Source organism: Epinephelus fuscoguttatus, linkage group LG3 (genome assembly GCF_011397635.1).
Source record: "Epinephelus fuscoguttatus linkage group LG3, E.fuscoguttatus.final_Chr_v1".
NCBI lineage: Eukaryota > Metazoa > Chordata > Actinopteri > Perciformes > Serranidae > Epinephelus > Epinephelus fuscoguttatus.
This window is the reverse complement of record NC_064754.1, coordinates 18,266,803-18,410,981: the sequence shown is the minus strand read 5'-3', so window position 1 is coordinate 18,410,981 and position 144,179 is coordinate 18,266,803. Positions and strand designations below refer to the sequence as shown.

Below are 144,179 nucleotides of genomic sequence, written 5' to 3'. Positions count from 1 at the left end.
AATTAGTGGGTCCATTTGTTTTGGAGAGAAACAGACCTCTGTGGATGATTCAGCTCCTATTATAGACCTTCTGAACATCTGGATCAGAGAAAAAAATGGTGAGCACTCATTAGCAAGTGCTACGCAAACAGCCCGACTCCAATATAATGAACAGTGTTGGAGAAACACTGATTTGTAATTTGAAACTGCTTTATTTAGTGTTTTTACCAGTTAAATCACCGGATTCATTTGTTTTGTAGAAGAGGAGACCTCTCTGGATAATTCAGCTCACAGTAATAACCTGCTGAACATCTGGATCTGAAATAAGGTGGGCACACATTATGTTATCAGAGAACAAAGGTAGGCACAGATTAGCAGGCACTGGGTGACTGGCGCGTCTGCCACGTGCCAATCAACATAGGAGAAACACTTATTTGTAGGGATGCACGATATTGCATTTTTTGCCAATATATAACAACTATTTGACTGACAACCAATACCAATATCGATATATCCACCTTTTTCCCCAGCTAATATTAGTGATCATCAAGTCTCTTCTGTAGTGGTACATCATATTATGCATGCATACTTTTGTCAGGATGACCCACCAGCAGATGGAGACATGAAATATAATGCGTTTTAATGTATGTAATATTCATTCATTGTGCAAAATAAGAAAAAGCATGTTGGCCAATTCATTTTAAAGCCGATATTGTCCAATACCAATGGCGTGCATCCCTACTTATTTGTGATGTTATCTGCTTTATTCAGTGTTTTTACCAGTTTAAATCACCGGATCTGTTTGTTTTGGATTGGAAACCTCTGCAGATAATTCGGCCCCTGGTAAAAACCTCCTGAACAATGAACACTGAGGGAATTCTAATCGTGACAAATTTCAGCTGATTGCAATCTGCAATCCTCACCACCAGACGCCACTAAATCTCCCTAAATCTCACACACTGGACCTTTAGAATAGATGTAACAGTCTCACACAAACACAGGAGAGAACTAAAAGGCAATTATTTCAATTACAGAGATATTGAAACATTTAAATGTCCATAGTGGGGCCCTTTAAAGCGTTAATATGCTGAGTCATTTTAACATTATTGAGCATGCAGGATAGTGTTTCAGGGGTTTATCAATCAGTATTAAAATCACCAAGATGACTGCAGAGTCAAAATCAATCCAAGATGATGGACGGCCTGCAATGTCACAGATGAAGACAGCAATTATTTGCAGCAACATTTGATGAGATATGTCGTCTTTTTTATAAGAGAGCAAGAGTGGCTCCTCTTCCTCCTTCCTTATTCTCAGTTCTATATGTGTGCTTAGAGTCTAACTTCATTCATGACGACTCAGCTGCTTTGCTACTGTTTTGCTTTAACCAAGTGTCAGATCAAGTATTTACCAGGCCGAGGTGAACTTTTTGTGACCTTGTTGACCTCATCAGTCACACCTGCCTGAGCAAACGAGGGCTGTTCTTTCTCTCTATCGTCTTCATTATTAGCAGGGCTCATGGTGCAGATATTGCTCGGAGTAAGTGGTGAAAGGTTAGAGAGGAGGCAGACTACATGGTGGAGCCCCGGGGGAGTTAGGAGAGGATGAGCAAAGAGCAGTGGTCAGTTATCAAGACAAAGCGTTGGGCTGAGTGAGCTACACAGAGTTGTAGGAGGAATTGGGCTGGCAGTTCGTTTAATGCCAGCTCTTTCATTTTCTCTGTGAATCCCAAAAGTGCTGAGGAAGTAGAACAGGGGAGAGAATATAAATCTATGAGGTGGTTATCAATACGCTGAGGTTGTGTTATGTCCTCCTGCTGTATAGTGTGTATTAGAGGGTCTATAATGTCTGGGAGTGTTATCAACTCTGTCTTCTGAAAGTTATGTTGTATACTCCTAAATTGTTTTTCTGTATTACATTTTGGATTAAATGTATATTGCATCATGGATTATGTTCAGTGGACATTTTATGCTCTTGTACTATACAGAAATCATAAGGAGGTGTTTGAGGTAAATGTTGGCCTGAAAATACACCTTTTCAATGTAGCATATTCTGTCTGGATTTGCACCAGTGTTGACCCTAACCTTAACCACGTTCTTTGGGTTGCATAACCATTTAAATACTAAACATGCTTTGGTTGTACATTTTGCAGTAACTTTCATTATGAAAATTTAACGACTTTGCAAATACATTCATTGAGTGTGTTTTTTATGATGTTGATATAATCTGTAGTCCAGCAGGCATTACGTTTCTCTCAAAGCATATATACTCTCGAAGGCTGCATTTGAAGACAGATTGCGCCACATCGCAGCAACCAAGGCTGTCCCATTTTGAAGGCTCCTTCAAATGAGGCCAAGAAATGCAGCCTTCTTTCCCAGAATGTTTAGGATACAACAGATGAATCCTTCGTGGCCCAGCCTATCCAAAGATGCATTGTGCGCCGGTGACGATTATATATTAAGTTAACTAACAGTTGTTAACTAGCTAACGGCTAACTGTTGTTAACATCACTATCAGGTAAAAGCACACAGCGTAAACAATCTTAATTTAATAAGTTGACCTGAAAACAGTCCATCAGCCTGAAATATATCAAAAGTGGTGTCTCCGGTCGTAGCTAACTCCTTCTTTAATCAAGTGCAGCTGGTTGCAAGGTAACAGGACCGCCAACAGGTCGGGGTGAGAACAACTGTTGATGCAACCAGGAAATCCTCTACAGACCGGACATCCCACTTTGGAGACCTGCTTATCACAATGCACTGAGATTTGTTACAACTTGTAAAGCCCTCACTCCTCACTGTACACTTTACTCCAGGACTGGTTGGCCATCTCTGACCTTTCATGGGCTCAGTCACTGGTATTTGTTCATTTATAAAGCCATATTGGGTAAACTCCCCTCATACATTTGTACTTTGATTGAACAGAGATCTGTAGCTATAATCTGAGATCTCAAGACTCAGTTTAGTTGTCTGTTCCTGGTGCTGGAACTGAGCTGGGAAAGGAAGCTTTTATGTGCTCTGCTCCTCTCACCTGGAATAACCTTCAAAAAGATTTGAAACTGTGTGAACTGGTCTCTCTGCCTGCTTTTAAAGCTCTCATATGTACAAGGATGAATGAATCGGTTGGTCCTTGTCATTGTGCATCTGGTGTTCTTATATTTGTACATATTACTGTGTATCCTTCATGTTTTTTTATTGTGTGGCTGTTTGGCTGTAACTCTTTGTGTGCTGCTGTCTTGACCAGATCTCCCTTGTAAAAGAGATTGTTGATCTCAACAGGACTTACCTGGTTAAAAATGGGTTAAATAAATAAAAAATAAGATAACTTGTAAACATAATTTAGATAGAGTTTGTGTTTCTCTTGCTTTTGACAGCGTTTTTGATTCCAGTTCAATCTGATGGAGGTCAACTATCCTCAAAAGATGTTTATCCCCCGAATAAATACAAGAATTGAAAGAATCATTAGTTGCTGTAATTCTTCCTGCCCTCTATACTGGCCATGATGTAACACAAGCAGAAGAGTGACTACCTGGCTATAGCCCTATGTTGTTGCTGAGACAGGAAACTGAATACAAACTTTGGAACTGGACTTTAGTAGCTTTGCAAGATCCTGCAAAGAGTGTTTTGTTCAGCTGAACATACAATAGGTGGTGCTCTACCCTGCCTAAAGAATATTTACACCAGGCATTGCAAGAATATGACCTTACACATAGATGGATTCTCACAATATCACAAGATCACGTGAGAATCACAGGATCATGAGATCACACAAAAATCCATCTTGATAGGCTTTAGGTAATGCCTTTGTGACCAATCAGTGATAAGCTACTGGCAGCTACGGGCGTGGTTTAGGTGTGTGTGACAACATGGAGAGGCAAATGTTTGCTGAAAACAACAAAAGCATCTCCTAAAGAGTACGGCAGAGAAAAATGAGGAGCAGTAAGATGATAGGCTGAAAGAGAAGGTCTGTTGCTGTGCAGTTGGTTGATTGTGAATCAGCTGGTGACTCAACTGCCCCAACCAGACAGTCAGTACGTTTACATGCACAGTTTAATTCCACTTTTAATCGGAACGAAAGGCCATTCCGATTAAAAGTGGTCATGTAAACGGTCATTCCGATTGAAAATTAAATCCGATTAAAGGGGGTGGTTTATTCCGTTTGTCATTCCGAATGAAAGAATTTTGTGTGCATTCCTCTTTAAGTTCATTCCGGTCTTTCTGCGCATGCTCGTTTCCTTGCCCTTCTGGCGCGATGACGTATATAGCGCGCATAGCACCGGGCTGCATAGCAACAGGCTGAGATAGAGCAGTCGGACTTGTTGCACTCACCGGTTTCCATTTGCCACAGCACGGTCTTCTGCCTCCCTTCTCCTGCTCAACAGACGAAGCATTAGCAGAACAAGGTTGTTGTCGTACTGCTGCTTTAAGAATATAAGCAAAACAAGCCCGAAAAAGGCACTAAGAACGGCGTCGTCAAACATCTTGTTATCCGGAGCAAGGACTACAGTGTTTTCTTCCGGTAAACATAAACACGTAACATCCGCCCCGCCCCCTATCCAATCAGAAACCTTCCCTGACCCAAACCTTGTGCGGACCCAAATAAAGGCGATTGAACTGATCTCCCGTGTAAACCCTCATTCGGAATGAATATTTCCCATGTAAACTACCTGGAAAGACTTTAATTACGAATGATTTCATTCAGATTTATTTCATTCCGAATGAGACGCCATCATGTAACCGTAGCCAGTGACACCTAGAGAGAGTGAATGAGCATACATGCAAGGAGTGAATGGCAGGGTGAGAAAGAAACTTACAGCCTGAGCATGAAAAGTTTTGTCTTCCTGACTGAAGTTGCGCTGGAGCTTCATTAGGCTGATTGGTCTAGTAGTTTGCAAACAGACAGATACACACACACACACACACACACACACACACACACACACACACACACACACACACACAAACATTGACACACAAGTACAAACATGACCAAATGCATGAAATATGGAAATGAAATATGGATTGATTGATTTATGATTATTTCCTCAGGATTTCTTTATACTACAGCTGGAGGTTGTCAAGAAAGTAGGGAGAAAGGGGAAATGACATTGCCTAGATAGATAGATAGATAGATAGATAGATAGATAGATAGATAGATAGATAGATAGATAGATAGATGCCAACATTTTCTTCTTTGGTTACGCTATATCAAAGTATTTTCACTTGCTTACTGTATGAGTGTAGTTTGTTTTGACTTAGGGGGATCCTCTCACCTAACATAACATCACAGTTACGGCTACTTAAGGTTATGTTATCTGGGACACTGTTTTATCCCAAAGCCTTTCAAGAATAGCGCTGACCTAGTTATGCTATGAAATGCATGAAGTGCACAGGCTTAGTCAGACTCCTCTGGAACTGTACTCCACATTAACTGTATGTTTTTAGATTAATGTGACTTGCTTTGTAACTAAAAAGAAAAAAATGGAAAAAGTCTCATTGAGTTACGAGTTCCTGTCTTCCAGTATCTTCGATATCGTCTGACATTATTTGGTGGAGGGACAACATATTGTCACACCTCGCCTTGTTAGTTAAGTTACTTTTTGTTTCTCACATTTATCTTTGTTGTTTTATTTTGAAACTCACCTGTTGTCTCATTTCAGGTCCTTCACTTCCTGCCCTCGTGTTTTCCCACCTGTGTGATTACCTGCCCCGCCCCTAATGTGTTGCACCTGTGTCTCATTGTCTCCCCTCCCTGTAGAGTATTTAGTCTGCTTGTTTTCTCCCCTCTGTGCCAGTTCGTCTTGTTTCTTTGTGACAGCGTTCCAGCGTTTTTTCCTTGTGAGTCTTCAGTGTTTTTTGACCAATAGCTACCCTTTTTTGACCCTGCTTTTTGCCTGCCGTCTCTGTACCTTTGCCTCCGCTGTTTGACCTCCTGTGTACCGACTTTGGCAAGATTAAAGGACAAGTTTGTGTTTTCCACTGTGCACGAATCTGCTTTTGAGTCCCTGCGTATGTCAGTCTTTACACATACACTGCCTGGTCTCAACGACATACATTTTTTGAGAGGCTCTCCCTGCTCTTACATACCATCCATCCACTCATCCATTTTCTTCACTTATCCGGGGCCAGGTTGCAGAGGAAGCAGGCCAAGCAAAGCACCCCAGATGTCCCTCTTCCCAGTAACACCTTTCAGGTCCTCCGGAGGATCCCAAGGCTTTCCTAGGCCAGATCGGATTTGTAGTCCCTCCAGCGTGTTCTGGCTCTGCCCCAGGTCATCTTACAAGTGGGACGTGCCCTGAACACCTCCAAAGGAAGGCGCCCAGGAGGCATCCTGAGCAGATATTAGAGCCACCTCAAATGACCCCTTTCGATGAGAAGGAACAGCAGCTCTTCTCCAAGCTCTCTCTGGATGCCCGAGCTCCTTACCCTATCACTACCCTCCTCCGAGAATCGCCACCTTAACATGGTGGAGGGGTTTGCTTGTCCCTGTGAACCTGGGAGCTGTGTTGTCTGGGGCTAATAGCCCCTGATAGGGTCGCCCAAGGCAAAGTGGTCCCAGGGAAGGGGCCAGACTGAGAGCAATTCAAGGAGACCTTGATGTAATGGCACATTCATACCTTGAGGACTTGTCTGATATGGGGACACCGGCCCCCCCTCCCCCTGGAGCCAGACCTGGGTGCCGTGTGGCAGGCAGGGCCATGGCCCTGGGTATGCTGATCCCTGGCGTCATGGACCGGCTCTTACATACTTCATGTGTAAATCTTGGAAGCAGCTTTTGTGTTGGCAACAACACTGCAGTAGAATTGACTGGTTAGAAGGCTGCGGTTGTGACAGTTTTGCACGGCTTACAAATTCATTGTTTTCTTTTATTGCAGAGGAAGTTGTTTAAACACAGACACCCTCTTACACCAAGTCAGTTACAAATGCAATGCACTCAGTGAAGTAATCTCTTGGGGAATTTCTACAGACTTTCCCATGCTCTTGGAACATCTTTGAATAGACAGATGTGCTGTTTCTGTTTAAAAGTTTTTTTGCCGTACAGGGCCGCAGCACTTGCTGCCAGGAGCCAGGTAAATGCATTTTAAAAGACATTTTGGCCAAGTGCCATGAAGCAAAAATCTATTGCGAACTTCTTTCGAGATTGTTCCACAAGATCACCATCACAAGTCTTTTTCTCCTTGAGAGGGATGAAACTGCAAAAGCCAAGAGAGGATGCTCGTACTTCTTTTGCAGCATGCCATTCGGAATGGGCCCCATTCAGAGTACAATAAGAGAAATGATGTCCACTCTCTGCTACATTCATCACTTGACCTCAGTACCCCTACAGGAGGCCTGACTGCAAACAGCTATTTGTCTATGACATCTTTTTTCAAGTCTTCGTCACATCAGAATCAAATTACAGATTCACCGGCTGACATGCTTTTAAAAGCAATCACTGTGCCAGTACTCAAGAGTAAAGCCAGGAAATGCTGCTGTGTGATAAGTGTTTGAGGGTCATTTGACATATTTCACACGTTGCTAAGTTGTTGATGCTGCCAGCATGGCTTTAAGTGTTTTGCCTCTGACGGCAGTTGTCATTCAGAAAATTTTGCAGGGACATTACTGCTGACATGGAAACCAAAGCCACATCTATATCTGTCGTCAAACTACCCAGGGCTTCTGATCAGTGAGTGGGTGAGTCAGATGGCTGACGCATTGCAGCATGCGCTCTACTTACATGTTCTACATTGTTTCCATCTGTCCATTTTATGTCACTTTCTTTGACTGTACTAAGTGTATACGCAAATGCTTTTAAAAACAGGAGCTTGGAGTGCTGTGGTGTTTTGTTCTGTTACCTTTTACCAACCACAGTTCAGTTCAGTTCAGTTCAGTTCAGTTCAGTGCAAAATCCCATTCAGATTTTCTGAGTCAACTGAGTCAGTATAACTGCGAAAATGTCAGACACAGACATTTCTATCTCAATACTCCTTTAAACCTCCCTTCTGTTTTGCTAAGGAGATATTGTTTGATGAGCCAACATCTTCAGTATATTCTAATTGTATCTTTTTTTTAAATTGTAGGTTCATAATATCATACTTGCCAACATTGGGTTGTGAAAAATAAGGAGATTTTTTTCATCGGTGTATCGGCCCAAGGAACAAGGTACCTTCGCCAGGTGTGCGTGTAATTGTCATCATTTCTTGCCTTGTATTTTAAACCTGATGAAGGAAACTTGTTCTGAAAATGTTGTTTCTTTGATATTCAATAAATGATTCTGTTTACCATTGAGGACAATGAAAAAATGAGCAGTTTTAATTGTTGAAATGGGTACCAGAAGGCTAAATAATAAGGTGGTTACACTGCAATGCATTTAGTATGCATTATTTATTGCACATCAAATTAAAAAGTGTGTGCCACTGACTGTGCAAATCAACATTGCAAGCCTTGCAAAACGCATGGTGGGTACTACACCGGCTGGCTCTAACCCAGGGGAAGGTCTTGGCCCACGCTGTGTTGAATCTGGAAGCATATTTCTTTTTTTCTTTTTCAATTATTCTTTTCTTCAGAGGAGTGTCAGGTGTCTCTCTTTCTCTAGCCATCTCTGTCTGGGCGCTGAACTGAGCGGAACTCAGAAACCAGCGAGTGACTTCTTCTTCTTCTTCTTTTCTGGCAGTATCAGCGCTACTTGGCGTATCTCTGCCTCCAGCGAGTGACTGAGTCACGTCACCGGCTTGCCTCATATGCGCAGGCAGGCCAGGGTTGCCAGATACTGCGACAAATATCCCCCACATTATTACTTGTTTCCTTCACTGTAAAATCAGGAGATTAGCGGGATAAATTACTGACCTGGAGCATCGCGGGAGATAGGGGGAAAAATCAGGAGTCTGAATCGGGAGAGTTGGCAAGTATGTAACATGAAAAAAGAAGTTTGGTGCATATCTTATCTGTTGGTAAAAATGTATTCATTACTCGTGACTCTTTTCAAATGTATTACTATAACTTTACGTATTACTCCCTGATAACATGTTTCCATTACACCTATAAATTGGTAATTGCGTGACTCCCAGATATTCAGATGTGTACCTCTGTGTTAATGTCAGTGTAGGCCAAGTGTAGCTTCGTGTGGCTGGATAGCTTGCAAATAGTTTTTTACTTGGAAGTTTTCTGTTGCCTGTGGCCAATATTTACCCAAGGACTTGCCTGAAAGACAGAGAGACACTTGTGGAGCAACATTTCATCCACCACATATCCAGCCACAAGCTTCATTAATTCTTTGTCACCTGCAGCTGTCTGCCATTAGAATCCAGTTCAGTCAGGAACACCTTAGTCAAAGAAAACTTTATTTCCATTTGTAGTATTATATTTGGTGGGATGGCTCTGTTCTGGGGTCCCTCTGCCTTTCCTTGGGCCTACGCAGCAAGCCTGAGGCAGACAGAGCAAACCTCCCTGCCCTTCCATGCGCCTACATGGAAAGTCTAATGCAGGGAGAGCAGCAGCAAAGACGCCCTGAGAACAGAACAGAGCAGCATCAGTGACAAACAGAAATGTCATTGATAGGTCAGGAGGAAGCAGCAACAGTAGTCAGGCCAGAGCAGTTTAAACAAGGCGCTCTGAATCAGATTTGCCAATAGTTTGCATTGAAACGAATCATGATCTATCAGCTGACTCCCTTCCATCAATCAGCTGCTCCATCAGTTGATTGAGCTGTTTGAGATCAGCTGATGTAGCTGGGATGTGAGCTGAGCTTGACAACCTGTCCTGCCTGAACTAATGCTATGCTAAATTTTTGGTTGTTTATCTAGTGCAGGGCTACAGCCAACCTCCGCGACCAAGGAGGGCTCACTTTGGTGGGCTGTATTTTCTTGAGCTCCACGTTGTCATGTTGTTGGTCGTAGTAGCCAGTATGTTTCAGATCGGAGGTTTGTTGTTATAATTCTGCAGGGAACAAATTGTCCACATTGTCCACAGCAGCGCTTTACTCTTTCCATTTTAACCTCTCACATTAAAAGCCCAACCTAAATGACTCAGTGTGGCAGGAGTTATTTTTTATGTTGTCGACAATGCCACCCAAGGGACTATCACCCACAGGAAATTATTAGGAAATTATTGTGACTTCAATTATTGTGAATAGTGAATATGAGTCTAAACACTAAACAATACAAATCTAATGAATACATACTGTTTGTACCCATGTAGATAATCTGTATGATGGTCACTGTTAAGCCTGGGTCCTCATTTCCCAGTAAGAAGAGTTATTTTTACACTTCCTAACATGAAATGGCATTTTAATGAGATGGAAAGACAGTCTGAACAGAGCTGTATGTCAAGGTCAACCGTTTTTGCCCCATAATAATCCTCAGTATGGATGTTTTTGAGTAGCTAAATGACTATAATTCAATGGTGATACATGTACTTTTCAAGAAACTGGCGCCAGCTCAAAAAGTGTCACATTTCCAGCTTGCTTTTATATTTCATGTTCCAAGGACCGTAGGGATGATTGATCTGCCATCATCACTATGCAGGACGGTTTCCAAATATGGACCACTGCTCGTCCCTGGGTGCTGCCTTTAAAGTGTTATTGTCACATTCATTCATTAGCTGGTTAGACTTGAAATAATGTGGTCTCGCCTGTGGTGTTAGTAATACAGGTGTTGGCAGTCGGAGGAGAAGTTTGTGCAGCTGAGGAGAAGCTGTCTGTTGGTAGTGACAGGAATATTTAATGAAGAAATTGCAATTATTTTATAACATCAAAGGATATTTAAAAGTGGTGCACATTTCAGCAAGGACTCAATACCAAGTGATAAATGGCCTTCGTAAATATCGTTCCCTGCAGGATGCGGTTTCAGAAATGGAATGTCGTGTAACTCAGAAACAGCTAAAATGTGAAATGAGCTACAGGACAGCTAAAAATATTTTTAGTGCCAGCTGCAGCTTGTATTTCTCTCAGCCTCAAATATGCAAACACACAACACAGGTGTAAGCAGCTGTAGATATGCTATTCATGAGGTTCACACACCACATAAAGTGGGTGACTCCTTCTGGCATAGTGGACAAAAAAAAAAACAGCTGATATGCACATATTGCTGGAATATAGTATTTAATTAAAGTTCAAACGTATAGCTCATTTTGTGGGCAATTTAACAGTGAAATTTAGTTTTACCTCAGTGATTAATTTGGGCCTGTTTTGAGATAATTGAGTCCCTGGTGGATAAATCACCATAGGAGCGTGTTTTCAGAGGGGGTGCTCTGCTTTAATGTACAGCACAGATGATGAGAGAGATGCTGCTGGACAATGCCTGCAAGGTGGTGCGTTCTAGTAGCCAGCACTACAGACTGTTTAATTGCTACTGGGTTGCTAGGGCGACAGTTTTGCCCCCTGTTCAGTTCCTGTCAGCTACTGCATTAACATTCCACCAGGAAATAGACGGGGGTCCATTTAGAATGTTCATGCTGTCAAGTTTAAAATGGTCAATAGACTGATGGCTGAGATGTGACGCAAAACAACACCTGAAGCAGCACATGAGCTGTGACACAAAGCACCCTGCACATGTCCAGATCAATCAAGCATTTACCAGGGCAAAATGTGAGCAATTATTTAAAATTACTGATGATAAAACATTAGATTTCAATGTGTTTTTATTTCTTATACCATCCATCCATCCATCTTTTATCTGTAACCACTTATCCTATTCCAGTGATTTCAAATTGGTCCAACCCGGGGTCCAGGTTTCTCCTTAGTCATTACTTTAAGGTCCACACAGTTTAATGCAATAAGCTTCATACTTGTGTTTTACGCATGGAGCTGGTTTGCTGTCTCTGCCAAGTAGCTGTCCATTAGTCACTTAATCTATAGCAGGAAATGGCACTTCAAGATAAAAAGCTCTGTGCCAGAAATTCAGTGTGCTTAAAAATAAAGTCCTTCAGAATGGACCCACGATACACTTGTGGACCGAGACCCACCAGTTGGGAACTGCTGTCCTATTCAGAGTCAGAGCTGGAGCCTATCCCAGCTGAAACTGGGCAAGAGGCACGGTATGCCCTGGACAGGTCCTCAGAGTATTACAAGGTTCACACAGACAACCACCCATACTAACATGAGAACATGTTTTTGCTGTGAGGCAACAGTGCTAACTACGGAAGAGGATTAGGGCCACTGTGGAAAAAAAAGTGAGTTCTGACTTTTTTCTCAGAATTCTGAGATTAAAGTCAGAATTCTGAGTTTAATCTGATTAATTTAATTCTGAGAAAAAACTCAGAACTCACTTTTTTTCCACAGTGGCCCTAATCCTTTTCTGTAGCTAACCACTGCAGCACCAGCGCATTTTCATCCCAACTCATCAAATATCGCCAAGTGCAAGGTCCTGTGTCTGTTCTGGGATGGTGTGTCAATTTCTGCTCGTCACATGCATTGGGTCTTTTCAAAATACACTCACATTTTCACAATAAATGTACAGCTTCTGCTTGTTAGAGGCATACAGTCTTTTTCTAAACACACTGATAATGTAGGTAAAACACCTGGTTTATATTATTTCCTTGTGCAAAGAAAGCACATGGTCTGCATCTAGCAGGGAAGGCAGCAACAGAGTCAGGTCAGCTTTTGTGTAAAATGAGGGAGGCGGCAGGACAGGACATGGTTGTCATCAATGATCTTGTGTTATGCTGTGTGCAAACTACAAGTGACACTACAACAGGCTAGAGTTTGAGTCGAAGAGCCACAAACTGATGCCCGCAGCTTGACAGACGTTGGTGGTAATGTGATATTTAGCTTAGTTAGCTGACGCTAACACTGAGGCGGCTGTGGCTCAGAGGAAGAGTGGGTCGTCCACCAGTCGAAAGATCAGCGGTTTGATCCCCAGCTCCTCCAGTCTGCATGTCAAAGTATCCTTGAGCAAGATACTGAACCCCAAATTGCTCCTGATGGCTGTTCCATCAGTGTGTGATTGTGTTAAAACTGAGTAGCAGGTGGCACCTTGTATGGTAGCCTCAGCCACGTGTGTGTGTGTGTGTCAACTTTAGATGACATGTAGTTGAGGTGCTTTGTGGCAAGTAACAGAGGACGAAACTACGTTAACAACAACAACCGCGCTGGTCATGCTGCTGTCTAGATGCTCGTAGGGTGAACACAGCATTACACTTCACACCTTTTTTTGCTTCTGTAACACCAGCATTCCATAAATTACACACCGGGGCAGCATTACGCCACTGCTGTTTGTTTCAGTGTCAAAAAAAATCTGTAAAATGTAAAATCTTGTAACAGCTTGAAGTCATTGCCATTCTCTACCTGTCCACCAGACTTTTCCAACTGACCCTGACTCCAGTCTCTGCCTGTTTCTGACCTGCTCTCCAGCCAGGCGCTCCCAGATCTGAATATGCATTTGGACTGCCATCCTGTTGCAACCTGTAAGTCTGTCCCTAAAGTACATTCACCGTCATCCTACCTGCTTGCCTTATGTGTGTGTGTGTGTGTGTGTGTGTGTGTGTGTGTGTCCTTCTCCCTCTGTTGCCTGAATACACCATTCACAACAGCTCTTCTTTTCATTGCTGAAGTGTAAAGCTCCTCTGACTGGAACACATAGCGCACCGTAGCGCAGAATGGCATCAACCACAACCCAGGGTTTATTTTTTATGATGCCGACAGCAATGCCATGGCTACTCGAGTTGAATTTGCAGATAAAATGACCCTGACATGTTGGCTTTTTTAAATTTGGCTCTGTGTGTGTGTGCTTTAGGTGCTATGCACATGTACAAAAGAGACAACCATTTGTCATGACCCGTCAAGCCACCTAAATTCATGTTTATTTCATCCCTGTATTTCCTGTTTTGTTTTTGTAACCATTGTCTCGTCTTGTTTCGGATCTCACGTCCTGTCAAGTTTCCCTCCTTTGTGATTACTTGCCCTACCTCACCTGTGTCTCATTGTCTCCCTTCATTCATTCATCTTCTAACCGCTTCATCCTCTTGAGGGTCGCGGGGGGGCTGGAGCCTATCCCAGCTGACATCGGGCAAGAGGCAGGGTACACCCTGGACAGGTCACCAGACTATCGCAGGGCTGACACATAGAGACAGACAACCATTCACGCTCACATTCACACCTACGGACAATTTAGAGTTATCAATTAACCTAGTCCCCAATCTGCATGTCTTTGGACTGTGGGAGGAAGCCGGAGTGCCCGGAGAGAACCCACGCTGACACGGGGAGAACATGCAAACTCCGCACAGAAGGGCTCCCACGCCCGGGATCAAACCGGCAACCCTCTTGCTGTGAGGCGACAGTGCTAACCACCACACCACCGTGCCACCCCTCATTGTCTCCCTTGTCTTAGTTTATTTAATTCCCTGTCTTCCCCTTGTTTGTTGCCAGATCGTCTTCACCTTTGAGTAAGAGTTCCAGCATTTCCCTGGTGTTCCTCGTGAGTGTGTTTTTGACCATTTTCTGCCTTGTGACCACTCTTTTTGCCTGTTGATTAGGATACTTCTGTCTGTGTGACTGACCTGAGCCTGATTAAAGACCCTTCATCTCAGTCAGTGAGTCCTTCAATTGTTTGTGCTTGACACCATCAGCAAGGCTACAACCTCCTGCCTGCTGCTGTTTTAACAGCATGCTTAGTTTGCTCAGTATAATGAGAGGTTCTTTCAGATCATGTTTGAATTAAGTCAGCACCGTTGTTCATTATGATGCTGCTACCAGTAACAGGTTTGATGACAATGATTGTTGTTGTTGTGCTGCTAATATTAACATTCATGTTGCAGTGACACAATTTATCACTTCCACAAACCACCAGGCTCGAGATATTTCATCTACATATCGTTTGAGATCTGCGTCTACTAATTAAGAAAGCAATAAAATGCGGCCACGAGATTGAAGGATACAGAAAAATAACAAAACAGGTCACTTGTGTTTCTTCCTAGCGTCGTAGCTTGGCCCTCGTATGACACGTGGGGAGAGACGTGAGGAGAGAAGAAACGAGGAAATATGTCTTTGGAGAACTGAGACGTCTTTTCCTTAATGATGGCGGCGGCTGATCACAACTAGATCAGCTGTCAGGAGGCTTTATTAACAGCTATAGAAACTTTTAATGGAGTTTGTTTCTGTTATATATACATATACAGTGATAAAAGACCAGATCCAGTTCTCAGTAGCAGAGCAGCAGTGTTTTCTCTCTGTCTAACAATCACCTGCACATGAACAACAACCTTTGTTCTGTATTTATAATCTGTCCTGTGTCACACAGTGTGATTCAGTGTAACTGAATGGAAATGACGATCACTGATGTAAAAGTGTTTCCTGCTGTCAGACAGACTCTCTGACTCTGATTGTATCCATAACAAAAGTTGATGAGGGAAATAACAGATTGTGAAGAGAACAATCTTTCCAGTAAATGAAGAAAGTCATTTGTGGTGAATCAGAAAACAAAGAAATTATAAAACTTGGCAGTGACGCATTCGAATTTAATCTCTCATCTGGCTTCCCTCTGGTATGAAACTCCAGTCATGTCGTGATGTATCAGATCAGTCCTATCAGCTATCCAATCATAGGGGTGTGTCGGTCGTTAAAAGACTTCCGCAAAGGCTGCACTCATGTATCCTCGCTTCCCTCTCCTCTGAAAGCCTCCTCTCTCCTCTCTCCTTGACTCCTCCAAGCGCATTAAAAGAATTGAGAATCCTACAAGATGGCGAGTCTCAATCGATTTCCAGGTCAAATGATCGAAGATAGAGGACGGAGGAGTCGAGGAGGGATATTGGGATGAGCCCCCTGTGTCCTCACATGAGGACATTACATTTTGGGTTTACTGGACCTTGTACTTCATTCTGCTTGACTCAGACCTGTTGTCCTCGTTTGTGGATACTTTTTTTGTGCCATCTAGTGGTAGCAAGAGCACAGTACACCCATCCATGTAAAAACAAGATGGCAGCTATCTCTGCCAAATCAGTCTGCAGCAAATTGAATGATTGAAACTTATTTATTTATGATTGAATAAATAACATTTGTAGTTTGATTTGCCATTGATATGCAAGTTGACCCATTTTAGCAACGGTAACAAGCTAAGATGCTGTTGATTAGGAAGTACTCGTTTGAGGACACTGGGACTTTAATATCGTCTCTAGAGACGCACCGATCCAGCTTTTTCAGTTTCAATACCGATCCCAATGCTGTGGCTTTGAGTATCAGCCGATACCTGATACTGATCCGATACCATGGTTGACCTAAACAGGTATATACCTTTACATGTAGAACAGAAAAGAGGCATCAGGCATTGATGACTACACAGTTCTTTCCTAAGATAAAATGAAACAAGATGAAACAGATTAATGCAATGATGAACTATTTATTTTTAACAAAAATAAACAATTGTGCAACAGCAGTTGAAATAGTGTGAAATACCTCCACACAGCAGATTCTCTCCTTCGCTCCATGACGTATGACGTAGCTCGCATCGCAATAGACTTAAAGGGAAAGGATCGCCTCAGGTATAGGTTGCATTTTCCAATACCCGATCCATCTATTTTGATGATATTGGGGCTGATATTCAATCCAGCTGTCGGATCAGTGCATCCCTAATTGTCTCATTTGAGGACATTGGGAGTTTATTTTCATTGACAGTGTTTAGTTTTTTATACCTATAAGGTCCTACTAATTCCAAATAGCTGGGAGAAATTAAAAACAGATACCAAGCAAAAATTCTATTTAACTATACATTTTCTCTTTTTTCTTTTATGTCATCTATACACACATGGCTTAGGACCACGACATGTTCAGAAACGGCCCTGGCAGTCTGTCTTCCTCCGTCAGACTTCATCTGCCCACAGAAGGATCAAAGAACACCTTGGGTTTTCATCCTCTCAGTCATTTGTCCCCGAGGATTAAAAGGAAAACGATGGCAAGGGAATTCAATTGAAGTGCCATAAGAAAGGTTAAATAAAAAGCCATCTCCTCAATCAGATTCTCAGCATGTTGCTGGGATCATGTCAAAGTGAGACAAATGCTGTTTTGATATGAAAACAAAACAAAAGTGTGTTCCGAAACATCAAAAAGATTAAATATATATATATATATATATATATATATATATATATATATATATATGATGCAGATTTTATTTTTCTATAAGGTCAAGAATTGGTGAAGAGGGTTCGTACCAAAAGAAAAAAGAAAATTGTTGTTGTAATCACTGCCAAGTTCCATAATCACAAGAAAAAAAGACATTATTGTAAGGCCCTTTGCAAAAACAATGAAAATACATAATTTCTGATATATGACTGATTTAAAAACAACAACAAAGAGGGACTGAGACACCTCAGGGTCTTGTAGCTTTGCTGTCTGGGCTGAACCACAAAGGTTGCGGTGACCCTTTTGAGTCTTCCAGCAGATGATTCAACATTAATTCAGCAGCAACTTTTTGTCCCAGTTATATTCTTACTTAATATTTTCCATTATTCCTCAGCAGCAATAGTCCATCCTTTTATTGCCTGACTTTTATGTGACTGAACCATACTTTATTTTTTCTGCATCCTCGGTTAATTTTAATATGCAAGATAAATCATTTGCTTCCTCAGTGAGCGTTAAGCCAGACTGCATTAATGTTCAATCTTCTTTTCATTCTCTTAGAAAGTTTAAAGTCCACGCTCCGCCTGGGAAAATTTAACTTTTCTATTATTTTGCAGTAAATCCAAGTTGGTGCTCATCCCTTAAGAGAAAGGAGTTGACTTTGGGGTATAATTCTTTACCACAGTCGCCTCGAGACAGTCGAGTTAAGTTTGTTTTTATTTACATTGCCCCAAACCACAAATTTACTGGAATGCGTGTTGTAAATTGGTTTCTTCCATATCCACAATGTCTGTAAAATACTCCCTTCTAATAAGATTGATTTTTTTTTAGCATTTGTGCTGCAATCTCTGCTGTCTGAAAACACCTACACCATCCAGTCCTCTAACCTGCATTGATCTTGGGCTGTGGTGGAAGACGCACTCGAATCTTTTAATTAAGTGGAAGTAGCAATTCATCTGTGAAAATACAGAGAAACTTCAAGTAAAAGTCAAACATTCAAGATTTCACTTCAGTAAAAGCACAAAAGTATCAACAAAGAAACTTAGTTTAAGTATTAATGTAGAAGTACTTGTAAAGCAGAGTCATATTAATAGCTAAATGATATCATTGGAATATAATTACTGATGTTTTAAGCAGCATTTTAATGTTACAGCTAGTGGAAGTCTTCATCTAGAAGTAGAAGTATAAAATGGTTTGCTTTTAGCCAGCATTTGACCTTTGCTGTGAAGCATTTTACATCTATAACCAGTTTGATTTCATTTGTTAATGTGTTCCAGAGTTGACAGCCCTTTATGGAAAAAGCTGATTGTCCAACTTTAGATTTACAATATGGTATTTTACAATTGCCTTCACGCTGCTCCTTGTTATTCTGTTACTGTCTTTGAATAAATCCGGAGAGAGGCTCTGGAGCTGGACTGCTGATACATTTGAAAACAGAATGTAATGAAGCTGTCAAAGCTGAAAAGATTGTATCGCTGTAATATGCGACAGTGATGCCACCGGACAGGCTTTTTGTCCATTATGTTCAGGGCCTGATTGTATAAAGATGTTAGGTGTTATAGGTTCAGGCACAAAAACATTTGGTTGTGGTTTGGGTTGTAACACTTGGGTTGGAAGGCACAATGCAGGATGTGGATGTCTTTGTAAAAATCAATCTGCTTGGAGCGTCGGTGGCTTAGTGCGTAGAGCAGGCACCCTATGTATAAGGCTGTTGCCGCAGCAGCCCGGGTGCGAATCCAGCCTGTGGCCTTTTGCTGCATGTCATCCCCCTCTCTCTTCCCCCCCTTTCATGCTTACCTGCCCTGTCCATTAAAGGCAAAATGCCCCCAAAACAATCTGCTGTACGAACAGCAAAAGGTCCCTAAAAACACCCATATTTCGGGCTAAAAAGCCACTGCAACAACTGGCAAAAAAAACTTTTGGTTTTTGTTGGTCCCGAACAATTGTCTGCAGCTCGGTAGGCATCTCGCCTAGGTGTCACGTGATCCACAATCCCCTCCACCTCCTGATGACAAAGGTAGCTCATACACTATGTCACTGTAGAGACATTGATGTGGTGCATATGAAAAGAGCAAATGTCACATATCCAAGGTTTGCAGACACGATGGCCCAATTCCAATCCGGCCCCTAAAGACTCAAGCCCTGAACCCTCACTGACTTAACTGACGTCAGCTGTAAGTGTTTGAGTGTGAGAGTCTGAAAGGGCTCCGGATGCTACAAATAGGTATGGGACAGCACTTATCCCCCTCTCTACAAAATGTTGTTGACACTGGCAGCTCTGGGCATGATCATTTATCGGTTATTGTCAGCATATATTCCACACACAAAGAATATATATCTATATCTATATCTATCTATCTATCTATCTATCTATCTATTTATCTATCTATCGATATATATTCTTTGTGTGTGGAATATAACCACTGGTATTCCTCTGACTTCATGTGTGTTTATGTACCATCTTAAATCCTTGTTAATGTAATGTTTCATTGTTTATCTGTTTTTTCGCTCTCCTTCCATAACGTTAACGTTTGCATATCTGCCGACCGTGTTACTTCCGGTGTTCCGAGGGCAACCCCTGTATTTGACGTCACAACGCTTTGAACTGTGGGTAATTTCCTTACCGCAAGTCCGCATCGATGCTGACCTACCGTAAGGGGGCATAAAGGGCTCACTCACTGACTCACTGACTTGACGATCTGACAATGGGACAGCCCTCACACACTCACGCACTCCATATGAACTTGCCTCTAAGTCAGTGAGTCTGTAAGGGATCGGATTGGAATTGGGCCAAGAAATGCCAACAATTTCTTTTGGCGACTGGACTGATTTGTTAAAAGCTGCCAAAAACAGAAATATTTTATGAGTGCAAAATTTTGCATCTGAACTAATTACGACTTGCTGTTGGACAATATTGACATATATATTACCCTGCAATCATCAGTGCAAATCTGTATTTGACAAAAATACCAAATAAAATAAGAATGAATTCATTCAGTTAAATATTTTTATAGTTTATTTATGGTTTATAGTTTATATAGACATACATACACACATTTATTGGGAGTTCTTCTCTGAACATGGGTGTATTTCTGAGGTGGCAATCTGAATCAATCACAACAGCCTGTTCTCTGGCTGTTGGAGGGCCTGCTCTCTCTATGGGCTCCCTCGTCCCATGTCTGCCTGCGCTGTCTATATTTATGCCCCTGGTCTGCACCCTTTAAAACCTCAGTTTGGATAAGGAGAAAAAAGGAAGAAACTTTTACTCTCTCTTCGAATCTTTTCCCTGCAAGGTGAGCATTATCTCCAGCTAACCACACAGCTGTTCTCAAATTAAACAGCTACTGTCTCGTGGCCTCGTGGGTGTTATAGCTCCTTCTGACCTGCTGAGACTCCTGGAACAAAGAGCCTCTCTTTTGTTCCAAAAGAGTCAGCGGCAAAACTAGATCAACAGCTGCCAAAGTCCCAGAGCCCTCTGCGTGGGATCTTAATCTCCTGTTGGTCACTCATTCCCTCAACATCCATTTTAAACAGCTTGAAATTATACTCCAAGTCCAATAATTGTATTGGACTGCAATCCATCCACTGCAATCAGATCTGTGCATTTGTCATTCAACATGTCATCTTCTTTTTGTTTTGTTGAGTCTTTTTTGTGTCTTTTGCATTTGGTTCTTTGGCAGATGAGTTGTTGTTCTGCTGCCATGTTGATGTCTGTGTGCCATAAATTTTTGACAAGAAAAATATGACTCACATTCATATAGAAGTACAGTACCAATAAGAAGTGGATTAAAAGCTTGGCAGTTCATCGTGTTAACTGCATCGCTCGTTTATGTGATTCTGAGAGCATAAACATCATTTTCATGTGCACACATTGAGGCTTTACAAGGTAAAGCTTCATGTCCTTTTTTTATTGCACTGCAAGATAAATTGCCTAAAATGTGACACATAACACGCAGGATCCTTTTCTGATTTCTCACATTTGGAGCTGCATGTGGCATGACAGCAACATAAATCACAACAGGTATTCTAAGTGATTACAATCAGTGTGATGAATAGACGTTAGAGTATAGCACATTAATTTTTTTTGTTTTTACATAAGTCTTCAGAGACAGGAGAGAAGTTATGTGAGAGTTAGTTTGTGTGGAGGATTGAACTAAGGGGGGGACATTTCCATTTCTTGTATTTTCTGTGAGGGTGCACACGTCTCTTCAAGAATGAATGTGTCGAGCTTGAGTGATTCAAACGCAAATGTTATTGTTAAAGGACACACAACTCAAAGTGTCAAACCCTTTAACCTGCCACGGCCATCTGGAGCTGCCTCGACTGTTTTGGCCTTCAGTCCTCCAAGAAATAGAGAGCAAGACAGACAAATGGTTCACAGAGGAAATTCAGAACAATATGTGCTGTATTGTGCGGTGGTTAATAACTATATAATCCCCGCTGTTATGAAGTGCCATCAGATGTCTTTACCATTTCTTTCTCAGACACATATTCACACCTAAAGCTACCAGATCTGCAGTCACAGTTTCCCTACCTCCTGCAGATTAAAGGAACAGTTTGCTATTTGGGGAAACATGCTTTGCTTTATTCCTGAGAAATAGATTAGATGGTTTCATGCCTGTGCGTTAAAATCAACATTCTTCCCAGCACTTCTGTGCCTGGCAGCCTCCTGGTGACAAGAGTCTGGTAAGGAGGGCTGTCGCTTACTCAAAATTAGAGCCATCGTTAGAACATGTGAAAAAAAAAAAAAGATCTATAATTATTTGTTCTAATTGAAAATTCTCAGTTTGCATGCTCCACGTGTCATGCCTGGTACTTCAGCGGGAGGGAGCATTTCTAAAATTATCTGTCCATCTGTGTAATGACTACAACACAGCTGCCTTGTGTTTGTCGCTCAAGTAAGGCTGCAGTCAGAGATGGTGGCTGGTGGTGAAATTTACTCAAGTGCTGAGGAGAAAGGAGGTGGGTGAGGAAAAAGGCACGGGCATGGCCCATCAAAGAGTAAATGTGTCTGCACTGCGTGAAGCTGAGCAGCCTCCCATTCAGCCTGTGTGAAACTAACAATGCAGGGTCAGTTAGCAACTGGCAGCAGATTCGTCTAGCTGTGTCCCTCACTGAAATTAATGGAGAGGAAAATATCAATTGACCATAGCATGTTTTAGGAGGGGCTGTAAACTTTAATTTTTAGAGTGTGAGTGAGTGAGTGAGTGAGTGAGTGAGTGAGTGCGTGAGTGAGAGAATTAAACAAACACAGACACAGATCTGTGATAGGCTCCAGCACACCCCTGACCCCCAACAGGATAAGCAGTCACGGAAAATCAACCTAAATTCAGCAATTAAAAACACAACCTCAAACCTCCTGAAACACCCACTATGACAACAAAATAATGTGAAACTAGTGGGAATAAACCCCACTGAAGGTGAGCCCTCCTCCACCCCAGAGGAAGGCTGTGGCCATGAAGGCTAAACAACCCAAACTGGATTGTAATTGTGGACAGCAGGGTGCAAGTGTGGCTGAATATGGGGTGTATGAAGTGTTGCCTATCTCCATGATTGACTGCATTTGATCCTTTTTGATCCTTTTCGCCTCAGTGGTCTGATCCCAGACTGTCCCAACTCCCCGCAAACTGTCTGTTGCTGAAGTCTCTGGAGCCTCTTTTCTTGGTGAACAGTCAGTTCAGCTTCTGCTAGGTCAGCATGAGCTAACACAGCATCAGCAACTAACACCCAACACCACAAACTCACACTGACACCAAACAACTCAATTCTGTCATTAAACCCGTTAATAAGTGTTAATGAAAGTCAGCCATGTGATGCCAACAGTTAGCCTTCTCACTGTGTGCATACCAGGGCACAGAGCTCACACTCCTGCAGAAGCAGCTGCAACCCATACAGTCTAGTGTGGTGAAGTTGAGCCCTGTGTATTTGACGGAGTCGGCAGGTCAGGATGCCGACATGTTCGCCTGACCTAACCAATGGCTGCTCTTTAGGTGAAGACAAAGAGTCCACTTCTTCTTCTTTGATGCATAATGTATTTATCACTGCTGTAGTCTTCAATGAAAAACTTGCAAACACCCATGAAACTGTGTCCATAAACCATTCAAAGGTACAAATTTTCACCATTACATTGAGCAGCATACACCTGACATGACGTGGCCTGGCACTTCGGTCAAAAACTGTGTGCTCCCCGTCTAGCAACACCTGTCCCTCAATGAATGGTTCCTACCTAAAATGACAGTTGACAATACAGTGACCCCAACAAGACAAATTAGTATCCCACATATACACATACATTTTACACTGGGGATGACTCTTATAGCATGAAATCAAAGAAGTGCGTATCCAAAATAACATCTTATGTAGACCACTTCAGTTGTGTTAGATAGTAAGGTGTTATTCATTAGTTCACTCCACCTAACTGCTCACAGGATTTATATAGTCACAGGCCTGCTTCACTGACCTCTAGCCTGCTCTGCCTCTCTCAGTCATTGTGGCACTGGAGCAGACATTATTAGTTAGAAGAAGATAGCTTTTCAGACAGAATGGAAATGGAAATAAAGAAATTAAGGCCTGAGAACAACAGACAGGCTTGTTTATTAAAGCTGGTGACGTGCACGCTTTTTCAAAGCTGGAATCAAAACCCACATTCCTCACGTTCCAAATGACCAGGTCCTGCCTGAAATAAGCCCAGAGTAAACAGTCGCTGTGTGACGTTTGGGTGGCAGTTTTTTTCTGTAACAAGAGAAATGGAAATAATCAATCTTTACTCAGTGCTGTCATATTGCTACAATGATAGAATCCTATTCTGGCAGATTGGAAACTGTTGATTGGATTTTCCAGAGAATCAATGGCAATCACCGTCACTTTTCTGTCCGAGGCTGCGTACTGGGTCCCTTGACGAGACACTGAGCCATCACCCATGTTGCCTCTCGCATAACCTGTGCTCAGTTCAACAGTTGAACTCATCTAAAAGGGAAAGTCTAATGTCTGTATCAGTGAAACAGACTAAAGTACAAACAATAACAGGTCAATAATGTGGATATGTATTTCAGTATGCACATCATAATGTATAGTTAAAGTGAGAATCCTTGCATACATTAACACCATTACTGTATATAAGTCCAGAAATGGTAATTGCAACCTAATTACCAAATATTCACTGAAATCGAAAATGGACTGCACTTATATAGCGCCTGTACAGTGTCTTCCAGCCACTCAAAGTGCTTTTACATGACATGTCACATTCACCCACTCACTTACTGGTGTCTGAGGCTACCATAGATGTTGTCACCTGCTACTTGTAAACCATTCACATGCACTCACACACCGATGGAACAGCCATCAGAAGCAAATTGGCGTTCAGTATCTTGCCAATGCAGACATGCGGACTGGAAGAACCAAGGAGAACTCCTGGGGCCTCATTTATAAAACACTGTGTAGGATCCATACTAAAAGTATTGTCCGCCCAAAAGCTGAAAATGGCGTGCGCCAAAAAATAATCTGACTGCGCAGGTGGATTCACCTCATATCCCGCCCTCTACACACCCACATTTTACTATGAATGGTCAATGCAAAGTACCTCATAAATATTTTTGCATATAAATAAGCCTGCTGATCAATGGCATTTTACACTCAATCATGGCAGAGATGACAAGGAAAAGGAATTCCACAGAGAACGAAATAGAGGTGCTTGTGGGGGAGCTGGAGGCCAGGGAAATTATATTATTTGGTGGTCACAGAAGTGGCATCACTAATAAAAGGAAAACAAGTGAGTGGCAGCACGTTATCACTGCTGTAAATAATGTGAGTGCAACAGAGGTGAAGAAGAAGTGGTGTGATCTGAAGGTGGAGGCCAAGAGGAGAGTGGCATGGCACCATCAAAGCGTGTCAGCTACAGGTGGGGGCCAGGGCACACCTGAGCCCACACCGCTGGACACCAAAATAGCCTCCATCCTTGGGACGGCCAGTGTGTGTGGCATAGTGTCGTAGAGGGAAGGAGACACAGATTTGGCGGAGACCACACAGGAGACCGGTAAAGTACAGTTTTATCTGTTTCTTAAATGTATAAATTAAATTCAACAGAGACTTGTGAAAAGGCACAGTGGACTTGCGGTGGGTGACGAGGAGGTTCCAGGCACGGCATGTCCTGGCACCGTGGCTGCAGGCCTGGCTGTCCCCAGCACCAGTGTGCTCAGCACCAGTGCGTCCCGAGCGCATGGCGTACCAGGAAGTGGCCGGGTCCTGACCGTCACTGTCCTGCAAACGCAGAGGGACACCATCAGTGCAATCAATGAAGTCAGAGACGAACTCCAACAAATACGTACAGTCATGAGTAACGTGTGATGTCATGTCTGAAATTGCCAGCTCCATTAAAGATGAAAAAAAAATGAAACATACTTGCTGTCTTATGTCGGCTAATTCCCGCTGGAAAGAGCCAGTTGCCAGACACCCAAGAGTGGTCAGCACCTGTATATGCACCGGGATGGCGCGGTTCCAGCGGGTTGGTCTGTCTAACACTGGACCCAGTTTAGCACATAGATCCACGAGCACTGCCCGAGGGAATCTAAATCGGCTTATTAGCCAGTCATCATCATGGGCCAGGAAATCTTAGTTGTCCCTAAAAACTCTCTCCATCCTGATCCTACCATTGGCGTAATCTTCCAGCAGTGCCAGCACATCCATTGTGCAGAATTACGCACAGCTGTCACCGCGATATTTATATGCTTACTGAGAAATTACACTGATTGTTACACACCTTGTCACAATTAACAATCAATCAGTGCTATCCACCGCTCTACATCATTTGAAGATGGAAGTATGATATATGAACATGGTGCTGCAAATACAGTAGTAGGCCTAATGGCTCACTAAAGGAACACATCTATAACACTGCAAGCTTGGGTGTTTATGATTACGTGGATCTTGAAGTCTGATATGTGACGACATTAAATGTATGAGATGAATGTGGCTTCAATTCACCACCTCACCATCTGCGCCACCAGTTTTCATCGTCTCCAAAATGTTCGTGCGCAAGGATCAAAGTTGACGTACCGGTGCGCACATTCTCCCGCCACCTTTACAGCTTTGGTTTAGACGCCAAAACTCCTTGGTTAGATTTAGAATGACAGCATGGTTTAAGTTAAAATAAGTTGTTTGTTACATAATTTAAGTACATTAAAAAAGTTAACTTAGTGCCTTTTGATTTCAAACGCAACACAAACAGCAGTCTGCTGGATAAATGTTCCTGTGTTGTGTTTGTCATAATTACTATGGCCATTAGAGGTTGCCACCTAACAATAGCAGTATCGGAGGTAATGGTAGGGCCCTACTTCTAAGGCAACCCTTCCATAGAGGTATGCTCAGCTCCCTGTGTGGGAGTATCAGACAGTCGCTCAGCTCTGCTCTGATTGTTCCAACCTGAGAGTAGATCAACTGTCAGTCATGCAGATCACAATCATCAGTGATGAATGTGTTTATGTCTTTGTTTTGCTTGTTTTGCTTTGACTTGTCCGACGCAGATCTGTTACATCAACACGTTGCACAATTAAAATTGCTGGGAGGTTTTGATACAGTGTGCGGATCTTTTGTCTGATTCTTACAGAGTAGGATCAGACTACCTGCTCCCAGTAACGGATGATAATGGCCATTTAATGGGCTGATAAGATTCTAACCACATGCATGGGATGTGCTCAGTCACAGTAATGAGTGTAGGTCACCCATGTTTTGACAGTGCTCAGTGCACAACACACATCACTGACATGAAGCATAATAGAAGCAACAGGTTATGTACAGTGCAAGTGAAAGACAAGCTGTTATGTATCCTATATAGACCACTGGACTGATTAGCAATAGCAGTGTATCTGTATTGTCAGATATGCCAATAATACCAATATGTTCTACTACATCCGGTCCAAGTTTGCAGTCTACAAGCCAGCATGCTTTTTTGGTTATTCTGACCCACAATCCTCTGTGCAGCGGACGATTCATCACATCAACTGAGCTGTAAACAGATGACATCTGATTGATAGCTGTCAGAAGTCACAATGATGGATGGCAGCGCATTCAAATAACAGATGACCAGTAATAATAGGAATATTAATTAATTAAACAAAATAATCATAAAAATTACAAACAGCAAAAGGACTATAGAAAAAACTACACAAGAGAACTGCAGATGTAATTTCTCTCTCACAAATGTAATATATTCAAATGTACAATCTGTGCAGTTATAACAGTTAAACTACATTCATCACAAAGTAGCAACAGCAGATCTTGACAGGTTCATCTCCATCTCTGACATGACACTGTCATAACTATGACATGACACTGTCATGAACTTGTCATGAACATTATGTACGTGTCATAAACATTTATGACTGCTGTCATTAAGTGTCATTTGTTTTTTGTAATGACAAGTTGACATTGTTTGGGATGTCCTTATAATGACAACTTGACATTAACATAAAGACAACTTCTGGTAATGTCATCATGGTTAATGTCAAGTTGTCATTATAAGGACATCCCAAACAAATTTAATGTCAACTTGTCATGACAAAGACAACTTCTGGTAATGTCACTTTAATTAATGTCAAGTTGTCATTATAAGGACATCCCAAACAAATTCAATGTCAACTTGTCATGACAAAGACAACTTCTGGTAATGTCATCATGGTTAATGTCAAGTTGTCATTATAAGGACATCCCAAACAAATTTAATGTCAACTTGTCATGACAAAGACAACTTCTGGTAATGTCACTTTGATTAATGTCAAGTTGTCATAATCAAGACAACCCAAACAAATTCAATGTCAACTTGTCATGAAAAAGACAACTTCTGGTAATGTCATCCTGGTTAATGTCAATTTGTCATTATAAGGACATCCCAAACAAATTTAATGTCAACTTGTCATGACAAAGACAACTTCTGGTAATGTCACTTTGATTAATGTCAAGTTGTCATTATAAGGACATCCCAAACAAATTCAATGTCAACTTGTCATGACAAAGACAACTTCTGGTAATGTCACTTTGATTAATGTCAAGTTGTCATAATCAAGACAACCCAAACAAATTCAATGTCAACTTGTCATGACAAAGACAACTTCTGGTAATGTCACTTTAATTAATGTTGTCATTATAAGGACATCCCAAACAAATTCAATGTCAACTTGTCATGACAAAGACAACTTCTGGTAATGTCTCTTTGATTAATGTCAAGTTGTCATTATAAGGACATCCCAAACAAATTTAATGTCAACTTGTCATGACAAAGACAGCTTCTGGTAATGTCACTTTAATTAATGTCAAGTTGTCATTATAAGAACATCCCAAACAAATTCAATGTCAACTTGTCATGACAAAGACAACTTCTGGTAATGTCATCATGGTTAATGTCAAGTTGTCATTATAAGGACATCCCAAACAAATTTAATGTCAACTTGTCATGACAAAGACAACTTCTGGTAATGTCACTTTAATTAATGTCAAGTTGTCATTATAAGGACATCCCAAACAAATTCAATGTCAACTTGTCATGACAAAGACAACTTCTGGTAATGTCATCATGGTTAATGTCAAGTTGTCATTATAAGGACATCCCAAACAAATTTAATGTCAACTTGTCATGACAAAGACAACTTCTGGTAATGTCACTTTGATTAATGTCAAGTTGTCATAATCAAGACAACCCAAACAAATTCAATGTCAACTTGTCATGAAAAAGACAACTTCTGGTAATGTCATCCTGGTTAATGTCAATTTGTCATAATAAGGACATCCCAAACAAATTTAATGTCAACTTGTCATGACAAAGACAACTTCTGGTAATGTCACTTTGATTAATGTCAAGTTGTCATTATAAGGACATCCCAAACAAATTCAATGTCAACTTGTCATGACAAAGACAACTTCTGGTAATGTCACTTTGATTAATGTCAAGTTGTCATAATCAAGACAACCCAAACAAATTCAATGTCAACTTGTCATGACAAAGACAACTTCTGGTAATGTCACTTTAATTAATGTCAAGTTGTCATTATAAGGACATCCCAAACAAATTCAATGTCAACTTGTCATGACAAAGACAACTTCTGGTAATGTCTCTTTGATTAATGTCAAGTTGTCATTATAAGGACATCCCAAACAAATTTAATGTCAACTTGTCATGACAAAGACAACTTCTGGTAATGTCACTTTAATTAATGTCAAGTTGTCATTATAAGGACATCCCAAACAAATTCAATGTCAACTTGTCATGACAAAGACAACTTCTGGTAATGTCTCTTTGATTAATGTCAAGTTGTCATTATAAGGACATCCCAAACAAATTTAATGTCAACTTGTCATGACAAAGACAACTTCTGGTAATGTCACTTTAATTAATGTCAAGTTGTCATTATAAGAACATCCCAAACAAATTCAATGTCAACTTGTCATGACAAAGACAACTTCTGGTAATGTCATCATGGTTAATGTCAAGTTGTCATTATAAGGACATCCCAAACAAATTCAATGTCAACTTGTCATGACAAAGACAACTTCTGGTAATGTCACTTTGATTAATGTCAAGTTGTCATTATAAGGACATCCCAAACAAATTCAATGTCAACTTGTCATGACAAAGACAACTTCTGGTAATGTCACTTTAATTAATGTCAAGTTGTCATTATAAGGACATCCCAAACAAATTCAATGTCAACTTGTCATGACAAAGACAACTTCTGGTAATGTCATCATGGTTAATGTCAAGTTGTCATTATAAGGACATCCCAAACAAATTCAATGTCAACTTGTCATGACAAAGACAACTTCTGGAAATGTCATCCTGGTTAATGTCAAGACATCCCAAACAATGTCAACTTGTCATTACAAAAACCGAATGACACTTAATGACAGCAGTCATAAACATTTATGACATGTACATAATGTTCATGACAGGTTCATGACCCTGTCATGTCCTAGTAATGACAGTGTCATGTCACTCTTATGTAGATACATTTAAGTAAAGTGTTACCAAAAAGGTATGTGATTCGGAACACACCCTATATCAGCCTGATTCTTGCCATTTTCCTCTCCCAGCCTGTCCATGTACCTGCATACTAACTCTCACATCATTTCAGATTCTACCACTCCCTCTTGACCTTCAGTAAGCCGTGCTCCTGCCGTTCTCTATCACTTGACAGGCCCACCCACCTGCACATGTTCCTTTAAAACAGTTTGAAATGGGTTTTGAGGTGCGTTTTCTCTCGTTTGGTGGGTGTGTCAGAGCTGCTGCCCAATTAGCAGTGCATGTAAACATATGTTTCCCATTCAAATAGAGCCCTTTTGTATTAAACTGAATTTAGCCCCGCTAAACTAAAAGCCAGTGTCCGTACATAACACAACAGGGTGTTTAAAGCACAACCCAGTGCTTTTATTTTAATAAACACTTTGCTATGTTTTGTTAGGGCTTAACACAGCCCTGTCCTCACTCTACCCTGCAGAATATCCGGCCAATTTCCACTCATTCCCTGCCAGATTGTCAACGTTGTTCCATGTCATTGTTTTTCTACCTCTGTCCTCTGCAATCTATGACCTAGAATTTTTACCTGAACCTGGCAACCTGCATCTGTACCTGCCTATACCGTGTTTTCCTGCTTCATTACCTTCGGCTTCTCAGTCACTTCTGTCTGTACCCATTTTAGTTCACCTGGTCAATGCATCATTGAACTGTCCTTGTCTGCCTCGATTGTCTGCATCTGACTCAGTGCAGTGACAGCACCTGATAATGCAGTTCCCTTCAGTTCTACAGAGTGTGTTTTTTTTTCTCATTGTTCCGGTTTTACTGCCCACGCATTTACTGTTTTGGCAAAGTGTCTTTCCTCGCATTATTGTCATTTCCGGCCATAGCAGGCATCTATTTACAATCAAAAACTGAATAAATAAACAGATAAACCCACACACTGTACACGCTGCCCAGCTCCAAACAGCTCACGCAGAAAGTCAGTGACTTGCTGGTGAACATGGTGAGAGGAGGATTTAGCAGCTGAGGGCTGGTGGAAACCAAAAAGAAGAGTGAATATTGTTGCTCCAGGTCTGCTGGATTGTTAAATAGGTGACTGTTTGCTAAAACATTCGCCGTATCAACTTTATAAGGTGATTATGTCGGGTGTTGTTTTGTCCAGCTTGCTGTGTTTAAGCAGGTTTAAGCTAATCACTCCACAATACTGGACTATGTGGGAGGAGACCGGTGTGTTGAAATTCCAGTCATTGTAAGTCCCACATTACTAAAGCTCATTTATGCGTGAAGCTTAACTGAATAACTGAGGGATTCGACTTCAGACACTCCAGTGACCTTTTCATTACCCTGTCTGACAGCGGCTGAGAGCCCATGCATCAGGGATTTATAAGAATTGTACAACTATATTTAAGGTCAGTGCAGATGCAGAAGAATTAACCAAACATTTATACATCCTCGTCTGGCTCACAGCCCGAGCCTCAGTCCATGTTTTAAAACTTCTTTCTACCTGTTTCATAAAGTATTTCTCTGACTGACAATAGTGAAAGCATGATGTAATATTCTTTCTCTTTGTTTCCCTGCTGGAATACAGATGCTGTTTAATATCTGCAATTTTTAAGAAGATATATGTAAAACATTTCAAATTTGCTGAATGTCATATTGTCAAAAGTCTAATTTATACGAAACAAAACCTCAGTGGGACGTTGTAATCAATGTGTCAGTTTAAATTGCAATTGTGATTCATTAAAGCCTCAGAAAGATGGCATCATCCATGAGGTGAATATTTATTTAGGAATCTAAAAAACATTAGCACAGTAATGCTAAAATAACACGTTTTATGTGATAGTCACGGCACAGTGTGGCAAATATAGGTTGGTACGATTATGATATATGTTTCCAGAGTGTTCTTCCACAGGACACAGGGAGAGGAGGAAGAGGGAGAGGGAGAGGAGGAAGACCAGGGAGAGGAAGGGGGCGAGGGGGTAGAGGCGCTGCAAGGAACGACCTGGCGAGGAGGTAACGTTAATGTCTCGGCTACCCAGAGGGAAGAGGAGGAGGAGAGGGCGGCAGCCTTCGCAGCACCGTGAGAGGAATCAAGAGATTAGGCTGTAGGCTAGGCTAACCATTTAGCTGTAGCTCTGGGATAACGTTAGCCAAGGCTAGGATAACGTTAGCACGTAACGTGAGGCCACTTCGAACTTAGACAAGAGGGAAAAGTAGTTGCAAACATGAAGCCAAAATGATTTTAAAATATCGGATTGAATTACCTGTCTAGCAGAAAGCAGGCAACCGCCGCATCCCTTGTGAAATCCTTCTCCTTCAAGAGTTCTTTCCACCTGGAATAAGCAACACCGATATTCACTCGCATTTTGTCCTGTCCTCACTTATCTGATCTTTTTCTTTTATTTGGTGGTGTGGTTTCCCTCTTACGGGGCAAAACACAAGTGTGGTCCTCCATTTAAAGTGCGACAGAATCTTAAAAGTTCAAAGCAGGTTCATGCAGAGGCGCCCCGGATTGATCTTCACCTTAACCGTCTCCAGTCAAGTTCTAGGTAAACGCGAAAGGCGAAGCGCGTAGATCCCTTTCGGCCACTGTATTCAAATATGGCGACGCAAGAAGGCAGCCTCCAGCAGACCGCGCCCTGCCTGTGTATATATAGAGAAATCATTCTAAGCCTATGAGAAAGCTTCCATTTGTATGTGAATTGCATTACACTTTAGTAAATATATATTTATGAAAGCAATAGTTGATATTTGCTAATAAACAACCACGTAAATTACACATTGTAATTTTAATGGTCCACAGTCTTTTAAAAACCCTGGGTTGTGCTGGAAACTATTTATGTGCTTCATGTCATGGGTGGTAATAGCCTCTTCATGTGTGATAAAATGTTAATGTTTCTATTCTACAGGGGCCTGACCTGAGCAGTAATACTGCTGCAACGCCCGACAGGGGTCAAACTGTGATGAAATGATTAAATCCAGCATAATGCAGCTGTGCGGTGTCCACACACTCTGATCATAAATCTGCAATTAAAGATAAGAGACTGCGCTAAATTGTACTTCCTATTATTATTCTTTAGAACGAATCTACTTTCAGAATTAAAAAAAAAAAAACTTATACAGTCGGAAATCAGAACAAAAGCCTATTTAATTTGTAACATCAGACGGGTGTGCAGCCAAAGACAATTATTAATTCCACTACAAAAGGTGTCTTCTTTTAGTTTTAATAAGATTTTCTGTGGGAATTTTTACTCCTTTCTTACAGACAGTGAAGTCCTTTACGGATGTGACTTGATCAAGATGTGTTCTGAGAGGGAAACTAATAACAAGAACGTTCCAAAGCGTGAGTGACAGCGTGACAGATAAGTCTTTTTCCCCACAACCCATGACAATTTCTTAATCGCTGGGGCTTTGCTCACAAAGTCTGTTGCATCTTCATCTGTTTAGGCAGAATTTGCCTGTAGATAACATGTCTCAAATATTGATGGACATACATAAATCTTTCATACCCAACCATACTAATTAAATATTCATTTCCACTTGTTTGCTGAAACCATTTACAGACGACCATATTTACACTACAATTTCATGTGTGTTAGTTTGGGGATGGGAACAGTAATCCAGCATAACACTGTTTAAATGTCTAGTGTGAAGGATTTAGTAGAGGCAAGGCTGCAAAACTGAAACTTCTCATGTAAGCCAAGCGTGTAGGATGGGGGTCGTTAACCTGTGCTATCAAAAGAGTCCTTTCTGACCAAAAATAATTAAAAAAAAATCTTATAATGAAGGTAACACAGCCTATTAACTCTAAATTAGCTTTTACTAATAGTCTAAATGAACATTAACTGATATGTTTTACTGCAAAGAGGCTACTCTGCGGGGCACAGTATGGAGTATGGATTTGGCATCCATAGCTAACCAGCTAAGGAGACCCAAGACGAGCAACTGCTATCAAGGTTTGGCAAAATTTTGAGATAAAGTGCCAGGCAGTAGATGTATTACACATTTTAGTTGTCAGGTATTGCCATATAATTTTCGTGTCAAAGCCACAGTGAGCCGCTGGAGAGGGGCCAAAGAGCCACATGTGCCTCTAGAGCCACAGGTTGCCTACCCTGGTGGAGGGGAACTACGATGGCCAATGTGAAAATGCAAATATATGTTAATATTAATGATCCTATCAAGAACAAGTGTTTGGTGTGTTCGCTCTGGGCTACTGTAGAACAGCATGGTGGACTCCATGACAGAGGACTAGTTCTGTATGTAGATATAAACGGCTTATTCTAAGGTGGTGAAAACACAACGATTCGTGTTTTCAAGTGATTATAATTTGATGAAAACAGAGTTATGATTGTTGAAGACCATTTCTGCCAATAGAAATCCCAAAATCTCACACACTGAATCTCTAGGTATCTCCAGAAACATGGGTTTGAAAATCTGCCTCTGAGCATACAGTGGTGTAAACAATATATCCACATCATTCAGAGAAAGTTGGCAGAGGCCTGTCTGGACTGTCTCAATATTTGTAAACTGTCACTGTGCCGTGATGGGGATTGGACATTTGAATAGTCTGATGCAAATGAAACTCCCACCAGGCCCAGTGATAATGCATTTTCCCTAATCCAACCCCATTTACAGCTGCACCACAGTTGCTGCCACACTTTTTCTTTGTAATGAGCATTGTGATAAAATTGTATTAAAAAAAAAGTATGAATTTGAGGGACACTTTGAGTCTTTAAATATCAGACTTGGCCCCTGGGTCAAACAGTTGTTAGTTTATTTACATCCACTAAGCCAGCAAAATTGAAAGTAAAAGACAACCCCAGATTCACTCTTGTTTGGCATTTCGCCTCTTTGTATTTGCATTTTTTCTGGCGCTATGTCTCTTGGATGCCTGCTGCTTACGGTCTGGCACCTGGTTGCTACCTTTTATAAAGCCCAGACCTCACCTGAGTGCTGTGAGAGCACACACCCATAAACATCCCAGACACAAAATAATGAGAAAGTAAGAATATCTGGGTAGAGGGCAGAGTCTCTGCAGATAAATACACCACCACACACTTCTAGTAGGTCATAAGTGATGATGGAGAAGGATAACTCCTGTCTTTACATTGTTTTTGGAAACATCCTGATTAACATATCATTTGCACACATACATTTATGCTACTGTATTTTATTATATGATACTCATGAAATTGTTTAGATATCCAACAAGAAGGTGCAGTTTGCTCACACTTGTTCTACTCTTGGCAGCTGGCGCCACCTATAGGAAAGGAAAGTAACAGCAGGAGGTCATTTAACCCTTGAACCACGTTGCAGGTGATAATTGTTACATCTGCTTTTCATAGCTAATATTGTGTGTGATTTTTTGCAAGCGTTCATTCAGATGCCTTATTAACTTGTGCATTTCATGAGGCTCAGTGTTGGGCCCACTTTTATTTTCTTTATACCTTCTTCCACTTGGGTCCATTCTCAGGAAGCACGGCATTTTATTTCATTGTTATGCGGATGACAGCCAGATTTATGTCCCCCTTAAAAAGGCTGACTCTTCTGCACTTAAGCCACTTCTAAATTGTCTGGATGACGTCAAAGCTTGGATGGCTCGAAACTTTTTAAATTTTAATGAGAACAAGATGGAAGTGATTGTCTTTGGTGGCATTTCCGTGACCTCCCCAGTCGACCTGGGTTCCCTGGCGCAGTTTTAATCTGTTAATAATCTGGGGGTAAAAGTGGACGCGGAACTAAAGTTCGACAGCCAGATTAAAGTTGTGGTAAAAACCAGCTTCTTCCAGCTAAGACAACTTGCTAAAATTAAACCCTTTCTGCACAGACAGCACTTTGAAACAGTAATACATGCCTTTGTAACCACTCGGCTTGATTACTGCAATGCTCTTACATGGGGTCAGCGGGTCCTCCATTGCACGTCTGCAACTAGTGCAGAATGCAGCTGCGTCTCTTAACTGGCACTCGAAAGTCTGAGCACATTACACCGATTTTAGCTTCACTTCACTGGCTACCCGTCCATTTTAGAATTCATTTTAAAATTCTTTTATTTGCTTTTAAAGCCCAAAATGGCCTTGCTCCAGTGTACCTCTCTGAGCTTCTGCACCCTTACGCACCTACTCGATCCCTCAGGTCAGCTGACCAGCTGCTCCTGAGGGTTCCCAAAACAAGGCGGAAGCTCAGAGGGGACCGAGCGTTTGCTACTGCCGCCCCTAAGCTTTGGAATGAACTGCCGCTGCACATCAGGCAGTCCTCTTCCGTGGCCACTTTTAAATCTCTTCTTAAAACGCACCTCTTTTCCTTGGCTTTTAACACCACCTAGATTGTTTATTTTATGTGCACAGGTTTTACCCTTTATTTATTATGTTTTCTGTTTTAATGTCTATTTTATTGTTTATTTTATTGTTTATTTTTCTTAATGTACAGCACTTTGGAAACCTTGAGTTTATTTAAACTGTGCTTTATAAATAAAGATGGATTGGATTGGATTGGATTTCACATATCCATTATGCTTATACATATAGTATATGAATATATATCCTGTTGTCCTATGTGTACTGTATACAGAACCTTGTGCTAATCTTTTATTCTCAGGAACAAGTGGATACAGAATAACCTTCGATCCATTGTTTAGAGCCATAAACTGAAGCTCTCTCCTGAGACACAGACTGTAGTATAAACTGTTTATGTACTGTAATGGCTCTACATGTATCGACTCATTAGGTTTAAACAAGTAATGTAAATCTAAAACGTCTTGACAGATTGTTTTGGATTAAAGGTAGATTGAGCCTTGTGGGGGGGAAATGCTTTAATTTTCTCCTCCAACTCAATCAATAAGTCATTAAAGGTTTGCTACAAGTCAGTTCTGATGCAGGTCGTGAACAAATGTATTGATTCTTTAAAGATACTGCAGTGATTTAGTTTTGCATTCATTTAGAAACACAAAGAATGGTCGAAATCAAGAGAACAAAGGCAGAGTTGTCCTGACTTTTAGTCCTTAGTGACGATCTTTCACACTCCAAGTCTTCAGTTTGTGATGTAGGCTTTCTGTTATGAATTTACAGTCTACCCACTCAAATCGAAATAACACCTGATGACATCACCAGCGTAAAAGGGGCACTCAAGTGATTTAGTATTGCGCTTTCATATTAGAAGACTCACAAAAGAGAATAAAAAGAGAATATAAAAAATTGAGGCACCAGAAGCAAAGAAATCTTAATAATGCCCCCAATGTGGGATGAGTCTTTTCCCTGCCTACATATCCTGTAATGCATCTAATAATGTGAACATGAAAGCTCATTTTTGGAAATAGTCTGACAAAAAAACTTTAACTGAAGGTCGACTTTCTTCATAAGATAGAGTTTAAATACAGCAAGAGATTTTTTGTCATAGTAACTTTTTCTTAGACCATCCATCCATCCATCCATCCATCCAGGTCGCAGGGGCAGCAGGCCGAGCAAAGCACCCCAGACCTTCCTCTACTCAGCAAAGCTTTCCAGCTACTCCTGGATATGTAATCCCTCCAGCGTGTTTTGGGTCTGCCCCAAGGCCTCTTACCAGTGGGACGTGCCCGGAACACCTACAGCAGGAGGTGCCCATCCTGATCAGATGCCCGAACCACCTCAACTGACCCCTTTCAACACGAAGGAGAAGCGGCTCTACTCCGAGCTCCCTCTAGATGTCCGAGCTCCTCACCCTATCACTAAGGCTCTATCTAGAGATAGAGATAGATCATGCATGCCTGGTAAATATCCTTGTCTTTTACACTCCACATACTCGGTTTGTGGGTGTATGAGCAAGCACACCATTATTGATATCTTTATCTTTTAACCAACTGAATTATCTTTAAATGTATCTTGGAATGTTTGGAGTTCAAACCAAAAGTGAGGTGGGATTAAAACCAGAGTTGATATTTTAAGCCTGAATTTGATATGGGTTGATCTGAAGTTGCTATGTTATCTATCACAAACCTATTTACAGCACAATCTCAGATTTGAGCCTCATATCATTTTTGATTTTGAGAGTAAAAGACCTAGCAAAGCTGCCCAAATCAGATTTTTTTCTTCATTACCAGTACAAGTCTTCATTCAGATATCCAGGTCATCAAAGACTGTACTCACCCAGGATACCATTCGTTTGATTTACTGCCCTTTGGAAACAGCTACAGATCATTCAGGACCACCAAACACAGTTTTTTATCCACAGCAATAGGGACATTTAACAAATACAAATACACAGGATGAACTTTTTTCTTTATGGGTGTAATTACTGCACTTTATATGCAACATTTATAACCAATCTACTACACTATATATGTAATACCTACAGATGTGTAGTTTTTCTTACCACACTTATTTATTGTCTATAATTTATAAGTGTGAGGATTGGACAGCTTCTGCAGTGATGTAGGCGCTGCACTGGTCCGTCGTGGTGAAGAGGGGGCTGAGTTGGAAGGTGAAGCTTTCGATTTACTGGCCCATCTACGTCCCAACCCTCACGTATGGTCATGAGCTCTGGGTAGTGACCGAAAGAATGAGATCGTGGATACAAGAAGCGGAAATGAGTTTCTTCCGTGGGGTGGCCGGGCTCAGCCTTAGAGACAGGGATAGAGATAGATCTGGTGGGAGCTCGGAGTAGAGCCGCTGCGCCTTCTCGTCGAAAGAGGTCAGTTGAGGTGGTCGAGGTATCTGACCAGGATACCTTCTGGGCGCCTCCCACTGGTGGGAGGCCCCGGGATAGACCCAGAACACGCTGGAGAAATAACATATCTTGTCTGCCCTGGGAACGCCTTGGGGTCCCCAGGAGGAGCTGAAAAGTGTCGCTGGGGAGAGGGATGTCTGGAGTGCTTTGCTTGGCCTGCTGCCCCTGTGACCCAGCCACGGATAAACGGATGAAAATGTGATTGATTGTATGGAGGATGTGGTTTTAACTGTCAGCACCTTAAAGGGGGTAGCGCTCTTAATTTCGTTGTGTTTTTTAAATGATACAATGACAATAAAAGGAATTCTGATTCTGAGATATCAACACATTTTACTCAGATGATATTTGTAAAAACTCATAATACTCGTAAACAGAACATTACCTGCACCAGATACTCGTTTCATCCGAGTATTCAGTTCAACTCAGTCTTTATGATTTCTTAGTTGAAATAAACTTGATGATATATTACAATTTTATTTACTTGTCAAAACCAGCGACCTGAAAAATGAAGCCAATGCAGGGGAAGTGCCGAAAGCTGCAGTTCCTTGAATGGCCACTTGAGGCTGGCTCCAGAAGCGAGTCAGTAACAGATGTCCATTTTAAAATGCCCAACTTTAAAGCAGAAATAAACACATTTACTGCCTGGTTTTGGTCTAAACCTAGAGCACAAACTTCTTGTGTTTATTTGAAAAAAACTAAAGCTAATTTCCCCATTCATGACAACTGTACGGGGGGTGGATTTTCATATAACTCATCTGTTTACATTTTGTTAAGGCTAGAAGTTATGTGTATTTAAGGGCGGGCTACTTTGAGTGGCAGTTTATAACTCAATCCTCCACAGCTCCAGCTTCTTATCCAATTATGGTCACTTCTGGCTCAGAAAATCCAAGATGGCAGCGCCCCAAATGCCAATCTCAAGGCTTCAAAACAGCAGTCCACAAACTAATGGGTGACGTCACGGTAGTTAAATCCATTATTTTATACAGTCTATGGTCCATACATGTGTTTGTCCAAAGGTGTGTGCCATTATCACAATTTACATAGCCTATGTCCCATCCCTCTCGTTTTTACAGGCTGAGTACAACTGACTATGACTTATAACTCACCTTCATGTGTAAAACTAGTGGAGTTCCCCAAAACTATTTAAAGGACAAAAAAAATTGCATTCCCCATACAAAGGCAGACTAGAAACAAACACTATCACATTTCAGTTGTAAGTGAGCAGATCAAGTGTCAGATTACACGCCCGCTTTGAATTGTGTCAACCCATTAAGTGGCCGTTCTCAGTGGCTATCTGCACTATGGACAAGGCTTAGTGTAGGGCCCTAGTCGGCTCAGTGATGCCATTTTCATAACGATGGTAGTGGTCATTTGAGGCCAGTATGTATAATATGTTTTGAAGAAATGCATGAGATTTTCAATAGGCCAGGGAGACCTTGTTAGATCGCTCCACAGAAAGCAGAAAGGCTCTAGGCTCAAAACCAATGTGCATCGCTGGTGTGATGGAAAGTGCTTTGAATGGGGAAACGGGCTGGCTCTCCCCGAGGCTACAAAACAACTAGACAGAGGAAGGAATGAGGCACAGTTGCTTGATAGAAAATATGTTTGTTTTTTTCAAAGAACTGAATTAATTTGAACAAGTAAACATTTTAAAGGATCTTCATTATATGTTTGAATCTATTTAGAAAAGAATGACTTGAAACACAGATGCTCAGATAAACACATGCAGCCAGGTATATTTTGTTTTACGATAAATCTGAGATGAACAGAAACTGTAATATCTCACACCAACAAGCCACCAGTCGCAGCTCTTTTCAGAGTGTAATAGGCACATGCACGTTATTGTCCACTGACTAAAGTGCGTCCCTGGGGTGTGTAACAGACGGGCTCGCACATCACTTATCTGTGGTCATGAAGAAAATGATGATGTCCTCACTCCCTCTTGGCCTCATCAAGAATGGGTGCTAAGCTGGTTAAACATTTGGCAAATGGCAAATTGTTCATGCATATTTTATCATCTGACGGCCCATGCGGTCTTTCAACAGATATTTCAGTCCCAATTTGTGTTTCTCATTAGGTAACTAGAAACTGCATGTCATGGTGTAGTCACATCCACAAGCTCTTGGGGTGTCCGTGGTCATTGTGGCAATAGTCTGGTAAGATGAATACACACATTCATTTTCCATGCATCTGCACCATATTAAGTGATTTCATCCATGTGATGAGAGATTTGCATCAAATCAAAGGTGATGGAAGTCAAAAAACATAACTAACTATTCCTACACAGGGTGACAACACCTCTGAAAATTAAAATGTCATTAAATATTTGCAGCTTTCTAGAGCAGTGGTTCTTAACTGGTGGATCATGGACCAAAAGTGGGTCATGGGTCCATTCTGAATGGACCATATGTGACTCTCAAACATGTCAAGTTTGTAAAAACACACTTTATTTTTAAGTACAGTGAATATCCGGCACAGAGTTTATATTTTGAAGGGCTGTTTCTTGCTGTAGAGTGAGTGAATAATGGACAGCTAAATGCAAGAATGACGCTGAATGTATTAAACTAAGGAGGAATCTGGGCCCCATGGCTGGACCAGTTGGCAGCCACTGTTCTAGAGAGCAACTGATTCATAATACACCCTAACGCCCTTAATGTGATCGTTAAAGCCTCAGTGTGTAAAAATGGTGAGTAACAGTAACATCAGCGGTCAAATTCTAGATTGCAGCGCTCACTCACTCACTCACCCCTCCCGTCGAGTAAGTGACGGTGGCCTCATAGGACAAAAGGCCTTGCGCAGACAGCAGAGATGGCATCATCCATGAGTTTTTCGAGTTTTTCAGGAGTATCTAGCGACGAGGTGAATATTTATTTAGGAATCTAAACCATGTTACGATATGTTATAGCTTACCAGTGAGATATAGGTTATCTGTGATTTATATGTTAGGAGTGTTTTATTTCTAATTGTTTTGGTAACACGAGCAAACATTAGCACAGTAATGCTAAAATAACACATTTTATGTGATAGACACGGCACAGTGCGGCAAATATAGATTGGTACGATTATAATATATGTTTCCAGAGTGTTCTTCCACAGGACACAGGGAGAGGAGGAAGAGGGAGAGGGAGAGGAGGAAGAAGAGGGAGAGGGAGAGAAGGAAGAAGAGGGAGAGGGAGAGGAGGAAGAAGAGGAAGAGGGAGAGGAGGAAGACCATGGAGATGAAGGGGGCGAGGTGGTAGAGGCGGTGCAGGAATGGCCAGGCAAAGAGGTGTGTCTCGGCTACCCAGAGGGAAGAGGAGGAGGAGAGGGCTGATATTCACTCGCGTTTTGTCCCGTCCTCGCTTATCTGATCTTTTTCTTTTATTTGGTGGCGTGGTTTCCCTCTTACGGGGCAAAACATATGTGTGGTCCTCCATTTAAAGTGCGACAGAATCATAAAAGTGCAAAGCAGGTTCACGCAGAAGCGCCCCGGATTGATCTTCACCTTAACCATCTCCAGTTACGGCAAGTTCTAGGTAAACGTGAAAGGCGAAGCGAGTATATCCCTTTCAGCCACTGTATTGAAATATGGCGACACAAGAAGGCAGCCTCCAGCAGACCGCACCCTGCCTGTGTATATATAGAGAAATCATTCTAAGCCTATGAGAAAGCTTCCATTTGTATGTGAATTGCATTACACTTTAGTAAATATATATTTATGAAAGCAATAGTTGATATTTGCTAATAAACAACCTGAAAAAATACACATTGTAACTTTAAGGTTATACTAAGAAATTAAAAACTGCAGAAAGCAATGAGTGTTTTGCAGTTCAGTTTAAAGCCATGAAGTGCACATGAAATGGTTTAACGAGCACAGGGTGGTGTCTTCAAAAACCAACAATGAACAGGTTATATTTGAAGGACAGCAGTGGAAAATACTTGGCACTTAGATTTAAAAAGAGCAGAAGATGCACTGAATCACCAAAAGCAATGAAAACCAGTTCGGATTTATAAATCAAGGTTTACCACATTGAGTTTCTGAATGAAAAACAGACAATAGGGAACAGAAATAGCTTTGTACCCACAGCAACTGTAATGCTGAATAGTAAGGCCACAAGGTGAACAATCTTGTTCATATTAACTTTAGTTGGATCCATGGAGATGTTGAAGCACTTTTCTATGTTTATTTATATTTTGATATGATTGTATTGTTTTTCTATTGTGTGATCGATTTGACTGTCATGATGTCTGTTGCGTGGCTGTGATTTTATACTGGGATTGCTGAGTTCCTGTCTGCACAACAAATTTACCTTCGGGTACTAATAAAGAAACCTTGAACCTTGAAAAACACTGAGTTTCAAGGTTCATTCTTGACTTGTGAAAGAGAAGTTGTCAAAGCAGTCACATCTCAAAGTCCACTGAGTTCCTGTTCTAGAGCTTTTTATCATACTACATGACCTTCTTGAGCTGATGGAGTTTGCCCTGGCGTCACGGATATGTAAGTGTTCGCAACTTTGAAACAAACTCCATCTGCTAAGATCTTGCTTCAGCACAACTAAATGTCAAATGCCAAGGTAAAAAATGAACCTCCATGCTCAAATTTCAGATGTGACCTTGAGTTCATTTTGTTCCTTTTACTCTACAATTGGCTGATGATTGTCTGACTTTCAGGGCTGCTGCTGGCCATTTGGGTGACCAAAGCACAATCACTTTGTTGTGCATTATATGACACCTTCTGACCGAGTTCTGAATGCAGGTATGTTTTAATGAGCTTAAGTTTCAAAAAACTTTGCTCAGCAGAGTCAACTGACAGAATGAATAACTCTAATAAAAACCTATAAGAGAGAGCGCAGTACTGCAGCTGCACGTCACTGAAACCATCAGCAGTGCAGCTCAAACCATGTTGTGTTTAAAAGGGGCCTTAACAAGGAGAGTTAACGAAATACGTATAATTATGATTGATAACAGTGGCATAAGGTAGTTATAATGGGCCTAAGTGCACGTTATCATGCACATATGGTCTCATCACATGATCAGAGACTTCACATTAGATAATGTCAGCATACATATTACCCAGCAATCGTCATTGTATATCTGTATATATTAATTTAATTTATATATATATATAAATATGTATATATATACATATATATATATATACACATATATACATATAGATATAGATATATATATATATATATATATATATAATTGTTGATTGAAAGTTATAGAATAGTTGATTTTATAGAATAAGCATATTATTTTGCTACAGATGCTATTGATTGTTCACAAATAAGGAAAAATCAACATGACAGAGATGTGTTTGCCTTTTTCAAGGGCATACACAGCAAACTGCACTGTATTTAACTGAATGAGAGATCTTATTTCTCAAGGTGGCAATCACTCACAAGGGCCCATTCTTCCATCCAACACATTGTTAGAGGGCCCACTCTCTCTATGGGCCCCCAACCTCATGGGCCCCAGTGCAACCACACTGCCTGCACTGTCTATATTTACGCTCCTGATTGATAATGATCACATTGGGCTGTTTTGGTGCCCCTTCTGGCACAGGTGTCCTACACACAGTGAATGCTTGTTGTGTGCACTTTATCGTTTTTACTTGTATATTTCTGACTTGACTCTGAGTGTTTTTTGCACAGGAATTCCTATGTGCCCACACTGTGTGCAGGTGTACAAACAGCAAATCAAGTTATCTTATGTTATGTAAAAAGGATAAAACTGGATCATGAACAAGTCTGTGTAGATCTCAAAGGTCAACGTCTTTCCAAAGCTATATCTAGTTTATGTAATCATGAAGACACTTCACCACCACCACCACCACAGGAAGAGTCAACTCCTGCATGTTTTCATTGCTGTTTGTACACTTCAGTCTGGTTAAAATGAATGACTAGATGGTAACAGTACCAGCCCATCAAGCAGGCCCCCCAAAATAGGCATTTAATGCATTTGAAGAAGTTGCTTAATGCTCTTCTACAGGGTTAAATACATGCGGTTTCTTGCAGGAAAAATATGCATTAATATGTAACTGAACATGCTCCTGCAACAAGGACACTGAATTCTCTTGCCCTCACATTCATCTTCACATTGCAAAGTTTTGTCATGAGGACTTCCTGGTTAGGAGCCAATAGCATTACAAGCAGAAGGTAACATGAGGTGCTCCTTTCCTTCTGATCTCCGACGTTTAGTGTGTGGGACCTGCACAGAGGGTGAGTTTACAGATATAAAGTTTTTCTGGTCTTGACTTGACTTGACTTTACAGTCTATGAATATTAAAGATACACATTGCGCAGTGGAGGTTACAGTCTGTGCGGATACAAGCTGCTTTTTCCGTGCAGGAGTAATGAGGTGTAGAGTTGGTGAAGCACGTTACAGGAGACGTGTTATACAACGATCTGATTCAAAGAAATAAGTGCCGGCATGCATAGAAAGTGTCATTCATAATATCTCGGATCGGGCAGACTTGTACAGCAGCAGAGAAAATGCGCTCATGCTGTCTGTGGGCAAACAGCAATAGCAGCTCACTGCAACACGTGTGCAACACTTTACATCAAAACATAGTCCAGAATCAATATATTAATGCGATCAAGCCTGCAGTCATTCGCAGTAAAACCACCTCTAATAAGGGTTGTGACGTTTATACAGTCATGAATCCGCATAGAAATCACAGACGCTCCTTATAACAAAACTTGCCTGAGAATTGTCACGTTTTTAAGTTTTCTTCAGTATTAAAATAATCATGTGATAGATGTACGTACATTTAGGACTACATAATAAAGAGGAAATCCTAATAGTTAATTCGGCATATTTTTAATGGTACTAAATTGCCTATATGGGGTTGTTTCCATTATGTCTGAGAGGGTGCATACACTGCTGCAAACCCCTGGACCACAGTGACTTTAAGAGTTACTTCTGCACTGTTTGAAAGGCCATGGTGAAGCACATTATGAATACAGATGAAGACTGGCCTATGTATGGGTTTCAAAATGAAGTTTACAGTAATATCATTTCTTTCTTGAATCCCATTATGTATTAATGCCGTTAATTGCAATCAAGGTCATCAGTAGGTCAATTAGGAATGTTACACTGCAGCTGCCAGTCATACCTGCATCATTCATGCCTTAATTCAGACTGAAAACTTGGCTTTACAGATAAATATTACACAAACTAGCATGCGTACATGCAGTCATTTACTCCATTATGAGAGAGATTGTTTTACCCAGTGGTTTTCAAACTTTTTATGCCCCAAGACACCCCTGAGGGCAAGTCAGAATCTCAAGGCACACCTGTATTTATATCTGTGCACAACAGACCCTATAACATGTTACAGTATATAGTGGTAATATCAAGCAGTAATTTACAACCAACTATTACTTGTGAAATATTTATTATCGAAATGATTCAAGAATTCACTTTAAACTTTTTTAAAAATTACATCAAAGCACCAGTAACACATCCATTTACACATGAAATGATGTGTTACACACTTATAATTCCCTTTGTGTGATTGGCAACAACTAGGTTCCCTGCGAAGGTTTTTTTTTTTTTAATCAAATTAAGGTAGAGTTTGTGTCTTTATTAGGAAATGGGTGTGCACAATGTACTGATTAAAATAAAAAATTTAAATTCATTCATATCTTTTTGTATAGACCCAGTTGAATATTGCAATAATAATGTTAGGCTCACCTGGATTTGCATCACGGCACACCAGTGTGCCACAGCACACCATTTGAGAACCACTTGTTGAACCTGTTACATAGGCACTTGTTGGTATTAATAAATGTACACATGATTACCACATTTTGTTTGAATGTGAAAAAGAAATATTATTGAGAACAGGAAGAAATACCTGCCAAAATACTTTGCTCAAACTTATATTACTGTTGCTGACAGACAAACCAAGGACAACTTGTCCACCAGGTGTTTTGTGAGTAATGTTATGCCCCTCTTAAAATGTCTCAGTGTGTGCTGAAAATCTATTCTGGGTGCTCACCTGTCTTGTTCTATGTTCATACTCCATACTGAGATCTGTGGTCCAGAGTCAATAAAGTTATTCATTCATTTTCTGTAACCGCTTATCCTGTTAAGGGTCGTAGGGGGGGCTGGGGCTTATCCCAGCTGACACTGGATGAGAGGCGGGTACACCCTGGACAGGTTGCCAGACTATCACAGGGCTAAATAAATTTAAATCAAATTTAAAATCAAAATAGTGATGGGTCTTGACACACAGAATAAACTGTGTTGCCTCACATCTTCTGTTCTTACCTGCAGTGGAACACACCGCATATGTCTTCACCTGCCTGAGAGGCTATAATAACTATGATGTCGTCTGTATTTTTATTTAAGGGAACATTGCACAGGAGCTGAACATAACATGTCACACCACTGGGTGTGAGATTAAACTATTTGCAATGCCAGGAATACGAAATGAGAATATGTCTTAAGAAATAAGGCAAGAAAAGTTTAGCTTTTCATTTACATCTCATTGTAAGCCCTCTGTCTTTTGCTTGTTGAGGGAGAAGAGTAAAAGGCAAACTGCACTGAAATGTGCGAAGTCCCGACTGGTGAAACAGCCAGCTGTCTCTCACTAACTTCCTCCAAATGACAGCTGGTGAGGGCTGACTGCAGCAAACTGTGCCAGACAGACTGCGAAAGGGACACGCAACCGCTGGCTCATAGCTACACACAGGCCACTGTTGGTTTTGTGACGGCACTAATGAAAATGAAACAACTTTGGATGTGTTACTTTGAAATTGTGAGGTAGTTTCCCCCCTGTGGCGATGCTGTAGCTTCAACAAGGCCCACGTTTGAGATAGTGCACACCTGTGATGGTAATAAGGTGCACACCTGTGATGGTAATAAGTGCAAATGGTTGTTCAGTGTAAGTTGTTGAAGGTGAGACGTTCAGGGGGAAATGTTGGAAGTTGTATGCAACCACTGTGCCATTTTTTAAGAGGGGTTCTGTACTGTACTGTACTGTACTGTACTGTGGCTAAATATTATTAGAATAATAAAGTGATTAGCCTGTCCCTGGAGATGTAAGATTAATGACACATTTCCTTTTAAGTCCTGTTTCTGCAGGCTCGATGTCATCGTGAGTGATATGGTAATAAAAATGACATGCATATTTATGGCCCGAGGACTTTGTAGCTATCAGTACTATAAGTACACAGTGATAATGGACTGCAGCCCACTAAATTCAGATTAATAAAATCTCTGCTATAGGTTTCATAATGCGCAACGCATGGGTGATATGATACGATTTCTCTCTGAAGCTGTCAGTCCTCGAGTGCAGCAGACCATATAGACAGACATTACACCAGATATTTAACGTCAATTGGACATTTACCATTTGTTACGCAAGCTCTCAGCTGGAATTATCTTTCATTAACACATTTGAAATATCTAATGAACGCTCAGCAGGATATTTGTCTTTATGAAAAAAGAGAGCCTCTATCATCAAAATGAACCTGTGGTGTTGTAATATACCTTGTTTGTTGTGTGTTTGTTTTGATCACAGCAGCAGAGAAAGGTGCACTATGGGCCGCCTTGACGGGAAGGTGATTGTGTTGTCTGCCGCCGCACAGGGGATTGGACGTGCTGCAGCAATAGTAATGAGCTCTAATAAGAACTTCTCACTGATACATTTCCAGCCAAATCACAGAGAAAAATTGCTTGTGGTGTCCAGGCAGTGTGTATTTTGACTTCATTACATATTTCAGCAAGCTTCTTTGTCATGCAAATGGAAGCTTTGAATGCTGCTGACACCCAGCCATGATTTATATTTCTGTAAAAGCCATTTGAAAGGATACAAGTGTAGCTCTGCAACAATAACAGTGATCCAAAACATGTTTTCTTCCACAATACTGTGCTACAGAAACAACACCATGTGCATATATATTTAGTTGCCTGCTTAAGCACTAGTTTTACCCCATTTTTATACCAAATAAGAGGAAAAGCTGAATTCCGCAAAGAAATATAAAAGCTGTAATTATGAAATAAAAATTTAAATCAATGCCTTGTGTCAGAGAAACAACTGTTTTCCTCTTCTATAAAGATTATAGACTTCCTCGTGTGTGTGTACTATCACTCCACATGTGCTGTAAATAACTGCTGTAATAGTGGCTCTTGAACTGACGCAAACACACGTTAAAGGCGGAACAATCCTCTGGTGATATTCTCGCCAAAGAGCCAGCAAAACACTTGAAAATCTCACACACATACGTCCGTGTCAAGAGTGTATCATCATCACATGCCATTCCCTTCAAGTGATGTCTTAAGAGTGTAACACCATGCCGGCAGGGCTTCGTGTTCTGTGTAGTGTGCAGATATTCAAATACAAAGAGGTCTATTTACGTCCTGGATCATTAGGTTCAAATCACTTAGTATTAAAAGTTACATACGGTGTGAGGGGGCCATTGAGCTTTTTCCATTTCGGCTTTAAAAGGCTGACGTGATTTGCTCCGTGTTTAATGATGCAGTCACTCCATCAGCCATCAGCTGACCTGAGGTGGAGTGAGTTTCAAGGTGGAGGGATTAAGGGTAGAAATTCTGTCCTCTTGTCTATAGATATGTGGGATTGAGATGTTGGTGTCAGCGCTGTGACCTGAATTAAAGTCAGAGGAAGTGACAGTGTGTACTCTGTAGAAACACTTACCTGCCTGTCACTGTTCCCGAGCCTTCAGGTTTTTTTATAATCATATGCTTACTCAACAAAATATTCATTATTAATTGTCTGAATCCCTGGATCCTAACAAAATATTTGAACTTCTTCTAAAGGAAATACTGTGCTGCAAGTTTATACCATAATTATTCTTTTAAACTTTATATAACAAGACAAAAACCAATTAAAGGTCCAGTGTGTGAGATTTAGGGGGATTTAGTGGCATCTAGCAGAGAAGACTGCAGATTGCAACAAGCGGAAACTTCTCCAGGTTAGAATTCCCCCAGCTTTCATCGTTCAGGAGGTTTTTACCGGAAGCCGAATTATCCGCAGAGGTCTCTCACTCTTTAAAACAAACAGACCAGGTGATTTAAACCAGTAGAAACACTGAAGAAAGCAATTTCACGTTACAAATCAGTGTTTCTCCGACGCTGTTTGGCATGTCAGAGATAGGCCAGAAGCCCAGCACCTGCTGAAGTATACTCAATACTCAATATACTGCAGACGTCTCTTCCTCTTTAAAACACACGGACTCTGTGATTGAATCATTTGCACCATGTGTGCATCAATGTATGATTCGGTGCTGATGGAGGTGAAGTGCCGATTTCAGATGGGCTGTGCAGATCAATGGGGCGCTTGTGGATTCTCATCTGGAAGCAATTCCAGGGTTGGATCCTTCACCACAGGGAGTTTTTATGGTGGTGATGCGCAGAGTCTTGGTAGGCATGTGGACGGGTCCCTTCACCTTCAGGTTGTTTTCTTTAGCCCCACTGATGAAGTCTGCGCAGACTTTCTCCAGAGATTTGACACTGCGGCTTGTGAGGGTGAATGGTGACCTCAGTCTCAACAGATGTCTCGCCAGTATCCTTGAAAGCCATTTTGATTATTCCTGACCGACTTATTCGGAAGCGAACAGTGATGAGCCGCTCTTGTTGCATGAAGGGCTGCTAACTACAGTGGCTGATGCAAAAACACAAATGCCCCAATCTAGAGACGGTGTTTTGTTTGTCCATTTTGGGCTACTGTACAAACATGGCAGTGCAACATGATGATCTCTGCAGACCCTCTCCCTATGTAGATGTAAACAGCTCATTTTAAGCTAACAAATACAGCAGTTCTCATTTTCAGGTGATTAAGCCAGGAGCCGCGAAACGAGCTAAAATCGTAACGGGGGCAAATGCGTCCCGTATAAGTTTGCGCATTAAAAGTGCTTTTTTTCGCCACTGACCGGTTCAGATCGCCAGTGTTATCTCTGTAAATAGCATAGTAAACGTTTTAGAACGAGTTGTACCTATGAATCATACGCACACATATACATGGGGAAATAGGGCCCAGGTTGAAAAATACCAAAGTTATCTTTTAATAATATTTTCACTGCTTTACGTCACCATCAGACAGCAATTTCTGACAGGGAACTGAATATCGCTCTCTCTTAAGCCTGACGCCACTGAGAAAAAAAGTGATTTAACATTGCTGAACACAGGAGCTGCTGGTCTACTGCTGCCTCGATCGGTTATTTTGTTTGTGTTATTGTGACTTTGGTGTTGAAAGGGTTAGTTTGGATTTACAAAAGTCATAACACAAACTAACTAACTGAGGGAGTGGTAAAGCAGCAGTTCCCTTGTTAAGCGAGCCAAAATTACTGTTTTTGTCAATGGAATCTGGTGGATTTGAAGAGAGCATAAATGTGTAACTGTAGACATTAACGGCTTCCTTGTCGGCTGCCTCATGGGAAGGTTAAGCAGTAAAAATACTCTCAATATAACACAGGTGGGACATTTTTTAGGTGGCTAAAATACGTTTTGCTGCTGCCCCCCATCCAGAGCAGTACGTTACTTCGCTTCAGTACTTCTGCTGCTTCTCCAAACTGGGGGCGTGCTGACTGACATTTACCGTATGTAATACACTGGCTACGGAGAAGTACCCCATAAAACCCTACTTCCAAAAATCAGAACTATCCCTTTAAAATATTCCAGAGCTGCATCCTACACAAAGCAAGTGAAAACCGTCCAACTGGGTTGTATAATGATATGTGCAGACGCTGTGAAACCACTCAGCACTGACTCTTTGTTTTTTTCAACTGTGTAGGCATTTGCAAAGGAGGGAGCTCAAGTCACAGCAACAGACATCAATGGAGAGAAGCTGAAAGAGCTGGATGGTATTCCAGGTAAGATTCATTTCTGCTGGTGTGACGCTGCCATCTGCTGGGTAACTAGTGTGATGCACTAGTGATGTGATGCAGGGAACTACTAAACTGGAACTAAACCATGCTGTTCCCATCATATCGTACTCTATATAATATAATAATAATACTTCATAATGTTAATAAAAGTAGTCTACTATACTGTACTGTACTGTCATTCTGTTTTTGTGGTTAAAACACACTGCATGCCATGAAATTCTCTTATTATTGTTTTATTTTTTACCAGAGTATCTTCAATATATGTACTTTTTAACAAGCTTTTTAGTTTTTTAATGTAGCTGATTTGTTAGCTTTATATTAGCATTTCTGTGACAATTTCAAAATGTCTGCAGGATAACTGACATGGTAAACGACAAACATACAGTCACAATATTTAATTTGCTGTGTTTGTAAGCAGTCAGCCATACATTTGTGAGCAGGCTTATTGTGGAATATTGCCCCAGTTGCACCAGGTTTGAATAAATAGGTGGTGATGGACACTCTTGGCTCTCTGTACACTTTCTATCAGGTTGCTCACAAGCGAAGCTCTTCCCCTCTAACAGCTTTCTGTAGAGCTGTTGAGTGGCCAGCAGGAGAAGGTAGAGGTTGTACAGGGTAGCAGCCAGGTGTGAATGTGTGTAATTGTGCAGATGTGCTGTCAGAACAGAGGGTGATTTTATCTGTAGTAGCTCACTTGCTTTGTTCATTTATTTTAGGGAACTGACTGCCTCATTTTAAAAATAGTATCTCCTGCAATCTCCTTTTAGAACATTATTAAAATAAGTGGGATTTTTTCTGCACAACCACAGCTCTCCTTTTCTCTTAACTGACAGGGATCAAGACCAAGGTCGTGGATGTAACCAAGAAGGACCAAGTGGAAGCCCTGGCCAAGGAACATGACCATGTAGATGTGCTGTTTAATGTTGCTGGGTATGTTTTCCCTCTTTACTCTATACAAGAGCAGAATATTGATAGGTTGTACTCGGAGTATTTAAGGTCCAGCGTTTAGGAAGATGCAAAAACGCAAATGGCCCTATCTGTAGCCAGCGTAGAGCAGCACAGTGGCTTATGTGGAAGAGGATCCTCTTTGTATGTAGATATAACGATCAACGAAAAACTCAATGAAAACATAGTTATAAATATTTTATTCCATTTCTGCCAATAGATTCTCCTAAACCCTACAAACTGGACTTTTAGGTATAATATTCTCTTTATTTTATTGTCAGGAGATGTCATAAAATCAATGAGCTACTGCTGAACTGCTGCACTGGGTGACATGTTCCTTTATTACCTGTTAAAATAGGCAATGTATTTTATTTTAGTCAGTTCCCACATGCACCATGCACTTGTCTGAAATGTTCATTAGCACACCAAATCCACAAACAAGTACAGCCCACAACAAATGCACTATGTACTCCTGTTTTAGTAATATTTGCTATATACTGCAATGCCCATATGTTTTAGAAAATGACGCTTCATATTCATTAACAGTTTTTAAAGATTTACATTTCCAGTGGAACAGACTGAAAGTATCAAGAGACCGACACATTCTTGGTTTTGTCTTTCCATTAGACTGTTATCAGTGACAAATTCACAGATCATCATCAGCCTTTTCTTTGACATGCATTAATGCATAGTTGTTCTACTTGTTTTGCCAGCAAGCTGTCTCCACATTAAGCGTGTTTATCCATCCCCTGCTTAACTTCATTTCCAAAATCCCTATACCTCAAGGTTTAACCTCTACTTGACCTTTTGCCAATCTCCTTAACAAAGGTCTCCAAATTGACACCTTTTAAGGCTCAGTAAAATGTTGAGGGGGTTAATGCAGCATTTGGACCCGCGTCTATTTTCAGTTCAAAGGAACGGTTTTACCTTAAACTCAAAAATGCATATTTTTCCTCTTACCTGCAGTGATATTTATCAGTCAAGAGTGTTTTGGTGTGAGTTACTAAGTTCTTGAAATATTGGCCATAGAGATGTCTGCCTTCTCTTGAATATAATGGAACTAGATGGCACTCAGCCTGTGGTGCTCAAAATGCCAAAAATATACATTTGGAAAACTCCGCAGCAATGTCTCTTGCAGAAATCATGACCCTGTTATTCAAGATAATTCACAGACCTTGTTGTGAGCAGTTTCATGTAGGAACTATTTTATTTGTACCAAACTACAGCCACCAACTGTATCACTGCGCAGAAGGGAGCGTGCATCTACTGTTTTCTCACCTAGAACCATTGAGCTAGCTAACGTCCATATCCATGAGTAGACGCACACATCCTTCTGCGCAGTGATACAGTTGGTGGGTGTAGAAACAAAATAGTTCCTACATGAAACTGCTCACAACAAAGTCTGCGGATTATCTTGAGTAACCAGGTCATGATTTCTGCAAAGAGACATTGATGTTGAGTTTTTCAAACGTATTTTTGTGCGCTTTGGGCACCACAAACTGAGCGCTATCTAGTTCCATTATATTAGAGAGAAAGCAGACATCTCTACGGTCGATATCTCCAATACTCTGCAACTCACACCAAAATAATCTAGATTATGAAAAAGCACTACGGGTAAGCATTTTTGATTTGGGGGTGAACTGTCCCTTTAATAATGCTTGTGTCATATTAACTCTGATGCTCTTCTGTTTTGATCATGCTTGACATATGAGGTCTTTTACTTCTTAGCTAAAGCTGATGATTACATTTGATACCATCCTTTGTAATATCTGAGTTCACATGTCCTCTACTGTACACAGGTTTGTGCACCACGGCTCCATCCTGAACTGTGAAGAGGCCGACTGGGACTTCACAATGAACGTGAACGTCCGGAGCATGTACCTCATGTGCAAGGCTTTCCTCCCTAAGGTGACCTTTGCCCACTTTACCGAATGCTTAACACTGCTCATCCTGTTGTTGAGAGAATGAAATAAGTGCTGCTGTAAATTGAGTGACATATGCTTTTCTTTTGTTCTCATCCTTTGTCTGCTGGGATTAGCTGTATTACTCTGAGCCTGTGGCATGATGGGCGGCGACTGACCAATCACTAATCCAGCTTTAGCCACAAACTAACCAAACTGTCTCGGATCATAGCACATTTCCCAATTATTTGTTACATAAAAATGACCGTTGCATAATTTTATGTTTCATTTTATCTATTCTGTTTATATGCCACCTTCCTCATTTTTTGTCTCCTTAGATGTTGGCAAAGAAGTCAGGAAACATTATTAACATGGCATCTGTTGCATCAAGCATAAAAGGTGAATAAACGTCTGCAGATCCTTTCACTGTATAAGACTGTAGAACAACTATTATGCCCAATTAAAGGGACATTAAGTTGTCGAAGTATGACCATGTTCATTGTAATCCTCTTAGCTCAGATAATTGCTCTGCGTGTGTTTCCTCTACACAGGTACTGTGAACCGATGTGTCTACAGCACCTCCAAGGCTGCAGTGATTGGGCTCACCAAATCTATAGCAGCTGATTTCATCGAGCAAGGCATTCGCTGTAACTGTGTTTGTCCTGGTAAGTTTAGAACAACCTGAAAAATAAAACTTGCTTTGACTCTTCCTCAAGTATTCCTCAGCATTTTAACAGATATAGACTGGATGTCCTTGACAACAAAATGAACTGATGTTATAGAAAAAATCTTCTTTTGTTTGAGGACACTGTGTATTTCAAAGATATACAAGCCTTGGGTTTGTCCCCTATCAAAGCCAGTCTAAATAATTGCAAACACATTTGTACAATGTCGAGACCTGAAGTGAACCTTGTCACACCTACACTCAAAGAAATTATTTGGTCTACTGTCAGGTGTATGTATTTCAATTACATATAAGATTCACACTCAAGTGATTGTAACATAAAACAAAAAAGTACCATTTATGCTATTAAATCAAATAAAACTGAGATGAATAGACTATAAGAATTTATGTAACTATAGCTCATAGGATTTACCTAATTTACTTTAATAAAGCTTTTGTAACTAATTACTATTGATAAATTCTATGTATTTATTCAAATATAAACCCCCACTTTATTGATAACTCCATCTGAAGTAAGTCACATCTACTTATACATTTTTTTTTTAATTTTATTATTATTATTATTATTATTATTATTATTATTATTACATCTTGTAGCTGATCACAACAGGATAGGCCCTGATTAGGCCTTTATCTTCTGCAACTGCCTGTTCTGGTGGTAAGGTTCTGTATGTATGTAGATATCTGTATATGTGTGTATACTTGTGCATTTGTATGCTTTTTTTCTTCTGTGATGCTATATAGCTGTTTATATGTTGTTAAAAAAAAAGCAATACAAATATGTAAAAAAAAAAAAATTTATATATATGTTAATCAGCATATTTAAGATACACAGAATTTATTAACAGTAAATACATAAACTTTGTGAGAATAAATTAGGCAAATTATTTGAGCTATTGTTAACTTAATTTTTATTTTATTTTATTTTATTACATAAATAGTACTATCTGTTTTTTTGGAAAATTGATTTGCCTCAGTTTGATGGAAATTTAATGTAATTTAAATACCTGACAAATGACCAAATTATTTCTTTGAGTGTATTATTTGGTCAGTAAAATTATGTTAAAAGAATTTGTTAATCAACACATTTGAAATACACAGAATTTATTAACAGTAATTACATAAACTTTGTTAGAATAAATTAGACAGGTTATTTGAGCTATAGTTAATTTATTTAATTTTATTTTATTTTATGTTATTACATAAATGGTACTTTCTGATTTTTGGTAAATTAACTTCCCTCAGTGGAAATTTGGAAATTTAATGTAATTTAAATACGTAAACTTGAAAAATTACCAAATTATTTCTTTGAGTGTATTATTTGGTCTGTGAAATATTGTTAAAAAAAAAAAAAGGTTAATCAAAATATTTCAAATACTCTAAATTTATTAACAGTAATTACATAAACTTTGTTAGAATAAATCAGGCAAATTATTTGAGCTATAGTTATTTTATTTTATTTCATTTTATTACATAAATGGTACTTTCTGGTTTTTGGTAAATTAATTTCCCTCCGTTTGATGGAAATCTAATGTACTTGAAATAAGTAAAACTGACAAGTGACCAAATTATTCCTTTGAATGAATTATTTGGTCAGTAAAATTATGTTGAAAAAAATTGTTTGAAATACACAGAAATTATAACTTTATTAGAATAAATAAATTACTATAAATAAATAACTTATTTTATTTTGTTGTAATGTAATTGAAATACATAAACCTGACAAATGAGACAGTTATTTCTTTGAGTGTAATATTTGTCCAGTAAAAAAAAATTTAAATTAAGCAAATGATTTTTATATTTCTTTATTCAACATTTTTGTTATGATAAAGGTTTTAAAAGAAAGTCATGGTTGCTTCTTTACATTTCCTCAGGCACTGTTGACACTCCATCACTGAGGGGTAGGATCCAGGCCCAACCTGACCCAGAACAGGTACGATAGGCTCTGATTTACCCTGTCATTTTCTCCAGTCTTAATCTGACAGTAATGCCTGCATGAGTCACTGAACAAGTACATCTTATCTCAGTTTCCACAAAAAGAAATCCTGGGTATTAGAGATAATGAATGCTACAAGTGTAACTCTTTCCCTCCTAAACTCCACAGGCTTATAAGGATTTCATGGCACGACAGAAAACTGGCAGAATGTGCACAGCCGAAGAGGTGGCGTACCTGTGCGTATACCTGGCCTCAGATGAGGTGAGTGCTTGCAGACGGTAGGCCCATGTCATACAGACACTGGGGCAGAGTTTGCAGGGCTTTAGCTGCTGTTGAAAACACATAGGTCCTGGTACTTTGTGATTGTTCTAGACATTTGAAGGGCTTTCAAATCAAGTCAACATTAAAAACTATTTTGTATTTTTTAGACTTATTATACTTCAAATTAACCACTTTTAGACCTTTAAAATATACTATTTTATAAAGAATTCACCAGAATTGTATTCCTGGCAATGTGGAGAATGCTCCTCATGACAGGAAATAAAATTTACAGACATTGTCTTTGAACATTTTTAAGTTTTCACAGTTTAAAACTAAAGATTTGGTGTCTTGTGAAGTTTTTGTTAGAAGGGAGAGCTATTTGTGACCTCAGTATTTCCTACATCCTGGTTTTGTGTCAGGGTGTATGCATGCTTACCCCAAAGTAACTTTAACATTCTATCGTCACAAATGCAGACAAAGTTGTTGGTTCTTAATTAGTGGTGAAATAATCCCCCAGTGATGTGATGTGTCTTGGCCCCTTTGCAGTCTGCCTATGTGACAGGCACGGAGCACATCATGGATGGAGGATGGTCACTGTGAGGAAGCTGCTGCAAGCTCATCCTGACAGTGGTGGAGACTTCTATAATAAAGTGCACAACATTTGATTTGATCATGTTTTGATTTTGCATATCATGTTTACTGATTCTGTGGGAGACATTACCCATTTTCCAACTTAAATGTATGCTGCAAATGTGTGCAAATAAATTGTATCACAGCTAGTGTGCAGGTGTTATTATCAGTTTATTATGAATGCATCTGTTGTTTAATATTTTATAAAGCAGTCTGATAATGGGTTTAATTAAATGTCTATTAAAATGTCCTCACCAATACCCTTGAGTGGCTTTCGTGGTTGACCTAACTTCCCCCCCAACCGAGCACTCACTCCTGTGCTGTACATACTTTCTTGGCCATCACTAATCCGCCTCATTCCCAATTCCCAGCTGCTCTATCTGCCTCATGACTGCCAGAAACGCCGCACGCTGAAACTTCTCACGCAGTAGCGATGTTTACGACATGAGGTGAGCTGCTTTTTCTTTGTTTAATAACGTTAAACATTTAGGGAGCCCCCACAGAGGAGCCAGGAGCGGTCACTGTAGCTAGCTACAGCATGTGGAGCCGGTGTGGAGAGTTCACTGACAGCTGTTGGAAGCACACAGCCAGCTACCGGCGAGGAGTCCATTATCGGACATGACTTCCCTCCAAAATATTATCGATTAAACCTTAATGTGACCGAGCAGGAAGTCAAACTGTGGTTAAAACGTCGGTAGCCGAGTCAGTTTATCACTAAAGGCGTCTAACGTTAGCGTAAGTTGGTCGGGTTTAACGCTAAAGCAGCTCGTGCCGCGGACTAATTTAAGCTAACGATAACGGCTACGGTTGAAAGCACTGATGCAGCATTCCGACGCTAATTTAAAGCTAACGTGGTTTTGTAAATCGGCTAGCAGCGACATGACAGGCTAATATTTTAAACGGAAATGTTAATATAACGTAATATTGGTATTAGCCTGAGTTAGCTGACGCTACTGTGACACCGTGTTCTTGTCCGATAATGGGTTCACGCACACGGTTTATCATGAGGCGTGGATTTACTTCGTCACTGACGTTAGCTAATTAGCTAATTCAGCTATGGCTCCGTGTGTAACGTTGCGCCGCTTCGGCAGCACCTTGAAGCAAACACCAGGACAACCTGTAACATTTGCTTTGCTTTACTGGCTGGGTGGGTGTGTACCGATGCCAGTTGGATAGGTAACTTATGTTGTTGACAGTAGCTAGTTAACTCTAACCTACTTGCGGTACCATCCGTTAGCTAGCTAGGTGTGCCATATGGTCGAGCTGTAAGCATTGATTAGTGTGGTCTGTTAGCAAGTGGATTAACCAGCGTCTGTTGCCATAAGCAACTGTCAAAACATTGTAGTAGCGTCAGTTCAGTGTGATGTAAAATAGCTGGTTACTTGTGTGCGTTTGTATCTAACATAGTTTGAAGTGAAGCTATAGAGAGAGGAGCACAAAGTTCAGTATCTGTGCTTTGTAATGAGTTGCAGGGCAGTCACCTTGTGTTATTGTGACATGTAATGTGAACACACAGGCAGCATGTGGTTATACATTAGCCTGCAAGATCAGTGGTGTCAAACTCATTTTAGTCTGTGGGTTACATGCAGAACAATTTGATCTCAAGTGGACTGGAGCAGTGAAACCATTGCATAATGACCCTATAAATAACAACACTTCAAATTGTTCCCTTTTTTAGTGTAAAGAAATACATTGTGAAAACACTCATCCATTTACACAACAGATGTCTTAAAGAAAGAAAGTGTGATTTCATCAATATGTCTCAGATTTGCCACATTTAGTCAGTCTATGTGCATTTTCTTTTATACATTTCCACTCTTGTGTAGTAATGCTGGCATCACCACATCAAATTAAAGTGAAGGCAATTGAGTTTCAATTAAGATTGTTTTAAATGTCAAATGTGCAAGATTTAGGGGGATTCTTTTTATAATTACCTGAAAATAAGAACTGTGTTTTTTGTTACCATATAATGAGACATTTATATCTACGTAGGGAGCAGATCATCATCCAGAGCAGACAAACCAAACACTGACTGTAGATCAGTGGTTCCCAACTAGTTGGTCGCGGTCCAAAAGTGGGTCATAGGTCCATTCTGAATGGACCATAAGTGACTTGCAAACGTGTCAAATTTGGAAAAAAAAAACCCACACATTTTATTTTAAAGTACTGTGATTTTTTTGACACAAAGCTTTTATTTTGAAGTCCCATTTCCTGCGGCAGAGTGAGTGCATAGGTAGTCAAGCTAGTTGTTCCTTAACAGAGACAGCAAACTAGCTCAACTACATGGCCAAACGCAGTTATGACACTGAATATCATAAATTGTGTGGACCTTGAACTAATGATAAAGGAGAAATCTGGACGCCTTAGCAGTTGGGAACCACTGCTCTGGATCATGCTCAAGATAGGGCCAGTTGCTGTTTCGCATCAGCCAGTGTAGTTAAAAGCCCCTCCGTGATAAGCAGTGTTGGACAAACATAGACCTTTTAATGAGAAAATGCTTTATTCAGTGTTTTTACTGATTTAAATCACTGGGTCTGCTTGGTGTTTGAGAGGAAGAGACCTCTGCGGATAATTCGGTTCCCGGTAAATACCTCCCAAATGTCTGGATCCTAAGTTAGAGAGAAAAAAGATGAGCACACATTAGCAGGTGCTAAGCTTGTGGCCTGTCTCTGACAAGCCGAACAGCATATGAGAACAAATTTGTTATGTGAAACTGCTTTATTCACCAGTTTTAATGCCCTGGTCTGTCTGTTTTGGAGAGGAGGAAACCTCTGCAGATAATTCAGCTCCTGGTAAAAAATCCTGAACAATGAACACTGAAAGAATCCTAACCACAAGAAATTTCAGCTGGTTGGTGTCTGGAGTTCTTACTGTTAGATGCCATTAAATCCCCCTAAATCTTACACACTTGACCTTTAAGATAGAAGTCTGATTTAGGGCCTGTGTTCACATAGCTTGTTTTGTTCCCAGCAGAAAAGCAGTGGCAGGGTGCTGGAGAGTGCTTTCTCCCTGCGCTGGTGGTGCTTTTTTAGTGAAGCACTGCACGTGGGTTTTGTCTCCATGACAACAACATCTTGACACTAACATTAGCCAGGTAGCTAACACAACGCTAGGGTTAACACAGTCAACTTGAAGCTTACAAAACTAATGGTGATGAAGGCAAAACACACACCAGCAACATTCAGCGTCTCCTCGACAATCTGCCCCTAAAAAAAACGAGCTTTTCTTTCTGCGCTGTTACAGTAGACAGTAGCCTTGCTAAAGAAGCGGCAGTGCCGTCACAGGCACCTTTTTGAAAAGTTCAGAGATTTTCAACTTAAAGCATTTTCAGTAGCTGCACAAAAAAGGCTGAGCACTGAAAAATGACGCTGGTGTGGCCACATGCCTGTGTCCACAACAGAAAAAACACTAGAGGCCTTATGACCATAATAAGTATTCATTGTTTTTTCATTGAACTTGAATCCTGGTCAGCATGGAAAATCCTCTGAAGCTCTGAGGCTTCACTGTTTAACTTGTTCCTGAAACCTGGCACCTCTTCGCTTTCACAAGTCTATCAATATTAGGTGTATAAAGTCATCTAGTGGGCCCGATTGGACCCTTTGGCTGGCTAATTCTGGCCTGCAAGCTGTACGTTTGACACCCCTGAGATCTTCATATAGACAAGAATCATGTGCCTTGAAGCCTGGCTAGTTTTCCTTCTCGCATTAACACATCTTGTCAAATGAAACAACTTTAAAACTGAGATCTTCACTGTAAAGCCTGTATGTTTGGAAAAACATGCTTGTGTGTGAGATTAACCGTATCATTTCATGCCATGCCAATTTCCACACCTGTACCAATACCACTGTTCTCCATTATTTATTAAGCAAACAATCGTTTGTTTTCTCCACTGATAAAACCCTGTTGTATGAATAGGAGTCTGCAGTCAGAGCTGGATATACAGAAACAGAAGTGAAGGAACTGCCCATCAATGGCCAACCCCACCCCTCAGCTTGATGTACTGTGACAGAGAAGTGAGTGGACCAGAAATACTGTAGCCAGTTGCCATGGAGGACACACAGACCAAGCCTATTACGCCGGAGCCCAGTCCAGCGCCTAGTCCAGCACCCAGCCCAGCACCCAGTCCAATACCCAGCCCCATGCTGGACAGAATTGTTTTGCCCTCAGCAAACCATGTGGAGGTATAGTACTTTACTAATAAGAATTTACTTGTTAGTTACTTTGGTTGTTATATTCAGTATTTACTGCCTTGGTAAAACCAAAAAGTGTGTTTGTAAACTTCACTAAATAAGAATTGTTAAGCTACATATGAATGATGTGCTTGCTGTCATGCGCCTCTGCTTCTTTGCCTCACATTTTGCTGTTGTGTTGTGTTAATTCCTCCATGTTTCACTGTTCTCTAACCTTGTAAAATTAATTGTTCACCTGAGATAAATTATTCGTCATTTGTTGCTGTTAGTCTAATGTGAGAATTAATTAAAAAGCAGCCAGAGGCAAGACTGAAAAATGTTGAGCCAACGTCCCCACCTGAGCAATGTGACAAAGAGGGTGTTCTGGGAGTTGGATTAATCAGCAAGTTCATATCTTCACTCTATTGTTTGCCAAGAAATAGTGGCCTGTAATCTGCTGGTATGACGTACCTCTTTGTCAACAATACTGATAGAGCACGATACTTCATAAGGGTTCGACGATTAAAGAGGCTACAGGGACATTCACCAGTTTTATAGTCTTTACACAGGAAAGGCACTCATATGTGTGTCAGTGTGACGTCTCTGATCTGGTGCTCTAGATGCCCCACAAGGCATGAATACTAATATATACAGTGTATGTACTGCATTGAACATTGCTGTCAACAGTGATCTTTAAAAGCATCAAAAACTATTACAGCAACAATATGCTACGACATATCAATAACTGTAACAGAAAAACAGGTTGTACAGCAAAAATACTTCTTATATCATTGATTGCCGTTACAGATGTGGTGCTAAAGCATCAAGTAAAACATTATGTCCAACAGACAAATGTGATGACTGACCCTATTGTGCATATTCTGATCTTCCTTCTCCAGCACCTTAATGTGAACCAGATCCAGGTAGTCGTACGGCGCTGCTCCACTCCAAATGTCACCGAGGAGACCACCTATTTTATTCCTCGAAACCCTGTGGCGGATGCGGGCACCAACACAGACCCACCAGTGGTCTGCTGCCCCTTGCTCCGCAGGTTTTGCCCGTGTCCACCAAGAGGCCTTCTGGCTTCTCTCATTACTAAAGGTAAGGAAGGAGGGGCTCTGTAGTTGGCTTGGTGAGTTCCTACCAGTGACAGCCAATTAGGGCTGCCACTAACGATTATTTTCATCGTCGACTAATCTGTCGATTATTTCTTCGATTAGTCGACTAATCATTTCATCGAAAAATGTGTTAAAATATTGAAAAATGGCGGTCTGTCTTGCCCAAACCCCCAAATTACGTCATCTAATGTCTTGTTTCATACTCACACCAAAGGATTTTATTTCACTGTCATGGGAGAGTGTGTAAAGCTGCCAGTATCTGAATGTAAGAAGCTGCAGTAAGAGTATTTTGGGGTACTTTTATAGTACTTTTCTATGAAAAATGACTCAAACCGATTAGTCGACTACTAAAATAGTCACCAATTATTTTAATAGTCGATTAGTCATCGATTAGTCGACTAATTGTGGCAGCCCTACAGCCAATGTGTCTCCACTTCCGCCAAAAATATCCCAAATACCGCCACTGCCATATTGCGCAGGTGACATCATTTAGAGCCAGTCTGTGCAGCAGTGATCTCCAGTGTATCAGGTTCCCGCTGTTTGACCAGTAGCTAGCAGCGCCATTGATTGTGAGCACTTGACTGGCACACACAGCTGTCATTCATGACGGCAAACCTATTTTTATACCATGAAATAACTGCTGATGAACAAAGTTACCAGTAAAACAAACACTAGAACATTTATCAGAATAATTAGAGTTACCTTAAATGACAAAAAACATCTCTGGAAAGAATTTATTTAACATGTACTTTGAGTTTTTATGTTTGCCCATGTCGCATCTGCTAGCATGAAGGGTGTGGGCTTTATGACCTATACTGCAGCCAGCCACCAGGGGGAGATTGAGATATTTTGGCATCACTTTTGGGGAGCTGTCATGTCATCCATTGACACTATACAGTCTGTTCTTCCTACACAGGAAAACGTATTGCATGTCGATTCCTTCTTTCTCACAAGATTGTGACAAACATCAGATGACATTAATGTCTTGTATGCTTTGAACTATTTAAAAATTAATCACCGATGTAGTACATAAATAAATGCATGCATGATTACCCACACTAATCCTAACATTCATGTTCACATTACAAACAACATCCAGAGACAGGCAGCCAGTCAACAATGAGGTCATAGTAGCCCTATTTATGACATTACTCATTGCTGAAGAAGTTTGAGAGGTTGACAATTACGACACGATTAGAAAATACATGTATTAACCTCGTCATCACAAACACTATAGTGACACATGCCATTACTTTATAATCTGACGTCATCCTGCTTTCTCGTCTCCAGTCCTTTTGGCAGCAGTGCTCTTTGGAGTGGTCTGGTCTATCACAGAGGATGAGTGTCTTCCAGGAGGAAACCTGTTTGGCATCACGACCCTCTTCATCTGCGCACTCATCGGCGGCAAAGTGGTGGCACTCATCCGTCTGCCCAAACTTCCACCGTTCCCACCCCTCCTTGGTAAGGCTAAGACTTTGGTTGTTATGCTTCATGAGTTTGTGTTTTTGCACACACATATATATCAGATATTTAGTTACACAGATGCCTCCACCAGGGTGATATTTAGTAACACAATACATCATTTTCCAGTGTCAGTGTTAAAGAGGGGCTAGTAATTCTTGACAAAGAATTACATTTATACCAGGATTAGAGGAAGTATTTTTAATCATCGATAACAGCTTTTCAAATTAGACTCAAATCTGACTGAGTTTATTAAAAAAAAAAGGTTGGAGGCACTAAAAGTAGACAAGTGTCTTGGTTTGGTTCACATGAATTGACCAAGCAAATATTAATGTTGTAACAGAAATCATTTTATTAATCATCTACAGGTGATGTGCCTGTCCAGCAGTTTTAATGTGATGAGTGTTATAGATGTATTCATGTCGTGACTTAAAACAAGTGCTGCACGATTTGATAAAAATGTTCCCCTACCATTATATTAGGGGGCCACTGGCCTGACATAGTTATTGTTATGGACAGTGTGTAAATGACCATCAACAGACTGCTGTTACGCACAGTCAAACACGGCTCTCCCATAGCAGCGCAGCATGGCATAGTACACACAGCGGAGCAGAGCCTGTGTTGCGTTCAGGCGTTGTCAAGTAAATGACAAGCATGTGAATAGGCCATTGCACAACACAGCAGCATGTCAAGTGGGCCAAGCCCAAGCAAAATTTTGCCCAATTTTTCATTTGTTATTAGCTCAGTCCATAGGGTCTTGGGTTGGGAACCGGAGGGTCGCCTGTTCAAGTCCCCATCCAGACCAAATATGGAGCGTGGACTGGTGGCTGGAGAGGTGCCAGTTCACCTCCTGGGCACTGCCGAGGTGCCCTTGAGCAAGGCACCGAACCCCCCAACCGCTCGGGGCGCCTGACCAAGGCAGTCCCCTCACTCTGACATCTCTCCACTTTGGGCATGTATAGCTCCAGTTTGTGCATGTGTGTGTATTTCGGACCTGTGTGTTAATGACAAAAGAGTGAAAAAATTTAATTTCCCCTCAGGGGGATTAATAAAGTATATAAATTTAATTTAATTTAATTTAAAATGAAAATAATTAAATATAGTTTGTTATGGAGTCTGTGATTTCCCTGTGTCTCTTTGAGGTCTTGTCGTATGGCGTGACACTTACAAATGTATGCGTAACTGTGCTTTGTTGTTGTTGTTTTATGAGGCTCTGGTGGCTTTCAGTTATCTCTCTGTCTTTAACGTTACACGGCTCGGCTTGCTCTCGCATGCATTCTTCCTACTTTTCTCTGTGTTGTCTCAAGTGTTTATATAGATTGTGGCGTGTTGCGACTTTAACTTTGCAAGTTTTACACAGTACGTCTTTCTGTTCAGCGTCGCCGTACCTGAATCCAAAGTTTCACCACATAATAGATGTTGCGTTTTTTGTGCCACCAGCTCAGCCTGTTCTTGGTCGTGCTCATTTTCAGCGTCTATGTTGGTCACTGCTGTACACCGGGTGGTCACCTGACCATACGTGCTGCACACACCAGGATAGCTTGTGGGCGTAATGTCAACAAACTCCACACACTACAGCAGAGGTAATCACGTTCACAGGCACACACGTTAACATTTATTTACATTAAATCGCAAATCGCAGCCTTTTATGCGGTTAGGTAATCGCACAGCCTCACATCGCGATTGCGATTGCGATTAGATTAATCGTGCAGCACTACTTATAACAAAGGAATTGAGTGACTGAGTCATTTCACCTTTAGCACTGATAAAATGAACAAGGTCCCTGATTAACTGTAAAACCATGTTACTCACTTGTTTCATTATTAGTTAAGTCCACATTAGCTGCTGGGTTTTGTTTTGCTTCTATTTGTTGGGTTGTTAGCCTACATGATTTTGGTCCGGTTAGTTTGAAAATGCATGTCAGCGACCTTGCTATTTATGCAAAGATGTTGGACGTAAATAACATGCATTGTCACTTATTATGTAATATAAGAGATGTAAGTCTTAGTCAGGCTCTGGTTATGAAAGCTCTGTTTACCTGAAGTGATGGAATGCCATTTAATGTTTTATTGTATAACATTAATGCTGGCTTGGAAGAAGTCAAAGCGTTGATCAGAAGCTAGTGCAAATGTCTTTTTTTAGCAATTGGTAATGGTTTGTATGTAATATAATGTGTATTCCTGGTGTTTTGAATTTGAAATCAGAATCATACGCCACCAGCTGCACCCCTACTGAGATAAAAATCAAGGAAGCTGGAGCCACTCCTTATTCGCAAATAGCATCGAAAGTAGATTGAAGTCCAACTTTGAAACAAACTTCAAGATCTAGCTTTTATGTTATCTAGCATTTCCTGTATTCCTGCTTACCAGATCAGAGTGTGTCTGATGACAGTGTTAGAAGGTCGTGTTCAGTCTGAAGGGTAAAAGTGAAGTCCTCTGTCCCCACTCGTCAGCAGTTTTAAATATTTGCTCTTTATGTATGTTCTTGTTGACTGTTTTTAACCATTTCAAAAACACATCTATTGCAGTTATAATAAAAGTTTTAAAGTCCCCCTTCACTCAAAAACATATTTTTCTTCTGTTTACATCGCCTAAACGTCTGACCTTGACTATACTGACTTGTAGCTGAGCAAAGTTTGTTACCAGAGAGGTGTTTTTACGTTCCTCTACTGAGGGGACAATATCCATGTACTTCCCTGAAATCTGAGATTCAAACATATGCCGAGTCAACTAGATTGGATATGTCATAAACAAAAGCCAGTCACTGTCTAATATAGGGAAGAAAAATTTTGGCACAACACTGGCAAAGAAACCTGAAACGTCCAGCGTACAGCAGACTTGTCAGAACGGAGAGTAGAGTTAGCCTCAGCACAGTAAAAGTTTTGACAGCTAGCGTGGTAGAGTTTTCAGTTTTTGGATGCAAACTGGACATTTGGAGCATCTTTCCTCTATCTACGGACAACCTTGAAAAACTTGAATTATTAGTGCTAAAAGGCCCTGACCATGTAGAAAGCGCTGGAGAGCTGGAGGCGCCTTTTTGTAATTGTTATAATGAGAATGAAGCTTTTTGATTGTGGTTTTTGTGTTGCGACATGCCTCGTGTTTCTCGCAGCTCTAGGCACCTGCCATTTTTGCTGGAGTGCTCTGACCACCTCGAGTTGAAAAAACTTCAGCTCAAAGCAAAAAAGCGCCCATTGTCCAATCCGATTGTTTGAGAGACAGGCCTTCTGTGGTGGTCACAACAACACGTTTACAGTTGGTAAAGGATGGAGGAGAAACTGGTGGTAGTGGTTGCTAAATACCCAGAGTTATACAGCCCGATAATAGGTAGCAGGTTGTCTAACTGCCCCCGAGTCATCCTAAAATATGCCTGGAAACGGCCATCATCAAGGAGAAGCTCCTGGACCAACAGGTGGTACTCCCGGTGATCCACCCTCTTTTTTAGGGTCTCATGTACCCACACAGATCTCTGTTTCCCTGTGCCCAACAAACTATTTACTGACAGCCTCTCACCCTCAACTAGAGCTACAGCAAGTACCCTCTGATGTCCATTTTAGGAGCTAGATACTAATTACTGTCAAATAAATAGAATAAGATAAAATAAATAAATGGTAGATTGCAGTACAGCACGCCTCGCAGTTTGCAACCTGTGATCGGGGCCTGAGACAGTGATCCCAGTCCCACAGTGATTCTTAGCGTCTCAGGTGTCCAACATGAGCACTGTAAGTTCAAAAAGTAACAGGTGGTCTTTATCCCTTGTTCTCTATCTGTGCGAGGGACAGTCCTGAAGGATCGTCTTTCCTCTCTCACACTCTCTGCTGTGTTGCAGGTATGCTGCTGATGGGTTTCCTGCTGAGAAACATCCCAGTTATAACAAAATGGGTGTACATTGACTACAGGTGGTCTGCGTCGCTGAGGAACATCGCTTTGGCTGTCATTCTGGCCAGAGCTGGTCTGGGGTTGGATCCCACGGTATGCCTCACTATTGAAGCTTAATATCTGCACTCATAAAATGATGATGTACTAATCCCATCTCTGTGTGTAATCCAAAATTTCAAGTGATATGACATTGGGACAAGCAAGCGAGTCTGAGTGTAACCAGCAGAGTCATTTTCTCTGTCAATTTTCAGACGTTTCAGTCAGTTAATCAACAAATCATTCAGTGCCACCACGCATCACTGCATTTGTTAATCCTCTCTTTATGTCTGTTTAGAAGTTAATTAATTGCTGTAACAAACTCTTGGATGATGTATGTGTCTGTGTTGTCAGGCTCTGAAGAAACTGAAAGGCGTGTGTATACGCGTGGCATGTGGGCCCTGCATCATAGAGGCCTGCACCGTAGCTCTGGTGTCTCACTTCCTCATGGGCTTGCCCTGGGTGTGGGGCTTCATCCTTGGGTAAATACAACACTACACTCCCTCCCACTCTATCCTCACCTTCATTTTCTAATTGATATCAAGCTGTGTCTTCCTATTATGCCTCGGACAGACAGACACAGTGTTTTGATGAATCAAAATGTTCATGAACCAGTTGTTTATTAAATATATTTACCACGTCACTTTTAACATTGTGTTTTGCTCCTTCTTTTTAATTATTATTTAATAGCTTGACAGTGAGGACACAGACAGGGAATGTAGGGAGAAAGTGTGCTTTTTAAGATTATAAAACTAATCAAAGAAAAACAGACAGTCTTCAGGCACTCTTTTGCAGTGCGAAGGGACAAGTTATATTAAAAGCCTTAATCTGCATAGTTTAGACCAGGGGCCCTAAATGTTTTTCAGGCCAAGGACCCCTTAGCTAAAAGAGAGATGGAACATGGACCCCTACTACACATTTTGTGTAAAATTGTGTTACATCTTGAGCAGATGGAGGTTGTCAGGCAGAGGGCCATGTCCGCCTCAAGCTGCAGTCTTGAGCTGTATTTCCTTGTCAGGTAGGTGAGGGAGGAAACTCCACTTTCACAAGGATAAGTTGTTTCAAAAGGCAAAATTTATTTGATACATGTTAATGTGTATTTTCAGTCATGTAAATGGTCAAACAATAAATTTACAGCCCTCTTGCAGTAACTCTGAGGACCTCCCAGGGGTCCTGAACCCACTATTGAAGATCCGGGGTTTAGGCGCAGACTGATTTCAGTTTCACAGGGTCTTGTTTTTTAAAAGTTCCTAACAGAAATAAAATAAATATCTTTTAAATGTACAACATGCTTCTATATCTGCTGTGTGAGCAGTTCAGTTTACTCCTCTGAGGCAGGAAGCAGCAGAGAGAGAATGTCAAGACATGGAAGGCTGAACTCTGATGACAAAGTTAGACTAATACTGTGCAACACACTACATACCAGGGCTGGGAGATATGGTATTCACAGGCTGACTGGCGATACATAATATATATCTCAGTATTTTCTACAAAATGGGCGACATGTTTTCAGTTGCAAGTCAAAGCCACATTTGAGATGTCACAAGCAGTTTTATAAAAACAGACCGTGATCAAAATAAGATGCATAGACAGGTTTTTTCCCCCCTATTTATAAATATGCAGCTGCACAACAGTTACAGCTCCAAAGCACTAGTCGGCAGCGGGAGTGCTGTAAAGTTTAGTTGATTCAAAACACACATTAAACATGGCTTAATAGCAGCAATTTCAAACACACAAATCGGCTTCACTATAACTCGTGGCATTCACAGACAAAGCATTTGTCTTTTGCTGGACACATTTTCCCCAAAAATACAACACGCTAATGTTTTTAGCACAAACCTATGGCATTTTACATTGTATGAATTAGCCTAGCAGCTAGCAGACTTTTCCTTTACTCATATAAGCAGCAAGATGTAATAAAGGTAATGTTCCAAATTTGGCTCCATCACAACTTGCAAGGTTCACCGACAAAACAGCTGTCTTATACTTAACACGTTTTCCAAACAAATATATCAATCTGATGTTATTAGCACAAGCCCATGGCATTTTACATTGTATAAATTAGCCTAGTGAATAGTAGCGATTTCCTCTGCTCATATGAAGCCAGGATAAATCACACAAGACTTAAAATACTATTTTGTGGAGGCTTTATCATCCTCACAATTTATTGTTTCTTATCTGTGGAATTAAAGTAAATAAAAGCTTTGTTTCCACTGAGGGCAATGGTTTCAGTTTACAAAAATAGACAGGAGGTCTGCATTTCTGGGGAGATGCACGTCAGGCTACAGGTCTACAAAGTGTTGCTTAAGAGCTTGTGAGTTAGTGAGTGGGGCGAAGCTGTGCAATAAAATGATAATCATTAGAGAATCCAGATTGTTGTGTCAAATTCAGGCCTGGTACCACATCTCAGCTACAATACAGTACAAACTACATATCGTGCTTCGGGAATGCCTCCCTGTCACACATCTCCATGTGTATTGAAAGGCTGGTGATGCTTTCCAAAGTTTTCTAACGACTTTTCTCTTGTTTGCTGTAATGATCCATTTCCTCCACATTGCAGCTTCGTGCTGGGAGCTGTGTCTCCAGCAGTGGTGGTTCCCTCCATGCTGCTGCTGCAGAAGGACGGTTACGGCCTGGAACAAGGCATTCCCACCCTGTTGATGGCTGCAGGCAGCTTTGACGACATCCTTGCCATCACAGGGTTCACCACATGCTTGGGCATGGCCTTCGCCACAGGTAACCTCTGGATGTATGTGTTTGCATGTGTGGAGAAGGGTGAAATAAAGAAATGCTGACTTCCATGTTCTTTTTCTTGAAATGCAACACCACCTTATCTCCAGGGGAGTGGCAGCAGGTTCAGTGTACTGAAGAGTAGGTCAACACAGAGAGTGAAATAAGTAACCTCTGAATGTAGTTTGTCAGGAGCTCAGCAGAGGGTGTGAGTGTGCTATTTAAGCTTGTTAAAAACAGAAGGGTTTTTTGTGCCGATTCACCGTGCATTTTGTGCTTCATGACTCCACTTTACCACAATGTAGAGTCTCTGTAGGGCCATTAACTGTGTTTAAAACACATTTAGGACTGCTTTCTATGACAGTTGGTTCAGTTTACTCACTTACTTACTAATGATTGTGTATCTTCTCTGCTGATCTCTCCAGGCTCCACTTGGTACAACCTTCTGAGAGGTGTACTGGAGGTTGCTGGTGGGATGGTTGCTGGGCTTCTTCTTGGCTTCCTCATCCAGTACTTTCCTAGTGTTGACCAGGTAAGCATGTCCTTGCAACGTTACCATGATATCAGCAAGTTTCACTATTGCATAGTCGTGCTCACACCTCTTGAAACCACAGCCTGTGTGTGAGAACAACTCAAGAAGAGCCAACAAAGGCTTCTGAAAAAAGTCAGTGAAGTGTACTTGATATGTTGAACTCTGAGGACTTTTGATGAGAGCACTTTGGATTCATCTAAGTGGGGAAGTTTACAAGGATATAATGGGAGAGATGTTTCTGTGGGTCATGACATTTCTTGCGTAACAGATATAACTGAGCGATCTCAACTCCATCCATGTTTTCAGTGGCCTGTCAGACTCGTCATGAATCAGTCTAGTTTAAACAAAAGTAAACTAAAAGTAAAATGTCATGACCTGCCAAGAAGTGTGCAAGTGGAGCATTTTGTATTTATAGGTTTCATAATATTAAAATATTCTATATTGAAATCATTGACTGTCTTTTTCACCTAGAAACACATAGTAATGAAGCGATCCTTCCTGGTGCTGGGTCTGTCCGTGTTTGCCGTGTTCGGCAGTGGTGTGGCAGGGTTTCCCGGCTCTGGAGGCCTCTGCACTCTGGTGTTGGCATTCCTGGCCGGCCTCGGCTGGGGGTCAGAAAAGGTAACAACAGATGTTTTTCACTTCTCTATTTGCAGTTCTCTATCTTCAGAGCTGAATATTGATGAGATACACTCAGGAGAGAGAAATACTTTCCCACAGTACATTTTTTAAGCATACTATTTAGTAACACAGCAGTTTGTACAGCAAGTTATTCATCATCTACGCTGCTGCATGTCAAAGATAACTTTCCTAAACCTTATTGTGTGTTCTGTTTGTCTTAAGGCCCGTGTGGAGGAAGTGGTGGGGTGGGCGTGGGACGTGTTCCAGCCTCTCCTCTTCGGACTGATAGGAGCAGAAATTCGAATCTCTGAGTTGGAGGGATACACAGTTGGTGAGAAGATCACACACATACACACACATAATACCACAATGAGGTAGCTGTTATCACTGTGAGACATTCAAATGTGGCTTTGTGGATGTAAATATATTTCCATAGCCAAAAAAAGCCCCAGGAGATTTTTATCTCTTTGTCTGTGTACAGTAAACACAAAAAACCTGAGTACTCCATTATACTGCATTTCAACAGGGTGTCTGCTGGTCCTTAAAAAGCCTTTAAAAGCCTTATTCAATTAAAAAAGGGCACTAAACTCACAAAACGTGTTAAATTTGAATTTTAGAAGTCTTTAATTGACACACACATTTTATCTAATTTTATGTATCCATATTTTAATTTCTTTTTGTCAAAATAAGTCGAGCTGTTCTGCATCAACGTCCACAGTTCTGATGTTACAAATCACTGAACCTAATACTGTCTTTTCACTTTACACTTGCACTCACCTGTTGGCAAAACTTAGATTACTGAACTCTAATAACCATATTCCTATGTAAAACCAACCTCTGCGCAGGCCTACATATATCTACTTGCTTTTACACTTACACACAGTCTTAAATTTGGTTAAAATTATCCTAAAAGGTCTTCAGAGTCATTCAATTTAAGTGTCTGATAGCTGTAGGGACGCTGCCTCCATAGAAGTTCACATATGGGATTTTAATTTTAATTCGATCAAAATGAGCTTTTAATTGCCATTAGGGCTGGGTGATATATCAATATAGGGTCAAGTTGCGTTATATATCGCATACCAGTGTTCATCTCTCCTCTCTCACACACTCCGCACAGCTCCGCCCCACTCATTCACTCACAAGTTCTCCATCAACACTAACAGAGACACAGAGCGACTCCTCTGTTTAATCTGTCTGTTCATCAGTCTACAGTGTGACATCCGTCTGTATGTTGCACATGCTTCACTAAATCAGTCTGTGAGATGAATGAAATGACCGCAGCACATGTGCAGTCCAGCGCTGTGCTGCTAGTTTGTGTGTGAGGTGGGTCATAGCGTGTCACTGTTGTTCTTGGTAGTTGTAGTCTGTTGTGTGACATGGTGACAGCGCCTGGATGCAGGCGACAGATCTGTTAAAAAAATGCAGCGACAACACAGACGTTTCATGTACAAGACGTATATAACCTCGGCCTCTCTGGTGAAGCTTTGTGTGCATGAGTAAGATTAACAGCCTAAATAAATAAAAACGTTTATATAATTTTCCAGCACTTGATTCATTTGAAAGGCCAACAGATGGAAAACGACTTTATAACTCCCCCACAAAGATCTTTAATTGTGTTAAACTCCACTGGATTTAGGCCTACTTGATACTTTTATACTCATGTTATAGTTTTGTGTCCTGTGCTGCGAATCTTTAAACCTTTGTAGCTCCAGTGCTTTGTGCAAAACGCTAATGTACAGCTCTGCTGTTTATTTTATATAGTTTTTCATTTACATGTTGTGCAGCTGCATATTTTCAAACAGGGTAAAAAAAAAAATCGCTGTCTTTGCATTTTATGTTGATCACAGTCTGTTTTTATAAAAGTGCTTGTGACATCTCAGATGTGGCTTTGACTTGCAACTGAAAACATGTCGCCCATTTTGTAGAAAATACTGAGATATATATCACGTATTTCCAGTCAGCCTGTAAATACCGAGATATGAATCTTTGTCCGTATCAACCAGCTCTAACTGCATTCATCAAAAGCAAAAGTTATACTGACTCTTCTTTGTGTTCCCAGTTGACACAAAAACAAGTTGAAACAAGTTATTGTTGTTAAATATAATAAATAGATTATTTAAATTTGACCATATGATCTTAATGTGTTAGTTTCCAAAATATATGGCAGTTACATAACACTGGATACCGTGTAGCTGTGCCGTGTCTTTTTTAAGAAGGTTTTGGTAAGATTCAATAGTCTACAAATTGGCATAGCTTTCAGTGCTGGAAAAAAAATCATGACCATAAAATCTACAACTGTGGCTCTGGAGAATCGTGACACCCATACTGTACAGTATATTCATGCTTTAAGACTCTGTGAAAACTCTACCTGACCTCCTCGGCCCATTAAAAACTGTGTGGCAATTTTAAAGAGATGAGCAGATGTGGAGGGCATTATAAAAACCTCAGCTTCACCTGCTCAGACTGCAGGCCGCTTTTACTTTTAAAAATGTGTTCACAGGGATAACTACGGCTCTAGTGTCTGTTCCAGATGGCAAGTGTTCGCTTCTGGTTTAAAATGTAGCAGGAAATACATCCTCACTGACCCTGTACTTCCTGCTATACTGTCGAGTTTGTGATAGTAAAGTTTTTAGTGTTCTGACATTTGGAATATGATAAATATCTTTCCTGATAAAGTGTGTTTTATTACTGTTAATGTACTGCTTCATGAAATATATTGCTTTAACATCCCTTTTTTTTTACAAAAACTATATAAATCTCTTCTTATTTTCTTGTGTTTTATACAATAAAATTACTCTTACTACGTGTAAGAGGAAATATGATATAGGTGTACATGCACCCAACATAACCCAGTTACAGTAAGTAGGGCATTATATAAACACCACTCAGACAGCCAGTGTGTTATTTTTTGTATTTTTTTCACCATGACTGTGCCCCTGCTTTCCCACAGCTGTGAAGAGGAAGTACTGCTGATATAGTAACTGTCCTTTTAACAGCAGTAAAACAGATATAGTGTAACTCCCTGGGTGCTGATTGCCGGGGAGGATTTCCTCCTCTCTGCTTCTGAGACCCCCTTCTGTGGTCATTCATTTTTTCTCCAGTGGGGATACATGTTATCCCTGCTTCTGGTGAGACTGAATAAATTAAACGCATCTCATATTTCCACCGGTGGATTGTGCAAGTTGCGAAGCATTACCAGCTATTTTAAAAACACACTGATCAGAGTTGCAAGTGGATTGAACTCTCATATGTTCATACGGTGCTGCTGTTTTTCACAGTTTTTGCTGTCATCATTTGCAGGCACTGGGAGGTGTTCTTTTCAACACGTACATATCAACACTCATGTTCTCTGAGGCAGCTTTGTACTCCTACTTTACATTGGACACTGTCTTTACAGCCATCTGAACGCAGCAGGCATCTGTTTGCTTCTGCACGCTCTCTCTGATTAATTATTCTACATATAAACAGGTGTGTTGGAAACTGAGGCATTGAAACAGTTCATACAGCTCCACCTAAAATTGTGAAACACCTAAAATGTCTCACTCCACTTATAATTCCCTCTGGACCGTTCTTTCCTCCCAGTCTTTCTACCCAGTTTCTTCATCGGGGTAATGGCTGAGTGTGCATGTCATCTTTTACAAAACAGCGCTGGCCAATATGTTGCCTGGAGCTTCACATTTTTAACTCTACTACAGGTAGATGTGCATTTTTAAGTTTCGACTGACTAAAACTTTCTGCAGAAACTGTCATACCCCTTTTTCGACAGTCATGGGCTGGCTTAGCTTGGCTTTGCTTGGCTTGGTTTGGGCCGTCAGCCCAGCACAGCAGGGATTTGCATTTCCATTACAACAGAGCTACCTTCTTGAAGGTGTGTCTCTAACTGATGACGGCTTGTCTTGCGTGATGACATTTAAAAGCAGCGGGCTGATCCACATTTTAAGTCCCATGTTACTTTTGCTGCTTGTGTTTTTCCATCACACAGCAGGGCAGGTAAAAGAAGTTTACCTGTTGGAGGTGAGCTATTTGCAGAGGTGCAGTAAGAGCCTGTTGTCTGCAGGTCTTCATCAACATCTCACTGTGGCTGTTTCTGCTTTTACTTTCCTCCCTGTCATATTATTAGATTTGTCTTTATTGAAGAAAAGCCACTAACAAAGTTTCGCTAATTCAGTGATTAACACGTCATTTCCTACAGATTCTTCACAATAAAAGTCTCCTGTTACTTTGTGATGTAAAAACTTTCATTGTGAAGCAGCAAAATTAGGAAATGTTGAGTTTTCGAGCAGCAACTTCACACATTTTCTAATATGGCTGATAGGGAACATGAAACAGCAAAATAAAGCAGATATCTAAAGTAAAAACAGGACTGCAAACCACAGAGACTCAGTTAGAAGCTACAAAAGCACTGAGAGCTTTTAAAAACGTCTTTCCTTCTGGTCTCCTGCAGTCAGCGGTCTCGCAATACATGCTTGTTTGGGGGGGAGAAGAGGGGTCATTGGGGGTTGGCTGCAGTGGACAAGAAGTCTTTTCAGGGTGTCCGCGGGGTTTTAAAAAGTATTAAAAGTTGATAAATCAAATATCGGAAAATTAAGGCCCTTAAAAAGTATTAAAAAGTCTTAATTGGGATTTTATGAAGTATTAAATTTTCTTGGCATTCAAGCTTTGACAGAAAGTATCCATGAATGTATAATTTGTATGTATAATGTATAATTTTCCTCCTCGTGACTATTACAAACAATGATGTGTAGGTAGACACACTCTGACTGCCACTCAGGTTGGATGCTGAGCGAAAAAAAAAAGTCCAAAAAAGTTAATAACTTAAAAATTATGGCGAAAGGGTAGTTTCTTGCAACCCTAGAATTAAGATAAAAATATTCACAAACAAAAAAGCACTTCTGGTTGCTGATAAGTAGTGTTTAACTGTTTAACTAAAAATTAAAACCCTCGGCGCGCACTGCAGCGCAAGCAGACAGATGCGCAACTCAGAGCAGCATGTGTCACTGACACCAGACTCAGAGCGCAGTGGACCGGTGGAAAATGTCACCATCAGCATATTATTTTACATCAATAAAATCTATTTTATCATTATTTTGAGTCACATTGTTGAAAGAATTTAGTTGTCTGTGTTCAAGCAGGATAAAAGGTCTCCATTCATTGCAAATCGGGCTTTCTGTTTCCTTGTCAGAGATGTTTTCTTTTTTAATAACCAACCAAAAACAATCAATCAATTAAAAACACAAATTGGAACTGGAACATGAAATCTTATAGGCCTAACAGACATTGCTTCTCGTTGTTTGAGTTTACATATGGCTAAAGGGGAAAAAAACAACCATAAACAGACAGCATGATTAGTGTTGCGTTCAAGGTCCCCCCACAAAACGGGAGAAAAAAAGGCCTAATATTCGATTTTTATTTTTTTATTTATTTTTTTTTCACAATCAAATCCCGTGCCATCAACGAAGCTTTGAAGCTTCGAATTTTTTGGGTCAGCCCTAAATCCCACATGTAAGGGGCTAGCCATAAGGTTGTTCTTTTCAGCAAGTTGGCCTTGAATAGCTGATGTTGAGCTGTAGAGCTGTGTTACTTCTTATGACCTAAGGTGTATTTTAATAAACCTGCCTTTGGTTTGATTTATTCTTTCAAGCTTTATTCCTTCTCATTTTATCTGAATTCTGTTGTATGTTTGTGCTCCATACTACTCCAAACTACAACTGTTTAGTAAGTTAAAGATGCGTTGCTGCTAACGACAGCTTGAAGTGGCGATGAGGTCTTAAGGTTTTTTGGAGGTCTTAAAAAAGTCTTAAAAAGATATTGAAATTAACCTCAGGATTCCTGCATATACCCTGCTTTTGGACCTACTGCTGAGAAGGTCCATCTCCGGCGTGTCTAAACTGACAATGGAAACAAAAATCGACACTCCTGACTCACTGGGCAGGGCACACCTGCCTGCGATCTGGCTGCGGCGCTGGGTTTACGATAGAGTGCGCGGTCTCCTTTTGTACGCACAGAGCAGCAGCCAACCATTGACTTGTGTCAGTAAAGAGATTTAAAACGCTCAGGAAGGGAAAGTACTGTCAGCTGCACATGATGACTCATTACTAACATGTATGTTTTTCTGTTTAGGTCTGGGTATAGCGTCGCTGCTCATTGCCCTGCTGGTCCGAGTCCTGTTCACCTTCACCTGTGTGTTGTGTGCGGGCTTTAACTTGAGGGAAAAAATCTTCATAGCCCTGGCGTGGATGCCCAAAGCCACAGTGCAGGTATGTAAGCGCTGAAATATTAGTCAGCTGCACACTCATCTTTCTGAGAGTCTTGAGAGTACATCATTTTTGTGGTGCATGCCTGCGAATGTTTTTCTATCGGAAAATAGACACTCAACATGTTTTTTCTAACTTGGTTAGAAATTAATTTGTTATTGAGTAAAGTTGAAAAACTCATGTTGTTTTTTCCCATCAGGCAGCTATAGGTTCCACGGCTTTAGACATGGCCAGGACAAAACAGGACACGCAGCTGCAGAAGTACGGCATGGATGTGCTCACTGTGGCCGTGCTGTCCATACTGTTCACAGCTCCTGTAGGAGCTCTTGTCATAGGACTCAGTGGACCTCACCTGCTACAAAAACCAAAGAACTCTGCCTGTGGTGAGCGAGTCAAACCCAATTTATCAGCCTTCTTCTTAGGTGGGTAAAGGTCTACATTCAACACTTCAGCCCAGCTCAGCAGCCCTGTGGACCCTGGCTTCATAGTTGTGCTCGAGTAGTGAATATAGTCTTCCCTTCTTCACCTTTATGATAGATGCATCCACTCAGATAAGGATTTGCATAGTTGTAGGTTGCCTTTGTTTACCCTGTCATTCAAGCCCTCATGTCTTTTACATCCACACAACACTGGCATTGTTTAAGTACACTGAACTAACCACACAGCAGAATTACAACTCATGCTTGTTGTACTCTTTCATTTGTTTACTAAAGAATCCAACTTTCACTGAGGCTTTTCCATCTGTCTCCTCTCCGTCTTCCCCAGGCACCGCAGCAGGAGGTGAAGATGACACTGAAACTCCCGTCACCTACGAGAGCACCCTCTGACATTACCCATCTCCATCCAGTAAGCAAGGACATTTAAAGAGACTTGCCTGGTGCTTTCACACCTCAAACATTTGAGCTTTCCATTAGCCACCAAGTGGCTCTCTTTGTCTCCTTCTATCTGCCGGTCAGCTCCTGATGTTTGCCATGCTGCAGGAACATATGAATCACTCTGTATTTATAGCTTCTGGTGGTTTCCAGACCTCAGGCTCTAAACAAATGACCCACATCCCAGCATCTGCACCATCATGCTGTGTGACAGCGTACAAGAGGTGGTCTTGTTTCTGGTACCAAATTAACTTTTCAACAGCTTTATTAGCGTTAAGCATACGTATGGTTTACAGTTTTGTAAAGGTGGATATTTTCCTTTCTTTCATAATCACTGAATCCAATATTTGCCCATTTGTGTGACGACACATCAGGTAACTATTTACTGTATTTGGACCTCAACAGGTGGTGATGTTGTACTTTATTAGAAGCTTTATTTGGGAGGCTGCGTTATTGAATGCACTGAGAGTAGCAATATTTTATTGTTTTAAATTAGACCACGCAGTTTGTAGGTGTTGTGTACTCAGTACGATATTTATGCAGCTATGTTTTTGTGTATTTTTGCGTACATGTGAATAAAATGTGTACTAGCTGTGACTTGGTTACAGGAACGGTTTGTGTAGTTATGAAAAACTTCTAAATAATCCACAACACTTTTCTCTGGTTTGTAAAGATGCTGCTGAAACTCATTTGTCTGCTTTCAATGTCAGGAATGCTCAGCAATAATCATGTCCATATTCAATTCATTCATGTAAACCCAACCTCTGATTGATTGTAAGGGAAAGTCGATTTTTCACATTTGTTACGTTTGTTTTTTATTACAGAAGTATGCAGTGTAACTTAATATAAGCTTAATTTGAATTTATTTACATTTCCTCATTGTGTATTTTTAGCAACTATTTATGATAAAGTGACAGATTTAAGCATTAGTTTTTTACGAAATATTCTTTATACAATAAATGATAAAAATACACCATGAATTGTTCTTCTCTTGCATTTTGAATGTATTTTAAAGTTCATGTTTTGGTGTAGTGGTAGACGAAAAGCTTAAATTATTTGTCTGGGTCCAGACCTTTGAATCCGTCCGCTCGCTGACGAATCTGTCTGATATCAGGCAATAAAGTTATTACTATGCAAGAACATTTGTACGATTTGATTAACTGTGTATCTTATTATGTCTTTAATTAAAGTCCCTGTCCTTTTTAAGTGTCTGCTTCTAATGTGTTTGCTTTTCATCCACACTAGCAGCGTGGCTCTGGGGATGGCAGCTTTGGTCTCTCAGTTGGTCGATCACTTTGACTGAAATGTCTAAACAACTGTGAGTTGGACTGTCACTAAATTTGTTAGATACCCACAGTGCCAAGAGGATGAGTCCTGCTGACTTTGGTTAAAGTTTACATTTGTGATTAAGGTTAAAATGTCTCAACAACAGCTGAATGGATTGTCATGAAATTTGGTGCAGACATTCCTGTTCCCCACAGACAAATTGTAATAACCTTGGTAATTCCCTAACCTTTAATCTGGTGCTACCATGAGGTCAACATCTTTAATTTTAGATTCAGGAATAATATATGAAAAATTGATGACATTCCCATTAGCTTCAGTTGTAGTTGTTTGATGCTATTGAGCAAATGTTGGCATGTTGGACAAAGATGAACATGGTAAACATCAGAGGAGGGACCAAGTCATTGTTTTGCAAGTCACAAATAAGTCATAAGTCTTTGCACTTAAGTCCCAAGTCTTAAACTTTGATTTCAAGTCCTAGACGAGTCATGATAAGGTCTTCACCAAATATAAGGCAGTTTTAACAACAAACTAATATTAAACATACAAAAATCTTGAATTCTTTTTAAAACAAGTTTCTTGAAGTTGTTGCATCTTTGTAATTAATGACTTGCACATTTTGCATACTGCAATGCGTTTCTGTTGACCACCGCAGCTTGTGTATGCGAATGAATAAATCCTTAGTAACATTTTTGCCAACTGGCGCTCAGTAACGTAACGTTGGTTCTTCATGGCTCTCTCTTGGAACTTGATTGGATGCTGTTAGACTGGTTTAAACAAAGTGGATCGGGGAAATTCAGTGTCCACTTGCTGTGAAATTAACTGGTTAATGGCACACTTTTAATATACACAATCAGCCAAAACATTAAAACCAGTGGTGGATGAAGTAAGTAACATTGATCATTTTGTTACAATGCAGTGTTCTGCTGGGAAACCTTTGGTCATGGCATTCATGTGGATGCCACTTGACAGCTTCCACCCACCCGGACACTGCTGTGGGCAAGTAACCCCCCCTCACAGCAATGGTACTCCCTCAAGGCAGTGGCCTTTAAAGGCTAAAGGCATCAACCTGGCCTCCAAATTCCCAAGATCCAAATCTGATTGAGCATCCATGGGACATGCTGTTTCCCCTGAGGTACCCCTAATCCAAATCCACAGTGGGACCTCCCTGAATTGGACTTGTCTCTAACATGTTGAGGCATGGACACATGACCTTTGGAAGGTGTCCTGTGGTGTCTGGCATCAGGGTGCTGGCTTCCGATCATTTGAGACCTGTCAGTTTTGAGGTGGGGTAACAGCACTTCCCAAGATGCTCACTCACACCAGGCCAGGTCGATATCTTGAGCTTTTTATCATGTTCCTCAGACCATTCCTGAGCAGTTTTTGTGGTGTGGCATGGTGCATTTGTCTGCTGGGTGGCCACTGCCATCAGGGAGTACCCTTGCCGTCCTCAGCCCACAGCGTTGTTTGGGTGGGTGGAAAGAATGCCATGACCAAAGGTCTCCCAGCAGAACATTGCATTGTAACAAAATGATCAATGTTACTCACTTCACCCACCACTGGTTTTAATGTTTTGGCTGATGGGTGTATATATCTTATCTTAAGGCTTGGGGGGAGGGTTTCAAGTATTTCAAGTCAAAAGGCTCAAGTCTAAGTGAAGCCATGGGTGTTTAAATCCAAGTCAAGTTGCAAGCCTTTGAGTTTGTCGAGTCTAAAGTCATCCAATTTGTGACCTGGCTCCAAATCATGTGATTCAAGTCCTCACCTTTCATTCTGCCTGCTAAACACCAGCATGTTAAAATGCTAAAGTTAGCATTTAGCACAAAGTATCTCTGTACAGCCTCATCAAGCCACCAGTGACTTAAGTCTTATTTCTGTTGCTTTAAATACATCAGCATGAGGAAATGTGATGTCACTGGTGTCATCTATTTTCCTCTTTTTGAGGCTGAATTAACAGAAGTGCTGAAACTAATGCACTCCTGTGGAAATCTGACCGTAAATACAAATCCCATTTGAACAAACAAGTTGCAGACAATCAAAAAATGATGTACTCAGTTACCTCATCATTCATTTTAAATCATTTCAACTCAAGGTGAAGTGTTCTCCTAATCGTAATAGTGAAAGCAGGGAATGAAGCTGCACTTGTTTGCCAAAAACTGTTGAGTTTAACATCCTGACTATTATTTTTTACATTTTACAAATCAAACACAGAGAACAGATTCCAGCCATCATCGTACAAAGGTTCATAGACAGTCATTCACAGGCATCATCATTGTGGAAGTACAGATCTGACAATACACGGAGGTTATGTAAAAAATATTGCTGATGAATAAAGAAGAAATATTCCAGCAGGAGGTCAACTATATACAGCCATTGTGACAATGAAGAAAGCTACAATGGAAAAAAGTACAGAGCAAAATTCTTATGTCGCAGAAGTTAATAAAACCTCAACATGGCAGTGAGGTTAAAACTGTATAGGTGGATATTACTCAACGCTGCAGTGGTCTGAAATGTTGTTAGGCAACAGAGTTGGGTACAAAATGTTAAATGTGTTAAGGCTATGAACAAAATACACTTGAAGAATAATAAGTAGTCTCCCATACACACAATAACTTATAAGAGAGTATATCACATCCTCAGAGTGACCAGTATGTTGATATTTGGCGCATAGACAAGAAGCAGGCTGTTAAATCATCCCAAATATCATCCAAAATGAAAACATACAGTACAAAATGTTTATTGTAGGTTGGACTTGTGTTAAGTATTTCATTTAAACAACCATTAAACTGGGAAAAACTTTGACCTTGATGGATTCAGATCATTAAAAGTCATCATAAAGTCACTGTATTTATGTTTCAAGCTCTCCTCTCAAAGTGGTCCCAATGATCTGTAACTGACTGCGACAAACCAAAACTGGACTTACAGTCACATAAAAAGGCTGCTCTGTGAACCTGCAGAAGTAAACGACGAACAAAAGCCCATAAAAAACAGAAACTGCATGACCTAAAACACAGTTCTCACACAACCAGACTGGAATTTAGCATTTTCACTTCAAATAAAGACTCTGGTCATCCACGTCTCTGAGCAACACTAACATGACACCAAGACTCTGTGAATAAAATAAAAAAAGGATAGAGAACATACTGGAAGGAAATGAAAACTAAAGACTGAGGAGGTGAGAGGCCAGTGGCCGATTATAGTATCTTCTTTTTGAGTATGAGCGGTCCCACGTTGTCTCCAGTTAGCTCGTTGTGCTTTAAGTGTGACTTGTCACAAACAGGAAACTAGAACAGGAAACAGCTTAATATTAGCTGATCGGCCAGATACAGGAACAATAAACTCCTCCTTATCCTGAATTATTTTTTTAAAAATACATAAAATATAATGCAAGTAAGCCAATCATATTCCAACAGAAATAACTGTTGAATCTTAAAGAGGTGTAACTCACAGTTTTAGAGCGCCAGCAGCGACAGTAACACACGTTTGCGCTGTTCAGGTCCTCGATGTCTATCTCGTTCACCACCTTGGGGTTCTCCTTCTGGATCTTCAGGTTGATCAGGCAGTCTCTCTGCTTCTTCTTCTTAGGCAGGAATGGGCGAATGGTCAGATAGCCCAGCAAGGCCAGGATACCCAGGAGAGGCAGCAACCGGAGCCACTCGGACACTACACACACATACACACACACAGACACACGTTAGCAAAGATAGGAGAATAACTGCTAGTGGTTTTCAGTTTCAGTGCAACTGTTTTGATATCTGAGTCTGATGCTTTCCTTTAGCTTTTCTTAATCAAAGAAGAATATCTGCACGGTTGGGAAACAGCTGCATTTGTGCCTAGAGCATCAAGTACACATCATTCCTGTAATTTAAGCTCATTTTGTGTTAAAATGTTACTGTTAAATGCTGGTATTTTCCACCCTTACTTTAAGTCATCATTTTACAGACATTTAAAGCAGCACTGTTGTCATCTGTCTTCGTGAAATGAAACCACACTTTGGACCTTCTTGTTGCAGGTTTCCAGCAGCATAGACGTTAGAAGTTTAATGTCACTGTTTTGTAAGACAAACTGTGACAGAAACAAGCCGGCATCATTAAAAGGAATTAATAAGCTCGGGGGCATCCCATCCCTAATAACTGAAAACTGGTATACCCTGCGTAACAAGAATATAAACTTAAACCAGTGTCAGCCATGAGTTGAAAATGTGCATCCTGAGAGGGGTTAAGGCTGCATGTGCATTACTGGAAGCTCTAAAACCTGACAAATCAATTCGTAGTTAAAGGTTGTCATTGATTAATCAGAAACTATTAGGATTATTGTTTAGGTTAATCATTTTCTAGGCGAAGACTACAGATATTTCCTGGTTGAGGCTCCGCTAATGTGAGGATATGCTGCTTTTCTTTGTCATATATGTGAGTACACTGTCAAATTAGGCTGACGGGGCATGGTGGTACTTAGCATTGTGGGGGGGTTGGAACCCAGGGTGGGGGAGCCCTTCTGTGCAGAGTTTGCATGTTCTCCCCGTGTCAGTGTGGGTTTTCTCCAGGTACTCCGGCTTCCTCCCACAATCCAAAGACATGCAGGTTAATTGGTGACTCTAAATTGCCCGTAGGTGTGAATGGTTGTCTGTCTCTATGTGTCAGCCCTGTGATAGTCTGGTGACCTGTCCAGGGTGTACCCTGCCTCTCTCCCAGTGTCAGCTGGGATAGGCTCCATCTTTGTAAGAAACATTTCTTCCATTACTTCCACTGCATCCATGGTTGTGTGCCATCCAGTGAAACAGCTTTATGATTTGTTTCTCTTTATTTTACCATCATGCACGCAAAGTGTCCAAACCTCATGAGTTTACAAGACACCACACAGTACAGCTGCTGTGGTCCAATATTTCTTTACTTTTTATGTCAAATATACAGGTTAATTTGCAGCTCAGTCTTAAACAAAATACTCTGCCCTCTCTCCCAAACTTTATGTCCTGTATGTCCTCATTAACAGGACAGCAGAACAAAACATGAACCTTAATCTCAGTTTCACCTTGCTCACACAACAGACAAACAAAGTCCGTCCTCCTCTAGTGTGGCATTAAATCTGCTGGTCTCTAGAGCTGATGGTAATGTTCCTTAACCTCAGTGTGCACACAGGGATCTTTATCTGTTGTTTAAATGATACTTTACATAATATTCTACACTGTAGTTATACCTGACGAGACAATGAGGTTGCAGTTTTCATTTATACCATATCTCAACAGGCTATTTTTCTCTATACATGAGAAACATTTTGCTCTGTTTGTTTGTTGCAATAATACACATATTTCCTCATGAAGATACATTATATTAAGTTATTAAATGCTGAAATTGGCCAAAGCTTCGACAGTCAGTGCTCAAGAAAACATAAGCAGTCACTAAATACAGAAAAATCAAATGTGATAATAAACAGATTCAAGTGAATCACCTTCACACAAACTTCTATTCTGGTCCTCATGCTAGTGAGGTAACGCTCTCATGTGCTGGACCAGCTGCTGGAGGACTCGCTCCCCTCTTATCTGCATTTCCGCTCTATTACTGCGTCTGATCAACAGCTATCAGGGGGAATGCCACACCGAGCCCAGAAAAGCTCTCTGGGAAAACCCATCATACAGTCCAACATACATCGAGAGGACAGACAGTGAAGATTAACCACAGTTATATAATTCTGCTATTAGCTGTGAGTTTGGCTTCTGGAACTTCTCATAATACTCTTATGGCAATTAAAATACTTTGACTAAAAGGATTTCGATGCCTAATGGGACACTGCTAAGCCTTAATCTCTTTAAGGAATTATATTTCACATGTGCTTAATAAATCTTTCATCTTCTAATCTGCGCTGACAGACTCATTTGCTAATTTATGACACAAAACAACTTAAGAAACAGGTTTTAACTCCAAGCGACGTCTCAAATTAAAAGCCAATTACAGCAACTTTCACAAGGTTTATTAATTAGTACTGAATTCCACAATCACTAAAATCTTCTGTCCGCTATGCTGCATCAATTTTTTTACTTTTGTGGCCTTCCCATAGTGGCACTGCTCACATGTTAGCTGTCAATTGTCATACAAGCATTTCTGTAATGCAGAGCCAGCTCAGCTTTTCCCCTTTTGGGGCTATTTTTAGGCTAAATGTGACACTTTCTAAAGGTCTGTGTTGGCTGAAAGGTCAGGTTCAAGTTGTTTATCCGCTTCAAGACGGACTTTCACATTGGCTTTCTGAGCCACTGCTGTACTGAGCTCAGTTCTCCTTCATTTAAACTGCGCACTTTGCTTATAAAGACATTTCAGTGTATAGTCTTGTCGTTAAAGAGTGGCAAATTTGGAAAACGTTATCTGCTTCTGTGTTCTCAGTTTCACATGATACCAGTAGGTTTATCAAGACTCCAGTTTCAAAAGTAGTCCAAGGAGATTTGTGATGCACGGATCATAACCTTTCCTCTTCAAATACTGATTGTGATACAGAGAATCTGCCGACTCCAAGTAAAGATCCAGTGCCAGGGCTCTCTTTTTCCCCCAAATTTAAAAGCAGTAGACCTTTACCTCACTGCATCGACACTGGAAGGTGAATTATAGCAAACTCACTTACTTTTACACTAATTACTGCTTAGCTATCTGCTCAGGTGCAGCCAAAAAACACCTGTCTAAGCTCCTGTCTAAGCTCACACTGTCCTGTCCAGTAGGTGTGCAGCACTGAACAGAGAGACTGCATGCCAGTTCTCATGGCTCAAAAAAGAGTTTAGCGTCAGCTTGGCATGTAATCTAATGAGATAAGGAATATCTCTTACAGTAAACAACCATGCTCATAAGTCTGTGAGAGACCAACAAAGCCACACCACCAGGAAGTGTCCTGTGGGTTATCTAATAAACCAAAACCCCAAAAAGATGCAGTATGCAGATCTGCAAAGCTACCAAAGATGATCACTAAAGCACCCAGTAAGCCCATTTTTAAGGAATATTAAACATACATATTATGAACAACCCCAGCGTAAACCAAACTAAACAAAACACGGGATCCAATTTGATATTGATGGTTTTATCATGTGTTATATGTCTTGCTCTGTGTGGCTTTGATGGTTGTGGACCCCAGGCAGAGTAGCTGCTACCTTAATAGCAGCTAACCTGGATCCAAAATAAAGATCAAGAATATTGACACGGATTAAAAACTGTATCTAAAGTGGATTGGTTATGTCATGGCTGACATTTAATCCACAATATAAGGTCAGTATTGGCGCAGATACCAATCCAACACTCTGGATCGATACAGAGGCAGCAGCCATGTAATTTGTTTAATTTATTCAAAATAATTCAAAAAATAATCCATCTGGAACTTCCCTACTGCAGCCAGAAAGAGACTATCAAATTTTGCCATGCTTTTTTTTCCTATTATAGGCTACATTTTATTACAAATTTGGTCTGTAAAACACCAGAAAACAGCCCAAACCTAAAGTGACATGCCATGTTTTGCCTGACCACATGTCCTAAAGTCAAAGAAATTAAATTTACTTTAATGGAAGATAAGAAAGGGCAGCAAACTCTCACATTAGAGAAGCTACAGCCATTAAATGTTTGGCAGTTTTCTTAATTTGCTGGGGGTCGTGGGAATTTGGGGGGGCTCACAGACCTGCAGAGGCTGTGAAAGTGGTCTGTGTTATGAGACTGTGGGACCACCTGTCCTGCCTGTGCATCCCTTCATGGTATGAGCTGGTTACATTTGTGCATCACATATCAATTGTGAGGATTAGCAGGATATCACTTTACACAGCAGAGGACAGGTTGCAACTCTAAAAGATGCAGATACTAAACTGCATCAGCGTTCAAACACACTGTAGAGAGCACTGCTGTATAACTTAAGGTCATTATTGACTTTATGTTGCTTAACAACAATTAATAAAACTATGATAAAGAGTTTTAAGGGGGCCAAGCTGCACCTGAGTACATTACACATGCTTTGTAGGACACCTTAAACAGCTACACTACAATGACTGGCTCTTAGCTCACAGGTTAGCTAAAGTGAAGAGCTCCATGCTGCTGTAAAGTGTCACCGATGAGTTAAGGAGTCATCTTCACTTGACAGTCACAAGTTGAACACAGCTGCAGTTAACTTACCTGTTAACCTCGCGAACCCGCCGATGGTCTCCGGAAGCGGAAGCTTCTTGAGGTAGGCTGGAAGCTGGACTTTAATTATCCTTGAAATAGTTTCTAAAACCATCTTGAATTGCTCAAAGTGGCAGGTTTTGTGTTTGACTAGCTTAGTTCCTGGGGCTCGTTTATGTCATTGCGTTCATTTCTCAGCGCAGCTCGTCGCCGGTACGTAAACTCTCACCGTGGAAACGCGGAAACAACCGGAAAAATGCGTCGACGCGTTCGTGAATACACGTAACGACACGCTGTGACGGCGGAGTGTGGGACCAATCAGCGTCGGAGGAGTTGGTGGCTTCTGATTGGAGAAGTTGAATTGTTGGAGTGTACTTCATGTCCGCCTCGGAAAATAGCAATTTTTTCCTCTTCTTTATTGAGCCGAGCAATTACAAACAAACAGGTAACCTCTGTTTAAAAATGAGCTAAGAAAAATAAACCACTTACGAAATGAAAAAAAATCAAACAATAAAGGAAATTATTTAAACATAACATACATACAAATAACACAAAGGAAAAAGAAGAAAAAAAAAGGCTATCTGAAATTAATTTACAAATATCTATTGATAAAAACAGTTAAAGAGCTTTCTGGTCTTGAACAAATTTCACTGACTTACCATAGAGTTTTAACTCACTCTTCCAGTGCTTCAGACAGGGTTTAGTCTTCTCACTAAATTTGATTGTTCCCGCAGTCAATATTTTAAAGACCTAAATAAGGGTACAGTTTTCCTCTTCTGCTGAGACACGCTTAATCAAACTGGCATCGATTTGATCTTAATCACCTTCTCAGCAAAGCAGAAGTACTCTCTTACACATGTGTTAACACTTCATTGGTTTCACACATTTTCTTCCACATCCCTTTTCAAAACAGTTAACACAGACCTCACAGTCCGACCCAAAACTCTTAACTGTTTTTAAACAAAAGAAAAGTGTAGGCCAAAGGTAGGGAAGAGCGGGGCACAACCTAACACATTTTAGTTTGGGCTGAATGTTATTAAAACTGTTTCTAGAGCTTACCATCCCTCTACAGCTGCACTGAGAAGTGGTGGAAGTGAGGTGTTTCAATGTACCCCATGGGTGGGGTTCATTGTAACAAGTAGAGGTGTCACTGGAAAAGTCTGTTCAACACAATTAGTTCAATACAGTTCTATCTTTATACTAAATGTCTCCATCTACATCAGGGGAAGGATAGGTATCCATCCATCTGTTCAGTCTATCATCGATATTAAATGGTTGGACCGTTGTAACACTGCGTCACAACTAACCCTGCTGTGTGGAAGTTTTATCAAGCCTAGCTAACACTTGCTGGGAGTTGGTTACATAGTTCAAAACAGTGCTGTGTTTTAGGCAACAAGACAGTTGTTAAGATGATATAAAGTTGGATTCAGTGACTCACACAGACTGCTCAGTAATGGAAAAACAAGTATGACAAAGAAATTTACTTATGTTGGCTGAAAACACTCTGTTACTGAAACATGTCCAGTCTCTGTGGAATTTTGCAAGTCACCGTTTGGTGGTATTGTGGTCAACTGGCCCGAAGCAAGAAAGGATCCACCCTGTGTGTCCACATTAGAAGTCCATGTTACAATTTACCCTGCGTCAGGTTGTGCCCCGCACTCCCCTACATATTTGCCTCATAAAAATAGCGTCAGCGTGGAACCTTATGTGAGGTATAATTTAAACAGATATACAAGTTGGATTCAGTTGCACTCAGGAACAGACTGCTCAGTAGAGACTGGAAAACAACGCCACCCCAGAGGAGGACAGAATTTGTTTGAATGCACTCCCCTACATATTTGCCTCATAAAAATAGCGTCAGCGTGGAACCTTATGTGAGGTATAATTTAAACAGAAGACAAGGATCCCTGTGTGCACAGTTGCACTCAGGAACATTAAAGTTAGCCTTAGAGACTGGAAGGTTTAACGCCACCCCAGAGGAGGACAGAATTTGTTTGAAAAATTTGAGTTGTGTTTCAGAGGTGAAACGTTTCTTGTGGCTGAATTTTGCTTGATGTAGCTGGGATAGGCTCCAGCCCCCCCGCGACCCTCAAGAGGATGAAGCGGTTAGAAGATGAATGAATGAATGAATGTCTTGTAAGCCCATGAGGGTTGGACACATGTAAGTGTGCATGACACAAAATAAAAGAAAATCTATCAAAATCATTCATAAGGAGAGGAGGAGGCAACTGCACGGGGAAACTGAATGAGTATTCAGCATTTTGTAGTTTGAAAAGTATGGAAACAAGACTAGGTAAAACCTAATATATGGCTGTTGCGGTCCAGCCAAAAAAAGTGACATGGAAAAATCTGATCCAGTACAAAAAGAAAATGTTTCGCAGTGTTCCTGGTTTGGATGCCATTCTTTATTGGTTCCTTGGTGTAAAAAGAAGGCAGTACAAAAGCTGTACCATAATGAATGTCTGAATTTGTCTAGTCCAGTGGATCCCAACTGGTGGGTCCCGGTCCACAAGTGGATCAAAGTCCATTCTGAATGGACCACAAGTGACTCAGATGTGTCAAGTTTGTAAAAAGCACATTTTATTTTGAAGTACAGTCAATTTCTGGCACAGAGCTTTTAAACTGAAGTGCATTCCCAGCTTTAGAGTGAGTAACTGACAGACAGCTACTTGACAGAGACAGCAAACTAGCTCATTGACATGGCCAAGCTCAAGTATGATGCTAAATATATTCAACTGTTTGGACCTTGAGCTGATGATTAAGGAGGAATCTGGACCCCGTGGCGGGACCAGCTGGGAGTCACTGGTCTAGTCTAGGTGCTTACTGTGGGTCTCACATGTCAGAAACAAATGATGAGCACAAAAAGACCTGCACACAAGAATAAAATAATGACAGTATTTTAATTGGGTATCTCACAAAGTGTAGAATGATCGTAATGATTGATTGAAAGAATATAGTTATTTGACCACAAGTTGTGTTGACTGGTGTTAAGATGATGTTTTGTTGGATGTTTTTAAAGCTTTGTGAGTATCTGAGCATTTTGCAAACACAGTGTTTCATCATGTGTGTGAACTGTTTTGAGAGTGTATCTTCTTAAGGGACAACTGCGTTCAAGCAAATGAGACAAACTGTAAATAAGTCAAGTACACTATGACAAAAGCGGTTTGTGACATTGGATATAACAGATTAATAGAATAAAGTTAATTGACAAAATGAGAAATGTGTAAAACATTATGAGCTATATATCATTAAATTTATTTAGCTGACACTTTTATCCAAAGTGACTCACAGTAGGTGCATTCAACCATAAACCTTTGGTCCTTTAACCATTAACTGTTAAATGGGCCTGCCTGCTCTCCATATTTCAAAGTCACCTTTCTGTCTTTTGATCACTGGTCCATATTAATGGTTTAATGGTTTCACTTCACAGGGTTTTTCCATCTGGTTACAACCTCAGCTATAATTGGGTCATGCCTCAACCAGGCTATGGTCCATTTTGGTCTGGGGACTGTGAGAAAATATAACACATGTTTAGAGAAATATAATGATGCAACATTTTCAGTAATATAAACACAAGTATTATCATTTTGAGTCTCTTTCATCACAGTGAACACATGACATTTTGTCACTTTTGTTTTTCTATATTACACTAAGTATACACAAAATGCACAATATAAATGTTGTTTTTCTCATTATTTGTACGTTCAACAAAATATGAGCTGTTTGGAAATGACAGTCAGTAAGCATATTCGTGATTTAACAAAAAAAATGACCTCAATTTCTTCTTATTTCAGTTCCCTCCATGGAGCTAACGGTCCTGTGGCCATGTGCTTTCCTGTCACATGACTATTGCTGTGCTCAGCAAGTAAACAAACTTTGATAATTTACTAACATTGATAATTTTGTTACAATGCAATGTTCTGCTGGGAGACCTTTGGTCATGGTATTCATGTGGATGCCACTTGACGCCCTCCACCCACCCAAACACTGCTGCAGACCAAGTACCCCACCTCACGGTACTCCCTGATGGCAATGCCCCCAGCAGAAAAATGCACCACGCCACACCACAAAACCTGCTCAGGATTGGCCCAAGATCAACAAAAAGCTCAAGGTATCGACCTAGCCTCCAGATCTCCCACACCCCAGTCTGACTGAGCATCTTGGGAAGTGCTGTTACCCCACCTCACAACTGACAGGTCTCACATGATCCGAAGCCAGCACCCTGGTGCCAGACACCACAGGACACCTTCCAAAGGTCATGTGTCCATGCCTCGACATGTTAGAGACAAGTCCGATCCAGGGAGGTCCCACTGTGGATTTGGGGTACCTACAGGTATGAGGTACCAGACGTCCTATGGATGCTCGATCCGATTGGAATCTGGGGCCTTTGAAGGCCAAGTTGATGCATTTAGCGCTTTGTCACGTTCCTTGGGTCATTCCTGAGCAGTTTCTGCAGTGTAGCATGGTGCATTATCCTGCTGGGCGGGCCACTGCCATCAGTGAGTGCTGCAGCCATGAGGAGAGGTTTGGCAGAGGTGTTCAGCTGGGTCGAGCACATGGCTGACAACAAAAACCACATATTAAAGGCCACTTCTTATATAGTTCATTCATTTTTTATTTGTTCCGCTCATGTCCATACGCAGCAATCAAAGTCAGAAAAAAATTCTGATACACATTCCATGACCGAACAGGAGCAGGGAGAAGAAAACAATCTTATTTTACCTGCCCCTCTCTCAAAACACAAATATCATAAGAAATAGATGGTCTGTCAGTTACAGTTAATAACCAATACCTACATTTACTTCAGAAAGAAACCTAAATAAATAAATAACCAGAAGAATCCTAAACCATACACAATGTCCCTGTTATCAAGGGAACAGTTCTACATGACAGTGCCGTATAGTCCAGTTGTTCTTTTCTTTATACATTTTCTTAAAATGAAAACTATTTACACAACCCCTTAAATCATTTAAAATCATATAGACATGCGTTTTAATGTAGTCTGTACATACTGGTGCTTAAAGTGAAATTTTCCTCTATGCTTGTCGACCTCTGGAATAAAACACAAATAACTTTTGCAAATGTTCTTGTCACACTCTGCAGTTTGCTCTATACATAATTAACAGTGTCCATAAATCAGCTGTTGGTCTGTTGGTGTGTTCTCTTAGATCTACTTTATGAATAATTCTGATAATGACTGATCTATCATTATATTTGTGTCACCTATGCTCCCTTTGGTGTCATGTAAGAGTCACAAAAATAGAAAATGAGAGATGTATTTTCTTGTTTCTGACAGGGACACAAAACCATGATAGCTGAAGAACCACCCACAACATATTTGGGGTTATACTGTAACAATATATTGTGACACTGATTCACCACACATGAATAATTTATGAGATAAGATGCCCTCAAGGTGCTTCTGTGCAATTCCACTTTACTGCAATTATGGTGTAGAGTCAAAATTCCTGTTAAAACTGCATTCTAAAGAAACTTGGCTTCATTATGTGCTCCTGCTAATTACATGTTATTATGCAAACAGGTTACTGGTGAGCGGTGTGAGAAAGTCTGCAACACAACACTTTGCTTTAGATCAAACTAGATAATGAAAAAGAAACTCAGTGTAATCCCACTTTACAGCCTCCTGGAACAAGGTGACAGACGATGAATGCAGATGAGGGGCTGGTATAGAAAACCAGCCAAGCTTTGGACTCAAGGACCCGGAGCTGGGACACCGTGAATTTAATCGACCTCAACGGATTAAAAACCATTTCTCTCACGGGTTTGAAGCAGGGGCCTGAGATTCTTCACAAAAATACTCCCATGTTTTATCTGTGCTGTTAATTAATTGACCAAATATGTATTAGCAAAATGTGGCATGGTGCCTTTAACAGTAAATTATTTAGGTTTCAATACCTAAACATGTAATATATGATGTTGAAGGTCGTCCATGTCTGACCAAAGCAGTGCATTGTATTCTAAAAGTATCTGTAGAAGTTGAATCAACATAAAAGTTACTGTCAGATACACTGATTAAAGTAAAAATATATATTATTTCCCTGAGGTGGAAGATTAAAATATCACAAAATTATGCTAATTCAAAGCTCAAGTACCTAAAAATGATCCTATGTACAGTAAGTTGCATTATCAAGCACTGACTAATCATTGTTCTCACACACATAACATGGTTGACTAAAGTCCTGGCAAAATCCAGAGAATCCTGTTCTCCTGTAAAACTCATAATCATCACGTTATAACTGGCTCAAACGACAAATTAACAAAGTGGCAGTGACTGTTCAGTATATGCTACCCACGTACTGCTCAAATACAAAAGCGCCAACCTCTCATGTTGTGTCCAAATAATCACGTATAATGTTTCATTTATCTCTGAGGTAGTAGTTTCTTATTCCTATGAAACCTTGCTGAAACTGTCGTAGACATTTGGAAAATAAATCTTGCTCACTGAACTGGATTTTGAAGAGTTCAGAAATGTAGAAGTGGGGTGGTGCAATTTGGAGCAAAGTCACCATGAAACTACTTATTAAAAAGGATTTTATGAGCGTTACTTGCATTAACTTGTTGCATTGCATCCACTTTTCATACTGTCTGATGGATGGAGCCTATCCTAGCTGACATTAGGTGAGAGGCAGGGTGCACCCTGGACTATCACAGGGCTGACACAGACAGACAACCATTCACACTCACATTCACACCTACGGACAATTTAGAGCCCTCCACACAGAAGGGCTCCCCCACTCCAGGGTTCAAGCTCGGAGCACTCTTGCTGTGAGGCAACAATGCCAATCACCATGCCCTGTCAGCCTAAGTTGACATATTAGAATTGTTTAATTTGACCAACAGCCCAAAACCTAAAGATATGCAGTTTACTGTCATATATGACAAAGAAAAGCAGCAAATCCTCACATCAGAGGAGCCTCAACCAGGAAATATCTGTAGTGTTTGCTTAGATCAATTGACGACTTTCAACTCCAAATCGATTCGTCAGGTTTCAGAGCTTCTAGTAATGCACATGCAGCCTTAACCCTACTGTTCAGGATATGGGGTTCACACTCAATGTCACATATAGTAAATGGCACCATCACAAATCAAGCTTAATGCTGCAAGTTTTGGACTTTGATCACAGGCATATTTCTGAGGAGGTAATTTGACACGGGGATAACATGCAGACTCCACACAGAAGGGCTCCTGCACCCTGGGTTCAAGCCAGGAACTCTCTTGCAGTGAGGCTACAATGCTGATCACTGCACCACCGTGCTGCTGTATACTCTTATGGTCTCGTCACATGATCAGAGACGTGACACTGGATAATACCAACACACAAAATACCCAGAAATCATCACTGCATATATGTATATATGACAAATATACCAAGGTTTTTTATCGTTTATGCAGAATAAGCATATATTTACATATTGTGTGATGCATTGCAACTGACCATTTTACAAATAAATAAATAAAGGAAGGAAGAAACCCATGATGGATATGGGGTTCCCTTTTCAATGTCATATATAGTAAATGGCACCATTTTTTAAATTAATGCTAGTTCTTCTTTGATCACAGGCATATTTCTGAGGTGGTAATTTGAATGGTCCCATTTTCCGCCCAATATAATGATGGAGGTCCCATTCTCTCTTTGGGCCCCCTCACTCCATGAAATTCCAGCTTTTTTCCATCTTCCCTGATCATATCTTATCTTATTTTGATTAAACAAACTAAATTCTAGGTTATGACAGCTATCACCTTTGAACCCAAAACAGGTTGCCTTTCTTTTTCTTTCTTTCTTTCTTTCTTTCTTTTTTTAGAATATCTTTAAATGAAAGAAAATGTCTTGATAGGACTTTATAATGAGAAATAACGTGTTTTTAATCTTATTTAAAAATCCTTATTTGACGGGGATATTTGTAGACAGCTAAGGTCCGTGTGTCAGGTCCTCAGCCTCCGGTGTCATTGGTGAATGACCGAAGATGTCTCACAGCAGGTTGTTTGCCAGGCTGCTTTGTAAGTATTTTTAATAAATTCCAGTTTAAATCACTTGAAATGTTTGTCAGTTTAGTCTCTGTGTCAGACGTTTACTTTTTGGCTCTGTGCTGTACATTAGCCGAGCCTCGCAGGCTCTCACAGTCTTGCCCTGGCTAGCAAAACTACCCTTGTTTGGCTGTCAGTTAGCTTCCAGGCTAGTTAGCCACATTAGCATTCCAAACGTCTGTATGTTGTGATAACGCTCTGGCAGTTAGCCTGCCAGCTAACTAGCTAGCTTTTGGCTAACGGCTAATTGGAATCTGACTTTAACCCCCTGCCTGCCTCCTCCCAGGGCAGAGCATGTATCGATCAGTGACCTTGCTTTTTCTCTTTACTGACAGTAGTGTACAGATTAATCCTGCAGTGGTTGTTTTGTTGCAACAGTTCATGTTGTTTGTCACCCAGTAAGGATTGGTAGCAGCTAAATTAGCTGCTCGGTCAGTGTGTCTGCAGCATGCATGCTTAACCTTACAGCTCTATGTGTCTCTTAGATATCTCAAGTTGCTTTAGACGATTCATTGACAACACATTAGCTTGCTTGATCAATTAGACTTGTAGTTTTGCAGTGCTTTATAGCTTTGTTCCCAAGGAGGCAGCTGAACTTTGCACAATGTCAATGATAACTTGTCTCTGACAGCAGAGCAAAGTTCAGTCAGAGACAGTGAGTGCTGCTAGTTAACCTTAACCAAGTCAAATCACCTGTTTTTATGGCTCAGAGTAAAACAAAAAGGTGTTACTTTGTCAAATCTTTGTATAACGTTGAGCCACACGCTTCAAGACCATTCAGAGGCTCACTGGCAGACATCTGGTGTTCTTAGTTTTGTTCTGTTTTTACTTTTACCTTTTATTTTGTCACTAACAGGCATCTTATGTTTGATGCCTTATTGTAGTGTTGAACCTGTTTGTTAGTGGGAAGCCTATTAACCCAGTGAATTAAATTAATGAGCTTAATGATGCAGCACATCTGTGTATCAGACTAATGCACTGAGAAGAGGCGATCAGTTGCACGGCAGCTTGCCTCGAGGTCACAGTGTTATATGACCTGTTCGTGGAGTAAAATCTAAATTCAGTCCTGTTCAGTAAGTCTAATGCTGCAGTTTTCAATTAGTGGTGAATAGAGTAGTTTAGAAATGTCAGAAAGTAGTAATAAAAGGACGACATAAGTTCCCAGCGCCCTGGATGACATTAGAGATGGTGAACCAACAAATGTGCAGCGTTTTTGCTTAATAAATTACTTAATTAATTAATTGACTATCAAAAATGTCATTATTTATTTCTTGATTGAGAGATGGATCATCAAATAAGTTATGTATGTATATATTTTTTGTTGCTGTAAGCAACTACATGGTAATTACAGCTTTATATGCAATGAAGCTCTATACTGTAAACTTTAAATTTACTTGTTTTTAATTGTGTATGTAGTTGTGTGTTAACTGAAGTAAAAACAAAAAGTGCATTGTTAGGACAATATTTGCTCCCAGTTGAATGTGAACAGTAAACATACATGCAGATAAACAGAATGCAAGTTATACAAAGGGAAACAGCTATGCGTTAACACCCATGAAACCATTTTAAACATACAGTTGAAACATCTGTCTAACCAGTCGCTATGTTTGTCGTAGCTCCAGGTGAGGGTTTGTATTAGTTGTGTTTATGTTGTTTTTACCTGTAGGGTAAATTTGGTGTAGAACAACTGTAGTGTTTGTCTTATCTGTTGTCTCACAGTAGATTAAACGTTGTCAGAGTCATCTTACTTGCACTTTGACCTGTATTGCTACTTACTACACTGTGTATAGGCCTCTAATTTGAAAGCCGCTGTTTGAAACTGAGTCGATAAAAGTTGTGTGACTGAACTGAACCATGCAGTAATGGTTGAGAGGGCTGGAGAGACAAAACAAAAAGCTGAAAGAATGTAAATAATTCAGAGCATGGTGATAATTCTCTGAGTTTGTCTGAATATTCCACTTCCTAAAAATGGTCTTGAATGTAAGCAGTTAGTCTGCGACTTTGGCTTAAAGTATACAAAATGTTCTGGTAGTATCCTTAAGATTGATAGCATTATCTTACATTTTCTTTCAGTAGTTGACACTGTAACAACTCAACAGTATAAGCAACCATCTCTAATTAAAAATTATTGATAGCACATTTTGGAAAACTGAGGTGCAGTAAAAGTCATCTGTCAGGTCTGAATAAAAGCTGGAATTGTTATTCAGCAACAATAAAAGATTATTGCAGGAGCAAAGGCAGTGTTGCCAAAACACTGCAAGTCTTATGGCTCAGAAGAGAAGTCAGTAGACACTTCTTATTTCAACCTTTCATTGTTCACTCTGAGAAGAATGGGGCTTGCCATTGTTGAAAAAAAAATACTTTGAGTTCTTTTTTGCACCTCCAGAACATTATTAATGACAGTTTATCTTTATGTATTTGGGCACCTTAATGCAAAAAAACCCCTAAAAGCTAAGATTTTGATGATGGTTATAGACACTTGTGTTATATGGTTATTGACCCCTTTGTCTTTTCCTATTCAGTGCAGCAGACTGGAGTCAGACACTGTTATACAGGATCAAGAAAGAACCTGTACATCAACAAGGACACGAAAGTCATCTGCCAAGGTTTCACAGGGAAGCAGGTCTGTACTGACGACTTGTTACCATCAACACATTTTTTTATATTATTGCTTCACATCAGATTGGGTTACTGTAATCCTGTTGTGAAATTCCAGTTTTTCCTTACACACACACCAACACACAAATCCTCATTCTTTGTGTCGAAGCCTTCCTGTATGATTAAGAACGCCAAAGAGGAGAGATTATAAAAGTGTATTGTTTATCACTTTTTAATATTTACACAATTGGTTTTCACCTTGGTGGACCTGTTATATTTACTAAATTGTATAAATTATGTCAGTTTAACTCAGGTTTATTCATTTAGCCCAAAATCACATGTACAATATACAGCACTCTATCCCTAGACCTTCAGTTAAGATAAGGAAAAACTCCTCTGTGGCATCAGGAAGAGCAACAAAATTAAACATTGTAATATTTTACTAACTTTTAAGTATAGAGTGGTGCAGGGGTGATGCTTTTTGTAGGCCAACCCAGAATTTAGCATCATCTTGGACTCCCTCGACAAAAAGTGTGATTTTTTTTTTTACATTGCACTTTGGATTATTGTAGAAAATAAGCTCTGTGGCAAAAAACTTTATGATACTTACACGTTTTGTTCAGCAAGATCATCCTGACAAAAGACCACTTTTATGATTTCTGAAGCGTAAATACAATTGCCAGAAACACTTCACTTCACCAGGGTCGCATAACTTCAACATTGCCACAGCAACAAGGCTGTAAAAGTAGTGTTCAGTGGGATGGCATTTATGTCTCTGACAATCTCTGTAGTCTAATTTAGCCTCTTAGCAACCGTCTTGTTAAAGCCTTAAAATTCACAAGTCGACTTTTCTTTAACTGTTGTTTTTCTTCTATTGTGTGAGCAGGGTTCTGAATAAAACACATTACATATTTGTGTGTTACATAATCATTGTTTCTTCAAGAAATTTAATTTTATGACTTGATCCTGGTTGAGTTACTCATCCACAAGTACAGTGCAGTCATATACAGCTGTCATCACTTAGAATTTATTGACTTATTTTATGTCGTAGAGCAAAACGTAAAAACTCTTAAGCTTATGTTAACAACAGACCTTATTTTAGGCATTAACCAAAAACCCATTAATTTAAAAAAAAACAAAAAAAAAAAAACACTGACGCCGCTGAGATAAGGGAACCAGAAGTGCAACTCATTTCTGGATTTTAAGCCTTTGTTTTGGCCGTTTTTGACTACTTTTGATTTTACCTTTAATTTTCACCTTAAAAACTGTTTACCTTGACTTGTTTGGTGTCATTGTTTTTTCAGCACAACCTCACCTGTGTGACTTTACAGTTATCTTTTCATTTTGACATATTGTATTTACACATTGGACCTAAACTCTCACAAAAAAACAGCACTAGTAGGAAAGGGGGTGTCATGTTTTTTCTTGCTTGCGAGCACTTTCCTTAGAATAGCCCGTGTATACCGTTTCTTTCTGCATCAAACATGATGACAATATTTAGGAAAAGGCATGGTGTAAATTATTTATCATAAGTGTGCTTTTACTTGTCCGATCAACACAATTTAAAACTGGTATATAGTTGTTGTTGTTGTTGTTTTCAGCGAGGCTGCGTCTTGCTGCTATGTCATCTTAATGTCATGTGATTTGGACGCACTGGCGCGTTCGTCAACTTGAGAGGATTAATATTAATAATGAACTTTACTTATATAGCGCTTTTCAGAAACAAGTTTACAAAGTGCTTTACAGACATAAAAACAAAATACAAAGTGCAGATTGATTTGGCTAAAAACAGAAACAAATAAGAGACAATGAATAAAAATTAGAGGATAAGCAAATTAATGAAAGCATAAAATAAACAATTAAAGAAATACGCGCACACACACTAAGAAAAAAAACACTCTATTCAAAAGCCAGTTTACAAAAATGAGTTCAAGACTCATTCGTGAACCACTCTATAATTGAAGAATTCCTAAAAAGTTTTGAAGAGTTTGTAATAAAGTCAAGATTTGTTTTTCTTTCATTTTCTTCACATGTGTAGCGTTATTCGTGATAATATTCATGTTGTGTAAATGCTGAATCTTGTCCTTAGATCAGGCGATACTGTCGTTGTGTAATTGTTGCGAGAGTTGTGTCTTTCCCTTTAAGGTTTGTTCCTGTTTTTATTTGAGCTGGTTTTGGAGAAACTGATTTTCACTTTAACTTTCGTTGTTTCCCCCTGTGACTACCCTTAGTCATTGTTTCAGTCAATGATAACATATTTTTGTGTTGCAGATTGTTGATCCTTCCGGTTATTTTTCAAGAGCATCAAAAAAGCTCAGATGATTCATTTTGAACCGTGTCGAGTCAAGGGGAAAAAAAAAAAAAAAAAATCTTGGCAAGTGTGTTCCACAAGCCAGAAATGTGGACTTTACAGATTTATATCCCCCCTCTGTCCTTACGCACATTCCATTTTTCATCTTCCATTTTGCTCTTCAACATAATAAAAGGTTGTTAAATATAGTTCCAGTGAACACTCCGGGTAATTAGAAAGGGATGAGAAATGAAGCAAGTGCTATTGAGTGCACATTGTCGCGTCTTTCCGGCTTGATAAGCAAGCAATTTCTCAAATTTATTGTCCCAACATTTGTGATAATAACGACTGGCAAAAACAGCAAAGTTAGCAGAAGGTGAAGGAGTATATTACAATTTGGGGGAAAATGCTGATTCATAGCTTCTAATTCCTCTTAATAGGCCAGTTATAATTTTTACATGAAGGTCATTTATTTGCGCTTGTGGTTATGACCCTTTGCTACTTTATCTACATTGTCTCAGCATCTTCAGTAATAATTAACAGACTACAGACTTATGGGATTTGCTCTGCAGAAAATCAATTTACGCCGCCTTGATGCACTAATTTTCTTGGGAAGTACAACTGAGATTCACTTACAAGATTTCACCTCCTAAAATGCAGTGTACTCCCTTTAGTGTTATCGCTGCTTTATCTTGTTTGTTTTTATTTCAAACAGGGCCTGATGGTGATATTTGTACCAAACACAGAACATTATGAACACAAGTAATAACAGCTGGCAGAGATTACCACCAACAGTATCCTTCACCTTATTTAACCTCTTAACATCCAGTTTCCAGTTTTCTGTATCAGCTTGTTACAGCTCGTCAATGAAGCCATTTTTATGGCTGCCCTCTTCCATCAAATTAAAATGTTATAAATATCTTGTGTAGCTTTTTAAAATACACCATTTCCCACATGTCTGACATGTTTGTTTACTGTGGGTTTGAGCAAAGTTTGGCTGCACACCCTGACTTTGTACTGATTTCCCCTCTGGTTAGTTTGTTAGATACAAGAGGTTAACAGTGCAATACACTATGAAGTTTCGTACACAGCTAGAAGTAACAAAATTCCAGGACAGAAATGCCAAAATATTTACATGTTAATACATTTTATCTTTCAACTATAAAGTGTTTATGCTCTGGGTTACAATTCCTAAAATAAATAATTGAAAGTATCCCTACGAAGCCCCTCTGGGGTCACATGGTAGAAGAAAAAAAGTAGTGGAGTTGCTCCAGTTTAGCAATATTTATCATTAGAAAAAGAGGCAGCAAAGCTCACAATATTCAGGTTCCTTTTGTGCTTATTTGTTAATATAGACAATATTTTATCCATATTTACAGTGTAGCTTGATCACAGTATATTTCTAGTTCCTTCAGCCCACCAAGGAAACAAAAGCAAGTAAAAATAGTAAGAGTAAGTAAATATATGCTTGTATAGTTTCCCTGCAGCCCACTACCTGGATGTTTACCATTGCTATGGCAACAAGTGCCAGCTGATTTTAGCCATTGGTTTAATCTTCCAAAACCAGTAATTCCTAATCCAATTACTACTCCCAGTAGTCATACTCAAAAGGCCCTTAGTCAATGTGTTGTCACGAGTTATGTCATCAAAATTAAATTAATAAAAGCTTAAAGAGAGAGGAGAGGTATGTTAGCATAATGCTAAGTGATGGTTGTTTACACTGGTCTACAGTACCCATTCACTGAAAGAAAAACCGAACTCCAGTGGCATATATTAACCCTCTGAAACCTGGAGTGACGTCACTTTTCTTGTGCTGCTTTCAGATGTCTTTCTCAAGTATTTAAACCTTTGAACCCTGAGCAAGTTGGTGTGATTCTTTCAGAAACATGGGGGAAAAGGCAATGAGCAACTTGATAAGAAATGCCCCACAAATTGCAACAAAGAAAAAGATTTAGAAGATTATATAAAAAAATAGGAAAAACAAGGCAAAAAACTATAGAAAAAACTTACATATTACATTTTAAATTATTTTACAGAGTTATGTTTTTTAAACACTCTTTCCATTTCCTTGTTTGTTTGTTTTTAATTTTCTTTTTTTTCTTTTTATTTATTTATTTTTTTTACTAATTTTCTTGTTTTTATTTTTTAATTTCTTGCAATTTTTTTGTTTGTTTTTTTTGTCATTTCTATCATTGCTCATTGTCTTCTGCCCATGATTTTAAAAGAAAGTAAACCATTTTTTTCCACTTCGTGATACTAGAGGGGCCCAGTAGGATCCAAATGACCACTGACTGACATGTCTTTCAAATTTTTTAAAACTGTAATCCAGTAATCATCAGGTTATGGTGTTATATAAAGCAAAAGCTGTTTAGAATAAAGTGAAACTGCACTGCATTTGTCCTGCACCTTCCAAAGAACGGACTTTCTTACTCTCTGTGAGGTTGATCCATTGGTGCTTCCTGCAACACCACATTTTTAAGGTTTTATCTTCTCAAAAGTAAAGCATGCACCCACCAGATGTATGTTAGAATTTGTACTTTTGATGACATTTAAATAAAGTTATTGCAATATAATGTGCTGACTTTTTCCATGAGAATCCTGTGAGGTTCAGATAATTAAAAATAAAAAGCAGATGTGTGTCTTTTTGGCAAGCAAAGGAATAGACTTCATGAATGTCAGGAATGAAATCTCTCAGCTGTGACAGCGCAGTCACGACAGCTTCCCTATAGCCTACATGGCAGCGACAGTATGTGAAGTATTTTTGTAAACGATCTGTCATGGGAGATATTTTACAGTCAGCGTTGGGGGAACATCCAAAGCCACTTTTGATTTGTTTTTCAAATGTTCTGCGAGGAGATTAAACCAAGCTTACATCATTATTTATCTGTCAAGAACGTTTCGATTTCCTCTCATCGAATATATTTACCAGTAGCTGAATCCTTAAGAAGAGCCCAGCCTCGCTCCTGTATCCATCCTCTTACTCAGCCGCACAGGTGATTAATCCTGGATGGCAGCATATTTCCACCTTCCTCTCTGTCTGTAATGATATCTCAAGGTTGACGCTACAGAAAGTGGCTGTACCTCACTTCATTACACACCCGTATACACACTGACTCCTCTTTCCTTGTAGGGAACGTTTCACAGTCAGCAGTCTCTCGACTATGGCTCCCAGTTAGTCGGAGGTGTTTCCCCTGGCAAGGGCGGTAAGACACACCTCGGCCTGCCTGTCTTCAATTCAGTCAAGGAGGTATGTATGACTCCTAAGTATATTTAAGCTGAAATATTTGATTTGGATCAGACAGATTTGAACATCCTGTGAAGTACAGTGAGGGTTTTACAGATACATTTACAGAAACATTAGGTGGCACTATTTCATAACTTTCCATTTTTAATGCACCGCCAATACCTTTTTATTCCTCGCCTCAGGCAAAGGAGGGCACAGGGGCAGACGCCACTGTGATTTACGTGCCCCCACCGTTCGCGGCGGCAGCCATCATCGAGGCTATTGATGCCGAGATCCCCTTGGTGGTATGCATCACTGAGGGCATCCCACAGCAGGACATGGTGAGAGTCAAACATAAGCTGCTGCGCCAGAGCGCCACCCGGCTCATCGGCCCTAACTGCCCAGGAGTCATCAACGTAAGCACACACACACACACACACACACACACTAAAGCATGTGCTTTTTTATTTATTTATTTATTTTTCATTGTAGCTGAGAGAGCTGAAAGTACAATCTTTCCTCTCAAGGACCCAGTAATAATTCATATTTAAAGCATTAATATTCTGTTACCTTTTGAACAATGAATGCCAGCCAACTACAACTTTAAAAGAGCATAGTTTACACACACCGCTTTTTTGTTTTTGTGTTGTTGTTAGCTATAAATAATGTCAGTTATTTGGGTTGAATCTTTAAGGTTTTATAGATTTTAAAGCCAAATTTGCATTTTGACAAAGACAACTTTAAGTAGCTGTCCTCACTCAGGAGAATTTGTGCAGTGAATATTCACTGAGTTTGTTCTGGTTTATTTAAAGTGAGCTTATGGCGCAGAAAAAAAGGCTTAATAATTAATAGCCGTGCTCCGTAGAGAAAAACTTCTCTACAGTAAAGAAAAATTTGAAGTTCAAAGTTGGGGAATTGATAATACAACATTTCCAGTGATACTGAATACAAGTCTTACATGTGAAAGAACACAATTATATGTGCGCATTTTGTAGTAAATGTTTTTTTATTTTAATTAAGGACTGTGAATGTATTTTTTCTGCAGCCTGGAGAGTGCAAGATTGGGATCATGCCAGGCCACATTCACAAAAAAGGAAGAATTGGTGAGACTTAATTGTCGATGAAATTTATGCAATCACACACTGTTAGTTTGGATCTTTGAGCATTTAATTTGCTCGTTAAAATATAAGTCGTCTTTTAAATGCTAAGGGTTATTTTACTGCCCCTAAATGACTATTTCTATAAAAAATAACTGGCTGCATGTTACATTGAATTAGTGAATTTGTTTTTCTCACGTGCCTCCACTGTGAAAGGAGAATTCAAAAAAAGGGTGAACAATCTTCATGATCTTAAAGGATAACTTCGGCATTTTCAACCCGGGCCCTATTTTCTCGTGTAAATTGGTCAAAGAGACTGATGTGAGCAATTTTTGGCATTGTTCTGGTATTGAGCAAGCAAGCAGCGACGGGCAGCTGCGATACGGGCTGAAATGGAAGCACACGGGGCAATTAAACACTGTCACTGTATGTCCATTAGAAGTGGTTATTTTCACCACAGACAGGCTCAGATTGTTACTATAAGTGTCATTTAACTGCAGCACAGCTATATCAAAACATCTGTCTACAAACTCTCACACAGCTCATGCAGTATAATCAAAGTCCCATATATCCATTTGCATGCTCAGTACTTGCGAAAACATTATGCTTTAAAACACTTCTGCATGAACGGTCTAATGCACAGCTAAGCAGCATGACTGGGCATGCGGGTGCGTTTGAACGCTGCTCAAGCAGAGCTCATACTGCATTAATGTGCTAAAGCAAACTCAGGGAACGCTACTAGTAGGCAGAAAGGTTTTATAATGTGATGTTTTTAGCCAAAATGTCTTTATTTGATATAGTTTTGCTGCTGTTAAACGTCCTCCCCAATGACAAGACCTTAGAACTCCCACCTTTGCAATGCCACACTGGCGACATGTTAAGTATAGAATTGATTTTAAACTTTTACTAATTACTTTTAAAGCCCTACATGGCCTTGCTCCAACATACATCATAGATTTGCTTACGCCCTATGAGCCTTGCCGCTGCCTGCGTTCCTCAGGTAGGACCCTCCTAACTGTTCCTACAGCCTGCCATAGCTGTGAAACTCATTGTTTGAGGAGCTTAGATTGGCAAAGTCAGTGTCTTTGTTTAAAATTGTATTATTTATTTGAATTTATAACACACTGGTTTATTTGGTTTGGTATTTTATTGCTGTTTTTATCTTGATGGTGTATAGTATTTTATTTGTCTCATAAAGCATTTTGTAACTGTTATATAAAGTGCTATACAAATAAAGTTTTATTATTACTTCAATTCATGAGGAATGTTCACCTATTTTAGATTCTCAATTCACGATGGAGGCATGCAAGGAAAGCATTATTAAGAATATTTGCTTAATGGTAATTTACATGTTTGTGTCTCTGAACAGAAATGACTGAGGGAACAACAATGTGATAGAACAGAAAACAAACATTATTCATACTTTCTTCCCCAATAAAACACATTAAACACTGTACTTATCCTAAATTGAGCTTCTGTTGTTGACAGCTTGATGAACACAGTGTGCTGCTGTTGACCGGTGAACCTTTGCAGGAAGTCTGTTTTTATATTAAATTGACTGCCATCGTTCCCAAAGCATAGACACAACAGCTGTTACAGAGCTGCGATCTCTTTTGATTCAGCTGTCATGATGAAACGATTCAGTCAGTGTTGGACGGAAGATGACAGCTGCATTATATTACATTTTATCACCCTTGATTGGTGTTTCAGTTGGGATTAAAGAAATGTTTTTTTGAATTTTTCTTTCAGGCATTGTGTCTAGATCGGGTACCCTGACATACGAAGCTGTGCACCAAACTACACAAGTTGGCCTGGGCCAGTCGCTCTGTGTTGGTAAGTCACCAACGACCTGTGGGATATTGAGTAAAAATTAAGAGCACACTAACACAGCTCTTAGTTTTACATCCAGACAATATTAAAACAAGCAATTAGCAGGGTCTGAAAGAGCAAATTAATCCTGATACAGTGTATTGCTTTATGGGTTGTTGGAAGATGACACTGAGGAAATTAAACAGAGAATAATGGAGGGAATTTTATTTAAGTATGTGTTGCATTTGGCTCGAAGACAGGATGTTCACTTAATATCAGGCACTCAACATTACATGCCTACATTTAATTTGAGGCTCTTTATGAATGTTGCCAAGACTGAAGGCCAGAGTTATAAGACATAGAAGAGGCAACGTACAATAGAGGTGCGTAATATATTGTTCTCTTTTTGTCTGTGAAGATTCTCAGTCATCCAGGTCATGGTAAGCATAAGTGCTTTATTGTAGGCAACTGGATTTGGTTGAGTTTCTTGAAGATGTTTTGCCTCTCATCCAAGAGGCTTCTTCATTTCCAACAGACTGGCGCAGAGTCGCAGGCTTTAAACTCTGCGTGGGTAGGGTAGCTAGGGTTAGATGGGTCCAGGTGTGAATGGGTGTTAGGTCGTCTGGGAGGGATCTCAAGACTGCATTGTATGTGGCTGATAAGTGGTGTCATAGGCCGCCTCCTCTGTTTAACGATGGCCATTCCAGTTTCACCTAGATGGCTTCAAAGACTCTGAAACTCAGAGCTCACATGTGACCTCAATGACTCTGTAAGGGTTTAAAGCCTGTGACTCCGCACCAGTCCACTATAACTGAAGAAGCCTCTTGGATGAAAGGTTAACGTCTTCAAGAAACTCAAGCAAGTCCAGTTGACTACGATACAGCACTTAAGGTTGTTCTGTTTTATCGTCATTGCGATGTCAACTTGCGCCATAAGCACATATGTCAAATTGCTCAGGGACTTTTTGGGTTGGGAAAACTGCACTTTAAAATATATTAATACCATTCTTGGTAATATATATATATATATATATATATATATATATATATATATATATATATATATAATTTTTTTTTTTTTTTTTTTTACTTAAAGCAGCAAAAAGGCAGAACTGAATACACTTTTTTATCTGTTTGTTTATTTATTGTAAGTAATATCATTATCCCAGTATTTAATATATCACACATTGCATGTTTTCCTCATATCATACAGCCTAGTCCAAAATTAACACCCACCAAGTGCCAAATGAGTAGATTTTCTGTTTTGCGAGTAAATCTCATAACGCTATCTACCATACTGCCAGGTAAATGTTTGTACCAAAATAGTGACACAATGAAAAACTATGTTGAGGCCGTGTTTTGGTGTCATTTGCTGCGCCTGTCCTCTGCTGTCTGTGTCAGAGACGAGTATGACAATCACAGCGACTGTGACCTCATGGTGCATTCAAGTGCATCCTGTGAGCTTTGAAATCCACATTGCTTTGTATGACAAAGCACGTGGGCACCACCTATGGGGAAAACTCAGTAATCAATACTGGTATGGCCGCACCAGTTGTTGAAATAAATCTGTCATTGCATTCTCGATCTTTCACTACAGCATTTTTAATATTTAGATGCTAAAATCACGACAGTATCCTATTTATTTCTGCATAGGCAGATTTTAAAAATTCTATTTAAAGGTGAAATTAAGTTGTTATCAGTGAACTCCTCAAATTTTTCTGCAGGACTATTTATTTATTTATCTATTTATTTTATCCAGAAAGAAAATGTGCTTGGTTGGTGGATTTTTTTTTCATTGATAAGTCCACTTGGCTGGTGAGTTAAAAAGTTCATTTTGGACGCTGCGTTCAGCCCTAATGTACAAAAAAGCACAGCTGTTGTAAAGTTTCTTTTTAGAAATTGGGATTTGAATCAACTAAATTCACCTCACTCCAAACCCCATCAGCACTGATGCATTCTAGTGAATAGCACACTCACTTTGTATTAAAAAAAAGCACTTACCAACTTCCTGATCATTGCTTTACATATTCCTGTCAGATCTGACTGTTGAAGTTGCTGCCATCTTTGAAGGGCACTGTTGAGATTGAACAGACTGATCAAATGGCTCAGATGCAAGTGGAAGCTTTGTCTGTCTTCATTCAAATTTCTTTGTCCTGAAGAACTTAGAGTGTGTTTCATCTCCCATGGCTCTATATCACATTATCACACGTGACAAAGAGGTTCAGAACTGAGAGCCCCTCTTACTAAGTATTCCATGAATATCCTTAAGGAGCCGAACCATTCATAGAGCAATGGTTTCATACGTGTGTTTTACCTGCTCCTCCTCATGATCCCCTTTGAAAAGACTGAACTTTAATTTCCTGAAGCAGATTTTTGTATTAAAACCTGGTAGATGTTACAGGTTCTGAATGAACTGCAAGTAGTACAGTAATGACTGCAATTCCTGAGTACAGTTATTGATCTTCTAACGATCTTCCAATCCTGTGATTACCTTAGTTGTCTTCCTCACAAGATTACACAGCCATGTTTCTGTAAATTACCGCTTGGTATTGTTGATTAGCAACACATGCACTTTTAGAGCACAACCTGAAGCTGGGACATTACATGGAACGATGTGTCCTGCTAGCAAGAATCAATCTCACCGACTTATTTATTCACTCATTAGTCTTGTGTTGCTCTTTATTGTTATTCCAGTGTTTCCCACACATACCCTTCACTTGGCGGGCTGCCCATGTATATAAATGGCCACCAAAGTACACACCGTTTCAGACTTGACAACATTTACATTCTAAATGGGTCACTTTGCATTTCCTGTTGGAGGGTTTGCCAGTGTAGTAGCTGACAGGAAGTAAGCAGGGCCCGAAGATGTTGGCCTATAGCAATGAAATGGTCTATATTTGATGACCCATGTCAGTGTTTTTAATTTATTAGCTATCCCAGAGAACGACATTCCCCGGGATCTGTTAACTAGTGGACTCTCTAGCTCTACCCCTCTCACACCTGTTCGTATTGCTACCACGGCCAAAGCACTGGTGTTGTGTCGGAGTCGAATAGTGTTTCCCACCTGTAAAATAATGACACACTGCCCCGAGGCTGAAAAATGCAGCAGGTTTGGTAGTTCATCAAAGGGCCACTTAATGCTTATTCCAAAACATGGTTAGTCCTCAAAGACCCACGTGTTAAATGGTCTGACTTTACAGCAGAAACAAACATGTTGACAGTCTGGTACAAAAATCGGTTTAGTTCTCTATAGCTAACGATCATTACAGCTGTACGGGGGTGAATTTTTGATACAACTCACTCATTTAGAGTTTATTAAGGCTTAAAGTTCTGCAAATTTAAAGGCAGGACTGCTTGAGTGACATGCTCTTTGCAAGGTGTCACTGCAGTTTGAGTCAGATCCACCCCTCGCTCCTTGTCACTTCTGACTCCAAAAAACCAAGATGGCAACAGCCAAAACACCAAAATGTTCAAAGCCAAAGCTTCAAAATGTGGGTGACGTTGCGGTAGCTACGTCCATGATTATATAGTCTGTGGAGGAAAAATCCGACGCAATACCTGCTTGCAATCTGCAGCGATAGTTTTGGGGTCTGGTTTATTTTCTCCACGAGCTGCAAACAAATCTAGCAGGAAAACCCACTGATAATCTAGGCTACTATAAATGATATAAAGGACACATTATATCTGATATAAATGATGATAAATGATAAAATAGGCCTATGCAGCCCATGCTTGCCATTTCATTTGATTTTCCTCTCCCTGCTGTTCTACCTGGAGCTTCAGTTCCCCCGAATTTTTTTACCCCCCACATGATGATATTTCAAAATCTTCCCATCCTCTATATTTAAGTCCTGTGGTGGTCGAAACATGTTGGCTTTTTTAATGATTTAGCCACTACAATAAAGGCTTTTTAAAACTTCCTTCCTCATTTTCTATATCTTTGGAGTCCTTGGACTGCCTTCCTGTTGTTTTCTGTTCTCAATGAGCACCAGACACAAGTTTTTGATCTATGTTTGAACATACAGAGCAACCAGTCGTCCCTTTCTTTGTCCTCTATATTAATGAGCAATAGCTCAGCATCACTGCTGTTTGTGATTGTGGGTTTTTTTTTTAGATTATGTAGCCCACTTATTTAACATATTTGTCAGTTGTGTCTAATCAGAGTGAGAGAGACGAATAGACACTCGCACACGTACACAAGCAGGCAGACAGAGACAGAAAGATGATGAAGATCTACAGCTCTACACGAGATTAGAAAACAACAAAATGATGCCATATATATGAAATTAGTAGAAATATTCAATAAATCAAAATAATGTGTTAGACGTTGCACATACGTTTTGTTTGTCATATGTAGCAGACCATTTTTGTGCAAGCAGGTAATGCCGGCCCTGTCCATTGTGTATTCAGACCTGTGGGAAACACTGTATTCCCATTGAAATGATCAGTTTAGAGCTCCTACCATGTCTGGTGTTGATGCAGCTGTACATACTCAGACTATCAGCCTATCTGTTTTAATTCCATCTGACCATCCAGACGTACTGTAATGACACCATTATACCCAGCTCTCTTACTTCCTGGCAACACAGCAAGTATAAAGATCAACTATTCTACTAAAACAAATTCCTCTGGCCAACTTATCTGCCACCAGAAAATCTTTAATAAAAGGCTGCTTGGACACTGAAATTAACTGAAAAACAACTTGGCTTCATTATTATTTAGACATTTTAATTACGGAGAGTCCTCTAGCCAGACTTCATAAAGCCAGTGCTGCAACAGTATTAAATATTGTAGAGTTCATTAAGGAGGTTTATTGGTAGTTCTGCTAGTGACTTCTTAAGTCTGAGTATGACCTAGAGGCTACAGCAAATTACAGTTAATACAATATTTAATATCTCTGTCGTCTTTGTTGCTGGTAATGTGGATCTCTTTGATTATTATCCATTTTTCTTGGTGTTGCCAGGTTTTTTAATGGTTAGAATATAAATCTGGGTGACATTTTGTCTGCGAGGATTTATCTCGGGGAGGTTTGCCCAAGCTTTTATAGATCCTGGTGTAATTTTTTTGTGGAAATTATTTTTTGAAAATGATTAGTGGACCCTTGTGATTTGGAAACGCTTCGCAAGTCATGTTCCGTGGATATGAAAGGAAAGGTGCCATTAAACTTCTATACAGACATAAAGGTGGAGTGGGACAGATTAAAGAAACTTTTAAAGTGACTTTGAAGTCAGACTAAAAAAAATGCTGCTCCTATAACCTCAGTAGCGTTTAATGGTTTTTTTTTTTCTGAAAAAGTGACAAACCTACAGAGAATTATCACCCTATTCTGCATTTCCCCTCACCTCTGTTATGTGTTTCAGCACCTTTCAGCTGAGCGAATTCATTTTCTGGCTTGACAATTTAGTGTTTTGATTTTCTCTCTCCAATCTCATTTCCAGACACAGCAGGCAGCTGGTACAAAATAAAAAAGCTCTAAACGCTCAGTGCTCACTACCTGCTGCACATCGAACAAACAAAGCTAGTGGCTAGCTGGTGAACACAGGGAACACCTAGCAGCTAAAGAGACAGATATTTTTCTTGGGTCAGTGTTAGGCTCAGTGGGTTGGGTTAATCTGTAGCAAAATGTGTAAAAGAAAAGAAAAAAAAGAGAGAATTCGTTGAATAAATTTAATTGACTATCCCCAACGTCACTTGATGGGATGTCCTTGCGTATCAGTGTGTGTCCCCTCTCTAATTCTGAGGTTTTTGTGGGTTCGTGAACGCAGCGCAGGTGGACCTCTTCATGAGTTCATTTTTCATCAGCAGTTCGCGGATCTTTCGTCGTGGGGTCAGTCAGTCAGTCAGTCAGTCCCATCAGATCTGATAAGATCAGATCGATGCCGATAAAGCTTTAGACCCAGTGCTTCGTCTGTGCCTAGATTACGTTCTGTACTGCGAGTGTGGAGCTCTGGATATCTGAACGCTACATATATATATTCCAACAGCGCTTCTAATGAACAGTCCAGTTTAAAAATATAGAAAGTTAATACTTAGTGGCAGTTGTTTTAATTTTGGCAGGCCACCACAAGTAAATGAATGTGTGGGAAATCCTGAGGTACTTATCCATAGTCAGTGTATTACATACAGTAGATGTCAGTGTGCACACCCCCAGTTTGGAGAAGCAGGCAGGAGTACCAACACAAAAGCTGAGCAATGTACTGCTGTAGACAGGGCAGCAGCAAAATGTATTTTAGGCACCTGAAAAAGGCCCATCTAATTAGTTTAAGGGTACGCTATATTAATAATATTTGTAACACTTTATGCTTCATTTCCCCATCTATGCTCTTGTCAAAGTCACCAGACTCCATTGACAAAAACAGTAATTTTGGCTTGCAGAACACATGAGCTGCTAGTTTACCACTTCCTCCATGAGTTAGATAGTTTGTGTTATTGTGTGACTGCGGTGAATCTGAACTAATCCTGTTAAAGGCCAAAGTCACACAATAATACAAAGAAACTTTATATTAAATTGATCAAGGCAGCAGCAGACCAGCCGCTCCTGTGTTCAGCAGTGTTAAATCACTGTTTTTCTTAATGGAGTCTGGCTGTGAAGAGAGCAATATTACTGCTTTAGTTCCTGGTAGAAATTGTTATCTGACGGCAAGGTAAAGTGGTGAAAATACTCTAAATAAACTGATATTACTAGGGAGCATGTCGACTGACATCAACACTGACTATAGATATGCACGTCATAAAACGTCGCTTCAAAAGATCAGATCTATCCCTGTTATGTATGTCAGAGATGATGTAACATCATGCTAAACCTAACAAGGAACATTTAAAGTGCTCACATGAAACAATTCAGTGCAAATGGATTTTGGCAGCCCCAGTGAGGAACTGTGAACAATCTAAGTGCTGACTATCAGACCCTATTGACAGAAAGCTCGGTTCCACCTGCTTCTTATTCCCCTCTCTGTCTGCACAGCCATGAGATGCTCAAATATTCACAGGAATTATCCTCCCAGAGTCCTGAGTATACAGCAAGTGTTTGCTTTGTCTCCTGTAAGGTATTGGCGGGGATCCATTCAACGGTACAAACTTCATAGATTGTCTGGAGGTGTTCCTGCAGGATCCCAAGACAGAGGGCATCATCCTTATTGGAGAAATTGGAGGCAACGCTGAGGAGAATGCAGCTGAGTACCTTAAACAGCACAACTCTGTGAGTAAATAACACACTGGACACATATTATTTTACCCCGTTCTCCTTGTGATATCTTCTCATACAGTTCTTCACCTTTGCAGATATGTCTGTTCTTATAAAAACTACTCTTTCTGAATTAACTCTTAGTCATGCCCTTTAAAACCTCTCAGCTGTAGTGAACACTGGAAATCATCATTATGTCTAGAACAAAGTGTTCTGTCTCTTTGATCACAGCCTCAGGCTGTCTCTCTTACTTTTCTGTGTCCGTGTGATAAAGATACAGAGTGACAGATGGGATGAAGGTATGATTCACAGGGCATGTTGTAGAGATCCACAGTGTTGACAAGCAGTGAACCTTTCTGATGCCCGCATATGATAAAAAGCAGTAGGGTGATGATTGGCTCCTGTAGCCAAGTGGCTGCAAACTTGTAATTGTCATTTTTAACTTCACCAGGCCTGTACTTGGCATTTCGCTCCCTGCAGATGACTTTTAATCTGTTAATTTTGTCAGCGTGCACGTGTTTGTTTCTGTGCATGTGCGTGTTCTTATGGCACTCTCAAGCTGAGAAATGGATTTGATTTGCCCTCGGCTGCTCTAATGCATGCAAATCTCCCACTGGCGTCTCAGGAGAATAACTTCTCTCACTCAACAAATAAAGTACAAACACCCCTCACCCACTCACCCAGACTGTTGACAGCGAGGGACAGTTCAAATGAAACACGTGCATGAAAAAGCTCAGCAGAGCGTGGGAGTAAGCTGCAGATCTTCTGTTGAAAGTCAGTTGTGTACAACATCGTACATAAAATGGTGTACTTGGACCTTGATAGTCAAGAGGAGCAGAGAGAAGTGTGGGGACATTGTTTTTACTTTGGTCCAAACTTTACTGGATTAAAGAATATTTGAATTTGCATCACCAATACACAAACAGAGGACACCTCCTTTATGTGACTTTGGCACAGTGAGGCACGGTGTTGCTGGAAGGAAGCAGCAGGTGAGCTCATTCAAAATGAAGAAATCCAACAAAATAGCAAAGTGCTGAAGTTGATGATAGATTTTCCTGCTACCTGGTGGTCAAGAAGATTTAGCCAGTTCAGGAGCTTCATGAGATACCACATTGATCTGTTATAGAGACCACATGTGTCTTGTGATATTAATTTATAGCGTGAACTAGCGAGAGAATCTGTTAACATGTTGCATGACTCATGTTGCATGAATATTTCACTCTGCTTACAGAGGACGACTGGGCAAAGTAGAGTTTGTTTAATCAATAGCATCACCTTGTACTTCATTATTGATGACTACATCACTAAAGATTTATATCATCGGATCATTTAAAGGAACAGTGCGTAGGATTTAGTGGCATCTTGCAACCAGCTGAAACTTCTCCCATGTGCCAAGCGTGAATCCGTGGTTAGGATTCCTTCATGTTTCAGTGTTACAAAGGTCTCTAACTCTCCAAAACAAACGAATCAGGTGATTAAAACAGGTAAAACACTGAATAAAGTAGTTTCATGTTACAAATCAGTGTTTCTCCAATGCTGTTCGGCTTGTCACAGATGTGCTGCTAGCCCAGCACCAGCTAACGTATGCTCACCTTTTTTATCTGATAGCGGAACATCCAGGAGGTTCAGGAGGTTTTTAACGAGAGCCAAATTATCTGTATGGTTCTCATCTTCTCTAAAACAAATAGACCTGGTGATTTAAACTGGTAAAAACACTGAATAAATTTAAAAAAAATCAGTGTTTTTTTCAATGCTGCCAGTTGCAGAGGTGGCCAATGCAGAAAAGGCGAATGGCCCTATCTGGAGCCAGTGTTTGGTTTGGCTCCATATGTCGAGATAAGTGCCTCAGTCTAAGGTAACAATAACACAGCATTTCTTATTTTCAGGTGATAATACACCAAAGAAAACATTCTCATTGTATTGTATTCCATTCCTACCAATATATCCCCCTGCATCCTACGCACTGAACTTTTGAGCCACTGAAAACTTGGTTTAGAATCTTAAATGTTTCTCTGTTACCTTGTGAAACATTTTTATGATCTCAAGTTGGTCTAGGGGAGAGAGAAGCAACATAAAGCCAGATGAGGACAGAGAGTAGAGTGGTATTCCTTAAGCTTTTATAGCCAGACAAAGAAGCAAGAAGGAGTCATCAGGGAGAGCCCTGGCCGAAATACCAAACAAGCTGTCCTTAAGTAAAAATGAAGCAACAATGCTGACTAAACCACCCAGAAATAAAAAGCTACAATCCCCGACCTAACTCCCTAACGACACAGGAAAAACTGGAGAAAATTGTGTAATAAAATCGGCAGCTCTCCCCTACAGGGCTTCCTGGCAAGAAACTTAAAGGTTAAGATTTACCATGAAGTAGGTGACTCTAACAACAACAGCAGTATTGCTACTTCAATTTGACAAGGTTACAAGAAAGAGCTCTGGATTAAATCCTGACAGGATAGCTCACCAATGCACCGACACCACAGGTAGCCCGAATAACGACAGAGAGAACTACATTAGCAGCTCCTCAGCCTGTATATGCCCCAGATGCTCTGATGGGCTGCAGGTCCCCAAATTCACCAGAAAGTGGCACAAGAGAGGAGAGGAGGAGTGAGAGCTGATACCCACAGAGCCTGAGAAGCAAGTTAGTCACACGTTCACCTATATGGAAATGTATTAGGTGTTATTTATGAAGAGTTTAACTCTTGATCTGCTTCATCAGCAGCAACTAACGGGTTCCAGACCTCTGAAGACAGCAGTTTTGAAATAGATCTGCTGTGGTGTCCATTAAAGACAATTTCCCATGATTAGATATGTTGGAACTTTGTTGGCGGGATTTAAAAATTGACTTAATCTTCTATCATATAGTTTCCTGGCCATGTAGCTCCTTCCATAACAATAGTGACAGGAAACTTTGAAATGCATGAGAGCTGCAGGTATACAGGTTATTGTTACAACTTTAAATTCAAGAGATTTTTGATCTTCAGAGAAAAAAAAACACAGCTCAACAGCTACCATGTTTACTGAAAATGACATAGCTGCAACAGATACATTCGATAAGGACAAAGTGAGACAAAATAAAGTCATTTTCCAACAGGAAATCAGTTCATATGAACACAGAGTCAGGCTGAGTGAATAAAGTGACTAAATTTACATGCACATAAATATTCCACCATTATTCCAAATGACAGTATTCTGAATTTAGTGTGTGCGCGTCATGTAAACTGCATATTTCATTTGGATATTCCAATGAAGGCCTTCGTCCATATGTAGCAGTTTCTGATTCAGACATGTGGGATATGCCGGTATTATTCGGGTTTAAGGAGCATTCTTTGGACATGAATACAACAATTGGGAATATACCTGCAGTTTGCGACACATGGCCTCCCGTCTGCTTGTGGCTCTCTACGTTGTCGTGGATACGGCTTGTCCTCGTCACATTTCTTCTGTCCTCCTGCATGCTGACGTGGGAGGTATCCCGCCTCTCATTGGCTGATGCTCTTTGTCAGTCGTGTCAGACTTCTCCAGTTTTCTAGCATGCCAGATATCCAGTCCCAGCCACAGACGAGGGGGCGACTTGTTCGTAGGCTTGTTCACACATAAGGACTCATCATGGCTGACGATGTGCTAACTCACCTCCGACCCAAGGTGGCTCTCAAGATCCTCTGCAATGTCAAAATCGGGGTGAAAATCGTGTAATGAGAACTAGGCTTAAGACGCTGTATTTATTAAACTGTGTGGACCTTGAACTAATGACTACGGAGAAATCTGGACCCTGTGGCTGCACCAGTAGGGAACCACTGCGTTAGGGCACATTAATCGAAGAGTATTTCTTTTTCATCAGCCATGTAACAGCTGTACAGGAATATTGTCTCTTTCAGAAAAAGGGCAAAACCCAGAATATTTTGTGCATGTAAATATAGTGAGTGAAACAAAATCTGATAATCAGGCTGCATCATCAGGTTTTGCTTCAAGTAGTGTTAAATCCTGATTGGTCCTTCAGACGTCCTTGACATCACCACTTTACAACAGAGCCTTGGGAGAGAGAAGAGCTACAGCAAAGACAGAAATATCTTATGTGAAATACACTAAACTTTAGCAGAAAACTGTGTTCATGTACATTTGGACGCCTTCACTCACAGCAACATTAACTTGACAAATCCTGCCACACTGGACACATTAGGTTCAGACTGCTCACTGAAATTAAAGGTCCAGTGTCATGATGGATTTGTGTCATGCAACATTAAATATATCGAACTCCTATTTGAGAGAGACGCATTATACCGAAAGGTGAAGGAATATTGATTTCCGCATCCGTCAGTGTTCGGGTTGAGTTACTGCAGACTGTTTATCTGCCGACGCCTTAATTCTGTAAAAATCGAGAAAACAAGCTCATACTTCCCACCAGACTGTTCTGTCAGATTTTATGATGCAGGGCATATTTCAAGGTTCAGTCTTCATCAGTGTCTGCGACGCCTGCCAACATAATATGGTCTTAAAGTCACCTGTATCAAAGGTCTGCCTATCATCACCAGAGTTTCACAGGCTTTTCTGAAGTCAGAAATAGGTTTTTACACAGAATAACCATATTACAATTTGCTTCATGCATATCAAGTAGGTCGGAGTATTTGGCACCTAAGCCACCGTAGGGGTTTACTGAATTTCTCTCTATTTCAGCCTCTTGATTTTTAGCCCAGCCTGTCTCCACTGAGCTTAGCTAAACCCCTTGTAATTCTGTCGAAACAACACTGAGAAGCAGCGCAGGTTGTAGTCTGGAGGAAGGGCAGGGTGCAGAGAAATGTTGATGAGCTCAGTGTTTACATATGTGCACTCGCCAGTTTTATTCATGCCTACCTGTTAGGTTTACCGCTGCGTGTAATTGTCTCCATTTGGCTTTTTTAAGCTTGAATACAGTTTCTCACCTTGGAGCAATGCTGTTTCTGTCTTCATAAACAAAGAAGCCCTCCTCCAGTCATGTTAGCACACAGAGGTGGGGGAACTACCCTATTGGTCTCATAATTAAGGTAATATATCTGAACTGCTAACAGTGGAAGACAAAAGACGGGTAAAGTGAATGATAGCATAACTCCCCTCCCTGTATGCATTGTTAGTACTTAGTATCAAGGGAGGCAGGGATTAATAGAGTAATTAAACCCCTTTCGTTTGAGGTAGATTTAGGACTCGATTCACATGAGGGTGGTTTGTTTATTCAGAACGTGATTTGACTTCTGAATACTAAGTGGGGTTTGGGTGCTAATTTGTTATGTGCTCACACTCCTCGACGCACAGAACAGATGCTTGTAACATATTTAGAGCGCTTTAAAGTGATATTCTCCTCTCTCTTCATTTCCCCGTTAAATGTGCAAGTGTTAATGTCTCATTAGCAGCGGCACATTTCTATCCAAGGTCCCCAACATTTCCCTGGCTGACGTACAGTACGTCCTGCTAGTCTTAATTATTAAAAGTCATCTCCAGTTTATATTAGCGAGTGCCGTCTTCTTCCTGCCAGTGTCAGATCTGAATTTGGAGCTGGGACTGCAGCAGAAGTGGGTGTCTTTGAAGGACCTCGCTGTATTGCTTTGGCTGTTGAACACGCCACATTCACTCTCTGAAAGCAGTCTGCCAGATGAGCCACAGCCTCCGTTGAAAGCACAGGACTGTGTGTGTATGTGTGTGTGTGTGTGTGCGCGTGCACAAAGCCGTCCTCTACAATTATGTTGTTATTCCTAAGTATGAAATATTAGCTGCACACACGCACACACACTCCGTCTTTCTTGCTTATGATGTTATTGCTGAAGATGAAATATTAGCTCTCTTCACCTTGGAAATGATCTTAACAGTTGAACGTAACATCCATCAATGAGCAAGCAGCATAGACAGGAGCTGAGCTAATCAGTGCCTGCATGACTAATTACCATCTCAGAAATGAGATGATATGAAATGGCAGAAGCCTGAGCCTCTATCTGGTCATACACCAACCCATGCAATTAAATGGCTTGATTGACCCTTTGTTTTAATAATGCAGGCTGAGACAGAGATGGCTGGTTAGACAAGCCTGTTATCATGGGGGCTCTGTAATGGGAGGACATGGGGTGTTTAATTTCTAATGAATGAATAAAATGCAGGTGCAGAAAGCTCATTCTCGCTATTTTTACACACCGCTCTCCCTCGTTCTGCTCCCATCCTTCCTCCTCAGCCTTTTTTTGCTCTGCTAACCACCCTCACATCCTCACACTTTCCCTTGAGCTTATTCTCCTTTTTTGGGCCATTTTCACCTCATTTTAAGCTCATGATTTTTTCTTCTGTCCCTCCTGTGTGTCCAGGGTGCTAAGGCAAAGCCTGTGGTGTCCTTCATCGCGGGGCTAACTGCTCCTCCTGGCCGCAGGATGGGCCACGCCGGCGCCATCATCGCTGGCGGAAAGGGCGGAGCCAAAGAAAAGATTGCAGCCCTCCAGTCAGCTGGAGTCGTTGTCAGCATGTCCCCTGCCCAGCTGGGCAGCACTATTTTCAAGGTGAGTCCTTTGTTGCAGCAGGATATGATTGTATACAGAGGTCCAAAGAATAGTAATCAAGTACCGTGCTTGAAAACGAAACATGCACCTCAAAAACATACGTTAGTATTTCTGTTTTATAGGGCTGACATTTTCTGGTCGTCGATATGCTCTTGTCTGACCAAAATCTTAATGGTATTACAATCACTAGTTTTACTTTCTTAAGCCTGTGTGTCCGAGCGGCCACCTAAAAACACCAAGCCGGGAGTGCATTTTTTCAACTGAGGCACTGTGGTTGCATCTGGTTGCTATGATACACAACATCTGCTGGAATAAAAATGACAGCACAGAGTAGAGAATTTCTCTGAATGAAGGGAAGGCTGAAGCACACGGGAGAGACGATGGACCTTCTGTCCTATGTGGCCAGCAGTAATAATGTCTCCTCTACTGTTACTGGTCAGCTTTTGTACATGCAAGATGTGACAGTTGGTCTTTGTGGTATTTGTTCTGCCCCTCCTCCACTGGGATTTGGCGGCAGGGTAAAACATGACAGTGCAGCGTTTTGCCTGAAGTTGAACATTTTTCAACTTGGCAACTAGACAAAAAGCCCTAGCCCTTGTTTTTGTCGCGTTCCTGTGAAGGGCTAGGGTGTCCCAAACTTTGGGGAAGTGCTATTCAGCCCTTAAAATCCCCACTTAATTTGAAGGGCTGTGCAATGCACACTTACAAACCCATCTCAACTGAGGGGAAGATTGAATTTCCCAGGATGCACTGCGAAACTATCCAACCAGGCAAGGTTTCCAGGAAGATGGCAGCCTCCCCGAGAAAGCCATCGCACAATTGTGGTATTATTTTCGCAAATAATCATGCAAAAACTCCAAAATATGTCAGAATGTGTTATGTTTCTGAATATGCATTGTCTGTAAGTGTTGAGTTAGAATATGAATGCTTGAAAATCACTAATTCACGATGTAGCCGACATGAATATCTACAGAGTTCTCCGTGAAGCCTTTAATGCTGAAGCCTATGTCAACGATACGCATGACGTAGGTGAAGACGTCTGTTACGCTAATTTGCATTAAGTGGCGCCCCAATTTGTAGGTAAAATTCCCTACCCCTCACCCCGACCCCTTTGTCGTTGAGGGGAATCTATCTGGCGAGTGCACTTGAAACCAAGGTTAAGGGAACAGAATTGGGATTGGCCCAAAGAATTCAGAAAATACAGTGGCCTCAGGAAATCAACACTTTGTTGTACACATAATGCGTCCAGGTAGCATTCACTCAGAGCACTGTGGTGGAATAAGTTTAACTAGAGATGGTGTGCAGGAAGAAAACGATAAGAGAAGATTGGTTACAACAGTCATTTGCTCATAGCGGTAAATTCGATTCCAACAGACATGATCACTATGTCAGATGTTTCCATGACAGGACAGCATATTCAAGCATAAAGCTTTCTTAAAGGTTCACCGAGAAATTAATTATAGTAACCTATAAACATTTCTATAGTAACTCACCTCTAACAGTCTTGTTTTATCTGAATAAAATCGTAACATTTACATTATAGCCATGTCTGTCTGCACAATAAAACTTCATTATTTAACATTACTGACATACATGAAGTCTGCAGTGTTACGCATTTTTGAAACAAGCTTTTGTTCACAGGAGACCTTCATTATTCAAAGGCTACATTTTGTGTTTTGGTTCTCACCATCACATACATGCACTTTAAAACACTGTCACATGGTAGCATTCTCCAACTCTCTTACTCACGATTAAAACATAATTTCCTCATCTGTTGATCTCATCTCTTTTCTCTGTGTGTCTTTTCGTGACCCTGGCTTCAGTCTTCATCTTCAGTTTCTGTCTGTTTTGTCGCCGTTGAGCTCAGATGTAACACAGTGTCCGAACAGACAGGAAAAATATAAGAAAAAAGTCATTTTCAATCACACCAAACAGATATTAGAGTTACATTTTTGTAACACAGAAAAATAAGCGAGCTATTTAAAGCTGGCATGATGTCATCGTATTGTAAGAACACAGTAGAAATACTTATCTTTTGGGTTCAGAGCAAAATATCTTGTGATTCTGGTCACTTGTAGCATCATCTTTCATCCCCAAGCAGTTATAAATGTGAGAGGCTTTACACGGAGCAAGAATTAATTTTTTTTCTGGGACTAGCAAGGGTTGAGATTGAACTTTTAATATGCAGTAAAGAAAGGCAGAAGAGAAGGGCAGAAATTAATAAACGCCTGTTGACAGTGGCTGACTTGGCGCCACTGCCTCTTTATTTCAATTTATCTCTAGGGAAGCACTGTTAACAAGATGTATAAAAAGTGAAAGCATGTATTACACCCATTCATCATCTCATACCTTCATTACCACTGCCGGCACAACTGTACGCGGATATAGATTTACACAGGTTTTTTTTCCCCCCCAAAGTTTAATTCATAATCATTGTGTGTAATGATGAAAAACGTGCGATGTGGTTGCTCATTTCGCCGCACATTGTGTTCATACATCTCTGTTAATCTCATTGACCGCTCTAATCGAAGTAATAGAGGCAAGTAGGCACAAATGGCTTGTGTGTGGGCAGGAACAATGACGACACCCCCTGGTCTCGGCCCCTTCTCAGCGTCTCTGATGTCACTCACTTGCATGAGCCCTGGCTGCGGGAGGTGAAAACATGTGCCTGCAGAAGTGGATAAATGCGTCATCGTCTTTAATAAGAGGTTTATGAATAATTAATAGAGCTACAGTGGATGGTTTTTGGGAAATAACACATAATAACCTCCGTGTCCAGACGGATTAGTCGTTTATTTTTTTGTGTTTCAAGTGGCTGTGTGATGTATTTTAAATCAAGGAGACATATTTTGTGTTATGAGAAGTTCTGAGTAAACTCAAAGACTATTGCCACACAGTAATGAGGCCCTTACTTCTGATAGGTACGTCATCCAAATGAACAAACTGCTGCAGATGCTTTTATTCTCAAAGTTACATAATCACACTATTCATCATAATAATAATTACAGATACACACTGCCAACCCTGTAGTCAACCCTGTATTAGTGTAAACAGGATGCAGCATGGCGAATGTTTCCATCGCTGGCTCTGTTGAAATTATAGCATTTTCACCTCCAGCTATTTGACAAAATAATATTTTTACCTCAGACCTTGTTTTTTTGTCTAATGCAAACCTGGTAGACAGCCACATAGATTAAAAATATTTAAATGAAATAGCTGAATTCAGACAGTCAGCATTGAGATTTTGTAGAAACATAACATTTCTGTCCTGGACCGAGGACACGGGGAAATGTAAAAGAAGTGATTTTTAAGAAAGGTATCACAATAAACATGAGGAAATGGAGGAGAACGATTGGTCAACAAACCAGATCTTGTCTCAAATCTAAACTGTTAATATCATCATAGTGTTACAGGCCCAGACACACCAGATCAACATCCAAGAACCAGTGGCGACAAAGCCAGACTGTTGCATTGCCTCACGTTGCCTGTGTCCTGGCCAATAAGTCACACTTGAACACACCCTCCACAGACTAAAGCCATTGGCCAACTAGCATGTCTGTTCTGTGCCTGCGTGAGAGAAAATAGCTCTCATGCTGAATCAGCCAAAAAACAGCCAATAGGGGCCAACCAGCGGGACATATCGCAAAAACTAGGGTAACAGGCACTCACCAATGGTCAGACATTGAGGTGTGTCAGGGCCCTTAAAGGTTTGAGTTCAGTTCAGTTTAATTTGTATACTGTATTGTTTCTCTTTCTGAGTATGCTTTTATCCCTTATTGATGCTGTAGCTGTCTCAGCTGTTTGTGATTTAGCTCCCATTTTGATTGGTTGTTGCAGCCTGTGCCTCTCATATGAAGACGTCATTGTTTCGTAGTGTGAATTTGACGTCTAATGAAGATCCACAGCTGAAATTTTGTATTTTTAGCTCAGTGCTGATGTGCGAAATTTCAACCACTACTTTTACACATTTTCTCCTTGTCCACGTTTGTTTTGTTTGTCTTTGTCTAAAGCTTTCCATGTAAACTTAAACTAAATGTAGTCATGTGGTGCCTTTTAATGTAAAATTGCAATACAAGGTGCTCATCAATCACTGTAATACAATGGATAAAAGGCAATATTAGAAAAGAATAATACAGGAGATGGAAGTGGGGCAATTAAAAATTATTTTAATTAAAAATTGATTAAGATTAATAGAATGCTAAAATTAAATGATAAGTTTTACAGATACAGATATGCCCTCAGTTCTTTTGGCCAACTATTCCAGAGGCAAGGACCAAAGACACTTCCCCACAGTACTTTGTCTTGACTCAGGGGACAATTAGAAGGCCAGTGTCAGGTGTGATCAAGAGGTAGCATACGTCAAGAGCGAGGTATTCTGGTGCTAATCCACTGAGTGATTTGAACACCAATAAAAGGATTTTAAAATCTTTTCTACCACTGACTTTATGGAGTTTGGTCATTTTAAGCCCTGCGAGAAAGAGAAAAACACAAATACATACATTGAAGTGAACTGAAGTTAAGTAACCAAAACTGTTGCAACTTCAGCAGAGAAATTTATGTTTATATAGGACACAGAAGATATCTATTGAGAAAATCCGATTTCAGAGCCTTAAACAAAGAACATGACAAAAAGCATGTTGAAACTAAATTAAATTAAAAATGCAGTGATATCCAAAGGAATTCTCAGCGCCACTGGTGCAAGGACAAGATATCTGGAAACTTGTATTTATCTGCGAAGGACTTAATTCATATGCAAGGTAGAATAATTATGACCTTTTACTTGTTTACAAAATATCTGGAACTCCTAATCGCAGCAGCAGCAGATAGCTTTATCCCGCCCTGCTCAGTATTCACAGCGAGGCGTGCGAGCACATGTGTTCAGATGTGTGCAGACAAGCAGGAGCCGAGCGCATTTAATCTCAAGATTTTGTTTATGTAATAAATTCAAAGAGTTGAAGGCAGCCCACCGAGCGTATTTACGATGCCTGCGCCCCTCATACATCTGGCCCCAGGTGTGTTAAAGCGTTTGTCACTGCTGGCTTGTAAATGTCTGACTTTTCTTTCACGTCATGTTTTTTTCCTCCGCTCTCCTCAGTTTCTATCCAGACATATTTTCACCCGTCCCTTTTGAGTGGCAACCTCTACTTTCTTCATTTTACTTCCACCCCTCTTCCTCTTGACTCGACTTGTCAGGCGTCTGACTCTGTCTCAGACAAAAAGTTTTTTTTTTTTTCCTTCCTCTCTCTGTCACAAACAACTCTGCTCTTACCTTGGTGCTATGATTCCTGTCTTGTACCCTTGAGTTACTGTCTGCTACCTTGGACCAACAAAGCATCTGTCTGCTTATGTCACAAACATCCTCCTTCTCCTTCTGTCTTGTCACACTTTCCATCCCATTACTCCTTTTTTTTTGTCCTCTCACAGCTTTAATTACTGCACCCTGCGCCACTCCCTCTTTTACCCCACCTCTTCTGTAAAGCGAAAATATCTCCCCCTCCTCCCCACCACCACCCAAAATGTCTCCTCATTCGTTTGTCCTTCCCAGAAAGTTGAGGTTAGAGAGGCCAAGCATTCCAGAAACATGACAAAACTTCCTCCTCTAGGTGGCAGTAGACCTTCAGGCATCCACAAGCCGCAGAGGAGCAGGCCAACATGAGCATGAGTGCTTGTGTGTTCTGCAGACCTGATAAATGACATTTGCATTAAGTTACTCTCCCCCTGTGGAATGGAAAATTCTTGGAGAACGACATATTCTATCATCCTACGGTTTGTGTGATATTTCCCAAATTGAATATGTAAATAGCTACATCCTTTTTAATGGCTAACATAATGCTTTCTCATTTGTAGTCACATGGTCGGTCCGTGCGGATAAACACAGCGACTGTAACCTCGCATAAATCAGTTTGTTTTTTTTTTTGGCAGATGTGCAATCCCTGATCAATCGCAGGAAGTGAGCTGTTTTAATGTTGATAACTGGAACTTACTGACAGTGATTTGCACTCTCCAGGAAAAAAAACACACACATACACACAACAGGCTCACCAGAGCTCCAGCCGCCTCTGTTTCCCCCTGCCTCGACGGCAGATCTGATACGCGGGATCAAAACAGAGACTCTGTGAATTCTGCATGAATAAATCATTCACTTCTATCTCACTTCATTTCACATGGTGTCTTCTTTTCTTTTTCTCTCTTGTCCATCTCCATAGGAGTTTGAGAAGAGGAAGATGTTGTAAATTGCGCGAGAAGGCACTCGACCTTTTACCCCCCCCTCCCGCCCTGAAATTGAGATGAACAGCCTGATTCTGGAGGTGGATATGCCTGACAGTATCTGTACACCGTGACTATTTCAACTACAATGTGCACATGCTGTGTTTATAACGTAATTTCTGCCATAAACTTGTACCTTGCACATAATGAAAGAATAAAACATAGTGTCCTAATTGTATCTTAAAAAATACTCATTGTACACAATGTAAAAGCTATATAGATGTGTTACTCTCTCCACACAACGTAGACAGCCAAAAGGAAGAAGGCCACAATAACCTTGGTTATTCATTTTGTTATACTCCTGCTGTAAGACGTATTCCATCACTCATCTCACTGGCTGTCCACCTGAATAAGAAATATTTCTCATATCATTTTCCTGCTGTGTCGTTTCTGTACTTTCATATGGCACGTTTGAGAAACAGATGTGGTTAAATTATTGAACGAACTCGCCCGTCTCTGGTTTTCTACCTTTTTTTTTTTATTGAAGTAGCTTGACATATGTAAGAGAACAGATGGAGATACTAAAGGTATCACATGTTGAGTTGGCATGATGTTTACAAGCTTTGCAGTTACATATGGTATGTACAGAATCAATAACAGGTTGGGAGGGAAGATGAAGGCGCTTTAATGTCAGAAGAAAACTTGTACTTGTATTTAGTTCTAGTCATGCTGTTAAGACTATCAAGGGAGAGCAGAAAAGACAGACTAATCAGTTAGTCCACCAAATGATTAATTTGTGAAATTAATTTTGCAGATTGCAACAAAAGGAAAACCACAAATTCATGTCATCCTGTCAGCTCTGATCCACAAGGGCTGCGGCGTCAACTTCAACTTTATTGTCCTTAAGGGAAAATTTGTCAGGCAGAAAAAATGGTTGCATAAACCAGTCATACTCGACTTAAGGCCTGTGGGCCAAATCTGGCCCCAGGTGGGGTGCTGCCCCCAAAACATTTTCTAAATTACAAGGAAAAGAAATTCATTCACACTGGGATTGTATTTTTAATAAACATTAAGCTGCCTTGATACCGCTGCATGGCAACCACCATGACAGCCGCCTACCTGCAAGAGCAGTCCCCAGAAAAGGAAGGAGTTTATAAAAGCAGCTGCTCCCACTACAGTCCAGGGCTGTGAAGATGCACAGGCACTTCAATGAACATTGCTGATGAAAGCTTGGCTCCATGTAAATATGGCATATTGTAACAAGACAACAGGAGCCTCTGAAATTACCAAAGATTGCCATGTATTTTGACAGTTTACCAGCCATCTGAAGTTTGGTGGACATGTTATCATAGGCCCGGTTTTTATTCTGGTTGTTATAAGTTGCTAGCCAACACTATCTACCCCTCCATCTTGTTGTCTTTCTGCTTCCGTGATGCCCGCCACCTTTTATTTGATCGTCCAAACAGAGGCGGAGACCACCAGAAGTTCAACAGCAAAATCTGTGTGCGTTCACATGGGCGGAAAGTGCTTCACATCCCGACTACCTTGATGAAACTGCTCCCCCTCATTGACAGGACTGGAGGCTGCCAGCGGTGCGATATCAGCTTAAGGTGCCAAGTGTGCATCTAAAAGCATAAAAATAGAGCTTATTTATCAAAACAAGTGGCAGGGGAGGATCTGCTGGATCCCCTGAGAGACATCTGGACTAAGGCTCAAACGTCAAGTGGCCACCACCACCGGGCAGCGCAAGTAGAGTATCTCTGGCATAAACATTCCTGCAAACCAGGGATATGTTATGTACACTATTTTGTAGCAGATACTTTAAAACTAGGGTTGCAAATTGTAAGCAATTTTCTTAATTGATCATTAATAACACTAACGATCAATTAAATGATTCATGGTCATTTTAAAAAAAAACATTAAAAAAAATGCTTATACAGAACATTACCAGATGAATTTTTTCAGCAACATATTGCATATTCTCTGACACTATTGCATAGCCTGTGAAACATATAAAGATGTAAAGGACTGGATATATGAAACGTACTGTATATAATAGACCCCAAGATGGCCGCCTTGTCATAACAAGCATGACTCATTCTAGGTGGGAAAATCCAGCGGTTATGGATTAAAAAAAAAGGGGGGTTTGGCTCAAACACTGCTGGGAAATGCAGCCAAGTGTCTTTAACAAAACACCCAGGTTTTGTGTAGCCTCGCGTCACCAGGCTCTTCAAGTGAAGAGCCTGGTGTCTATTCACTCTGAATTTTGTCTGGATTCTGGTTCCGGTCTAGGGAGCGGATGCGGTATTCACCAAATTCACCAAACTAAAAGTGTTCACCAAAGTAAAACTTTAAATTCTGGCGCACCATCGATTTGGGGTGATGAGGGGTGTAAGAAAATTGATTAACTTAATGGCTTGGGGATTTTCTTGTAAATTATATTCTTTAAATTAAAAGTTTCACCGCATTTTTATTAGCTTGGTGCTTTTATTTTTACGGAAAGGCACATCCATCGAATTCCGGATCCTGTCTCACTCGCCCTGCTTCCGTTTCCTTACCAAAACGGCCGCTAACGGCCCTAGACTAGGTTTTGTGCCACAAATGCTGCTGAGAAGCACTGTGATTTGGTTTCTAACAGTGGTCTGCAGCTTGGCAGGCATGTCGCAAAGGTGACACTCCATCCACCATCCCCTCCTCCAAATGTTGATATGATATGTATGAAATGTGCAGATGTAACGTATTCATGGTTTTCAGATGTGTATATTGCCAATATTGCCTTCTGGCGACTGGGCTGAGAAAAGCGTAGAACACAATGAGATGTAGGCACACAGACTCTGGAACATAATGAAATGTATGAATGCATCAAGGGACAAGAGGAAACCTAGAGTGTGCCATCACTTTACCCATCACCAGCCCACAGTAGTTATCATCAGTTAGGTCATTATGAGTATTTAACACTTGGGTGGCCTGAGCTATGAAGGGATTATTCAGCCTGTTAGAGCTGACCTTTGGAAGACGAGGAGCTCTAAGCTCTTCTCTTAGAGAAGATATGAAGCAGGTCAGACAGATTAACAAATCTGATGATAAGAGAAGGTTATGACTGACTCCACCATGGAGCTGTAGAAGAGCATCAGAAAGGTACACACACCTGCAGCTGGTTGCTACAGCAGCAGCACACACAAAATGGAGGACGCTATTGTAGCTTATTAGCTGCTGTCTCTGTAGTTCGCCAACTGTCTCTGCTTACTGAATAAAATAATGCACAAACCATGAGATCAGAATGCCAGGGAAGAGCTAACAGTCCCATGTAGAAATATTAGAAGCTGTGACTGAGGTGTTAGCACAATCCCGGCCTGCTAGCATGTTAGTGGTTAGCTTGTTAGCTTCAGTAGTTCATCACTAAGTGAATGACTTTGAATTTTGTTTTGCTGTATTGGTGTGACCAGCCTTTCGCCATTTGTTTCGCTAGTCTTTATTTAGGATTGGGTATTTTAAATCATTTCCACATTGAGCATCACAAATACTTGCAAAAAAAAGAATAATTAATGTAAGAGTAGTGTCAGAAATGAACACCCAAGTGAGTGGGTTAGGGTTAGCTTACCTTTCTCTGTTGCATAGGTCTACTATAGAGATTACGATGATAGGCGAGTTTAACGTTACAAAGCTGCACTGCACATTCATTTATTTTGTTCAAGGAATAATTTTTGCCTGTGACGTTAGATCGAGAGATTCACACTGATCCGTGCAAATCTTTATAGACGGCAGTTAAACCATCGTGTCTCATCCAAGACGTGAACTGTTCATGAAAGACGGTCAATAATTGGTGATATTTATTATGTTTTCTTTTACAAAGCAAAAACAAGTGATTATATTATAAGATAACTGTATTAGTCATACACCTGCATGCAGTCTGGGTACATAGGAGTTCTAGTACAAAAAACACTGAGTCAAGATAAGTAATAAGTAGTAAAAAATAAACTGTACACAAGTTATAAAAAGTATAATAAATACAAGAATATAAACTCCACCTGCAGGACATTCAGAAAGGTATTTCACATTATGGGTATTTCACATTTCCAGTTTTTATTGCACATTATTATGAATGAATACTGACATCCAAATCGAGTACACATGCCTGTTCCTTGTCTGTGCCAAATATGAGGAAGATTTTTTTTTTTTTTTTTGGACAAAACAATTAAATTGATGAAGCTGACTTTGGTTCTGGGAAACTGTGATGAGCCTTTTTTCAATATTTTCTGACATTTTAAAGACCAGGTGGTTAATCTGAAAAAAATGGCAGTAGGGTTGTCACAATACTAGGATTTCAAACTTTGATGCAATACTAGTATAAAATAACAATACTGGACACCACTTTAAACACCTTGGCAAAAAAAAGAAAAAGTCCTAAGCGTACAGAAAGAATGGAAAAAGTCACTGAACACACTCCTCCAGTCACACAGTTGGTTCATTGTTGGAGAAAATGTCCTAACAACCACAGATTGAGGACAGGTTGATTTTCTTCCCTGTTGCTTTTATCTTTTATATTATACTATTTATATATCAAGCCTCGCCGCTATTACACCTTTCAAGTAAAGTGTAGGTATTGTTCTTAACACTCAGTTTTATTCTAAGTTTCAAATGTACAGACAAAACAAAAGGAAACAAAAGTATAAAATGACCACTGACACCTCAGGTTGTAAACATGCAGCCTGTGTGTATGTCCAGTGCAAACTTTCAGGTTGGCCTTTAATTAAGACAAATCTTCCAAGTTCCGAGAAAGCCATAGGTTAAATTAATACCTCATTACTGTACACAAGGTGAAATTCGACTGAGTGGAGAAAAATGAAAGGGGAAGATAAGGTTACAGTCGGTTCTGCTCCTGCTGAATCTTTTTAAATTAACACGCCAGGAACAAAAGTGTGTAATGAAGCATATAATGCCCTACACTGGACATCTCTACAGCCTGTTCTTATCTGTTCCACAGCAGTCAGCCAAGGCAGATTATTCTGTGTACACATTGTTAACAATTACTTTTTAATCTGCATTAGCGAATTAACATAATGACTGACAGTGGAACAGAAAGCTTATTTGTTTAGAGGCTCAGAAGTTCCTTCTTGTGCTGGAGTTGCCAAGTTGTATTCTGCTTTGGCTCGTATAGAAACTCCTATATAAGATGTAAAGGAGGCTAAAATCTGCCTGCTGGTGGTGTTGCTGGTGCAACTGAATGCAGATTGAAAATTAGATTTTGACTGTGCCACCAAACACGTCCTGGAATGGCTTAAAGGGAAGCTTCTGTATTTTTCAACCTGGACCATATTTTCCTATGCTTTTGTGTCTAAAGCCCGTTTCCACCAAGCAGTGCAGTACAGTTCAGTTCAGTTCGGTTCGGTACGCTGTTTTTCCGTTTCCACTGTGAAAAGTTGTGGATGGTACCAATGGAACCGTTCCATACCGTCCCCATATTTGGTCCCCTTTCTGTTGGGGTACCTAGCACACAGATCTGGTACTAAAAGGTGGAGCTGTGAACATTGCAGTCTGTTGATTGCTCCGTAGCTGACGGTCACTCTGCTCAGGGCTGAATTGTGGCTGGTTTTGTAGCCACTGTTCATACCATGACAAGTTTAACATATGTAGTCTGAGAAAAAAAAAACAACTTCATTCACTGGGCCAACTGCCGTCAACTTTTAAGGTGCAATGGAACGTTTACTTGTAAAGTTACTCAATGCATGAGTTGACAACATCAGCACACCTTAAATTTCAATGGCACAACTTTGACCATTACTTTAGTTTTTATTGTCTCTCTTGGATGACACAGACTTCTAGTAATGAGTGGAAGAAGATTTTTAAAATATACACATTAATGTTAACTGGATTATGTGAACTGCATATTTTCTAATCTATATTGTGGAGCATAGTTTTGTCGGCTTTGGCCAGCTGTACTTGCCTGAGAAGGACTAAATGCATAAACCGGCTATTTTAAATATCCCATCAAGAGAGACTCTCACTCCAGCCTGTTCTTTTTTGTACTGAAAATGTCGGCGTACAGCTCTATGGACGATAAACGTGGTGCAGACTTCCATCTATGAGGAAATACAGTGAGTGCTGGACGGAGCAGTGTGTGACAACAACCCCCACCCACATTTAAGGCTACTGTTTGCGGTGGAAATGCTAGGGTCTAGGTACCCTGTCTGAAGGGTTACTTTTGGTTCCAAAGGCATCATACCGAAAGTGTTTGGTAGAGGTGGGGCTTAAGTCACTGATGGGAACAACAATTTTTGAAACTGGTTCAGTACTGTGTGAGACCACTGCAGCCAGCACCCGTGAAACGGGCTGCAATGTAACATTAATGGGCAATAGGGTACGTCAATGCAAGTCCACTAGTGCTTACTTTTGCTGCTGACAGGATCAGATTGTTATTACAAGAGTCTGACAAAGAAATAAAATGTTTTTTACCTTTCATTTGATGTGGTCTGTTTGTTATTCAGGCTAACCTTGTTCTAACCTTAGTTGAAGTCTCACTTAAGGAAAAGTCTTGTTCGAAAGTCTTGCAAGTGAAGTTGTTGCATTAAGACAAAAACAAACAGACAAGATAAAGCAAAAGGTAAATAAAACCCTTTTATTTCTCTGTAGAGTACTTTCCAGAAAGTTATCAGACACTTAATGAATTTAATTTATTCCAGTACTGAGCAAGAGTGCTGCAGCCAGCAGCCTCGAAACAGGCTGCAATGTAATCTTTGGGTCAATAGTACACAGTCAATGTACGTCCACTAAAAGTGCTTGTTTTTGCCACTGACAGGCTCTGATTGTTATTTTAAGTGTGTGACAACATTATTGAAAGGGTCCCTATAGAGAAATAATATATTTGTATTTACCTTTAGCTTTATGCGGGCTGTTAACACACAAGATGTCAGAGCAAGACTTCTCCTTAGGTGAGACTTGGTTAGACACAGTAACAAACAGACCAGATCAAATGAAAGTACAAAAAAAGAACATTTTATTTTTTGTCAAACACTAACAATAACAATCTGCGCCTGTCAGTGGCAAAAACAAGCTCTTCTAGTGGATGTACACTGACTGTGTACTATTGTCCTGAAGATTACATCGCAGCCCAGCACTCTCGCTCAATACTGGACCAAAAAATTGTTCCCATTAGTCACTCAGACACAAAAACACGGGGAAATAGGGTCCAGGTTGAAAAATACAGAAGTTTCCCTTTAAATGAAAAACTGTTTTTCTTGGTTCTGATGGTAGATACACCAAAATGAAGTTGGCTTCCAGCTGCATCATAAGTGAAGCCAAACACAAAAACTGTTTTCATCTAAACAGGAGCCACAAAATATGAGACATCTGAAGATTAATTTTTGGTCTGAAGTAAACACGTTTTAACTGTAAAATTGTCTCGTTATTGATCACTTAGGTTTAAAATGACTGGCTTGCTGTGTCCCACAGTGGGTGATGACTAAATACATTTCTGATGCCTGGTATCAGCCAAAACGTTGTAAACGCAGCATTTGATGTATTAAAGCTTAGAAAAATCCTTCAGTATAATGAATGGATAGTATAAGAAATATGCTGTGTCTACATTCAGTTCTTAATAATAGCTTTTTGCAGCTAATAAGTATTTAGCATGCTTACAGTCGAAAAGTATTCCAAATAAAAGTTAGCACATGTGCACTGTTGGTCGATGTTTTCCCACAATGCAAAAGCCAAGCCAAAAGACCAAAATTTGTGGATGGTGGTGAAACATCTTCAGGAACACCTGGAAATAACGTTGTAAAGTTAATTGACAGTGGCAAAATCAGTTAACTAAGAATATTAATGTATAATACATACTGTGTGGGAGTGACTTTTAAAACATATTCCACTACAGATTAGTGAATACATGTCCTAAAATGTAATCTGTAATGTATTTCATCAGATTACACAAACCAAGTAGCATAGTCTGAATACTTTGGATTACTTTAGGAGTACTTCAGAATTGTCTTGCTGATCTCATTTGTCAGGGTTGCTGGTTCGATCCCGGGTGCAGGAGCCCTTCCGTGCAGAGTTTGCATATTCTCTGTGTGTCAGCGTGGGTTTTCTATGGGTACTCCGGCTTCCTCCCACAGTCCAAAGACATGCAGGTTAATCTAAATTGGCCCTAGGTGTCAATGTGAGTGTGAATGGTTGTCTGTCTCTATGTGTCAGCCCTGTGATAGTCTGGTGACCTGTCCAGGGTGTACCCTGCCTCCAATGTCAGGTGCAGGTCAGTCGCAGGTCCCACCGTGACCCTCAAGAGGATAAGCGGTTAGAAAATGGATGGAAGGATGTTCATGAGAGATGCGTGTCTCTTGTAAGTTTCACACCATGTCCTAACAGCAAGCTAGCGTCGCTCTCTGTCCACACTCAATCTGTTAAATGTACACTTACTGTTACTGTTACTTCATGTTAAAAAACCATGCAGGCTACCTATCAACTGTGCGCTGGATTGGAGACTTAACCACTTAAAAGATGGGTGGGCATTTGCTCTCTCTCTATGTTTGCACCTTTTACACATAAAACACATGTTTTAAGTTGTGATATTTATTTTTAAATTACATACAATGAAGCCATTAGCAAGGAGGCTGTTAATAGCAATGGTCATCTACCAGAAACTGTCTGCTGGCACTCCTTGGTCCCTGAGTTTGTCTAGTGCAACAGAGGACTCTCAACTGTTCCATCATCAGCCCTCTTAGCCACTTGGCCTGGAAGCAGAGGCCCTGATGAAAATGCTATATAAGCATTTAGCTAGCTATGAAGTGTTAGGGTAGAAGAGAGGTGATAAAGGATAGGTTAAAGATAGGGTGATCGTTTCATCTCATCTGATAAGGGGAATCACGTCATAATGTATAATGAATCATGAAGTGAATCACTGGTATGTTAGCCTCATATTTATTTACTACAACATTCCTTGTAGCAGGGTTCAAATAACTGTCATGTCGGTGGGTTTGTCTTGTGCTGGTTGTGGTCGCGGTTTGAAGGGGCTTGTTGGCTCCAAATGGAATGTGGCTGCAGCTATACATGTCTCTGTTGGAAAGCCACGTCACGAGCACAGCTACATAGTTTTAGCGTTGAAAAATTTACTACAATCACAACAACACAATGATTACAAAACAAAAGCATGCAAATAAAACCAGTAAAACCAAGCACAATAACATTACTATAAAACTAGCACTTCCGCCTCGTGACACATGCAGATAGGTGATCACTTGCAAATAACAGTGCAAAAAGTCTGTCTTAAATGATTTGGGAAACAAATCTAATTTTCCTGCAGTCTGAACGTAGCTTTAGTACAAAGAACCTAGCACCAAACACAGCACTTGAGTGTCCACCTGAGAAAGAATACAGTTTGTTCTTTTCATGAATGCCTTTTGAGATTTGTATAAAACTAAATTCATCTGCATTTGAGCGCTCTCAATTTGAGGATCTCTGTTTGTTCACCTTGAATTGTCAATAAGAGTTGCATTTTTGCAACATTCATATTACCATTTCCAACGCTGGATTCCACTAACAAAGCCGCACTGATGACAGCTGCATTCAGTTCTGATGTCGCCCTTTCAGCCAAACGAACCGGAGACCTTGAGCTGACAATTTATTCTCTCAGACCAAAGAGCTAACTTTAATCATAAACCCACGAATGGCTGACTGAGACCCACCCACAGACCTACAGCAAAGGCCTCATTACTAAAAGAGTGCCGACCTCAGCCGAGTCAATCGTCTGAGTTGTAGAAAAAAGAATATTCCGCCGAGCAGACGACAGTCCTAATGAACTCAGCAGGGTACTCTGCAAGTGCCCCAGCTCACACTGCAACACCTTATGACTAATGTATGTGAAGAGAAGTTGAGCAGTGCCCAAGTGCCCAGCATGTAAATCAGTCATTTAATTAAATGGTTGCTAATGAAACAGACAAGATAAATCTTATGTTAAGAGGGAAGAGCTTTTTTTTTTTTTTTTTTTTTTAATTTCCACACTGTGTTCAGGGATGAGTAGCAGCTAACATGCTGTGTACGGCAATCATTAACATCGCTATTGAAACGTAACAATAGCTCAGGCTGCCACCTGTCAATTAGGATAATTATGTTGCTGTACCAAAAAGTTGTGCAATCTGGAAGCTGTACAGGTGCAGGTTAGATTTGTTGCCCTTGTTTGTAATTACCTGGTTTGTTGGCAGCGGCGCTCAATGAAGTGCTCATCCATTCAGTGTCAGACATTGCTCTTTTTAGCCTGAGAGTGCAGGTGATCATTGTCAGATTGTTCTATTGATACCATTGATCCTACCTGATGCTGCGAAGTCTGGTTGGCACAATCTCCATTAATGCGTTGGAGAGCAGCGGTAAGGACGAGAAATAAAACCAGGGGGCTTGACAGTAGCAATTTGCATGAGGCAGTATTGTTTTAATAGAACCACTGACTTGAGATTGCTTTGGGAATTGAGGGCAAGAATGAGGACAGAGGAGCAGATGTATGGGGATCTTGGAGCCGAGCCCCATTCTTCTTTCAAGTTTTCAAGTCAGCTGTGGATTGGTTTCTCCTTCAGACGGGAAAGGTTTTATTTGCCTGGCTTATGACGATAGAAAGACGCAAGACAATGCCTCATACAGAGAGTGAGCTGCTTCCTTTACATAATTGATGTTTCGGCAAATTCATTCATGCTATTGGTGTCTGTTCAATGACAAACGTGAATACAGCTGCCTTGTGTGTAGTTTCCTAAAAATAATTCATAAAAATGATATCTCACTTGGGTATAATGTGTTTTTTTGGGTACCACTTTTTAACAAGGCACCCTTGGGTTTACAGTTGTAACCGAAGCTTCATTAATGGCTCATAAATCTGTGGATAATGCTTTAAAAACCTGTTATAAGTCATTAACAATACTTAAAGGAATAGTTTGACATTTTGTGATATTTAGTGAGAAGATCAAGGCCACTGTTAACATCTGTCCCTGTATATCCCTAAATATAAGTCTACAGCCAGAAGCTGAATATCACACTTTAGTGCAAAGACTTGAAATGGAGGAAACAGCAGGCAAAAATCAATCTACCAGCACCTCTGGTATGTACTAATTAAGTTGATATATCGTGTTTGTTTGAAAGGGAATAAGTGCATGTTGGAGTATTCCTTTAGAGGAAAACTTTGGTTTATTACAGCTTAGGCTTTATCTTCATAGCTTCGTGGCTATCACATAAAAGTAACTTCTGAGATCACGGTACGTTGTGTCATTATTAAAAGTGCGTACAATGGGGCAAAAAAAGAAAGAGTGATCCAACAATCAAACACAAGTTTTGCCCAATTAGCTGTCATTCTGTCTGGAGGTAAAACTTAAGGTAAGTGCACAAGTAATGCTGCTACTGATCGTGAATAAGGCAAGTACTAGCCCAGTCGCCGAAAGAGAATGTTGGCACTGCTCATTCCTGCACAACTTTTCATTTGTATCATGAAGTATATGAGCTGACTTTGTCACTGGGAGGAGAAGGGGACAGTGGATGGCATGGTGCCTAGGCAAGATACAGTGAACTGCAGTGAGCAGCAGACCAATCGTTGCATTTCCAGTGGTTTTTTAGCCACTAAACATGAGCATTTTTTACAACGCATTCTCACTCTGACCTCGTCACATATTGACGTTTGGTTATGGACCTCCACGTCCAGATATGACGTGAAAGGTACCCTCTGTGTGTTGGTTGTTGACATTCTGGGATGCCAAGTTCTGCCTGTTACATGCATTGTCTTCTTTCAAAATACACAAATTGGCGTTTTTTTTCCTTCAACAACAAACACACATGGTTGGGTTTTGGGATAAAAAGAACTGGGTTCAGCTGTAGAATCTTACGGGACCCATCCACCACCCCTACCGCCCGCCCCAGTCAGACTTTCGCCGCCTTAACTTTCATCGTTTCTGTCTGCGTTTCCCCCGACTGTAACTTTAACAGCAACTGGCCCCGTGTCATGCTGATGTTAAAGGACACTTTTTTTGTTGGTTTCTGATGCTGCAAGTCAAGCCCAAGTGCTGGTTTTGGACGACTTTGGAGTGAGACTGGGCTCTTTTTTAAGCAACCTACACTGTGTTTCCATTTGGGACAACAACATGAAAAGTGGTTTCCTGCTAGGATAGTCCCATGAAAAGTGGTTGCCAATACCAAAATTTAATGTGACGATAGGGTTGCAGGTATGGTTAAAGTCTGTAAACTGTATTTAGTACAGCTGTGCTCACTTTCAGTCTTACCTCCAAATAAAGTGGTAGCCAGTCTAGCAGGACTGCCAGCTTGTTTACAACCAGTGCGATCATCTGATTATTTCTGTTAGATGCTGTCAGACTTGTTTTTGGTGCTGCTGGAAGGTCCAGTATATGAAGTGATGGAAATGACATGAAGATATAAATATACTTTTAGAGGACTAAGTTATAGAAGACTGTTCTTTTCCTTTAAGCCCCTAAATCATGGCTGTATAACATTAAATATTCCTGACGAAATAAACACCAATCAAAGTTAAAACAACCCAACAGTCTGACATACTATTTATTAACAGTTTAATACTCAGTGACCAAACAAGCTTCCAATTTTTATCTAACTGACTCGAACATTGCTAAATCTTGACTGGTGCACACTTCTATGAAATGTCCAATATTGTGGAGATCACCAGAGCTTGGTCTCACTACGAAGTCATCGAAATCTGGCACTGCAGTGACTTGCAGTGTCAGAAACCAACAAAAAAAGGCATACTTTAACCTCGAAATGATACACGGCTACTTGCTGTTATAGTTTAACGGTGCCCGGTGGCGTCAGGGGTAAACGCGGCGGAACAAGGACGAAAGGTAAGGTGACGAAAGTCCAACTGGGGCAGGTTAGAGTGGTGGTGTATGGGTCCAACAAACACTGACCTTCACCAGAGAGAGCGGTGTTAGCGCCCCGTAAGATTCTTAAGCCAAACCCTGTTATTTTTCCTAAAACTTAACAACGTGCTTTTGTTGAAGGAATAAAAAAAAAACGTTAATTTGCAGTGTTGTACTGACGTAGTGCATTTATTTTGAAAGATACTGTATATAAACGGTAAATTTCCTGTGAAAACAGAAGTGTATTTTGAAAGAAGACAATGCATGTAACAGCAAATCTTGACACGGTGTCCCAGAACGTCAACAGCTAACGAACTTTGGGTACCTTGCATGTCGTACGTGGACGTGGAAAGTCCATGACCAAACGTCAGTATGGGATGAGGTCAGGATGAGGATGTGTTGCAAGCATCCAACATACTCAAATGTTGCTAAATCCTGACTGGTGTACAGAAGTATGATTCAGCCCAACTGAATTTAAACGTTGGGCTCAGATAAAAATCACACAGAAATCACTTATATAAAATGCCCAAAACTGTGGAGTTCATCAGACCAGCCATCAGGAATTCTGGACAGAAGCACAACATTTTCTAAATGAGGCCCTTCATCCACACCCACTCCAGCACCACCAGTGGTGCATAGATCTTTTCGTGGGCCCCCTCCCCTGGGCGTTGGCCCGGGGTCATTTGTATGTCTTGATGGCGGGCCTTGACATCACTTTGACAGAAAATTGTGTGTGCATGTGGGACCCATTGCTCATAGTAAGGAGCTGATAAAATAAGTTTTTAGAGCCATTAACGTCGGGAAAAAGGCTGCCGAGCATCCATTTATTACCATCTTATTAACATTTACAGCTGCAGACTTGATTGATAACCATTTTACAACAATTAATGACTTATTAACATTCAGAATTGCACATAACTTCTGCTGATGGCTCCGAGAACATGTGAAACCTGTGATCCTTTATTGATTAGAAACCTCAGGAGGACGAACACCAGAAACAGGCGCTTTTTTTACAACCTATTTATGCGTCTTTTTATGTCCACTTGTGTCTTTGATCTCTTGTCTCGAAGCCTTTTTATGCCTCGTGTTAAATATTTTGTGTTGCCTTATTGAAAGTGCTATGCAAATAAACTTGCTAATGGCTTATAACTCATCTGTAAAGCATTAGTAAAATATTTAAAAGCATTAGGTACAATTGATAAACCCTTTGTAAAGAGTGTCTTATTAGAAAGTGGCATTGTGTTTGTACCTTTGCCAGAGAAAAGGTGTGCACTTCGGGAGAAAAACAAGGAATGAGTTTACATGCGCCTCCGCTGGTGGCCATATAATGACTGTATTGGTGAGATCTCATGCTGGGTTATCATGTCCGACCAGTCTGCGCTGCGGCTCCTCATCAGGATTCCTCCCAGTGGGAATGACAGCAGTGTGGGTTAATCCCGAGGAGAGATGGGTTTTGATGTGCAGGGGTATATTTTTTGATATGAACATGGGTGGCCTTTAGTTCGCTTGTCAGCCACAAATGGTGTTTGCAAAAATAAGAACAGGGCTGACAAGAATATAAAATCTAAAAAGCAGAACTAGGCCTTGACAGGGCTATTACAATTCCTATCATGTGTGCCTGGATATCATTTCATGAACAATCTGCCCCCAACATTACATCCCCCCATCATCTTTATTCATGCCAACATTCATTCATTTTTTACTCCGATTGTGCAGAAACACAAAAGCATGAGTCTGGTTACGCAGGACTGCTCACAGGACTTCATTTTGTCGAGATATTCTGCAGGAGCTTACCTGCGTTAAGCTGAGGTTAAAGAGGGATGTATAATGAATATATGTTCCTCTGATCCTTTAATGTTTATTTAAAATTCAGTTTATGCGTAGCTGTGTTTGTCTGCAGCCGGAGGATGGATTTCTCTCTTTACGTGTCATGATTAGCAGCTACAGGCGATGCCTTTGGACCTGAAACGCTGCAGCACATGACATGCATTACAAAGTGCATTGAATTTTTAACTTTAAAGATGCAGAATGCAATCCTGGAGAATGATAGTTGATTGTAGAGTCTCTCAGACGCTTCAGTCCAAACAGCAGCCTCTGGGTCTGAAAAATGAAGCCGACACGGAAGTGCCTAAAACTGCAGTTCTTCTAATGGCCACTTGAGGCTGGCTCCAGAAGCCAGTCAGTCCCGTCGTGTTAAAATGCCCAACTGTACAGCAGAAATGAACATGTTTACAGCCTGATACAGAAAACAGTTTAGGTTTCTTTTTCTTTTTTAACATTATTTTTACATTTTCAATTTAACACAACATATACAACACATGCACAAATATGGCTCCAAATCCTCTCCCACACATACAATCCAAAGGAGGACCAAATTAAAAACTAGTAGGTAGAAATCAAAAATAAATTGATGATACAAGTAAACAAATAAATAATAAAATTTAAAATAAAATAAATAAATACACCATAGAATTTTAAGTTTTATTGGAGGACTCACAGTGTATCAATCTGGTGTCCTTTTTATAACAAATCTGATTGAGGTGTTGGTAAAGTATCAGCATGTCAAGTTGGGCTGCCAAGTCTTCAGAAAGATGTTGTATTTGTTTCTTAGAGTATACTGTAAGTGATCTTGTCAAGTGGACTGCAGCTGTTCATTTCCGAAAACGACCTGGCTATGGGAACATGGGAATCAGACGTCCACGTCACCGCTATACACCTCCTGGTAATGCTCAAAGCTATTTCCAAAAACCTCTTTTGGAAGTTCTGCAAAGAAGCACTAATGGTTGTAAAGTCTCCCAATAAGCAAATTTGTGGGTCCAATGGAAAAGCAGATCCTACAAGTTTTGTCATGACTTCACTAAAGTCAAGCCAAAATGTATTGAGCTCTAAAACATCTACAGTTCAGGCTTCTATAGCTATTTTCGACATTAATAACAACTGTACGGGGATGAAATTTTATATAACTCACCTGTTCACATTTTATTAAGGCAATTCGAGGGTGTGGCCACTCTGAGTGACAGATTGTCTGCCGATAGCGTGCTCAGCTTCTCAGTCAGATTCACCCCTTGTTCCTCCACAGCTCCCCCCATCGTCCAAATATTGTGTCTTCAGCCTCCAAAAAACCAAGATGGCGGCTGCCAAAATACCAAACTGACAAACAGACATACGGTCAAGTCATTGTTATGCAGTTCACAAGTACGACCCAAGTCTTTGCATTCAAGTGCCAAGTGAAGTCTCCAGTCCTAAAGTTTCAGTTTCAAGTCATAAAGTGAGCTTTACCAAATACAATGCCATTTTAAGAATAGAGTAAAAATATATGAAATTCACAAAAATCATGAATTTTGAAATTTATATGTATTTGTTGAATCAAGTGCAACTGAACTTACTCCAAAGAAAGTAATGCTGTCATTGC

At 40.3% G+C, this 144,179-nt stretch overlaps 4 protein-coding genes across 6 annotated transcripts; 3 read left to right on the top strand and 1 right to left on the bottom strand.

Annotated features, from left to right (window-relative positions):
* Nucleotides 1–44,790: 44,790 nt before the first annotated feature.
* bdh2 (3-hydroxybutyrate dehydrogenase, type 2) lies at nt 44,791–58,048 on the top strand. 2 transcript variants are annotated; one of them, XM_049571219.1, is made up of 10 exons: nt 44,791–44,904; nt 48,216–48,306; nt 51,447–51,525; nt 52,374–52,470; nt 54,285–54,393; nt 54,725–54,785; nt 54,938–55,051; nt 56,946–57,004; nt 57,176–57,268; nt 57,815–58,048. In XM_049571219.1, exons 2-10 carry the CDS (start codon nt 48,235–48,237, stop codon nt 57,866–57,868), a joined length of 738 nt encoding a protein of 245 aa, XP_049427176.1. In that variant the 5' UTR covers nt 44,791–44,904; nt 48,216–48,234; the 3' UTR covers nt 57,869–58,048. The 2 variants fall into 2 exon arrangements, with proteins under 2 accessions (XP_049427176.1, XP_049427177.1); XM_049571220.1 differs by having other exon boundaries at nt 44,840–44,904; nt 48,219–48,306.
* Nucleotides 58,049–58,210: 162 nt separating this feature from the next.
* si:dkey-162b23.4 (sodium/hydrogen exchanger 9B2) lies at nt 58,211–80,775 on the top strand. Of its 2 annotated transcripts, none has more exons than XM_049571853.1 (13): nt 58,211–58,347; nt 61,814–62,079; nt 62,967–63,168; nt 64,476–64,646; nt 68,475–68,617; nt 68,915–69,042; nt 71,121–71,296; nt 71,716–71,822; nt 72,294–72,443; nt 72,666–72,774; nt 78,564–78,700; nt 78,897–79,080; nt 79,463–80,775. In XM_049571853.1, the coding sequence occupies exons 2-13, from the start codon at nt 61,945–61,947 to the stop codon at nt 79,522–79,524; spliced, it is 1,704 nt and encodes a 567-aa protein (XP_049427810.1). In that variant the 5' UTR covers nt 58,211–58,347; nt 61,814–61,944; the 3' UTR covers nt 79,525–80,775. The 2 variants fall into 2 exon arrangements, with proteins under 2 accessions (XP_049427810.1, XP_049427811.1); XM_049571854.1 differs by lacking the exon at nt 58,211–58,347 and adding an exon at nt 58,479–59,074.
* Nucleotides 80,776–82,610: 1,835 nt separating this feature from the next.
* On the bottom strand, nt 82,611–89,194 carry cisd2 (CDGSH iron sulfur domain 2). Its single transcript, XM_049571855.1, has 3 exons — nt 88,980–89,194; nt 84,302–84,516; nt 82,611–84,137 (listed from the first exon to the last, which is right to left on the bottom strand). Exons 1-3 carry the CDS (start codon nt 89,080–89,082, stop codon nt 84,048–84,050), a joined length of 408 nt encoding a protein of 135 aa, XP_049427812.1. The 5' UTR covers nt 89,083–89,194; the 3' UTR covers nt 82,611–84,047.
* A 7,709-nt stretch (nt 89,195–96,903) lies between these two features.
* Nucleotides 96,904–128,353, top strand: suclg1 (succinate-CoA ligase GDP/ADP-forming subunit alph). Its single transcript, XM_049571797.1, has 9 exons — nt 96,904–96,986; nt 99,536–99,636; nt 105,032–105,148; nt 105,328–105,540; nt 106,170–106,227; nt 107,971–108,054; nt 115,076–115,227; nt 121,527–121,715; nt 127,922–128,353. The coding sequence occupies exons 1-9, from the start codon at nt 96,953–96,955 to the stop codon at nt 127,946–127,948; spliced, it is 975 nt and encodes a 324-aa protein (XP_049427754.1). The 5' UTR covers nt 96,904–96,952; the 3' UTR covers nt 127,949–128,353.
* The last annotated feature ends 15,826 nt before the right edge of the window (nt 128,354–144,179 follow it).

Bases quoted from the DNA above. Each gene is read 5' to 3' on its own strand.
- bdh2 (XM_049571219.1), top strand. From the start codon at position 48,235: ATGGGCCGCCTTGACGGGAAGGTGATTGTGTTGTCTGCCGCCGCACAG. The intron at 54,786-54,937 runs GTGAATAAACGT...TCCTCTACACAG, and splicing joins TGTTGCATCAAGCATAAAAG to GTACTGTGAACCGATGTGTC. The intron at 55,052-56,945 runs GTAAGTTTAGAA...ACATTTCCTCAG, and splicing joins CTGTAACTGTGTTTGTCCTG to GCACTGTTGACACTCCATCA.
- si:dkey-162b23.4 (XM_049571853.1), top strand. From the start codon at position 61,945: ATGGAGGACACACAGACCAAGCCTATTACGCCGGAGCCCAGTCCAGCG. The intron at 72,444-72,665 runs GTAACAACAGAT...GTTTGTCTTAAG, and splicing joins TCGGCTGGGGGTCAGAAAAG to GCCCGTGTGGAGGAAGTGGT. The intron at 72,775-78,563 runs GTGAGAAGATCA...TTTTCTGTTTAG, and splicing joins GTTGGAGGGATACACAGTTG to GTCTGGGTATAGCGTCGCTG.
- cisd2 (XM_049571855.1), bottom strand. From the start codon at position 89,082: ATGGTTTTAGAAACTATTTCAAGGATAATTAAAGTCCAGCTTCCAGCC. The intron at 84,517-88,979 runs GTAAGTTAACTG...ATGTGTGTGTAG, and splicing joins CGGGTTCGCGAGGTTAACAG to TGTCCGAGTGGCTCCGGTTG. The intron at 84,138-84,301 runs GTGAGTTACACC...TTCCTGTTCTAG, and splicing joins GCTGCTGGCGCTCTAAAACT to TTTCCTGTTTGTGACAAGTC.
- suclg1 (XM_049571797.1), top strand. From the start codon at position 96,953: ATGTCTCACAGCAGGTTGTTTGCCAGGCTGCTTT. The intron at 106,228-107,970 runs GTGAGACTTAAT...TTTTTCTTTCAG, and splicing joins TCACAAAAAAGGAAGAATTG to GCATTGTGTCTAGATCGGGT. The intron at 121,716-127,921 runs GTGAGTCCTTTG...CCATCTCCATAG, and splicing joins TGGGCAGCACTATTTTCAAG to GAGTTTGAGAAGAGGAAGAT.